Below are 141,731 nucleotides of genomic sequence, written 5' to 3' on the forward strand. Positions count from 1 at the left end.
GAGTAGAGCAGTACAGAGTGAGTAATAGAGAGTAGTAGAGAGTGGGTAGAGAGTAGTAGAGAGTAGTAGAGAGTAAGTAGTAAAGAGTAATAATGAGAGAGGGTAGTAGAGAGTGAGTAGTAGAGAGTAGAGTAGAGAGTGAGTAGTAGAGAGTAGTAGAGAGTGAGTAGTAGAGAGTGAGTAGTAGAGAGTGAGTAGTAGAGTAGTAGAGAGTGAGTAATAGAGAGTGAGTAGTAAAGAGTAGAGAGAGTGAGTAGTAAAGAGTAGTAGAGAGTGAATAGTAGAGAGTAGTAGCGATTAGTAGAGAGTGAGTAGTAGAGAGAGAGTAGTAGAGAGAGAATAGTAGAGAGTAGTAGAGAGAGAGTAGTAGAGAGTAGAGAGAGTGAGTAGTAAAGAGTAGTAGAGAGAGAGAGTAGTAGAGTGTGAATAGTAGAGAGTAGTAGAGAGTGAGTAGTAGAGAGTAGAGTAGAGAGTAGTAGAGAGTAGTATGAGAGTGAGTAGTAGAGAGAGAGTAGTAGAGAGTAGCAGAGTGAATAGTAGATTAGTAGAGAGTGAGTAGTAAAGAATAGAGAGTGAGTAGTAGAGAGTGAGTAGTAGAGAGTATAGAGAGTGAGTAGTAGAGAGAGAGAGTAGTAGAGAGTGAGTAGTAGAGTAGTAGAGAGAGAGAGTAGTAGAGAGTGAGTACAAGAGAGTAGTAGAGAGTGAGTAGTAGAGAGAGTAGTAGAGAGAGTAGTAGAGAGTAGGGTAGAGAGTAGTAGAGAGTGAGTAGCAGAGAGTAGTAGAGAGTGAGTAGAGATTGAGTAGAGAGTGAGTTGTAGGGAGTGAGTAGTAGAGAGTGAGTACTAAAGGGTAGTATCGAGAGTAGTAGAGAGTGAGTAGTAGAGAATAGAGTACAGAGTAGTAGAGAGAGAGTAGTAGAGTAGTAGAGAGTAGTAGAGAGTGAGTATTAGAGAGTGGTAGAGAGTGAGTAGTAGAGAAAGAGTAGTAGAGAGTGAGTAGTAGAGAGTGAGTTGTAGAGTAGTAGAGAGAGAGTAGAAGAGAGTAGTAGACAATAAGTAGGAGAGAGTAGTAGTGAGTGAGTAGTAGAGAGTGATTAGTAGAGAGGGAGCAGTAGAGAGTACAGAGTAGATAGAGTGAGTAATAGAGAGTAGTAGAGAGTAAGTAGTAGAGAGTAGTAGAGAGTGAGTAGTAGAGAGTGAGTAGAAGAGAGTAATAGAGGGTGAGTAGTAGAGAGTGAGTAGGAGAGAGTAGTAGTGAGTGAGCATTAGAGAGTGAGTAGTAGAGATGGAGCAGTAAAGAGTGAGAACAGAGTAGAGAGAGTGAGTAATAGAGAGTAGTAGAGAGTGAGTAGTAGAGAGTAGAGTAGTAGAGAGTGAGTAGTAGAGAGTAGTAGTGAGTGAGTAGAAAGTAGTAGAGAGTGAGTAGTAGAGAGAAAGAGTAGTAGAGAGTGAGTAGTAGAGAGTGAGTAGTAGAGAGTAGTAGAGAGACATAGTAGTAGAGAGTGAGTAGTAGAGAGAGATAGTAGTAGAGAGTGAGTAGTAGAGAGTAGCCGAGAGTGAGTAGTAGAGAATAGTAGAGAGAGTAGTAGAGAGTAGTAAAGAGTGAGTAGTAGAGAGTGAGTAGTAGAGAGTGGTAGAGAGTGAGTAGTAGAGATAGAGAGAGTAGTAGAGAGTAGTATAGAGAGAGAGGAGTAGTAGAGAGTGAGTAGTAGAGTAGTGGAGAGTGAGTAGTAGAGATTAGTAGAGAGTGAGTAGAAGAGAGTAGTAGTGAGTGAGTAGTAGAGAGAGAGCAGTAAAGAGAGTACAGAGTAGAGAGAGTGAGTAATAGAGAGTAGTAGACAGTGAGTAGAGAGTGAGTTGTAGGGAGTGAGTAGTAGAGAGTGAGTAGTAAAGGGTAGTAGAGAGAGTAGTAGAGAGTGAGTAGCAGAGAATAGAGTACAGAGTAGTAGAAAGTGAGTAGTAGAGAGTAGTGGAGAGTGAGTAGTAGAGAGAGAGTAGTAGAGTAGTAGAGTGAGTAGTAGAGAGTAGTAGAGAGTGAGTATTAGAGAGTGGTAGAGAGTGAGTAGTAGAGAAAGAGTAGTAGAGAGTGAGTAGTAGAGAGTGAGCAGTGGAGAGTACAGAGTAGATAGAGTGAGTAAAAGAGAGTAGTAGAGAGTAGTAGAGAATGAGTAGTAGAGAGTAGTAGAGAGTGAGTAGTAGAGAGTGAGTAGAAGAGAGTAGTAGAGAGTGAGTAGTAGAGAGAGAGCAGTAGAGAGTACAGAGTAGATAGAGTGAGTAATAGAGAGTAGTAGAGAGTAGTAGAGAGTGAGTAGTAGGGAGTAGTAGAGAGTGAGTAATAGAGAGTGAGTAGAAGAGAGTAGTAGAGGGTGAGTAGTAGAGTAGTAGAGAGTGAGTAGGAGAGAGTAGTAGTGAGTGAGTATTAGAGAGTGAGTAGTAGAGATGGAGCAGTAAAGAGAGAGTACATAGTAGAGAGAGTGAGTAATAGAGAGTAGTAGAGAGTGAGTAGTAGAGAGTAGAGTAGTAGAGAGTGAGTAGTAGAGAGTAGTAGAGAGTGAGTAGATAGTAGTAGAGAGTGAGTAGTAGAGAGAAAGAGTAGTAGAGAGTGAGTAGTGGAGAGTGAGTAGTAAAGAGTAGTAGAGAGACATAGTAGTAGAGAGTGAGTAGTAGAGAGAGATAGTAGTAGAGAGTGAGTAGTAGAGAGTAGCCGAGAGTGAGTAGTAGAGAGTAGAGCGTGAGTATTAGAGAGTAGTAGAGAGTAGTCGAGAGTGAGTAGTAGAGAGTAGTAGAGAGAGTAGTAGAGAGTAGTAAAGAGTGAGTAGTAGAGAGTAGTAGAGTGTGAGTAGTAGAGAGTGGTAGAGAGTGAGTAGTAGAGAGAGAGGAGTAGTAGAGAGTGAGTAGTAGAGTAGTAGAGAGTGAGTAGTAGAGATTAGTAGAGAGTGAGTAGAAGAGAGTAGTAGTGAGTGAGTAGTAGTGAGTGAGTAGAAGAGAGTAGTAGAGAGTGATCAGTAGAGTAGTAGAGAGTGAGTAGGAGAGAGTAGTAGTGAGTGAGTAGTAGAGAGAGAGCAGTAAATAGAGTACAGAGTAGAGAGAGTGAGTAATAGAGAGTAGTAGAGAGTAGTAGAGAGTGAGTAGTAGAGAGTAGAGCAGTACAGAGTGAGTAATAGAGAGTAGTAGAGAGTGAGTAGAGAGTAGTAGAGAGTAAGTAGTAAAGAGTAATAATGAGAGAGGGTAGTAGAGAGTGATTAGTAGAGAGTAGAGTAGAGAGTGAGTAGTAGAGAGTAGTAGAGAGTGAGTAGTAGAGAGTGAGTAGAAGAGAGTAGTAGAGAGTGATCAGTAGAGTAGTAGAGAGTGAGTAGGAGAGAGTAGTAGTGAGTGAGTAGTAGAGAGAGAGCAGTAAAGAGAGTACAGAGCAGAGAGAGTGAGTAATAGAGAGTAGAGTAGTACAGAGTGAGTAATAAAGAGTAGTAGAGAGTGAGTAGTAGAGAATAGTAGAGGATGAGTAGTAGAGAGTAGAAGAGAGTGAGTGGTAGAGAGTAGAGTAGTAGAGAGTGAGTAGTAGAGAGAGAGGGTAGAGAGAGTAGTAGTAGAGAGTGAGTAGTAGAGAGTAGTAGAGAGTGAGTAGTAGAAAGTAGTAGAGAGAGAGCAGTAGAGAGTAGTAGAATGAGTAATAGAGAGTGTGTAGTAGAGAGTAGTAGAGAGTGAGTAGTAGAGAGAGAGTAGTAGACTAGTAGAGAGTAGTGGAGAGTGAGTAGTAAAGAGTAGTAGAGAGAGAGTAGTAGAGTGTGAGTAGTAGAGAGTAGTAGAGAGTGAGTAGTAGAAAGTAGAGTACAGAGTAGTAGAGAGTAGTATGGGAGTGAGTACTAGAGAGAGAGTAGTAGAGAGTAGTAGAGTGAATAGTAGATTAGTAGAGTGTGAGTAGTAAAGAATAGAGAGTGAGTAGTAGAGAGTGAGTAGTAGAGAGTAGAGAGAGTGAGTAGTAGAGAGAGAGTAGTAGAGAGTGAGTAGTAGAGTAGTAGAGAGAGGGAGTAGTAGAGAGTGAGTACAAGAGAGTAGTAGAGAGTGAGTAGTAGAGAGTAGCCGAGAGTGAGTAGTAGAGAGTAGAGCGTGAGTATTAGAGAGTAGTAGAGAGTAGTAGAGAGTGAGTAGTAGAGAGTAGTAGAGAGAGTAGTAGAGAGTAGTAAAGAGTGAGTAGTAGAGAGTAGTAGAGTGTGAGTAGTAGAGAGTGGTAGAAAGTGAGTAGTAGAGAGAGAGGAGTAGTAGAGAGTGAGTAGTAGAGTAGTAGAGAGTGAGTAGTAGAGATTAGTAGAGAGTGAGTAGAAGAGAGTAGAAGTTAGTGAGTAGTAGTGAGTGAGTAGTAGAGAGAGAGCAGTAAAGAGAGTACAGAGTAGAGAGAGTGAGTAATAGAGAGTAGTAGAGAGTGAGTAGTAGAGAGTAGAGCAGTACAGAGTGAGTAATAGAGAGTAGTAGAGAGTGGGTAGAGAGTAGTAGAGAGTAGTAGAGAGTAAGTAGTAAAGAGTAATAATGAGAGAGGGTAGTAGAGAGTGAGTAGTAGAGAGTAGAGTAGAGAGTGAGTAGTAGAGAGTAGTAGAGAGTGAGTAGTAGAGAGTGAGTAGTAGAGAGTGAGTAGTAGAGTAGTAGAGAGTGAGTAATAGAGAGTGAGTAGTAGAGAGTAGAGAGAGTGAGTAGTAAAGAGTAGTAGAGAGTGAATAGTAGAGAGTAGTAGCGATTAGTAGAGAGTGAGTAGTAGAGAGAGAGTAGTAGAGAGAGAATAGTAGAGAGTAGTAGAGAGAGAGTAGTAGAGAGTAGTGGAGAGTGAGTAGTAAAGAGTAGTAGAGAGAGAGTAGTAGAGTGTGAGTAGTAGAGAGTAGTAGAGAGTGAGTAGTAGAGAGTAGAGTAGAGAGTAGTAGAGAGTAGTATGAGAGTGAGTAGTAGAGAGAGAGTAGTAGAGAGTAGTAGAGTGAATAGTAGATTAGTAGAGAGTGAGTAGTAAAGAATGGAGAGTGAGTAGTAGAGAGTGAGTAGTAGAGAGTATAGAGAGTGAGTAGTAGAGAGAGAGTAGTAGAGAGTGAGTAGTAGAGTAGTAGAGAGAGAGTAGTAGAGAGTGAGTACAAGAGAGTAGTAGAGAGTGAGTAGTAGAGAGAGTAGTAGAGAGAGTAGTAGAGAGTAGGGTAGAGAGTAGTAGAGAGTGAGTAGCAGAGAGTAGTAGAGAGTGAGTAGAGAGTGAGTTGTAGGGAGTGAGTAGTAGAGAGTGAGTAGTAAAGGGTAGTATTGAGAGTAGTAGAGAGTGAGTAGTAGAGAATAGAGTACAGAGTAGTAGAGGGAGAGTAGTAGAGTAGTAGAGAGTAGTAGAGAGTGAGTATTAGAGAGTGGTAGAGAGTGAGTAGTAGAGAAAGAGTAGTAGAGAGTGAGTTGTAGAGTAGTAGAGAGAGAGTAGAAGAGAGTAGTAGACAATAAGTAGGAGAGAGTAGTAGTGAGTGAGTAGTAGAGAGTGAGTAGTAGAGAGGAAGCAGTAGAGAGTACAGAGTAGATAGAGTGAGTAATAGAGAGTAGTAGAGAGTAGTAGAGAGTGAGTAGTAGAGAGTGAGTAGTAGAGAGTGAGTAGAAGAGAGTAGTAGAGGGTGAGTAGTAGAGTAGTAGAGAGTGAGTAGGAGAGAGTAGTAGTGAGTGAGTATTAGAGAGTGAGTAGTAGAGATGGAGCAGTAAAGAGAGAGTACAGAGTAGAGAGAGTGAGTAATAGAGAGTAGTAGAGAGTGAGTAGTAGAGAGTAGAGTAGTAGAGAGTGAGTAGTAGAGAGTAGTAGAGAGTGAGTAGAAAGTAGTAGAGAGTGAGTAGTAGAGAGAAAGAGTAGTAGAGAGTGAGTAGTAGAGAGTGAGTAGTAAAGGGTAGTATCGAGAGTAGTAGAGAGTGAGTAGTAGAGAATAGAGTACAGAGTAGTAGAGAGAGAGTAGTAGAGTAGTAGAGAGTAGTAGAGAGTGAGTATTAGAGAGTGGTAGAGAGTGAGTAGTAGAGAAAGAGTAGTAGAGAGTGAGTAGTAGAGAGTAAGTTGTAGAGTAGTAGAGAGAGAGTAGAAGAGAGTAGTAGACAATAAGTAGGAGAGAGTAGTAGTGAGTGAGTAGTAGAGAGTGAGTAGTAGAGAGGGAGCAGTAGAGAGTACAGAGTAGATAGAGTGAGTTAAAGAGAGTAGTAGAGAGTAGTAGAGAGTGAGTAGTAGAGAGTAGTAGAGAGTGAGTAGTAGAGAGTGAGTAGAAGAGAGTAGTAGAGGGTGAGTACTAGAGTAGTAGAGAGTGAGTAGGAGATAGTAGTAGTGAGTGAGTATTAGAGAGTGAGTAGTAGAGATGGAGCAGTAAAGAGAGAGTACAGAGTAGAGAGAGTAATAGAGAGTAGTAGAGAGTGAGTAGTAGAGAGTAGAGTAGTAGAGAGTGAGTAGTAGAGAGTAGTAGAGAGTGAGTAGAAAGTAGTAGAGAGTGAGTAGTAGAGAGAAAGAGTAGTAGAGAGTGAGTAGTAAAGAGTAGTAGAGAGACATAGTAGTAGAGAGTGAGTAGTAGAGAGAGATAGTAGTAGAGAGTGAGTAGTAGAGAGTAGCCAAGAGTGAGTAGTAGAGAGTAGAGCGTGAGTATTAGAGAGTATTAGAGAGTAGTAGAGAGTGAGTAGTAGAGAGTAGTAGAGAGAGTAGTAGAGAGTAGTAAAGAGTGAGTAGTAGAGAGTAGTAGAGTGTGAGTAGTAGAGAGTGAGTAGTAGAGAGAGAGGAGTAGTAGAGAGTGAGTAGTAGAGTAGTAGAGAGTGAGTAGTAGAGATTAGTAGAGAGTGAGTAGAAGAGAGTAGTAGTGAGTGAGTAGTAGTGAGTGAGTAGTAGAGAGAGAGCAGTAAAGAGAGTACAGAGTAGAGAGAGTGAGTAATAGAGAGTAGTAGAGAGTAGTAGAGAGTGAGTAGTAGAGAGTAGAGCAGTACAGAGTGAGTAATAGAGAGTAGTAGAGAGTGAGTAGAGAGTAGTAGAGAGTAGTAGAGAGTAAGTAGTAAAGAGTAATAATGTGAGAGGGTAGTAGAGAGTGAGTAGTAGAGAGTAGAGTAGAGAGTGAGTAGTAGAGAGTAGTAGAGAGTGAGTAGAAGTGAGTAGTAGAGAGTGAGTAGTAGAGTAGTAGAGAGTGAGTAATAGAGAGTGAGTAGTAGAGAGTAGAGAGAGTGAGTAGTAAAGAGTAGTAGAGAGTGAATAGTAGAGAGTAGTAGCGATTAGTAGAGAGTGAGTAGTAGAGAGAGAGTAGTAGAGAGAGAATAGTAGAGAGTAGTAGAGAGAGAGTAGTAGAGAGTAGTGGAGAGTGAGTAGTAAAGAGTAGTAGAGAGAGAGAGTAGTAGAGTGTGAGTAGTAGAGAGTAGTAGAGAGTGAGTAGTAGAGAGTAGAGTAGAGAGTAGTAGAGAGTAGTATGAGAGTGAGTAGTAGAGAGAGAGTAGTAGAGAGTAGTAGAGTGAATAGTAGATTAGTAGAGAGTGAGTAGTAAAGAATAGAGAGTGAGTAGTAGAGAGTGAGTAGTAGAGAGTATAGAGAGTGAGTAGTAGAGAGAGAGAGTAGTAGAGAGTGAGTAGTAGAGTAGTAGAGAGAGAGAGTAGTAGAGAGTGAGTAAAAGAGAGTAGTAGAGAGTGAGTAGTAGAGAGAGTAGTAGAGAGAGTAGTAGAGAGTAGGGTAGAGAGTAGTAGAGAGTGAGTAGTAGAGAGTAGTAGAGAGTGAGTAGAGAGTGAGTAGAGAGTGAGTTGTAGGGAGTGAGTAGTAGAGAGTGAGTAGTAAAGGGTAGTATCGAGAGTAGTAGAGAGTGAGTAGTAGAGAATAGAGTACAGAGTAGTAGAGAGAGAGTAGTAGAGTAGTAGAGAGTAGTAGAGAGTGAGTATTAGAGAGTGGTAGAGAGTGAGTAGTAGAGAAAGAGTAGTAGAGAGTGAGTAGTAGAGAGTGAGTTGTAGAGTAGTAGAGAGAGAGTAGAAGAGAGTAGTAGACAATAAGTAGGAGAGAGTAGTAGTGAGTGAGTAGTAGAGAGTGAGTAGTAGAGAGGGAGCAGTAGAGAGTACAGAGTAGATAGAGTGAGTAATAGAGAGTAGTAGAGAGTAGTAGAGAGTGAGTAGTAGAGAGTAGTAGAGAGTGAGTAGTAGAGAGTGAGTAGAAGAGAGTAGTAGAGGGTGAGTAGTAGAGTAGTAGAGAGTGAGTAGGAGAGAGTAGTAGTAAGTGAGTATTAGAGAGTGAGTAGTATAGATGGAGCAGTAAAGAGTGAGTACAGAGTAGAGAGAGTGAGTAATAGAGAGTAGTAGATAGTGAGTAGTAGAGAGTAGAGTAGTAGAGAGTGAGTAGCAGAGTAGTAGAGAGAGTAGTAGAGAGTAGGGTAGAGAGTAGTAGAGAGTGAGTAGCAGAGAGTAGTAGAGAGTGAGTAGAGAGTGAGTAGAGAGTGAGTTGTAGGGAGTGAGTAGTAGAGAGTGAGTAGTAAAGGGTAGTATCAAGAGTAGTAGAGAGTGAGTAGTAGAGAATAGAGTACAGAGTAGTAGAGAGTGAGTAGTAGAGAGTGAGTAGTAGAGAGAGAGTAGTAGAGTAGTAGAGAGTAGTAGAGTGAGTATTAGAGAGTGGTAGAGAGTGAGTAGTAGAGAAAGAGTAGTAGAGAGTGAGTAGTAGAGAGTGAGTTGTAGAGTAGTAGAGAGTGAGTAGAAGAGAGTAGTAGACAAAAAGTAGGAGAGAGTAGTAGTGAGTGAGTAGTAGAGAGTGAGTAGTAGAGAGAGAGAGCAGTAGAGAGTACAGAGTAGATAGAGTGAGTAATAGAGTAATAGAGAGTAGTAGAGAGTGAGTAGTAGAGAGTAGTAGAGAGTGAGTAGTAGAGAGTAGTAGAGGGTGAGTAGTAGAGAGTGAGTAGGCGAGAGTAGTAGTGAGTGAGTATTAGAGAGTGAGTAGTAGAGATGGAGCAGTAAAGAGAGAGTAGAGAGAGTGAGTAATAGAGAGTAGTAGAGAGTGAGTAGTAGAGAGTAGAGTAGTAGAGAGTGAGTAGTAGAGAGTAGTAGAGAGTGAGTAGAAAGTAGTAGAGAGTGAGTAGTAGAGAGAAAGGGTAGTAGAGAGTAGTAGAGAGTGAGTAGTAGAGAGTGAGTAGTAAAGAGTAGTAGAGAGACATAGTAGTAGAGAATGAGTAGTAGAGAGAGATAGTAGTAGAGAGTGAGTAGTAGAGAGTAGCCGAGAGTGAGTAGTAGAGAGTAGAGTGTGAGTATTAGAGAGTAGTAGAGAGTAGTAGAGAGTGAGTAGTAGAGAGTAGTAAAGAGTGAGTCGTAGAGAGTAGTCGAGAGTGAGTAGTGGAGAGTGGTAGAGAGTGAGTAGTAGAGAGAGAGTAGTAGAGAGTAGTAGAGAGAGAGGAGTAGTAGAGAGTGAGTAGTAGAGATTAGTAGAGAGTGAGTAGCAGAGAGTAGTAGTGAGTGTGGAGTAGAGAGAGAGCAGTAAAGAGAGTACAGAGTAGAGAGAGTGAGTAATAGAGAGTAGTAGAGAGTGAGTAGAGAGTGAGTTGTAGGGAGTGAGTAGTAGAGAGTGAGTAGTAAAGAGTAGTAGAGTGAGTAGTAGAGAGTAGTAGAGAGTGAGTATTAGAGAGTGGTAGAGAGTGAGTAGTAGAGAAAGAGTAGTAGAGAGTGAGTAGTAGAGAGTGAGTTGTAGAGAGTAGTAGAGAGTGAGTAGAAGAGAGTAGTAGACAATATGTAGGAGAGAGTAGTAGTGAGTAAGTAGTAGAGAGTGAGTAGTAGAGAGAGAGCAGTAGAGAGTACAGAGTAGATATAGTGACTAATAGAGAGTAGTGGAGAGTGAGTAGTAGAGAGTAGAGTAGTACAGAGTGAGTAATAGAGAGTAGTAGAGAGTGAGTAGAGAGTAGTAGAGAGTAGTGGAGAGTGAGTAGTAAAGAGTAATAGACAGAGAGGGTAGTAGAGAGTGAGTAGTAGAGAGTAGAGTAGAGAGTGAGTAGTAGAGAGTAGTAGAGAGTGAGTAGTAGAGAGTAGTAGAGAGTGAGTAGTAGAGAGTGAGTAGAAGAGAGTAGTAGAGAGAGAGCAGTAGAGAGTACAGAGTAGATAGAGTGAGTAATAGAGAGTAGTAGAGAGTAGTAGAGAGTGAGTAGTAGAGAGTAGTAGAGAGTGAGTAGTAGAGAGTGAGAAGAAGAGAGTAGTAGAGGGTGAGTAGTAGAGTAGTAGAGAGTGAGTAGGAGAGAGTAGTAGTGAGTGAGTATTAGAGAGTGAGTAGTAGAGATGGAGCAGTAAAGAGAGAGCACAGAGTAGAGAGAGTGAGTAATAGAGAGTAGTAGAGAGTGAGTAGTAGAGAGTAGAGTAGTAGAGAGTGAGTAGTAGAGAGTGAGTAGAAAGTATTAGAGAGTGAGTAGTAGAGAGAAAGAGTAGTAGAGAGTAGTAGAGAGTGAGTAGTAAAGAGTAGTAGAGAGACGTAGTAGTAGAGAGTGAGTAGTAGAGAGAGATAGTAGTAGAGAGTGAGTAGTAGAGAGTAGCCGAGAGTGAGTAGTAGAGAGTAGAGCGTGAGTATTAGAGAGTAGTAGAGAGTAGTAGAGAGTGAGTAGTAGAGAGTAGTAGAGAGAGTAGTAGAGAGTAGTAAAGAGTGAGTAGTAGAGAGTAGTAGAGAGTGAGTAGTAGAGAGTGGTAGAGAGTGAGTAGTAGAGAGAGAGAGTAGTACAGAGTAGTAGAGAGAGAGGAGTAGTAGAGAGTGAGTAGTAGAGTAGTAGAGAGTGAGTAGTAGAGATTAGTAGAGAGTGAGTAGAAGAGAGTAGTAGTGAGTGAGTAGTAGAGAGAGAGCAGTAAAGAGAGTACAGAGTAGAGAGAGTGAGTAATAGAGAGTAGTAGAGAGTAGTAGAGAGTGAGTATTAGAGAGTAGAGTAGTACAGAGTGAGTAATAGAGAGTAGTAGAGAGTGAGTAAAGAGTAGTAGAGAGTAGTAGAGAGTAAGTAGTAAAGAGTAATAGAGAGAGAGGGTAGTAGAGAGTGAGTAGTAGAGAGTAGAGTAGAGAGTGAGTAGTAGAGAGTAGTAGAGAGTGAGTAGTAGAGAGTGAGTAGAAGAGAGTAGTAGAGAGTGATCAGTAGAGTAGTAGAGAGTGAGTAGGAGAGAGTAGTAGAGATTGAGTACAAGAGAGTAGTAGAGAGTGAGTAGTAGAGAGAGTAGTACAGAGAGTAGTAGAGAGTAGGGTAGAGAGTAGTAGAGAGTGAGTAGCAGAGAGTAGTAGAGAGTGAGTAGAGAGTGAGTAGAGAGCGAGTTGTAGGGAGTGAGTAGTAGAGAGTGAGTAGTAAAGGGTAGTAGAGAGTAGTAGAGAGTGAGTAGTAGAGAATAGAGTACAGAGTAGTAGAGAGTGAGTAGTAGAGAGTGAGTAGTAGAGAGAGAGTAGTAGAGTAGTAGAGTGAGTAGTAGAGAGTAGTAGAGAGTGAGTATTAGAGAGTGGTAGAGAGTGAGTAGTAGAGAACGACTAGTAGAGAGTGAGTAGTAGAGAGTGAGTTGTAGAGAGTGAGTAGAAGAGAGTAGTAGACAATATGTAGGAGAGAGTAGTAGTGAGAGAGTAGTAGAGAGTGAGTAGTAGAGAGAGAGCAGTAGAGAGTACAGAGTAGAGAGAGTGAGTAATAGAGAGTAGTAGAGACTAGTAGAGAGTGAGTAGTAGAGAGTAGTAGAGAGTGAGTAGTAGAGAGTGAGTAGAAGAGATTAGTAGAGGGTGAGTAGTTGAGTAGTAGAGAGTGAGTAGGAGAGAGTAGTAGTGAGTGAGTCTTAGAAAGTGAGTAGTAGAGATGGAGCAGTAAAGAGAAAGTACAGAGTAGAGAGAGTGAGTAATAGAGAGTAGTAGAGAGTGAGTAGTAGAGAGTAGTAGAGAGTGAGTAGAAAGTAGTAGAGAGTGAGTATTAAAGAGAGAGAGTAGTAGAGAGTGAGTAGTAGAGAGTAGAGAGAGTGAGTAATAGAGAGTGAGTAGTAGAGATTAGTAGAGAGTGAGTAGTAGAGAGTGAGTAGTAGAGTAGTAGAGAGTGAGTAGTAGAGAGTAGTAGAGAGTGAGTAGAAAGTAGTAGAGAGTGAGTATTAGAGAGAGAGAATAGTAGAGAGTAGTAGAGAGTGAGTAGTAGAAAGTAGAGAGAGTGAGTAATAGAGAGTGAGTAGTAGAGATTAGTAGAGAGTGAGTAGTAGAGAGTGAGTAGTAAAGAGTAGTAGAGAGAGATAGTAGTAGAGAGTGAGTAGTAGAGAGAGATAGTAGTAGAGAGTGAGTAGTAGAGAGTAGCCGAGAGTGAGTAGTAGAGAGTAGAGCGTGAGTAGTAGAGAGAGAGTAGTAGAGAGTAGTAGATAGTAGTAGAGAGTGAGTAGTAGAGAGTAGTAGAGAGAGTAGTAGAGAGTAGTAAAGAGTAAGTAGTAGAGAGTAGTAGAGAGTGAGTAGTAGAGAGTGGTAGAGAGTGAGTAGTAGAGAGAGAGTAGTAGAGAGTAGTAGAGAGAGAGGAGTAGTAGAGAGTGAGTAGTAGAGTAGTAGAGAGTGAGTAGTAGAGATTAGTAGAGAGTGAGTAGAAGAGAGTGTGGAAATATGGATTTTTCTGGTCAGTTATGTCCCCTATCTTGGACCCCAACGGTTCTATGTGCATGTTGCAAGTACATGTATGTTTCCTCCAGTTCCAGTTATGAAGACGCAAATACATGTGCGTCCACCGTCAACATGTCCTCTGTCAGATCCGCCATGAATAGGCCGGATATTCCATTCCTAAATATGAAAGGCCACCGGCTTTATATGGTTCACTTATGCCATTTTACAGTCCAGGCAAGTAGGCCCTGATTCTGTCATCAAACTCTTCTTGCCTTCTGCCTCTGAAAGCTCCAGTCTGAGCCTGCATCTGTGACCATGAACTTTGTCTCATTCTCTGCGCGGCTCACGAAGCCTGACATCAGCCTATTCTCTGCCAAGAACTGTATTTCACCTTCGAATTATCTGCTTCCCCCTCAGCCGATGCATTCCTGCCTAGTAGTTTAAGTAAACATTCTTCCAGTTACCGAGCAAAAGGCCCGGCTTCTCTGTCCTCATGCAAGTAATTCATAGCCCTGTTACCATGGAATATTCCTATCCCCTCGCATTTAGTGTAGACACTTAGACGCTTGTACACGCACGCACAGTCAGTATAGAATAGATTCTGTCCGAGAGTCCTTCTTTCGTGGATAACATAGTTCTTTAAACATAGGATGTTAGATATGATTTGGGATTAGGTTGACTTGACCCCCCAGACTTCTTGTCTCCACATGTAGAGCTAAATGTCAAGTCCCCTTCACCCCCTAGTTACACGTCAATTATACGTCATGTTGCTGCGCGCGCATCTATGCCAAGTATTATCTTATAGATCCACCTATATGTGACATCATAACCAATTATGTTCCTTTTTACTCCTTATTACACCCATTTTTGGTTACGCAGATAAATCGTCATTTTCCTTATCAATTGTTACGCCTACTGCATTCGCTTCATTGTAATGTATGTACTATAAAAGTTACTTCTTGTCAATAAAGTATGTACTTCACTTCCTGAACCCCCGTGGTGATGGAACTTGGAGCAACCGATTATAATCGATCACTGGAATAAAGCCCATTCCGAACCTCTAATACCACGGATTCTGCCTCTCATTTTACTGAGCTATTTTATTATGTTTCTGTATCAAATTAAGTCCAGGTAAAGGAATTTTATTTACCACATGAATGGCGCCCGAACAGGGACACTTTCTCATCTCACGCGCCGGCGGTGCGTTGCAGGCCCGGTCTCCTGCCACAGCTGGACGGACAATAACGCGTACCAGCAGGATTTCCTGTATCTCCCTCCGGTCAAGCGGGGGCGACTGAGACTGCGATCAACACCCAGACGAGGCGGTGAGAAGTGCGAAGTATCCCGACCAGAGCCTAGCCGAGAGAGCAAGATCCGAGGTATACAGAGGCCCACCAGTTCGAAGTCGAGTCCAGTTTCCGACGAGTCGAGTCCAGTCCAGTCCGGTTCAAGTTCAAGTTACCGAGGCCTTCCGTTTCCGAAGCTACCCGGTGAGTACCATTACTGGGGAGGCATTTCTGACGTGCACATAGGTTGTGCCGGTCAAGACGGGTTTGGGTACACAAATCCGGTCTGCACTGTTTTAGCAGTGTATCTGTACTGTTTAGCAGTATATCAAGTATTCCGAAGTATCTAGTTATTGTCAAGAATTAAGCTTGGTGATTAGTTATGCAGACGATCATCATTGTTGTTTCAGTTAAAGGTTTAATGTTTAATGTTTAATGTGTTTAAAAAACGTCCTGCATATTGTGGTATGAATGGTTGTTCATTATTGTACTTTTGTATTAAGTGTGTTCAAGATTAAGTATCAGGTCAGTTGGTCAAAATCAAGTATAAGATCAGTTCTCAATATGCCGTTCTTTTCGAAACTAAGACAGATCACTACAAGAAAGGGGGTACTCGAAGAAGCCGTTCCTATTCCTCCTAGGGACACTCCAGGGTACTTCATGTATCACAAACATGGCTTAGACGCTATATTATTTCTTGATTTATGGGTAGACTACACTAAGGGATTACCAGAAAGTCAGAGGTGGCCCGCAGCGGGGACCTGGGATGCAGAGTGCATCATGAAAGTCGAGGAAGAGTTATGGAAAAGGAAAGTCAGACAGTCACAGAAAGACGCCGTTGAGTTATGGCGTAAAGAATCTCATAGACGCACAGAAAAAGCACGTAGACAGGAAGAAAAGAATAAAGAGAGTTCAAATAAAGTTCGAGAGAATCCATTAATTGAGGAAGGTATCCGAGTGAAATCAGAACAAGTAGATAGGCAAAGAAATGCCCTTATGAATGGTATGTATCCCCTTCTGGCCGAAGGATTACCTAAGGCTACTCCAGAGATACCGAAAGACTTGCCACCCCCATTATTTCCAATAAAGGTACATCCTAAGGGGCATCCTAGAACCGCAGAAGATGTTTTTCTTTCTTCATATTTAGATGACGCAGCTCCCGAGTATGCTAATTCCGCCCCACATAGACCGCATACCAGGGAGATCCAACGTCAAGATCCAGTGCCCGTATCCCTACAGCAACAAATCGAGTCACAAGTTCCGGCAAGCACATCTGTTTCTGCATCCGCTCCTACAGCTACTTCTATAGCTGTGTCCACACCTGTAGTTGCTGTGTCACGTTCGACGAATCCTTTCACACCCGACACCCCAGATGGGGCCACGAGAGGTGCTACCAATATTTTTTCTACGCCACCCAGAATGAATAAACTTACTTTTCAAGAGTCAGCACATTCACGTACACCCAAACTCATAAGTGCCCGTACGCTGAAGGAACTTCTTATAGATTGCAGATATGACCCTGTGCCCGGTAAAGAGGACGAAATGACACTGGCATCATTACGTATCAGACGAGCCGCAGTGTATTTAGGGAAGTTACCAGGAATGACTGCGCATCTAGATAAAATATATCATTTTGTCCAAACAGGGCGAGATCCAGAATGTATTAACAGAGCTATGGAATACCAGAAGGTAGAGATACAGGGGGAACTGTTACGTTTCCTCATAAATTGTGTGATCAGAAATCAAGACCGACCGGGGGTAGACCCGGAAGCAATGCAAATTCTTACCAGATGGAGCCAGAATATATCAGAAGGTAGACATGATAAGAAAAATTGTATAATAGCCATGTGCCGAAAGATCCGTAAAGAAATAGAACGCCTACACGAAGAGAGATTAGAGGTAGACGAGTTCGAACAAAGCGAGGAAGAAGGGTCAGGACTGCCCGTGGGACAGTCGGACACCATAGCCTATGTAGGTAGAGGAAGATCTTGTAATAGTAATAGATGTCTTACTGACTCGATACGTCCGATATGTCCAGATAATAACAGGAATTTCCAAATACCTATAATTAATATAAGGTCTAACGAGCATTCGTTCCAAACCGCCGACAAACTACTCCGAGAACGAAGGGGTTATCATTTTCTCGATTCTATGGATGAACAAGATTTAGCCAGGGCAGCTGTCCATTGGGTGGACAGTCCCGGAAAATATAGTGATGATACAGTAGTACGCACATTTTTGAATCTCACCCCAGATGAACAGAGGTTAGTTGGGATTTATATGATTCAACAACTCATTATACTATATCGGAGTCAGCGTTCGGACCCTGGTCCCTTACCTGACATATTGACTGAATTACTTATGAATAAATGGAGAGGTGCAGGTACTAAATTAATTAAAGAAATTCTAGAATCAAGAAAGCAGTATATTCTTTTTGTATGCGCAGAGCATGTCTCATTGCCCGTCAAGGAAAGAACCACGTATCACATGGATAGACAGAATCCCTTACGAGAAGTGCACCCAATAAAGGGCGAGGACAACGAGTTTAAGCGCGTATTTGTATATACGCCCATATCAAAAATAGAATTGTTACAAATGAAGAAAGTGGTACCCAGTCATGACAAAGATCCAGCGGGTTTTCACCGAGAAATTAAAGACATGTTACTCATGGGAGAGTATACCTATCCCGACATTGTGACAATATTAAAGGTATTGATGCCTGCTGGCATTTATGAGAAACTCAAGGAAAAAGAGTGGGAGGTAGGAGACCAAAAGATAGAATGGTCAGTGTTAGAAGCGGAAGAAAAGGCCCGAACTGCAGGAGCAGGACTTGGGGATAAAACTAAAGCATTACCAGGTTTATTAGTACAGGTACTGCCACGTTTATTAACTACGAAAAAGGAAGATTGGGGTACAATTTCAGCCTGTAAACAGAAGCAAGATGAAGACACTAGTGATTACTATGCCCGATTTGAAAAATGTTTTGGTATAAATAGTGGCATAAAAGCAAGTAGCGAATCATACCCACATCTGTTTGTAACAAAATTAGTAGAAAATGCCCTACCCCAAGTAAAGAATAGAGTATTAAAATTCGAGAGTACCTGGCAAGGTAACACTCCATCACAAATGTTACAAATGTTACAGTACCATCACAATAGAATTAGAGAGGAACAAGAACATGAACACAGACGCATGAAAGACACGAAAATGAAAATGCTAGTTTCCCAGACAGTTCCAGCTGAAGGACATAAAAAGGGTATGACACATTCCGATTCAGCAGGACCTGTAAAAGGGACATGCAATTATTGTAAAAAGCCAGGTCATTACGTACACGACTGTCCAGTTTTAAAACATAATATCGCCATAGGTAAAACACAAGAAAGATCACGGCCACTCAGACAAGATCAGAATGAACAAGGAGCTCTGCAGCATGCCCAGGCCATGCCAGCCGCACAACAGCCAATACAGTTTGTGCCAGCTGCACCACCGTTGCCTGTTGCTGCCACACAGACAACAACACGACAAATGTATCAGACCGCACAGTATGAATATCCTGAGTATCAGCGTTACGCATGAACTAGCCTAGAGAGGGAAGTTGACTTACCCCTTATTGAAATACCTGTAGATCAAGAAGGACCTTATGTACATAGTGAATTATTAGGCCAAGATAGAAAATTTTTACTCGATACAGGGGCAAGTCGAACAACTATAAAACGTAGTGAAGTTCCAGGGGCACCCCTCTCAGGCTCTCAGAATATTTCCCTTGGTTTTTCAGGAAAACCTATTGTTAATGAAGTGTCACAACCTCTGCCACTTACGATAGGACCTCTGACCCGAACTACAGATTTATTGCTTACTAAATCATGTCCAGAAAACTTGCTAGGAATAAAAACATTGAAAGCTCTAGGAGCCATAATATGTTGCTCTCCGGAAGGAGTAAGGTTGTTTTTACGTGATTTTAAAGGTCACTATGTGTCTAGAGACATGGATCCCCGACTGCAGACCTTACCTACACATCTATGGGCACAAGGCCCTACTGATGTTGGTTGCATGAATATTACACCATATCGAGTCACATTAAAGGCAGGAGTGGTGCTACCACGAATGCGACAATACAAGTTACCACCAGATGCTGTAGTGGCTTTACTACAAATCATTGACGAGCTCATTGCCCAAGGAGTAGTTGTGGAAACAGACTCCAATGTATGTAATTCACCGATAATTCCGATTCTTAAACGAACAGATCCAAAGGCCCCGCCAGTCTATCGATTGGTTATTGATCTGCGCGAGTTAAACAAGTGCATTGTGCCGCAATTCCCTGTGGTCCCAGATATCTCGTCATTACTGACAGCCATTGATTCCGAAGCAACATTCTTTACTGTAATTGATCTCAAGAATGCTTTTTTCAGCGTCCCAATAGATCCGGAGAGCCAATATTTGTTCGGATTTAGTTTAAATGGACGTAGCTTTAAATTCTCACGCGCACCTCAAGGATTTACAGAAAGCCCCAGCATCTATAGCCAAGCACTGAAACGAGAACTAGATAGTATCCACATGCCAGTTAACACTGCTCTGCTCCAATACGTCGATGATCTGCTGATCACCGCAAGAAGCGAACCGGAATGTGAAAAAGCATCACTGACAGTTTTAAAATTTCTAGCCGAAAAGGGGCACAAGGTGTCCCCTTCTAAGCTGCAATTCTGTGTCCAGCGAGTTGTTTATCTTGGACACTCGCTGTCCAAGGAGGGAAGGCAGCTTACACCGGACCGCATTCAGTTAATAGCTAACATGCCAACACCCAAGACACAAAAGGAGGTGCGGGCTTTCATAGGTCTCACTTCATATTGTAGGCAGTGGATCCCTCAGTATGCATTTCTAGCAAAACCACTCATTCAGTTGACAACACAGGAGGCAGCCACATCGACTGTTCTCCCTTGGACTCAGGAACATACACAAGCTTTTGAAAGCCTAAAGAAAGCTTTATGTCAAGCACCTGTCTTAGCAACACCATGTTACAGAAAACAGTTTACACTCTTTGTTACAGAACGCGAAGGTACTGCCTTGTCAGTACTCACACAGGAACAAGCAGGAGCACACAAACCATGTGCTTATTTTTCTAGTACATTAGATCCCGTAGCTCAGGCTTTGCCTGCATGCCTAAAATCAGTAGCAGCGACAGCTTTAGCAATCAGACAAAGCGATGCCATAGTGTTAGGACATCCATTGACAGTTCAAGTACCACACGCAGTAGAGGTTCTTGTAAATAGAACGCAAACACAACACTTGACTATAGCGCGACTTACAGGGTACGAACTTACATTGTTTCAGCCACATATAGAAATCAGACGCTGTAACACATTGAATCCTGCCACACTTTTGCCAGTAACCGGAACAGACCCACTAGCTCATGACTGTATTGAAGTTATTACTATAACGACAAAACCCAGACAAGACTTAACCGATGTCCCATTGTCAGATCCAGACCTGACATTGTATGTAGATGGTTCATGTATGAGAACAAGTACAGGAGAGTTAGTGGCCGCTTACGCAGTCACAACAGATACTGAAGTCATTGAAACTAATCGTATAAATACTTTGTCAGCTCAAGCCGCAGAGCTCATCGCTCTGACACAAGCCTGTATTCAAGCCACAAATAAAAAAGTCAACATATACACTGATTCACGTTATGCATTCGGAGTTGTACATGACTTCGGCGTGCTGTGGCGAGAGAGAGGTTATTTAACTTCCCACGGTGCCCACATTCAGCACGGACCCCTCATTCATGCCTTATTAGATGCAATACATCTACCCACGGCAATATCAATTATGAAATGTAAGGCTCATACGAAGGTTACTGATATCATTTCCCAAGGCAATGATCTAGCCGACAGAACAGCTAAACAGACTGCTCAAACTCAAACCCCCGACATGATAAAGACAATAGTCCCGACACCGACACAGTGTATGACAGTTAAAGATCCTACCCTTGACGTAATTGACATACAGACACATGCTACACCAGACGAAATAAAGAAATGGACTGAATTAGGAGGGATCCAAACGGATCAAGGATGGATGATGAAGGAAAAGTCTGTGTGGTTCCTTCCTGATTCAATGGTCCAAGTTATAATTAACAGTATACATAGTCCAGCGCATCTAGGAGAAAAAGCTATGCTAGACAGCATTCAACACATTTGGTTCAATAAACATTTACGAGCAGCAGCCAAACAAAAAGTCCGTACCTGTATGATCTGTTGCCAGTTTAACCCAGGAAAAAGCGTTCCCGTAGAACAGGGTGGATTTCATCCTCCTGATCACCCTTTTGAAGTGCTCCAGATGGATTATATCCAGATGGAACGATGTCGAGGATTCAAATATGTTCTCGTAGTTGTCTGCGCTCTGTCCCGTTGGACGGAGGCATACCCGGTTTCAGATTACACTGCCCCGACTACTGCCAAACAGTTGGTTCGAGAATTCTTCCCACGATACGGTTTACCACGTGTTGTCTACTCAGATAACGGCCAGCCGTTCTCATCCGAATTAATGAAACATGTTTCACTTCTGTTAGGATATCAGTGGAAATTCCACTGTGTCCGACACCCCGAGGCAGCAGGTCTCGTAGAAAGACATAATCAGATACTGAAAATCAGATTGTCCAAAATATGCAGAGAGAAAGGTGTCGACTGGATAGTAGCATTACCAGTTGCACTCTTTTACATGAGAATGGTAGCACACTCTCGAACAGGGCTATCCCCGTATGAGGTGATCTTCGGCAGACCACCAAATATGTGGGGGACGCCTATACCACGCAAAATAACTGATGTTGACTGTAATATGCTGACAGATTACTTGGCTTCCTTGATGTCTGCACTACAATCTTGTCGTTCACAGGTAGCTGCAGCCTTTCCCGACAACACTGAGGTGAAACCCCATGACGTAGTTCCGGGTGATCTCGTATTTGTGAGAAATTTCGACCGAAAGACTCAGCTGGAGCCCAGGTGGAAGACACCCAAGTTGGTTCTGCTCACTACAAGGACAGCCGTGAAGATCGAGGGCCGCAAGGGCTGGATTCATTCAAGTCATATCAAGAAATTTCATGGACTATCCTCGGATATAGACATTGTGCCCTGCACTCCCTCACAGACTGATTCAAAACTTCCTTTGGTTGAAAGGACTAAAACCGAACTCTATAAAGTAAAATTGAGGCCTAGAACGTCAGACAATTTGATTGTTTAAGTCCTCTCCAAGGTGAAGCGGTTGAATTTGTCTCTGACATGTATCCTCTAGACCTGAATCATGGACAGTCGCGAAAAATGATGAAACGACAGGCGTATTGTAAATCACTGCGTAGCCACTGCATAGTGACATTATTAATCTTGTTTTTCTTGAGTCTTTTAATAATTACTGCAAGTATATTGCTGCACATATATTACCCTATTTCTAGACATGTTTATAATGTTACTGCTGAACATTCTTTTAGTGACCTACCGCCGCATGAATTGTCTTATAGACTTGCGCTGCGCAATAACACTTTCATTAGTATGTTACATCATTCCCATCAGACTAGTAATGCCACCAATTGTTGGGTGTGTGGTCGGCTCCCTCCCTATCAGAATTATGAAGGAGTCCTGCCATTCTTTCCACACCCATTTACACATAATGGATCCTGTGGAGCATGGTTTAGTTTAATCAATTCCATAGACTCAGACACAGCAGTTTACCAAGATCAGTGGGTATGGGGAAACCTGAACCTAGTTTTACTCAAGGTCTGCTACCCTGACAAGGAGGGTCGCCCCAAAAGAACAGGAACTGATCTAGAAAATGAAGTATATGGATTAGGTAATTTTACACCTAATCTCATGATTCTAAATGTCGTATCCGAAGTTGAACTAGTCTTACCCACCATGTCAGTATTCCCAGCGAAGGGTGAATTGTGTGTAAGAAAGGTTGGTTCCATACATATGGGCCATAGTAAATGCACTACTATAGTAGAATTCAGTGATCAAGGCAAATCTTCATTTAGAGCTTATCGCCACTCCTACTTTATATGTGGTCAGACTGCATATATGCGTCTGCCTCTAGATTGGGATGGTACCTGCTACATTGCATTCCTTTTGCCACCTGTTTTCCTAGCTCCTCCTGATTATTACAGAAATATTCATTTAGTACACAACAGAGAGCGGAGAGATCTCCCAATTGTCGATTACACTGAAACAGCATGGGAAAAATACACAGATTTCAATAAAGGCATCTTTCCTTATATAGGTACTGTTACTAATAGTAAACTGATACGTAGATTAACTAGAACCCTTGAAGCAGTAGTGAATGAGACTATTTCCGCCCTAGGCAATTTAACAGAAGAGCAGTCTGCTATGCGGATTGTTGTGCTTCAAAATCGTCTTGTCCTTGACGTCATCCTGGCTGATAGGGGCGGAGCTTGTAGGGTCATCGGATCAAGCTGCTGCGTATTCATACCAGAAAATTCGCCATCTGTATATAAAGCCATCACTCGCCTTCATAAGATTGTAAACCAGATACATCAGAACCCAGGCACTTGGACTTGGTCCAGTTGGTTTTGGAGTGTGATATCAGCCTGGGGATGGAGAGTTCTATCCTTCCTAGGTATTGGCCTTCTCATACTATTCAGTTGCTGTCTATGTCTACAATGTGGACCAGCGATCTGTGGTCTGTGTGCCACATCGTGTATTCCACCACCAAGATTTCATTCGTCACGGAAGAAGAAAGAATAACAAATGATGCTATATGAACAGATCAATGGATTAATGAAGATTGATATCTCTTGACGGGCAAGTAGGGGACAAGGAGGGAATGTGGAAATATGGATTTTTCTGGTCAGTTATGTCCCCTATCTTGGACCCCAACGGTTCTATGTGCATGTTGCAAGTACATGTATGTTTCCTCCAGTTCCAGTTATGAAGACGCAAATACATGTGCGTCCACCGTCAACATGTCCTCTGTCAGATCCGCCATGAATAGGCCGGATATTCCATTCCTAAATATGAAAGGCCACCGGCTTTATATGGTTCACTTATGCCATTTTACAGTCCAGGCAAGTAGGCCCTGATTCTGTCATCAAACTCTTCTTGCCTTCTGCCTCTGAAAGCTCCAGTCTGAGCCTGCATCTGTGACCATGAACTTTGTCTCATTCTCTGCGCGGCTCACGAAGCCTGACATCAGCCTATTCTCTGCCAAGAACTGTATTTCACCTTCGAATTATCTGCTTCCCCCTCAGCCGATGCATTCCTGCCTAGTAGTTTAAGTAAACATTCTTCCAGTTACCGAGCAAAAGGCCCGGCTTCTCTGTCCTCATGCAAGTAATTCATAGCCCTGTTACCATGGAATATTCCTATCCCCTCGCATTTAGTGTAGACACTTAGACGCTTGTACACGCACGCACAGTCAGTATAGAATAGATTCTGTCCGAGAGTCCTTCTTTCGTGGATAACATAGTTCTTTAAACATAGGATGTTAGATATGATTTGGGATTAGGTTGACTTGACCCCCCAGACTTCTTGTCTCCACATGTAGAGCTAAATGTCAAGTCCCCTTCACCCCCTAGTTACACGTCAATTACACGTCATGTTGCTGCGCGCGCATCTATGCCAAGTATTATCTTATAGATCCACCTATATGTGACATCATAACCAATTATGTTCCTTTTTACTCCTTATTACACCCATTTTTGGTTACGCAGATAAATCGTCATTTTCCTTATCAATTGTTACGCCTACTGCATTCGCTTCATTGTAATGTATGTACTATAAAAGTTACTTCTTGTCAATAAAGTATGTACTTCACTTCCTGAACCCCCGTGGTGATGGAACTTGGAGCAACCGATTATAATCGATCACTGGAATAAAGCCCATTCCGAACCTCTAATACCACGGATTCTGCCTCTCATTTTACTGAGCTATTTTATTATGTTTCTGTATCAAATTAAGTCCAGGTAAAGGAATTTTATTTACCACAAGAGTAGTATAGAGTAAGTAGTAGAGTAGCAGAGAGTGAGTAGGAGAGTAGTAGTCAGTGAGTAGTAGAGAGAAAGCAGTAGAGAGAGAGTACAGAGTAGAGAGAGTGAGTGAGTGATAGAGTAGTAGAGAGTGAGTAGTAGAGAGTAGTAGAGAGTGAGTAGTAGAGAGAGTAGTAGATAGTAGGGTAGAGAGTAGTAGAGAGTGAGTAGCAGACAGTAGTAGAGAGTGAGTAGAGAGTGAGTAGAAGAGAGTAGTAGAGGGTGAGTAGTAGAGTAGTAGAGAGTGAGTAGGAGAGAGTAGTAGAGAGTGAGTAGTAGAGAGTGAGTAGAAGAGAGTAGTAGTAAGTGAGTATTAGAGAGTGAGTAGTAGAGATGGAGCAGTAAAGAGTGAGTACAGAGTAGAGAGAGTGAGTAATAGAGAGTAGTAGATAGTGAGTAGTAGAGAGTAGAGTAGTAGAGAGTGAGTAGCAGAGTAGTAGAGAGAGTAGTAGAGAGTAGGGTAGAGAGTAGTAGAGAGTGAGTAGCAGAGAGTAGTAGAGAGTGAGTAGAGAGTGAGTAGAGAGTGAGTTGTAGGGAGTGAGTAGTAGAGAGTGAGTAGTAAAGGGTAGTATCAAGAGTAGTAGAGAGTGAGTAGTAGAGAATAGAGTACAGAGTAGTAGAGAGTGAGTAGTAGAGAGTGAGTAGTAGAGAGCGAGTAGTAGAGTAGTAGAGAGTAGTAGAGTGAGTATTAGAGAGTGGTAGAGAGTGAGTAGTAGAGAAAGAGTAGTAGAGAGTGAGTAATAGAGAGTGAGTTGTAGAGTAGTAGAGAGTGAGTAGAAGAGAGTAGTAGACAAAAAGTAGGAGAGAGTAGTAGTGAGTGAGTAGTAGAGAGTGAGTAGTAGAGAGAGCAGTAGAGAGTACAGAGTAGATAGAGTGAGTAATAGAGTAATAGAGAGTAGTAGAGAGTGAGTAGTAGAGAGTAGTAGAGAGTGAGTAGTAGAGAGTAGTAGAGGGTGAGTAGTAGAGAGTGAGTAGGAGAGAGTAGTAGTGAGTGAGTATTAGAGAGTGAGTAGTAGAGATGGAGCAGTAAAGAGAGAGTAGAGAGAGTGAGTAATAGAGAGTAGTAGAGAGTGAGTAGTAGAGAGTAGAGTAGTAGAGAGTGAGTAGTAGAGAGTAGTAGAGAGTGAGTAGAAAGTAGTAGAGAGTGAGTAGTAGAGAGAAAGGGTAGTAGAGAGTAGTAGAGAGTGAGTAGTAGAGAGTGAGTAGTAAAGAGTAGTAGAGAGACATAGTAGTAGAGAATGAGTAGTAGAGAGAGATAGTAGTAGAGAGTGAGTAGTAGAGAGTAGCCGAGAGTGAGTAGTAGAGAGTAGAGTGTGAGTATTAGAGAGTAGTAGAGAGTAGTAGAGAGTGAGTAGTAGAGAGTAGTAAAGAGTGAGTCGTAGAGAGTAGTCGAGAGTGAGTAGTGGAGAGTGGTAGAGAGTGAGTAGTAGAGAGAGAGTAGTAGAGAGTAGCAGAGAGAGAGGAGTAGTAGAGAGTGAGTAGTAGAGATTAGTAGAGAGTGAGTAGAAGAGAGTAGTAGTGAGTGTGGAGTAGAGAGAGAGCAGTAAAGAGAGTACAGAGTAGAGAGAGTGAGTAATAGAGAGTAGTAGAGAGTGAGTAGAGAGTGAGTTGTAGGGAGTGAGTAGTAGAGAGTGAGTAGTAAAGAGTAGTAGAGTGAGTAGTAGAGAGTAGTAGAGAGTGAGTATTAGAGAGTGGTAGAGAGTGAGTAGTAGAGAAAGAGTAGTAGAGAGTGAGTAGTAGAGAGTGAGTTGTAGAGAGTAGTAGAGAGTGAGTAGAAGAGAGTAGTAGACAATATGTAGGAGAGAGTAGTAGTGAGTAAGTAGTAGAGAGTGAGTAGTAGAGAGAGAGCAGTAGAGAGTACAGAGTAGATATAGTGACTAATAGAGAGTAGTGGAGAGTGAGTAGTAGAGAGTAGAGTAGTACAGAGTGAGTAATAGAGAGTAGTAGAGAGTGAGTAGAGAGTAGTAGAGAGTAGTGGAGAGTGAGTAGTAAAGAGTAATAGACAGAGAGGGTAGTAGAGAGTGAGTAGTAGAGAGTAGAGTAGAGAGTGAGTAGTAGAGAGTAGTAGAGAGTGAGTAGTAGAGAGTAGTAGAGAGTGAGTAGTAGAGAGTGAGTAGAAGAGAGTAGTAGAGAGAGAGCAGTAGAGAGTACAGAGTAGATAGAGTGAGTAATAGAGAGTAGTAGAGAGTAGTAGATAGTGAGTAGTAGAGAGTAGTAGAGAGTGAGTAGTAGAGAGTGAGAAGAAGAGAGTAGTAGAGGGTGAGTAGTAGAGTAGTAGAGAGTGAGTAGGAGAGAGTAGTAGTGAGTGAGTATTAGAGAGTGAGTAGTAGAGATGGAGCAGTAAAGAGAGAGCACAGAGTAGAGAGAGTGAGTAATAGAGAGTAGTAGAGAGTGAGTAGTAGAGAGTAGAGTAGTAGAGAGTGAGTAGTAGAGAGTGAGTAGAAAGTAGTAGAGAGTGAGTAGTAGAGAGAAAGAGTAGTAGAGAGTAGTAGAGAGTGAGTAGTAAAGAGTAGTAGAGAGACATAGTAGTAGAGAGTGAGTAGTAGAGAGAGATAGTAGTAGAGAGTGAGTAGTAGAGAGTAGCCGAGAGTGAGTAGTAGAGAGTAGAGCGTGAGTATTAGAGAGTAGTAGAGAGTAGTAGAGAGTGAGTAGTAGAGAGTAGTAGAGAGAGTAGTAGAGAGTAGTAAAGAGTGAGTAGTAGAGAGTAGTAGAGAGTGAGTAGTAGAGAGTGGTAGAGAGTGAGTAGTAGAGAGAGAGAGTAGTACAGAGTAGTAGAGAGAGAGGAGTAGTAGAGAGTGAGTAGTAGAGTAGTAGAGAGTGAGTAGTAGAGATTAGTAGAGAGTGAGTAGAAGAGAGTAGTAGTGAGTGAGTAGTAGAGAGAGAGCAGTAAAGAGAGTACAGAGTAGAGAGAGTGAGTAATAGAGAGTAGTAGAGAGTAGTAGAGAGTGAGTATTAGAGAGTAGAGTAGTACAGAGTGAGTAATAGAGAGTAGTAGAGAGTGAGTAAAGAGTAGTAGAGAGTAGTAGAGAGTAAGTAGTAAAGAGTAATAGAGAGAGAGGGTAGTAGAGAGTGAGTAGTAGAGAGTAGAGTAGAGAGTGAGTAGTAGAGAGTAGTAGAGAGTGAGTAGTAGAGAGTGAGTAGAAGAGAGTAGTAGAGAGTGATCAGTAGAGTAGTAGAGAGTGAGTAGGAGAGAGTAGTAGAGATTGAGTACAAGAGAGTAGTAGAGAGTGAGTAGTAGAGAGAGTAGTACAGAGAGTAGTAGAGAGTAGGGTAGAGAGTAGTAGAGAGTGAGTAGCAGAGAGTAGTAGAGAGTGAGTAGAGAGTGAGTAGAGAGTGAGTTGTAGGGAGTGAGTAGTAGAGAGTGAGTAGTAAAGGGTAGTAGAGAGTAGTAGAGAGTGAGTAGTAGAGAATAGAGTACAGAGTAGTAGAGAGTGAGTAGTAGAGAGTGAGTAGTAGAGAGAGAGTAGTAGAGTAGTAGAGTGAGTAGTAGAGAGTAGTAGAGAGTGAGTATTAGAGAGTGGTAGAGAGTGAGTAGTAGAGAACGACTAGTAGAGAGTGAGTAGTAGAGAGTGAGTTGTAGAGAGTGAGTAGAAGAGAGTAGTAGACAATATGTAGGAGAGAGTAGTAGTGAGAGAGTAGTAGAGAGTGAGTAGTAGAGAGAGAGCAGTAGAGAGTACAGAGTAGAGAGAGTGAGTAATAGAGAGTAGTAGAGACTAGTAGAGAGTGAGTAGTAGAGAGTAGTAGAGAGTGAGTAGTAGAGAGTGAGTAGAAGAGATTAGTAGAGGGTGAGTAGTTGAGTAGTAGAGAGTGAGTAGGAGAGAGTAGTAGTGAGTGAGTGTTAGAAAGTGAGTAGTAGAGATGGAGCAGTAAAGAGAAAGTACAGAGTAGAGAGAGTGAGTAATAGAGAGTAGTAGAGAGTGAGTAGTAGAGAGTAGTAGAGAGTGAGTAGAAAGTAGTAGAGAGTGAGTATTAAAGAGAGAGAGTAGTAGAGAGTGAGTAGTAGAGAGTAGAGAGAGTGAGTAATAGAGAGTGAGTAGTAGAGATTAGTAGAGAGTGAGTAGTAGAGAGTGAGTAGTAGAGTAGTAGAGAGTGAGTAGTAGAGAGTAGTAGAGAGTGAGTAGAAAGTAGTAGAGAGTGAGTATTAGAGAGAGAGAATAGTAGAGAGTAGTAGAGAGTGAGTAGTAGAAAGTAGAGTAGAGAGTGAGTAGTAGAGAGTAGTAGAGAGTGAGTAGTAGAGAGTAGTAGAGAGTGAGTAGTAGAGAGTGAGTAGAAGAGAGTAGTAGAGAGAGAGCAGTAGAGAGTACAGAGTAGATAGAGTGAGTAATAGAGAGTAGTAGAGAGTAGTAGATAGTGAGTAGTAGAGAGTAGTAGAGAGTGAGTAGTAGAGAGTGAGAAGAAGAGAGTAGTAGAGGGTGAGTAGTAGAGTAGTAGAGAGTGAGTAGGAGAGAGTAGTAGTGAGTGAGTATTAGAGAGTGAGTAGTAGAGATGGAGCAGTAAAGAGAGAGCACAGAGTAGAGAGAGTGAGTAATAGAGAGTAGTAGAGAGTGAGTAGTAGAGAGTAGAGTAGTAGAGAGTGAGTAGTAGAGAGTGAGTAGAAAGTAGTAGAGAGTGAGTAGTAGAGAGAAAGAGTAGTAGAGAGTAGTAGAGAGTGAGTAGTAAAGAGTAGTAGAGAGACATAGTAGTAGAGAGTGAGTAGTAGAGAGAGATAGTAGTAGAGAGTGAGTAGTAGAGAGTAGCCGAGAGTGAGTAGTAGAGAGTAGAGCGTGAGTATTAGAGAGTAGTAGAGAGTAGTAGAGAGTGAGTAGTAGAGAGTAGTAGAGAGAGTAGTAGAGAGTAGTAAAGAGTGAGTAGTAGAGAGTAGTAGAGAGTGAGTAGTAGAGAGTGGTAGAGAGTGAGTAGTAGAGAGAGAGAGTAGTACAGAGTAGTAGAGAGAGAGGAGTAGTAGAGAGTGAGTAGTAGAGTAGTAGAGAGTGAGTAGTAGAGATTAGTAGAGAGTGAGTAGAAGAGAGTAGTAGTGAGTGAGTAGTAGAGAGAGAGCAGTAAAGAGAGTACAGAGTAGAGAGAGTGAGTAATAGAGAGTAGTAGAGAGTAGTAGAGAGTGAGTATTAGAGAGTAGAGTAGTACAGAGTGAGTAATAGAGAGTAGTAGAGAGTGAGTAAAGAGTAGTAGAGAGTAGTAGAGAGTAAGTAGTAAAGAGTAATAGAGAGAGAGGGTAGTAGAGAGTGAGTAGTAGAGAGTAGAGTAGAGAGTGAGTAGTAGAGAGTAGTAGAGAGTGAGTAGTAGAGAGTGAGTAGAAGAGAGTAGTAGAGAGTGATCAGTAGAGTAGTAGAGAGTGAGTAGGAGAGAGTAGTAGAGATTGAGTACAAGAGAGTAGTAGAGAGTGAGTAGTAGAGAGAGTAGTACAGAGAGTAGTAGAGAGTAGGGTAGAGAGTAGTAGAGAGTGAGTAGCAGAGAGTAGTAGAGAGTGAGTAGAGAGTGAGTAGAGAGTGAGTTGTAGGGAGTGAGTAGTAGAGAGTGAGTAGTAAAGGGTAGTAGAGAGTAGTAGAGAGTGAGTAGTAGAGAATAGAGTACAGAGTAGTAGAGAGTGAGTAGTAGAGAGTGAGTAGTAGAGAGAGAGTAGTAGAGTAGTAGAGTGAGTAGTAGAGAGTAGTAGAGAGTGAGTATTAGAGAGTGGTAGAGAGTGAGTAGTAGAGAACGACTAGTAGAGAGTGAGTAGTAGAGAGTGAGTTGTAGAGAGTGAGTAGAAGAGAGTAGTAGACAATATGTAGGAGAGAGTAGTAGTGAGAGAGTAGTAGAGAGTGAGTAGTAGAGAGAGAGCAGTAGAGAGTACAGAGTAGAGAGAGTGAGTAATAGAGAGTAGTAGAGACTAGTAGAGAGTGAGTAGTAGAGAGTAGTAGAGAGTGAGTAGTAGAGAGTGAGTAGAAGAGATTAGTAGAGGGTGAGTAGTTGAGTAGTAGAGAGTGAGTAGGAGAGAGTAGTAGTGAGTGAGTGTTAGAAAGTGAGTAGTAGAGATGGAGCAGTAAAGAGAAAGTACAGAGTAGAGAGAGTGAGTAATAGAGAGTAGTAGAGAGTGAGTAGTAGAGAGTAGTAGAGAGTGAGTAGAAAGTAGTAGAGAGTGAGTATTAAAGAGAGAGAGTAGTAGAGAGTGAGTAGTAGAGAGTAGAGAGAGTGAGTAATAGAGAGTGAGTAGTAGAGATTAGTAGAGAGTGAGTAGTAGAGAGTGAGTAGTAGAGTAGTAGAGAGTGAGTAGTAGAGAGTAGTAGAGAGTGAGTAGAAAGTAGTAGAGAGTGAGTATTAGAGAGAGAGAATAGTAGAGAGTAGTAGAGAGTGAGTAGTAGAAAGTAGAGAGAGTGAGTAATAGAGAGTGAGTAGTAGAGATTAGTAGAGAGTGAGTAGTAGAGAGTGAGTAGTAAAGAGTAGTAGAGAGAGATAGTAGTAGAGAGTGAGTAGTAGAGAGAGATAGTAGTAGAGAGTGAGTAGTAGAGAGTAGCCGAGAGTGAGTAGTAGAGAGTAGAGCGTGAGTAGTAGAGAGAGAGTAGTAGAGAGTAGTAGATAGTAGTAGAGAGTGAGTAGTAGAGAGTAGTAGAGAGAGTAGTAGAGAGTAGTAAAGAGTAAGTAGTAGAGAGTAGTAGAGAGTGAGTAGTAGAGAGTGGTAGAGAGTGAGTAGTAGAGAGAGAGTAGTAGAGAGTAGTAGAGAGAGAGGAGTAGTAGAGAGTGAGTAGTAGAGTAGTAGAGAGTGAGTAGTAGAGATTAGTAGAGAGTGAGTAGAAGAGAGTAGTATAGAGTAAGTAGTAGAGTAGCAGAGAGTGAGTAGGAGAGTAGTAGTCAGTGAGTAGTAGAGAGAAAGCAGTAGAGAGAGAGTACAGAGTAGAGAGAGTGAGTGAGTGATAGAGTAGTAGAGAGTGAGTAGTAGAGAGTAGTAGAGAGTGAGTAGTAGAGAGAGTAGTAGAGAGTAGGGTAGAGAGTAGTAGAGAGTGAGTAGCAGACAGTAGTAGAGAGTGAGTAGAGAGTGAGTAGTAGGGAGTGAGTAGTAGAGAGTGAGTAGTAAAGGGTAGTAGAAAGAGTAGTAGAGAGTGAGTAGTAGAGAATAGAGTACAGAGTAGTAGAGAGTGAGTAGTAGAGAGTGAGTAGTAGAGAGTAGTAGAGTAGTTGAGTGAGTAGTAGAAAATAGTAGAGAGTGAGTAGTAGAGAGTGGTAGAGAGTGAGTAGTATAGAGAGAGAGTAGTAGAGAATGAGTAGGAGAGGAGTAGTGAGTGAGTAGTAGAGAGTGAGTAGTAGAGAGTGAGTAGTAGAGAGTGAGTAGTAGAGAGTAAGTAGTAAAGAGTAACAGAGAGAGAGGGTAGTAGAGAGTGAGTAGTAGAGTAGAGAGCAGAGAGTGAGTAGTAGAGAGTGAGTAGTAGAGAGTGAGTAGTAGAGAGTAGAGTAGATTAGTAGACAGTGAGTAGTAAAGAATAGAGAGTGAGTAGTAGAGAGTGAGTAGTAGAGTGGTAGAGAGAGAGTAGTAGAGAGTGAGTACAAGAGAGTAGTAGAGAGTGAGTAGTAGAGAGAGTAGTAGAGAGTGAGTAGTAGAGTAGTAGAGAGAGTAGTAGAGAGTAGGGTAGAGAGTAGTAGAGAGTGAGTAGCAGAGAGTAGTAGAGAGTGAGTAGAGAGTGAGTAGAGAGTGAGTTGTAGGGAGTGAGTAGTAGAGAGTGAGTAGTAAAGGGTAGTATCAAGAGTAGTAGAGAGTGAGTAGTAGAGAATAGAGTATAGAGTAGTAGAGAGTGAGTAGTAGAGAGTGAGTAGTAGAGAGAGAGTAGTAGAGAGTAGTAGAGTGAGTATTAGAGAGTGGTAGAGAGTGAGTAGTAGAGAAAGAGTAGTAGAGAGTGAGTAGTAGAGAGTGAGTTGTAGAGTAGTAGAGAGTGAGTAGAAGAGAGTAGTAGACAAAAAGTAGGAGAGAGTAGTAGTGAGTGAGTAGTAGAGAGTGAGTAGTAGAGAGAGAGCAGTAGAGAGTACAGAGTAGATTGTAAGGAATCTGAGGTCTTTCTGCAGGAGCGTCAGGAATCAGTAGAGTATGCCTCAATCCTCCCCTGTGGTTCTCCGACTCTATCAAACACTAGAGTATCGGATGACTCAACAGGGGAAAACAGGGAAACAAAACAAGGGAAGGAGGGGGGTCCGGTTTATGGATGGGTGAAGAGGTCTTCGAGACTTGGCAACACTCTGCTGTAACAAAAAGAATGGGTTAACAAAAACAACATACAGCCCCCTTATCTCTTCAGGAAATATTGTCTGTATATTTGCCTACCAAGCACAGTTACTTCTGATGTGAATCAGGATGGGGCAGCACTCTGCAAGGCTTAGGTACATCGAATGTCGACCAGGATTAAAAGATGACTTCACTCTGGAACATTCTATCGCACAAGCAGTAGACAGTTAATACTACTTCTACCCCAATGTATGTATGTCCCTCTTCCCAGTTTGATAAACTCACATGTTCTTCGTAAAGTTTCTCCTAAGAAGAGTGGAGTTGGTGTGTGGTTAGTGTTGCAGTATTTTATAATCCTAAGAAAGAAACATAACAATTCACTTCCCCCTCTTTAATCTCTAAATGAGAGCAAATGAAAGCAGCGCCCCGCGCTGTTACCGTTTTCGTTCTGATGGTGTTGACAAGACTGAGGCACGGTGGTTCACGCTAGCTATCCCTTCTTCTTAGGGGGGGCGACAGAACCAAGCTAGCAGTAGATTGCCAGGAAACAGCGCGGATAGAAAGGGCTAATCCTGCTCTACTTCAACCTCCAACCAAACTGGACATATGAGCGTAGGAACGACTAATGACAAACTAAGAAAAAACCAGACTATAGGAGAGATAGGGGTACGGCCTACAATCAGGTAAAAGAAACACAAAACAGGGGACCAAACAAGGAACTGGGATAAGGGGGAAAATCTGCCTCGGTGGAAAGGCGCAGATACACTCACTCAGGTGATGAGGACGTGAGTGGCTTCACGATGCTGCAGGCAATTCGTAACCACGGCGAGACCCAGAGAAGAAAGACTGGAGACACCGGGGAAACTCTGCCGCTCAAGGCACAAGAGCAACGAACTGAAACGGCGTCACAAACAGCACAATAACGCCGGAGAACTTGTGCTCTCTACTCGTTAGAGAAACAATCCAGGACAACAACGACTCCGGGACGGGAACATGAAGTCACGTGACGGAAGTCAGGCAAACGAAGTCAAAGACGGAAACAGGGCTCGGAGCTAGAACGCTAAGCGCGTTCGTTCCAGTTTCGAGTCCTTATATACTGGACCTGCGCACCCGTCCGTCCACCAGGCATGACAGCACACTCCCCCCACAACGGCCCCCCACCCGTTTGGGTTTGTCCGGATGTTGCAAGTGGAAGAGCCGAATCAATTTGGGTGCATGCACAGCACTGGCAGGTTCCCAAGTACGTTCCTCTACCCCATATCCTTTCCAATGCAGTAAATATTGGAGTACGTTCCGTACTACACGAGAGTCCACTATTGCCTCAACTTCATACTCTTCCGTGTCCTGTACCTGAATCGGAGCTGGTCGCTTCGGGAGTCGAGTACCAGGTTCTACCGGTTTAACCAGGGAGATATGGAACACTGGGTGAATTTTAAAGGAAGCAGGCAATTCAAGTCGTAGTGCCACGGGGTTGATCACTTTCAGTACCCTATACGGGCCAATGTATTTGGGATTAAACTTGCGTGAACCACTCAATGCCAGATGTTTAGTGGAAAGCCACACCTTATCCCCCGGTTCATAAATGGGTTCTAGTCGTCGATGGAGATCCGCCCCTTCTTTGTACCGCACCTTAGCTGCTTCCAATGCGTCTATGGTACTCTTGTGTATCTCCAACAACTTTATTACCAGGTCATTAGCTGCAGGGATAGGGCTTTCTTGGGAAACCCCTACGGGTAGCAACTTGGGCTGAACTCCACTAGAACAATAGAATGGTGAATGGCCAGTGGATGTGTGTGGACTGTTGTTATATGCAATCTCCGCTAACCACACCCACTTATCCCAATCCCCTGGAGAGTGTAATACTTGTGTTCGGATGTACTGTTCGAAGCATTGATTGACTCTCTCAGTCTGGCCATCGGATTGAGGGTGATGACTGGAGGATAGTCTAACATCTATCCCAATCAGGGAACATAAGCACCTCCAGAAGCGAGACACGAACTGAGTACCCCTATCTGAAATTAGGACAGAAGGGAACCCATGGAGACGCACCACCTCCCGTAGGAACACTGAAGCTAGTACAACTGCAGTAGGTAAACCCCTCAAAGGGATGAAGTGGGCGGTTTTTGTGAATAAATCCACCACCACCAGCAAGGTGTCGTTCTCATTCTCAGTGACTGGTAAGTCCACAACAAAATCAAGGGACACGGTATGCCAAGGACCAGGTGGCGAGGGAAGAGGTAGAAGTAGGCCTACTGGATTGTGACGAGGGACTTTGGTCTGAGCACAAACGTGACAAGTTTTGACATAGGTTGTGATGTCGTGAAGCATATTAGGCCACCAGAACCTGGCTCGTATGGATTGTATGGTTTTCTTAATCCCAGGGTGCCCCGCTACAGCATGGGAATGGTACCACTCTAACACTCGGGTCTGTAAGTCCTTGTTGGGTACTACCACACCTCCCTGCACACAAACCAACACGTCCTGGACTGTGGTCACTTGGGAACCTACTACCTGATGCATCTCAACTGAAGCCTGACTCTGTCTGACCTGAGTAAGGAATTCTGCTTCTGTAAGCACCCCCCCTATGAAGGCATCTCCAGAAACTATGTTAGGGGATTCCCGGGGACCCTCGGGTAGGTGAAAACCGAAACGAGAGAGAGTATCTGCCTTACCGTTCCTTCTTCCAGGACGGTATTGGATAGTAAAATCGTATTCACAGAAGAATTGTGACCATCGCAATTGTCGCATGGATAAGGCTTTGGCAGATTTCAAATATTGCAGGTTACGGTGGTCGGTATAGACCGTTGTTTGATGTCGTGCACCCAATAGATACTGCCGCCATTCCTCAAATGCCTTTTTTATGGCAAGAAGTTCTTTTTCTCCTACAGCGTAATTATATTCCGCCGGAGTAAATTTGTGGGAGAAGTAAGCTACCGGATGACTTAACCCGCTAACAGGATCTGTTTGACTGAGGACACCTCCCACTGCCACTTGAGAGGCATCCACCTCCACAACAAAGGGTAAAGCAGGATCAGGATGGCTAAGGACAGGGGCTCGGGTGAAGGCAAGTCGCAGTTTCTGAAATGCATCTTCTGCCTCTCGAGACCAGGTATACATGATTCCCTTTTTCAACAGGGCAGTGAGGGGCGAAACCAAATCTGAAAAATTCATAATAAACCGCCGATAAAAATTGGCGAACCCCAAAAAACTTTGTAATTCCTTAACTGTGCTGGGTGCGGGCCAGGAAAGAACTGCTGCCACCTTACCGGGATCCATCGCCAATCCCCATGGTGACACAACAAAGCCCAGAAAGGGTACTTCTTGTGTGTGGAAGGTGCATTTGTCCAACTTACAGTATAGCCTATTTGCGTGAAGGCGTTCTAACACACTGCGTACATGGACGGTATGTTCCGTCATAGAAGGAGAAAATATCAGAAGATCGTCAATATACGCTATGACGTACTCGTCAAGCATGTCCCTCAGTATCTCGTTAATGAAGAACTGAAATGCTGCAGGAGCATTACAAAGGCCGAAGGGCATTACGAGATATTCATAGAGCTCGTATTTGGTGCAAAAAGCCGTCTTCCACTCGTCTCCCTCCTTGACTCGTACTAAATGGTAGGCGCCCCGAAGGTCTAACTTAGTGAAAAACTGCGCTCCACGCACTCTGTCAAGGAGGGAGGTGATGAGAGGTAACGGGTACCTATTCTTGATAGTCACTTGATTTAGTTTCCTGTAATCAATACAACAACTTAGCCCTCCTTCGCGCTTCGGTATAAAAAATAACGAAGAGGAGGCTGGGGAACGTGAAGGTCGAATAAATCCTTTGTCCAGCATGTCATCAAGATATTCCCTCAGGTAGGTGTTTTCTTTTTCTGTAAGAGAATATACTCTACTACACGGAATCTTAGCTCCTGCCTCTAGGTCTATACGGCAGTCGTATACTCTATGTGGTGGTAGAGATTCCGCTTCTCTGGGATCAAAAACCGCCTTTAGATCCATATAACAATCGGGCAGCTCGGGTTCGGTTTTTTGTGAGTTGGATATAGGGCTCTCTTGTAAGCTTGCTATCGTGGCTTCTTGTGTCTTTACCGACCGGAATTCCAGGGTGGACTTCTCCCAGTCAATTAAAGGGTTGTGCAGCTTCAACCATGGGATCCCTAACAGGACTGGTATTTGAGGAGAGTGAATTAGATCAAAAGATAATTCTTCCTGATGCTGAGGTTCTATCTTCAAATGGAGTGGCGAGGTGTGATGCGTGACGGGCCCTGAAATAAGAGGACGGCCGTCAATGGTGGTCACCCTATTACTTAACTCCTTTTCTTTCACCGGGATTAGATTGGTTTTAGCCCATTCGGAATCCATAAAATTCCCAGACGCCCCGGAATCAATCATGATGTTAACATGAAGTCCATGGTGAGCTAAAGTAATATAGGCAGGGACATAGAGATGTGAGGTGGGAATTGTTTCTGGTGTCACAGAAGAGACCGTGCATCCTGAACAGCCCGAAAGTCCGGTCTCGGAAGACCTCGAGCTTTCTAGTTTCCCTGCTTAGAGCCTTGAACAGGTTTGACAGGACATGATCTCAGGAAGTGGCCTGCCTTACCACAATACATACATAGTCTCTCTGTCCTTCTCCTCTGTCTTTCTTCCGGGGTTAGTGGGCCTCTCACTACTCCTATTTGCATAGGCTCGCTTTCATCTAAGGTTTTTGGAGGTTCGCTTTTCTTTTCCTTGGGAAACACATATCTGGGTTCCAATCTTCCTCTTTCATGTTTTCTCTCTCGGATACGGTGTTCAATTTGTACTACCAAATCTATGAGATCAGAGCAGGATGTAGGTAAACCTACAATATGGGAGAGCTCGTCTTTCAAGTCGTCCCTCAATCCCTTATAGAAAAGCGTGCTGCGTTTTTCCTCTGGCCAATTGGCTTCTACTACTAACCTCCTAAAAGAGGTAATATACTGTACCAAATCATGGTTGCCTTGTTTTAATGACAATAGCTCTGTATCAGCTGCAGTCCTGTAAACATGCCTGTCAAACAGTTTACGAAATTCTGTTTTAAAGGCCTCATACCTGTACAACAAAGGGTCATCCCTATCCACCAAGGGTATGGCCCAGTCTGCCGCAGAACCACCCAGATAGGAAATTACAAAGGCCACCCGGGACTGCTCAGAAGGGAAACACTGTGCCTTGCAAGAAAAATGTAACTGGCATTGGCTTAGGAATGCAGCGCATCTAGCTGCGTCACCAGTAAATCGCTCAGGCGGAGCAAGGGGAATGGAAGGAGGTGTCGTAACCTGTATCACTGCTGACTGACTTTCGCCACTTCCTCCCATGGATGACGCCCCCTGTCTGATCTGCAGGGCGTCTACTCGAGCTGCTAAGGCTTGAGTTTCAGCTTGTATGTTGCCTAACATACCAGCGAGATCTGCTAAAGTGACTGTACCTAATTCCATGACGCTCGGGCAGAATACACCACTTAAGGCTTAGCGTTCTGTAAGGAATCTGAGGTCTTTCTGCAGGAGCGTCAGGAATCAGTAGAGTATGCCTCAATCCTCCCCTGTGGTTCTCCGACTCTATCAAACACTAGAGTATCGGATGACTCAACAGGGGAAAACAGGGAAACAAAACAAGGGAAGGAGGGGGGTCCGGTTTATGGATGGGTGAAGAGGTCTTCGAGACTTGGCAACACTCTGCTGTAACAAAAAGAATGGGTTAACAAAAACAACATACAGCCCCCTTATCTCTTCAGGAAATATTGTCTGTATATTTGCCTACCAAGCACAGTTACTTCTGATGTGAATCAGGATGGGGCAGCACTCTGCAAGGCTTAGGTACATCGAATGTCGACCAGGATTAAAAGATGACTTCACTCTGGAACATTCTATCGCACAAGCAGTAGACAGTTAATACTACTTCTACCCCAATGTATGTATGTCCCTCTTCCCAGTTTGATAAACTCACATGTTCTTCGTAAAGTTTCTCCTAAGAAGAGTGGAGTTGGTGTGTGGTTAGTGTTGCAGTATTTTGTAATCCTAAGAAAGAAACATAACAATTCACTTCCCCCTCTTTAATCTCTAAATGAGAGCAAATGAAAGCAGCGCCCCGCGCTTTTACCGTTTTCGTTCTGATGGTGTTGACAAGACTGAGGCACGGTGGTTCACGCTAGCTATCCCTTCTTCTTAGGGGGGGCGACAGAACCAAGCTAGCAGTAGATTGCCAGGAAACAGCGCGGATAGAAAGGGCTAATCCTGCTCTACTTCAACCTCCAACCAAACTGGGCATATGAGCGTAGGAACGACTAATGACAAACTAAGAAAAAACCAGACTATAGGAGAGATAGGGGTACGGCCTACAATCAGGTAAAAGAAACACAAAACAGGGGACCAAACAAGGAACTGGGATAAGGGGGAAAATCTGCCTCGGTGGAAAGGCGCAGATACACTCACTCAGGTGATGAGGACGTGAGTGGCTTCACGATGCTGCAGGCAATTCGTAACCACGGCGAGACCCAGAGAAGAAAGACTGGAGACACCGGGGAAACTCTGCCGCTCAAGGCACAAGAGCAACAAACTGAAACGGCGTCACAAACAGCACAATAACGCCGGAGAACTTGTGCTCTCTACTCGTTAGAGAAACAATCCAGGACAACAACGACTCCGGGACGGGAACAGGAAGTCACGTGACGGAAGTCAGGCAAACGAAGTCAAAGACGGAAACAGGGCTCGGAGCTAGAACGCTAAGCGCGTTCGTTCCAGTTTCGAGTCCTTATATACTGGACCTGCGCACCCGTCCGTCCACCAGGCATGACATAGATAGAGTGAGTAATAGAGTAATAGAGAGTAGTAGAGAGTGAGTAGTAGAGAGTAGTAGAGAGTGAGTAGTAGAGAGTAGTAGAGGGTGAGTAGTAGAGTGAGTAGGAGAGAGTAGTAGTGAGTGAGTATTAGAGAGTGAGTAGTAGAGATGGAGCAGTAAAGAGAGAGTAGAGAGAGTGAGTAATAGAGAGTAGTAGAGAGTGAGTAGTAGAGAGTAGAGTAGTAGAGAGTGAGTAGTAGAGAGTAGTAGAGAGTGAGTAGAAAGTAGTAGAGAGTGAGTAGTAGAGAGAAAGGGTAGTAGAGAGTAGTAGAGAGTGAGTAGTAGAGAGTGAGTAGTAAAGAGTAGTAGAGAGACATAGTAGTAGAGAATGAGTAGTAGAGAGAGATAGTAGTAGAGAGTGAGTAGTAGAGAGTAGCCGAGAGTGAGTAGTAGAGAGTAGAGTGTGAGTATTAGAGAGTAGTAGAGAGTAGTAGAGAGTAGTAAAGAGTGAGTCGTAGAGAGTAGTCGAGAGTGAGTAGTGGAGAGTGGTAGAGAGTGAGTAGTAGAGAGAGAGTAGTAGAGAGTAGTAGAGAGAGAGGAGTAGTAGAGAGTGAGTAGTAGAGATTAGTAGAGAGTGAGTAGAAGAGAGTAGTAGTGAGTGAGTAGTAGAGAGAGAGCAGTAAAGAGAGTACAGAGTAGAGAGAGTGAGTAATAGAGAGTAGTAGAGAGTGAGTAGAGAGTGAGTTGTAGGGAGTGAGTAGTAGAGAGTGAGTAGTAAAGAGTAGTAGAGTGAGTAGTAGAGAGTAGTAGAGAGTGAGTATTAGAGAGTGGTAGAGAGTGAGTAGTAGAGAAAGAGTAGTAGAGAGTGAGTAGTAGAGAGTGAGTTGTAGAGAGTAGTAGAGAGTGAGTAGAAGAGAGTAGTAGACAATATGTAGGAGAGAGTAGTAGTGAGTAAGTAGTAGAGAGTGAGTAGTAGAGAGAGCAGTAGAGAGTACAGAGTAGATATAGTGACTAATAGAGAGTAGTAGAGAGTGAGTAGTAGAGAGTAGAGTAGTACAGAGTGAGTAATAGAGAGTAGTAGAGAGTGAGTAGAGAGTAGTAGAGAGTAGTGGAGAGTGAGTAGTAAAGAGTAATAGACAGAGAGGGTAGTAGAGAGTGAGTAGTAGAGAGTAGAGTAGAGAGTGAGTAGTAGAGAGTAGTAGAGAGTGAGTAGTAGAGAGTAGTAGAGAGTGAGTAGTAGAGAGTGAGTAGAAGAGAGTAGTAGAGAGAGAGCAGTAGAGAGTACAGAGTAGATAGAGTGAGTAATAGAGAGTAGTAGAGAGTAGTAGAGAGTGAGTAGTAGAGAGTAGTAGAGAGTGAGTAGTAGAGAGTGAGAAAAAGAGAGTAGTAGAGGGTGAGTAGTAGAGTAGTAGAGAGTGAGTAGGAGAGAGTAGTAGTGAGTGAGTATTAGAGAGTGAGTAGTAGAGATGGAGCAGTAAAGAGAGAGCACAGAGTAGAGAGAGTGAGTAATAGAGAGTAGTAGAGAGTGAGTAGTAGAGAGTAGAGTAGTAGAGAGTGAGTAGTAGAGAGTGAGTAGAAAGTAGTAGAGAGTGAGTAGTAGAGAGAAAGAGTAGTCGAGAGTAGTAGAGAGTGAGTAGTAAAGAGTAGTAGAGAGACATAGTAGTAGAGAGTGAGTAGTAGAGAGAGATAGTAGTAGAGAGTGAGTAGTAGAGAGTAGCCGAGAGTGAGTAGTAGAGAGTAGAGCGTGAGTATTAGAGAGTAGTAGAGAGTAGTAGAGAGTGAGTAGTAGAGAGTAGTAGAGAGAGTAGTAGAGAGTAGTAAAGAGTTAGTAGTAGAGAGTAGTAGAGAGTGAGTAGTAGAGAGTGGTAGAGAGTGAGTAGTAGAGAGAGAGTAGTACAGAGTAGTAGAGAGAGAGGAGTAGTAGAGAGTGAGTAGTAGAGTAGTAGAGAGTGAGTAGTAGAGATTAGTAGAGAGTGAGTAGAAGAGAGTAGTAGTGAGTGAGTAGTAGAGAGAGAGCAGTAAAGAGAGTACAGAGTAGAGAGAGTGAGTAATAGAGAGTAGTAGAGAGTAGTAGAGAGTGAGTAGTAGAGAGTAGAGTAGTACAGAGTGAGTAATAGAGAGTAGTAGAGAGTGAGTAAAGAGTAGTAGAGAGTAGTAGAGAGTAAGTAGTAAAGAGTAATAGAGAGAGAGGGTAGTAGAGAGTGAGTAGTAAAGAGTAGAGTAGAGAGTGAGTAGTAGAGAGTAGTAGAGAGTGAGTAGTAGAGAGTGAGTAGAAGAGAGTAGTAGAGAGTGATCAGTAGAGTAGTAGAGAGTGAGTAGGAGAGAGTAGTAGAGATTGAGTACAAGAGAGTAGTAGAGAGTGAGTAGTAGAGAGAGTAGTACAGAGAGTAGTAGAGAGTAGGGTAGAGAGTAGTAGAGAGTGAGTAGCAGAGAGTAGTAGAGAGTGAGTAGAGAGTGAGTAGAGAGTGAGTTGTAGGGAGTGAGAAGTAGAGAGTGAGTAGTAAAGGGTAGTAGAGAGTAGTAGAGAGTGAGTAGTAGAGAATAGAGTACAGAGTAATAGAGAGTGAGTAGTAGAGAGTGAGTAGTAGAGAGAGAGTAGTAGAGTAGTAGAGTGAGTAGTAGAGAGTAGTAGAGAGTGAGAATTAGAGAGTGGTAGAGAGTGAGTAGTAGAGAACGACTAGTAGAGAGTGAGTAGTAGAGAGTGAGTTGTAGAGAGTGAGTAGAAGAGAGTAGTAGACAATATGTAGGAGAGAGTAGTAGTGAGTGAGTAGTAGAGAGTGAGTAGTAGAGAGAGAGCAGTAGAGAGTACAGAGTAGAGAGAGTGAGTAATAGAGAGTAGTAGAGAGTAGTAGAGAGTGAGTAGTAGAGAGTAGTAGAGAGTGAGTAGTAGAGAGTGAGTAGAAGAGATTAGTAGAGGGTGAGTAGTAGAGTAGTAGAGAGTGAGTAGGAGAGAGTAGTAGTGAGTGAGTGTTAGAAAGTGAGTAGTAGAGATGGAGCAGTAAAGAGAAAGTACAGAGTAGAGAGAGTGAGTAATAGAGAGTAGTAGAGAGTGAGTAGAAAGTAGTAGAGAGTGAGTATTAGAGAGAGAGAGTAGTAGAGAGTAGTAGAGAGTGAGTAGTAGAGAGTAGAGAGAGTGAGTAATAGAGAGTGAGTAGTAGAGATTAGTAGAGAGTGAGTAGTAGAGAGTGAGTAGTAGAGTAGTAGAGAGTGAGTAGTAGCGAGTAGTAGAGAGTGAGTAGAAAGTAGTAGAGAGTGAGTATTAGAGAGAGAGAGTAGTAGAGAGTAGTAGAGAGTGAGTAGTAGAGAGTAGAGAGAGTGAGTAATAGAGAGTGAGTAGTAGAGATTAGTAGAGAGTGAGTAGTAGAGAGTGAGTAGTAAAGAGTAGTAGAGAGAGATAGTAGTAGAGAGTGAGTAGTAGAGAGAGATAGTAGTAGAGAGTGAGTAGTAGAGAGTAGCCGAGAGAGAGTAGTAGAGAGTAGAGCATGAGTAGTAGAGAGAGAGTAGTAGAGAGTAGTAGATAGTAGTAGAGAGTGAGTAGTAGAGAGTAGTAGAGAGAGTAGTAGAGAGTAGTAAAGAGTGAGTAGTAGAGAGTAGTAGAGAGTGAGTAGTAGAGAGTGGTAGAGAGTGAGTAGTAGAGAGAGAGTAGTAGAGATTAGTAGAGAGAGAGGAGTAGTAGAGAGTGAGTAGTAGAGTAGTAGAGAGTGAGTAGTAGAGATTAGTAGAGAGTGAGTAAAGGAGAGTAGTATAGAGTAAGTAGTAGAGTAGCAGAGAGTGAGTAGGAGAGTAGTAGTCAGTGAGTAGTAGAGAGAAAGCAGTAGAGAGAGAGTACAGAGTAGAGAGAGTGAGTGAGTGATAGAGTAGTAGAGAGTGAGTAGTAGAGAGTAGTAGAGAGTGAGTAGTAGAGAGAGTAGTAGAGAGTAGGGTAGAGAGTAGTAGAGAGTGAGTAGCAGACAGTAGTAGAGAGTGAGTAGAGAGTGAGTAGTAGGGAGTGAGTAGTAGAGAGTGAGTAGTAAAGGGTAGTAGAGAGAGTAGTAGAGAGTGAGTAGTAGAGAATAGAGTACAGAGTAGTAGAGAGTGAGTAGTAGAGAGTAGTAGAGAGTGAGTAGTAGAGAGTAGTAGAGAGTAGTAGAGTAGTTGAGTGAGTAGTAGAAAATAGTAGAGAGTGAGTAGTAGAGAGTGGTAGAGAGTGAGTAGTATAGAGAGAGAGTAGTAGAGAATGAGTAGGAGAGGAGTAGTGAGTGAGTAGTAGAGAGTGAGTAGTAGAGAGTGAGTAGTAGAGAGTGAGTAGTAGAGAGTAAGTAGTAAAGAGTAACAGAGAGAGAGGGTAGTAGAGAGTGAGTAGTAGAGTAGAGAGCAGAGAGTGAGTAGTAGAGAGTGAGTAGTAGAGAGTGAGTAGTAGAGAGTAGAGTAGATTAGTAGACAGTGAGTAGTAAAGAATAGAGAGTGAGTAGTAGAGAGTGAGTAGTAGAGTGGTAGAGAGAGAGTAGTAGAGAGTGAGTACAAGAGAGTAGTAGAGAGTGAGTAGTAGAGAGAGTAGTAGAGAGAGTAGTAGAGAGTAGGGTAGAGAGTAGTAGAGTGAGTAGCAGAGAGTAGTAGAGAGTGAGTAGAGAGTGAGTAGAGAGTGAGTAGTAGAGAGTGAGTAGTAAAGGGTAGTAGAGAGAGTAGTAGAGTGAGTAGTAGAGAATAGAGTACAGAGTAGTAGAGAGTGAGTAGTAGAGAGTAGTAGAGAGTGAGTAGTAGAGAGAGAGTAGTAGAGAGTGAGTAGTAGAGTAGTAGAGAGAGAGTAGTAGAGAGTGAGTACAAGAGAGTAGTAGAGAGTGAGTAGTAGAGAGTGAGTAGTAGAGAGAGAGCAGTGAAGAGAGTACAGAGTAGAGAGAGTAATAGAGAGTAGTAGAGAGTAGTAGAGAGTGAGTAGTAGAGAGTAGAGTAGTAGAGAGTGAGTGATAGAGAGTAGTAGAGAGTTAGTAGAGAGTAGTAGAGAGTAGTAGAGAGTGAGTAGTAAAGAGTAATAGAGAGAGATGGTAGTAGAGAGTGAGTAGTAGAGAGAGAGGGTAGTAGAGAGTGAGTAGTAAAGAGTAGAGTAGAGAGTGAGTAGTAGAGAGTAGTAGAGAGTAGTAGAGAGTGAGTAGTAGAGAGAGAGTAGAGAGTAGTAGAGAGTGAGTTGTAGAGAGTAGTGGAGAGTGAGTAGTAAAGAGTAGTAGAGAGTGAGTAGTAGAAAGTGAGTAGTAGAGAGTGAGTAATAGAGAATGAGTAGTAGAGAGTAGAGAGTGAGTAGTAGAGAGTAGTAGAGAGTGAGTAGTAGAGAGTAGTAGCGATTAGTAGAGAGTGAGTAGTAGAGAGAGAGTAGTAGAGAGAGAATAGAAGAGAGTAGTAGAGAGAGAGTGGTAGAAAGTAGTGGAAAGTGAGTAGTAAAGAGTAGTAGAGAAAGAGATTAGTAGAGAGTAGTAGAGAGTGAGTAGTAGAGAGTAGAGTAGAGAGTAGTAGAGAGTGAGTGGTAGAGACAGAGTAGTAGAGTGAATAGTAGATTAGTAGGGAGTGAGTAGTAGAGAGTGAGTAGTAGAGAGTAGTAGAGAGTGAGTAGAAGAGAGTGGTAGACAATAAGTAGGAGAGAGTAGTAGTGAGTGAGAAGTAGAGAGTGAGTAGTAGAGAGATGTTGGAAGGCGGACCCCGAGGAGTCGGTGAGACCACCAAGGGGGGCCCTCGCACTGCACGAAGTAGCCGAGCGCTGCCGAGAAGTCTCCTGAGAGATCCTTCTCCTATCACGTACTAGCACAGTAACACCACCACACCGGCCTCAAGGAGGTTGTCTCAAGACAAGCAATTCTTTATCATCAATAAAAGGTTACGAGTTCAATATTTACACGAAGGGATCGAGGGATCCACCAGAAGTCTCAATGTCTCTTTGGAAGGGTAGGGGTAGCGGGACAGTCTTTGGCAGGAATGTGGTACGAGGGTACCTGGGGCCCAGTTCTTATCCTCAAGCTGGAGGACCTCCGATCTCGGAGGGGTCGAGCCGCGACGGCGTCAGCAGGGCTCTGGCGTACAGTTCGGGGAGAGCCGCGATTCAATCAGCATCTCAAGATGGTTTCTGCTCAGCTCGAGCCGCGACGTCGTCAGCAGGGCTCCGAGGAAGGTCTCAGCGAGGTGGGGCCGCGACGGCGTCTGCAGGGCTCTGATGTTCCAGGTGGTTCAGAAAGGGTTCACAAGAGGGAGCCGCGACGCAGTCAGCAGGGCTCGTGATGGTTCCGACAAGAGTTCTTCTCCGTAGGGTCAGCCGCGATTCGATCAGCAGGGCTCTCAACTCCGGGATACAACTGCCGAGCTGTGGTGGGGTCGCCCCAGATATAGGTCTGGAGCCCTTTGATGTCCGGACCTATGCGCCCGAGGGGGCGGAGTGGCCGGGTGGAGGTGGCCAGACGCCCAGCAGGAGAGGCGCCAGGCCCATGGGAGTTGCAGGGCGATCACTCCTCGAGAGGGGAGGACAGTTGGGGGTCCCATCGATACTGTCCTCCGCCGGGGGCGATGAATGGTTCCTGCGGCACCCCCTGGCCAGTTCGTGGTGCCTCGATGTCGGGGCTTCGCTGGGGTCGAGGCCGGGTTGAGCGGGGTCGCGCCGGCTGGTGCACGGTGTGACGTGGATGCCAACAAGATGGCGGAGCCACGAGGAGTATGCGACCACGTGCAGCTCCGGGTGAAGGGCCTTGGTGCAGTTCAGACGGGTGGCCCGTGACGGCCGGGGCGGGGAACGGGCACAATCCAGGGGGTTAAGGACCACGCCCCGAGGCCGGGTCCAACAGGCATCCCCCCCAGCCGAAGGCATGGAGAGTCACCCATCTCCTTGGGGATTCTCCTCGTCAAGGCGGAAGAAGCGGGACAGGCCGTCGGCGTTGGCGTGGTCATTGCCGGGCCGGTGTTCGACGTCAAAGTCCATCCCTTGTAGCGAGATGGACCATCGCAGCAGTTTGGGGTTCTCGCCCCGCATTCGCATTAACCATTGCAAGGGCCGGTGGTCGGTTTGGACCCGGAAGTGGGTGCCAAAGAGGTAGGGCCGGAGCTTCTTGAGGGCCCACACCACAGCGAAGGCCTCGCGCTCAATAGTGCTCCAGCGTTGCTCCCGGGGCAGTAGTCGCCGGCTGATGAAGGCCACTGGTCGGTCGAGCCCCTTTTCGTCTGTTTGGGAGAGGACGGCCCCGATCCCATACTCGGAGGCGTCCGTCTGTACCACGAACTCCTTCTGGTAGTCCGGGGCCTGCAGCACCGGAGCAGTACACATGGCCGTTTTGAGGGTGTCGAAGGCTGTTTGGCAGCGGGGTGTCCAGTGTACCTTCTTGGGCTGCTTTTTGGACGTTAACTCTGTGAGGGGGCCAACAATGCTCCCATAGTCCCGTATAAACCGTCGGTAGTATCCGGTGAGGCCCAGGAAGGCCCGGACAGCGGTCTGGGTAGTGGGGGGTTCCCAGGTCTGGATGGCATCTATCTTTGCTTGGAGGGGGGCCACCTGCCCGCTCCCCACTTGATGGCCCAGGTAGGTCACGGATCCGTGGCCGATTTGGCATTTGCTGGCCTTGATTGTGAGCCCGGCCCGCTGGAGGGCGGCCAGGACGGCCTTTAGGTGGAGGAGATGCTCGGCCCAGTGGTTGCTGTACACGGCAATGTCATCTAAGTAGGCCGCGCTGAAGGCCTCAAGCCCGGCCAAAACCTTGTTCACCAGTCTCTGGAAGGTGGCCGGGGCGTTCTTCATTCCGAAGGGCATCACCCGAAAGTGGTAATGCCCATCCGGAGTCGAAAAGGCGGATCTTTCTTGGGCGCCGGGGGTGAGCTGTATTTGCCAGTACCCGGCGGTGAGGTCCAGCGTGCTCAGGTAGCGAGCGGCCCCTAGGCGGTCGATGAGTTCGTCGGCCCGGGGTATCGGGTGTGCGTCCGTCTTGGTGACTACATTCAGGGCTCGGTAGTCCACGCAGAATCGTAACTCCGGGGGGTGGCCGGGAGCTGCGGCCTTGGGCACCAGGACGACGGGGCTGGCCCACGGGCTGTCGAAAGGCTCGATGACCCCCAGGGCCAGCATCTTCGCTACTTCGGCCTGGATGCAGGCCCGCACTCGGTCAGGCACCCGGTAGGCTCTGTGTCGTATGGGGGGGTTCTCCCCGGTGTCGACGTCGTGGACGCACCAGTGGGTCACCCCCGGGGTGAGGGAGAAGAGGGCTGCGTAGTCCTGCAGCAGTTGCTGGCAGTCGTTGCGCTGTTCCGGAGTCAGGGAAGAGGCGAGTTGGACACCTTTGATTGATCCATCATGGACGTTGGACTGCAAAAGGTCGGGCAGGGGCTCGGAGTCGTTTTCGCCCCCCTCGTCGGTCGCCAGCAGCAGGCTCAGTTCGGTCCGGGCGAAGTGGGGTTTTAGCCTGTTAGCATGTAGGACCCGGAGGGGGTTCCGGGGGGACTCCAGATCGACCAAGTAGGTGACGGGACTTTTCTTCTCCACCACCTTGAAGGGCCCGGTCCACTTGTCCTGGAGGGCGCCGGGTTCGACCGGGGCCATGACCCATACTTTCTGACCTGGCTCGAATTCTACAGTAAAAGTGTTGCGATCGTACCACCGCTTCATGTCCTCCTGGCTGGCCTCGAGGTTGGCTTCGGCGATGGCTCGGAACTTGCGGGTCTGGTTTCGGAGGGTCAGGAGGTATCGGTAGACGTCAGGAGGGGTGCCTCGGGGCTTCATCTCCCAGCCCTCCTTGACCAGACTGAGCGGTCCGCGGACCGGGTGTCCATACAATAGTTCAAACGGGCTGAACCCCAGGGACTTCTGCGGGACCTCCCGATAGGCAAACAGGAGGCAGGGCAGCAGGACATCCCATTTCCGCCTGAGTGGTTCTTCCAGGCCCTGGATCATCCCTTTCAATGTTCGGTTGAATCGCTCAACCAGTCCGTTCCCCTGAGGGTGATATGGGGTCGTGAACTTGTATGTGACCCCGCACTGTTGCCACAGGGACCGCATGTACCTGGAGATAAAGTTCGTGCCGCGGTCGCTCACCACTTCGCTGGGGAATCCCACTCTGGAGAAGATCCCCATCAAGGCCCGGCCTACCACAGGGGCCGTTATGGTTCTGAGCGGGACCGCCTCCGGGTACCTGGTGGCGTGGTCCACAAGGACCAGGATGAAGCGGTGGCCCAGGGCGGTTTGGGGGTCCAGGGGTCCCACAATGTCGATTCCGACCCGTTCAAACGGGGTGCTGACGGCGGGAAAGGGCTGGAGGGGGGCCTTGACCCGACCCCCCGTCTTTCCGCTGGCTTGGCAGGTCTGGCAGGACCGGCAGTGGTTGTCCACATCTCTCCGCATCCGGGGCCAGTAGAAGTGGGTCACCAGACGACTGTACGTTTTGTCTTGCCCCAAGTGTCCGGCGAGGGGCACATCATGGGCCAGGTTGAGAAGAAACTCCCGGAAGCGGAGGGGGACCACCAACACGCGGCTGGCCCCGAGTTCTGCTACTTTCTGTTCACTGTACAACAGGCCCTCGGCCCAGTAGATCCAGTGGGTGCCGGTCTGGTCACCGTTGGCTTGCGCGGTCGCCTGTTGTCGGACCCCTTCGAGAGAGGGACAGGACTGTTGCTCTTGCTGGAACTGCTCTCGGGTGGGGCCCCCTTCGTGTTGCCATTGCGTCAGCTCTGGTAGGGCGCTCGGAGAAGTCATCTCTTCGGGGGAGGATTCGCTGGACCCAGGGTCGGTGTCCGCCTCCTCCTTGCTGCTGGCAGGAGGGGGTGTGAGCCCCTCGGGTCGGGCGGTCCCGGAGGTCGAGGATGAGCGGGGGGCCTGGGCGGCCATGGACCGGGTGATGGCGCAGGCCCAATCAGCCAGTCCCAACATTCGGAGGTGCTCTCGTCGTTCTACTTGAGCCCAGGGGGAACTCTCCAAGTCGTTCCCCAGGAGGCAGTCGACCGGGGCGTCGTCGCGCACTGTCACCTTCAGCAGGCCCGTCACCCCTCCCCATTCGAAGGGGACCAGGGCCATCTGGCATAGGCTTTCACTGTTGTCGGCCGTCCGTACAGGGCACAGCACATTCGGTAGAATCTGTTCAGGGGTCACCAGGTGGCAGCGGACAGCGGTGATACTGGCGCCGGTGTCGCGAAGGGCTTCGGCCCGTTGTCCGTTGACCGTGACCTGCTGCCGCTACTTCTGGGTGTTGGTTGGGATGGGGGTGCAGGGTACCATCTCCCGGCTACCCAGGCAGACCAGGGACATGGCTGCCGGCTCCCACTCAGTGTTCTCTCGGTCGAGGGCCTCTTCTTCCTCTTCTCCTCCCCCCAAGGCGGCGGCAGTCAGCTGCCGGGGCGGGGGCCCGCCGGCCCCGTTTCTTCGGTTCAGAGGGCAGGCCGGGTCGCTGGCAAAGTGTCCGGTTTGTTGGCAGCCATAGCAGGTCACTGGGGGCCGTGGTCCGGGTCGGGCCGGGCCCACCCTTCGTGCTAGGCTCGGGGAGAGATGTGGCTGCGGTGGCCCTCGAGGGGGGCTCCTGGGGGCCCCAGCGGGAGGGTCTCGGTTCCTGTTCGGCCCTCCCCCCCACCGCGCTGGCGTGGGGGTCCGTTGGGGTTCCTCTGGTACTCCCCCATTGAGCTCCGGGGGACCCGGGAGTTGACCCATCGATCGGCCTCGACGGCCAGTTTCCGCGGGTCGGTCATTTTGCTGTCGAGGAGGTGCTGCCTCAGCTCCACGAAGCAATTGTTGGAAAGATGTTCCCACACGATGAGGTCGACCAGCTGCCCGTAGGTGGTTACTTTGCTGCCTTTGATCCACCCTTCTAGGGCCCGACTAAAAAAGTCCACATATTCCACCCATGTGGTACCCGGGATTTTCTTGCAGTCTCGGAACCGCTGGCGGTACATCTCCGCTGTTAGCCCGTAGCGGGTGAGCAGGGCCTCCTTCATGTGATCGTAGGAGGTCATCACTTCCTCCGGTAGCTGGAGCAGCGTGTCCCGCCCTTCACTCAGGAATCGCCCCCACAGGCCTGCACCCCAGTCTTTTCGGGGCACCCGATGGGAGGTCATGGCCACCTCATAGGCCTTGAACCATTGTTGGATATCGTCATTCTTGTAATACTCCTTGACGACCTCCTTCGGGATATGTACTTTGGCCTCGGAAGGCGGTAGAGTGTCTCTAGTACTGGGGGTGTCGGTCCCCCCGTTCTTGGCCTTGATCTCGAGCTCCTTGAGACTGCGCTCGTGCTCAAGGGTGAGTTTCTTTTCCTCCAACTCCCGGTGTCGTCTCTTCTCTTCTATCTCTTCTTGCAGGCGTAGCTGCTTGAGGGCCAGTTTCTTTTCTGCCAGCTGGAGTTCGCCGTCCAGTCGCAGTCGGGCGAGCTCTAGCTCGTGGCTCCGGACCTTTTCCCGCTCTCGAATTTCTTCTTCGGAGAGGCTGGTTTCTAGGCTCTTTCTTCCTCCGGTTGCCGGGGTCAGTGCGGTTGCTGTGGTCTCCATCAGGGGCAAGGGCCCTTCTTCCTGGGAGGGGCCTGCCCCGGCCTCCAACCATGCTCTCAGAGCTTTCTGCATCTCCTCTTTGGTACCGAGGCTGGTGGTTGCAATGCCTTTGTCTCTGCAGAACTGTTTTAATTCTTTGTGCGTATATTCTTCCAGCCGTTCGGGCTGGAACTCCATTGTCGCGTTGTTTTCCTGGCTGCTCATGATGCTATTCGTTTGGATGGGTAGCTAGTGGGTACTGGCTGGTACGTACTGCGTTCGGCTCGAATCCCGTCGCTGGCCGCCAAATGTTGGAAGGCGGACCCCGAGGAGTCCGTGAGACCACCAAGGGGGGCCCTCGCACTGCACGAAGTAGCCGAGCGCTGCCGAGAAGTCTCCTGAGAGATCCTTCTCCTATCAGAGTACAGAGTAGTAGAGAGTGAGTAGTAGAGAGTAGTAGAGAGTGAGTAGTAGAGAGAGAGTAGTAGAGAGTGAGTAGTAGAGTAGTAGAGAGAGAGTAGTAGAGAATGAGTACAAGAGAGTAGTAGAGAGTGAGTAGTAGAGAGTGAGTAGTAGAGAGAGAGCAGTAAAGAGAGTACAGAGTAGAGAGAGTAATAGAGAGTAGTAGAGAGTAGTAGAGAGTGAGTAGTAGAGAGTAGAGTAGTAGAGAGTGAGTGATAGAGAGTAGTAGAGAGTTAGTAGAGAGTAGTAGAGAGTAGTAGAGAGTGAGTAGTAAAGAGTAATAGAGAGAGATGGTAATAGAGAGTGAGTAGTAGAGAGAGAGGGTAGTAGAGAGTGAGTAGTAAAGAGTAGAGTAGAGAGTGAGTAGTAGAGAGTAGTAGAGAGTAGTAGAGAGTGAGTAGTAGAGAGAGAGTAGAGAGTAGTAGAGAGTGAGTTGTAGAGAGTAGTGGAGAGTGAGTAGTAAAGAGTAGTAGAGAGTGAGTAGTAGAAAGTGAGTAGTAGAGAGTGAGTAATAGAGAATGAGTAGTAGAGAGTAGAGAGTGAGTAGTAGAGAGTAGTAGAGAGTGAGTAGTAGAGAGTAGTAGCGATTAGTAGAGAGTGAGTAGTAGAGAGAGAGTAGTAGAGAGAGAATAGAAGAGAGTAGTAGAGAGAGAGTGGTAGAAAGTAGTGGAAAGTGAGTAGTAAAGAGTAGTAGAGAAAGAGATTAGTAGAGAGTAGTAGAGAGTGAGTAGTAGAGAGTAGAGTAGAGAGTAGTAGAGAGTGAGTGGTAGAGACAGAGTAGTAGAGTGAATAGTAGATTAGTAGGGAGTGAGTAGTAGAGAGTGAGTAGTAGAGAGTAGTAGAGAGTGAGTAGAAGAGAGTGGTAGACAATAAGTAGGAGAGAGTAGTAGTGAGTGAGAAGTAGAGAGTGAGTAGTAGAGAGATGTTGGAAGGCGGACCCCGAGGAGTCGGTGAGACCACCAAGGGGGGCCCTCGCACTGCACGAAGTAGCCGAGCGCTGCCGAGAAGTCTCCTGAGAGATCCTTCTCCTATCACGTACTAGCACAGTAACACCACCACACCGGCCTCAAGGAGGTTGTCTCAAGACAAGCAATTCTTTATCATCAATAAAAGGTTACGAGTTCAATATTTACACGAAGGGATCGAGGGATCCACCAGAAGTCTCAATGTCTCTTTGGAAGGGTAGGGGTAGCGGGACAGTCTTTGGCAGGAATGTGGTACGAGGGTACCTGGGGCCCAGTTCTTATCCTCAAGCTGGAGGACCTCCGATCTCGGAGGGGTCGAGCCGCGACGGCGTCAGCAGGGCTCTGGCGTACAGTTCGGGGAGAGCCGCGATTCAATCAGCATCTCAAGATGGTTTCTGCTCAGCTCGAGCCGAGACGTCGTCAGCAGGGCTCCGAGGAAGGTCTCAGCGAGGTGGGGCCGCGACGGCGTCTGCAGGGCTCCGATGTTCCAGGTGGTTCAGAAAGGGTTCACAAGAGGGAGCCGCGACGCAGTCAGCAGGGCTCGTGATGGTTCCGACAAGAGTACTTCTCCGTAGGGTCAGCCGCGATTCGATCAGCAGGGCTCTCAACTCCGGGATACAACTGCCGAGCTGTGGTGGGGTCGCCCCAGATATAGGTCTGGAGCCCTTTGATGTCCGGACCTATGCGCCCGAGGGGGCGGAGTGGCCGGGTGGAGGTGGCCAGACGCCCAGCAGGAGAGGCGCCAGGCCCATGGGAGTTGCAGGGCGATCACACCTCGAGAGGGGAGGACAGTTGGGGGTCCCATCGATACTGTCCTCCGCCGGGGGCGATGAATGGTTCCTGCGGCACCCCCTGGCCAGTTCGTGGTGCCTCGATGTCGGGGCTTCGCTGGGGTCGAGGCCGGGTTGAGCGGGGTCGCGCAGGCTGGTGCACGGTGTGACGTGGATGCCAACAAGATGGCGGAGCCACGAGGAGTATGCGACCACGTGCAGCTCCGGGTGAAGGGCCTTGGTGCAGTTCAGACGGGTGGCCCGTGACGGCCGGGGCGGGGAACGGGCACAATCCAGGGGGTTAAGGACCACGCCCCGAGGCCGGGTCCAACAAGAGAGAGCAGTAGAGAGTACAGAGTAGAGAGAGTGAGTAATAGAGAGTAGTAGAGAGTGAGTAGTAGAGAGTAGTAGAGAGTGAGTAGTAGAGAGTGAGTTCAAGAGAGTAGTAGAGAGTGAGTAGTAGAGAGTGAGTAGTAGAGAGTAGGGTAGAGAGTAGTAGAGAGTGAGTAGCAGAGAGTAGTAGAGAGTGAGTAGAGGGTGAGTAAAGAGTGAGTAGTAGGGAGTGAGTAGTAGAGAGTGAGTAGTAGAGAGTGAGTAGAGAGTGAGTAGTAGAGAGAGAGAGTAGGAGAGAGTGAGTAGTAGAGAAACAGAGTAGTAGAGGGTAGTACAGTGAATAGTAGATTAGTAGAGAGTGAGTAGTTAAGAAAAGAGAGTGAGTAGTAGAGAGTGAGTAGTAGAGAGTGAGTAGTAGAGAGAGAGTAGTAGAGAGTGAGTAGTAGAGTAGTAGAGAGAGAGTAGTAGAGAGTGAGTTCAAGAGAGTAGTAGAGAGTGAATAGTAGAGAGTAGGGTAGAGAGTAGTAGAGAGTGAGTAGCAGAGAGTAGTAGAGAGTGAGTAGAGGGTAAGTAAAGAGTGAGTAGTAGGGAGTAAGTAGTAGAGAGTGAGTAGTAGAGAGTGAGTAGTAGAGAGTAGTAGAGAGAGAGAGTAGTAGAGTGAGTAGTAGGGAGTAGTAGAGAGAGAGAGTAGTAGAGTAGTAGAGTGAGTAGTAGAGAGTGAGTAGTAGAGAGTGGTAGAGAGTGAGTAGTAGAGAGAGAGTAGTAGAGTGAGTAGTAGAGAGTGAGTAGTGGAGTAGTAGAGAGTGAGTAGAGGAGAGTAGTAGAGAATGGGTAGGAGAGAGTAGTAGTGAATGAGTAGTAGAGAGTGAGTAGTATAGAGAAAGCAGTAGAGAGTGAGTAGTAGAGAGTGAGTAGGAGAGAGTAGTAGTGAGTGAGTAGTAGAGAGAGAGCAGTAAAGAGAGTACAGAGTAGAGAGAGTGAGTAATAGAGAGTAGTAGAGAGTAGTAGAGAGTGAGTAGTAGAGAGTAGTAGAGAGTGAGTAGTAGAGAGTAGTAGAGAGTGAGTAGAAGAGAGTAGTGGAGAGTGAGTAGTAGAGAGTGAGTAAGAGAGAGTAATAGTGAGTGAGTAGTAGAGAGAGAGCAGTAAAGCGAGAGTACAGAGTAGAGAGAGTGACTAATAGAGAGTAGTAGAGAGTGAGTAGTAGATAGTGAGTAGTAGAGTAGTAGAGAGTAGTAGATAGTGAGTAGAGAGTAGTAGAGAGTGAGTAGTAGAGAGACAGTAGAGAGTAGTAGAGAGTGAGTTGTAGAGAGTAGTGGAGAGTGAGTAGTAAAGAGTAGTAGCGAGAGAGTAGTAGAGAGTGAGTAGTAGAAAGAGTAGTTGAGATTGAGTAGTAGAGAGTGAGTAATAGTGAGTGAGTAGTAGAGAGTTGAGAGAGTGAGTAGTAGAGAGTGAGTAGTAGAGAGTAGTAGAGAGTGAATAGTAGAGAGTAGTAGCGATTAGTAGAGAGTGACTAGTAGAGAGAGAGTAGTAGAGAGATAGTAGTAGAGAGTAGTGGAGAGTGAGTAGTAAAGAGTAGTAGAGAGAGAGAGTAGTAGAGTGTGAGTGGTAGAGAGTAGTAGAGAGTGAGTAGTAGAGAGTAGAGTAGAGAGTAGTAGAGAGTAGTAGAGAGTGAGTGGTAGAGACAGAGTAGTAGAGTGAATAGTAGATTAGTAGGGAGTGAGTAGTAGAGAGTGAGTAGTAGAGAGTGAGTAGAAGAGAGTAGTAGACAATAAGTAGGAGAGAGTAGTAGTGAGTGAGAAGTAGAGAGTGAGTAGTAGAGAGAGAGCAGTAGAGAGTACAGAGTAGAGAGAGTGAGTAATAGAGAGTAGTAGAGAGTAGTAGAGAGTGAGTAGTAGAGAGTAGTAGAGAGTGAGTAGTAGAGAGTGAGTTCAAGAGAGTAGTAGAGAGTGAGTAGTAGAGAGTGAGTAGTAGAGAGTAGGGTAGAGAGTAGTAGAGAGTGAGTAGCAGAGAGTAGTAGAGAGTGAGTAGAGGGTGAGTAAAGAGTGAGTAGTAGGGAGTGAGTAGTAGAGAGTGAGTAGTAGAGAGTGAGTAGAGAGTGAGTAGTAGAGAGAGAGAGAGTAGTAGAGTAGTAGAGTGAGTAGTAGAGAGTGAGTAGTAGAGAGTGGTAGAGAGTGAGTAGTAGAGAGAGAGAGAGTAGTAGAGTGAGTAGTAGAGAGTGAGTAGTGGAGTAGTAGAGAGTGAGTAGAAGAGAGGAGTAGAGAATGAGTAGGAGAGAGTAGTAGTGAGTGAGTAGTAGAGAGTGAGTAGTAGAGAGAAAGCAGTAGAGAGTACAGAGTAGAGAGAGAGTGAGTAATAGAGAGTAGTAGAGAGTAGTAGAGAGTGAGTAGTAGAGAGTAGTAGAGAGTGAGTAGTAGAGAGTGAGTAGAAGAGAGTAGTAGAGAGTGAGTAGTAGAGAGTGAGTAGGAGAGAGTAGTAGTGAGTGAGTAGTAGAGAGAGAGCAGTAAAGAGAGTACAGAGTAGAGAGAGTGAGTAGTAGAGAGTAGTAGAGAGTGAGTAGTAGAGAGTAGAGTAGTACAGAGTGAGTAAGAAAGAGTAGTAGAGAGTGAGTAGGGAGTAGTAGAGAGTAGTAGAAAGTGAGTAGTAAAGAGTAATCGAGAGAGAGTGTAGTAGAGAGTGAGTAGTGGAGGGTAGAGTAGAGAGTGAGTATTAGAGAGTAGTAGAGGGTGAGTAGTAGAGAGTAGTAGAGAGTGAGTAGTAGAGAGTAGAGTAGTAGAGAGTGAGTAGTAGAGAGTAGTAGAGAGTGAGTAGTAGAGAGTAGTAGAGAGTGAGTAGTAGAAACTAGTAGAGAGTGAGTAAAAGAGAGTAATAGAGATTGAGGAGTAGTAGAGAGTGAGTAGGGGAGAGTAGTAGTGAGTGAGTAGTAGCGAGAGAGCAGTAAAGCGAGAGTACAGAGTAGAGAGAGTGACTAATAGAGAGTAGTAGAGAGTGAGTAGTAGATAGGGAGTAGTAGAGAGTGAGTAGTAGAGAGTAGTAGATAGTGAGTAGAGAGTAGTAGAGAGTGAGTAGTAGAGAGACAGTAGAGAGTAGTAGAGAGTGAGTTGTAGAGAGTAGTGGAGAGTGAGTAGTAAAGAGTAGTAGCGAGAGAGTAGTAGAGAGTGAGTAGTAGAAAGAGAGTAGTTGAGATTGAGTAGTAGAGAGTGAGTAATAGAGAGTGAGTAGTGGAGAGTTGAGAGTAGTAGAGAGTGAGTAGTAGAGAGTAGTAGAGAGTGAATAGTAGAGAGTAGTAGCGATTAGTAGAGAGTAAGTAGTAGAGAGAGAGTAGTAGAGAGAGAATAGTAGAGAGTAGTAGAGAGAGAGTAGTAGAGAGTAGTGGAGAGTGAGTAGTAAAGAGTAGTAGAGAGAGAGAGTTGTAGAGTGTGAGTAGTAGAGAGTAGTAGAGAGTGAGTAGTAGAAGTAGAGTAGAGAGTAGTAGAGAGTGAGTAGTAGAGAGAGAGTAGTAGAGAGTAGTAGAGTGAATAGTAGATTAGTAGGGAGTGAGTAGTAAAGAATAGAGAGTGAGTAGTAGAGAGTGAGTAGTAGAGAGTATAGAGAGTGAGTAGTAGAGAGAGAGAGTAGTAGAGAGTAGTAGAGTAGTAGAGAGAGAGAGTAGTAGAGAGTGAGTACAAGAGAGTAGTAGAGAGTGAGTAGTAGAGAGTGAGTAGTAGAGAGTGAGTAGTAGAGAGAGAGTAGTAGAGTAGTAGAGTGAGTAGTAGAGAGTGAGTATTAGAGAGTGGTAGAGAGTGAGTAGTAGAGAAAGAGTAGTAGAGAGTGAGTAGTAGAGAGTGAGTATTAGAGAGTAGTAGAGAGTGAGTAGAAGAGAGTAGTAGACAATAAGTAGGAGAGAGTAGTAGTGAGTGAGTAGTAGAGAGTGAGTAGTAGAGAGAGAGCAATAGAGAGTACAGAGTAGAGAGAGTGAGTAATAGAGAGTAGTAGAGAGTGAGTAGTAGAGAGTAGTAGAGAGTGAGTAGTAGAGAGTGAGTAGAAGAGAGTAGTAGAGAGTGAGTAGTAGAGTAGTAGAGAGTGAGTAGGAGAGAGTAGTAGTGAGTGAGCATTAGAGAGTGAGTAGTAGAGATGGAGCAGTAAAGAGAGAGTACAGAGTAGAGAGAGTGAGTAATTGAGAGTAGTAGAGAGTGAGTAGTAGAGTAGTAGAGAGTGAGTAGTAGAGAGTAGTAGAGAGTGAGTAGAGAGTAGTAGAGAGTGAGTAGTAGAGAGAGAGAGTAGTAGAGAGTAGTAGAGAGTGAGTAGTAGAGAGTTGAGAGAGTGAGTAATAGAGAGTGAGTAGTAGAGATTAGTAGAGAGTGAGTAGTAGAGAGTGAGTAGTAAAGAGTAGTAGAGAGAGATAGTAGTAGAGAGTGAGTAGTAGAGAGAGATAGTAGTAGAGAGTGAGTAGTAGAGAGTAGCCGAGAGTGAGTAGTAGAGAGTAGAGCGTGAGAATTAGAGAGTAGTAGAGAGTGAGTAGTAGAGAGTAGTAGAGAGAGTAGTAGAGAGTAGTAAAGAGTGAGTAGTACAGAGTAGTAGAGAGTGAGTAGTAGAGAGTGGTAGAGAGTGAGTAGTAGAAAGAGAGAGTAGTAGAGAGTAGTAGAGAGAGAGGAGTAGTAGAGAGTGAGTAGTAGAGAATGAGTAGTAGAGATTAGTAGAGAGTGAGTAGAAGAGAGTAGTATAGAGTGAGTAGTAGAGTAGCAGAGAGTGAGTAGGAGAGTAGTAGTGAGTGAGTAGTAGAGAGAGCAGTAGAGCGAGAGTACAGAGTAGAGAAAGTGAGTGATAGAGTAGTAGAGAGTGAGTAGTAGAGAGTAGTAGAGAGTGAGTAGTAGAGAGAGTAGTAGAGAGTAGGGTAGAGTGTAGTAGAGAGTGAGTAGCAGACAGTAGTAGAGAGTGAGTAGAGAGTGAGTAGTAGGTAGTGAGCAGTAGAGAGTGAGTAGTAAAGGGTAGTAGAGAGAGTAGTAGAGAGTGAGTAGTAGAGAATAGAGTACAGAGTAGTAGAGAGTGAGTAGTGGAGAGTAGTAGAGAGAGAGTAGTAGAGAGTAGTAGAGAGAGAGTAGTAGAATAGTAGAGTAAGTAGTAGAGAATAGTAGAGAGTGAGTAGTAGAGAGTGGTAGAGAGTGAGTAGTAGAGAGAGAGAGTAGTAGAGAGTGAGTAGTAGAGAGTGAGTAGTAGAGAGTAGTAGAGAGTGACTAGAAGAGAGTAGTAGAGAATGAGTAGGAGAGAGTAGTAGTGAGTGAGTAGTAGAGAGTGAGTAGTAGAGAGTGAGTAGTAGAGAGAGAGCAGTAGAGAGTACAGAGTAGAGAGAGTGAATAATAGAGTAGTAGAGAGTGAGTAGTAGAGAGTGAGTAGAGAGAGAGTAGTAGAGAGTGAGTAGTAGAGTAGTAGAGAGTGAGTAGGAGAGAGTAGTAGAGAGTGAGTATTAGAGAGTAAGTAGTAGAGAGAGAGCAGTAAAGAGTACAGAGTAGAGAGAGTGAGTAATAGAGAGTAGTAGAGAGTAGTAGAGAGTGAGTAGTAGAGAGTAGAGTAGTAGAGAGTAGTAGAGAGTGAATAGTAGAGAGTAGTAGCGATTAGTAGAGAGTGAGTAGTAGAGAGAGAGTAGTAGAGAGAGAGTAGCAGAGAGAGATTAGTAGAGAGTAGTAGAGAGTGAGTAGTAGAGAGTAGAGTAGAGAGTAGTAGAGAGTAGTAGAGAGTGAGTAGTAGAGAGAGAGTAGTAGAGAGTAGTAGAGAGAATAGTAGATTAGTAGAGAGTGAGTAGTAAAGAATAGAGAGTGAGTAGTAGATAGTGAGTAGTAGAGAGTGAGTAGTAGAGAGAGAGAGTAGTAGAGAGTGAGTAGTAGAGTAGTAGATAGAGAGTAGTAGAGAGTGAGTACAAGAGAGTAGTAGAGAGTGAGTAGTAGAGAGTGAGTAGTAGAGAGAGTAGTAGAGAGTAGGGTAGAGAGTAGTAGAGTGAGTAGCAGAGAGCAGTAGAGAGTGAGTAGAGAGTGAGTAGAGAGTGAGTAGTAGGAAGTGAGTAGTAGAGAGTGAGTAGTAGAGAGTGAGTAGTAAAGGGTAGTAGAGAGAGTAGTAGAGAGTGAGTAGTAGAGAATAGAGTACAGAGTAGTAGAGAGTGAGTAGTAGAGAGTAGTAGAGAGTGAGTAGTAGAGAGTAGTAGAGAGAGAGTAGTAGAGTGAGTAGTAGAGAGTAGTAGAGAGTGAGTAGTAGAGAGTGGTAGAGAGTGAGTAGTAGAGAGAGAGTAGTAGAGAGTTAGTAGTAGAGAGTGAGTAGTAGAGAGTAGTAGAGAGTGAGTAGAAGAGAGTAGTAGACAATGAGTAGGAGAAAGTAGTAGTGAGTGAGTAGAGAGTGAGTAGAAGAGAGTAGTATATAGTGAGTAGTAGAGTAGTAGAGAGTGAGTAGAAGAGAGTAGTAGTGAGTGAGTATTAGAGAGTGAGTAGTAGAGAGAGAGCAGTAAAGAGAGAGTACAGAGTAGAGAGAGTGAGTAATAGAGAGTAGTAGAGAGTGAGTAGTAGAGAGTAGAGTAGTAGAGAGTGAGTAGTAGAGAGTAGTAGAGAGTGAGTAGAGAGTAGTAGAGAGTGAGTAGTAGAGAGAGAGTAGTAGAGAGTGAGTAGTAGAGAGTAGTAGAGATTAGTAGAGAGTGAGTAGTACAGAGTGAGTAGTAAAGAGTAGTAGAGAGAGATAGTAGTAGAGAGTGAGTAGTAGAGAGTAGTAGAGATTAGTAGAGAGTGAGTAGTACAGAGTGAGTAGTAAAGAGTAGTAGAGAGAGATAGTAGTAGAGAGTGAGTAGTAGAGAGTAGTAGAGAGATAGTAGTAGAGAGTGAGTAGTAGAGAGTAGTAGAGAGTGAGTAGTAGAGAGTAGAGAGTGAGTAGTAGAGAGTAGTAGAGAGTAGTAGAGAGAGTAGTAGAGAGTAATAAAGAGTGAGTAGTAGAGAGTGAGTAGTAGAGAGTGGTAGAGAGTGAGTAGTAGAGAGAGAGAGCAGTAGAGAGTAGTAGAGAGAGAGGAGTAATAGAGAGTGAGTAGTAGAGAGTGAGTAGTAGAGTAGTAGAGAGTGAGTAGTAGAGATTAGTAGAGTGAGTAGAAGAGAGTAGTAGAGAGTGAGTAGTAGAGTAGCAGAGAGTGAGTAGGAGATAGTAGCAGTGAGTGAGTAGTAGAGAGAGAGCAGTAGAGGGATGTATGTCGTTACAACGCACACTTTTACAATGCATGCACTTACAACGCATTTTTTACAATGCAACATCCACTAAAACGCATTCCATTACATAGCATGACACTACAACGCATTTTTAAAAACTACCTTTACAACGCATTCCATTACATTGCATACTACCTTTACAACGCATACCATTACAACGTATAATATTAAATTGCATTTAAGGTAAGTATTGGATAGTATAGGGGTAAAAATTACTATTCTAACTCCAGGGGGTGCAACAGTAGGGTAAGTGTTGGATTGCGTTGTAATGGTATGCGTTGTAAAGGTAGTATGCGATGTAATGGAATGTGTTGTAAAGGTAGTTTTTAAACATGCGTTGTAGTGTCATGAGATGTAATGGAATGCGTTGTAGTGGATGTTGCGTTGTAAATATTTTGTTGTAAGTGTAGTGCGTTGTAATAGTTGCGTTGTAAAGGTTGTTCACCCAGTAGAGAGAGTACAGAGTAGAGAGAGTGAGTGAAAGAGAGTAGTAGAGAGTGAGTAGTAGAGAGTAGTAGAGAGTGAGTAGTAGAGAGTAGTAGAGATTAGTAGAGAGAGAGTAGTAGAGAGTGAGTAGTAGAGAGTAGAGAGTAGAGTAGAGAGTAGTAGAGAGTGAGTAGGAGAGAGTAGTAGAGAGTGAGTAGAGAGTAGTAGAGAGTGGAAAGTAGAGAGTAGTTGAGAGAGAGTAGTAGAGAGAGAGTAGTAGAGAGTGAATAGTAAAGAGTAGTAGAGAGAGAGTAGTAGATTGAGTAGTAGAGAGTGAGTAGTAGAGAATAGAGTTGAGAGAAGTAGAGAGTGAGTAGTAGAGAGTAGTAGAGAGAGAGTAGTTGAGTGTAGTAGAGTAAGCAGTAGAGAGTAGTAGAGAGTGAGTAGTAAAGAGTAGTAGAGTGAGTAGTAGAGAGTGAATAGTAGAGAGTGAGTAGTAGAGAGTGAGTAGTAGAAAGAGACAGAGTAGTAGAGAGTGAGTAGTAGAGAGTGAGTAGTAGAGTAGTAGAGAGTGACTAGTAGAGAGTGAGTAGAAGAGAGTGAGTAGTAGAGTAATAGAGAGTGAGTAGGAGAGAGTAGTAGTGAGTGAGTAGTAGAGAGTAGTAGAGAGTGAGTAGCTTACTTTAGTGAAATGTTTGCGAAGTGAAATATAGCAGACGGCAGAGCAAACATATTCAAGGCTTTGAAGACACAAATTAATTGTGGGGCCAGTCCACCTAAAAGCTGAATCCTGGTTGTTTTAGTCCATTATTTTGTGTGTGCTAGACATTCAAGTACTCTTGGAAGGTCAGGATGGCCCCAAGAGCGGTTCTCTTCCAATCACATAGTTATCTTTGTTCGTGCACCAGCGACCAGTAAGCTTTCTAACATGATAGAAAATCTAGAGGGATCATATCGGCTCCCTACTTCATACTTGCTCAGTTATCACTTCTATAGGTGCACATAGGATTAAATTCTTACGCAATGTATGACCAGGAGCAAGATACAAAGTGGCTAATGCAAAAAGTTGAATTGCTAGTGTCGAACAGCGGGTCCCAGGAGTAAGCAAGTCACTGCCTGGTGCTTCTATTCGGAATGGCAAAGCGATGAATTACATCCACTGTCGCATCACACTGCTCCCAGTCGCTGAAAACTCACTTGAGCATGGAGCCACAGCGCCTGTTCCATGACGAGGAGTTTTCCCTGTTGGTTGTCACATAAAAGGAAGAGGAAGCCTCTAAACAAAAGCCTGTGCAGCTCTGTTGTAGGTGACAAATCATCCTCTCCACAACATGTCATTTGAAGCCGCTGTACATTAAATGCACAGACAGAATCAGGGTAGAAAAAAAGTCAGGAATATAAGCTCTTCTGTAAAACGTGAAGTCACAGAAAACGAAGTCAGGAAAATAAACTCCTTCTGTAAAACGTGAAGTCACATTTCCAACTTATTCTCTTACTTCAAAAACCCGTTCCAAATGGATCTGGATGAACCAAACAACAGCGGCGCCAAGAAAAAGGCAGAGAAAGCTAACAAAAGACAAACAAATACCGTCAATGGTAAGAGTGTCATGCGGTTGTCACTCGTGCTCTTTGTCTCAGTGCGGGCCTATGGACAGCCTCCCGTCTCATGCAGGAACAGTCACTGTGTCTGTGTAGAGGGATGTAGGAGTCCTAACAAAAACCGGCGAGTGGAAAACCAAAGTACAGGGTGATGAAAACATATACCAAACACCCAATTAGTAGGCTTTACTAGATGTGAATAAAAACAAATAAATAAAAAGTCGTTTTAATTTACGACCCATCTCGGACCAGCAATAAAAAAAAAAATTCTCCAGCCTCAATTCCCTTTGCGAGTGCTTGCTACTTACTTTGTTTTTTTTTTTACAAGTAATTTGCAAAAAAACAGGCAAATCAATAAAAAAAATAGCAGAGTGGGCAAGTAGACCATGCACACCAGGTCTGGTATTGAAGTGCACTCCTGTTTTTAGGCACTGTGCACATGCGATCAGACATAATCCTTACACTCGTTGTGCAATGAATGAAGTGGGCTGACCCACTGCCTCATGCTTTATGTTGCGTGTGAGGAAGCAAAATATAAATGACACTTTCCAGGCCAATGAATGAAGAGGGCTGACCGTAAGCCCATGTATATGTGTGTGTTTGATTATCAGTTGTGAGCAAAATGGGAAACAGAGAACGAAAAAGCGCGAAACCATGTAAGCATATCAAGGAGGGTGTGAAAGAAAGTGAGACAGTAAGTGGAAGGAGAGGTGACAGACATATAGGAAATCACAAAAGAGAGAGTATTTCACCTTTGTTCATTAACCTCGAAAATGAGAAGGTTGCACTGTGCGATCTGCCTCTAATCAGTGTTATTGCTCGAGACGCCGCTTCTCCCATCTGTACACAGATATCTGCACTGCAGTTTGGACTCAGAGGTACACAACCGAGGATTGGGCAACACTCCAGCTCACACATCTCTAATTGGTTAATCAGCTAGCTTAATCTCCTCGGTCAGATAGACATTAAGCAAACCGTGCCGCCCGTTGCTAGTTTCCTAGAAGAATGTTGATTGTCCTTATCTCAGTACACATAGTCCACCAAGAAAACAAGGGAGGTCAGCCGGGCTGGCGTACAGTGCACGCGCGCGTGCGCGCACGGTGGCGTGCTTTCACTTTAAACTGCGTTTAAAGTTAAAGCATGCCGTATTTAAAGTGAAAGCATGCATGTTCAACAAGATGGCGGCGGGCTGTCCACTGTCCTTACATGCACGCGCATGCTGTTAGGTTTGGACAAATGGCGAGAGCAGCCATCTTTGTCCATCCCTGCGCGTGCATGTAAGGCTTTCGGAGAATCGATTCCAAAAGGTACTTGCAATAGCGAGAGCACTGCATGCGCTGCTTTCGCTAGACGAGACCTAAAAAGGACTTCAACTAAAATGTGTTCTTTTGTAACATTACTTTTTTGGCTGTGTTCAATTATTAGCTAGGGATTGTTAATGCAGCTCTAGCAAACATTTAAAAGTGTTTTCTATTTATATGTGTTATTTGAAGTATTCACAGATGAGGGCTGATGGGGTGGAAATCATTATTTTATTTGTAGGGGTGCATCATAATCACATGTAGAAAGCATCTGCATATAAACTTGCAATTATATCAACGTGAAGTGTTAGAATTGTGGAATGTTGTTGGAAGGCGGACCCCGAGGAGTCGGCGAGACCACTCAGGGGGGGCCCCCACACTGTACGAAGTAGCCGAGCGCTGCAGAGAAGCCTCCTGGGAGATCCTTCTCCTATTATGTACTAGCACAGTAACACCACCACACCGGACTCAAGGAGGTTATCTCAAGATGAGCAATTCTTTATCAGCACTTTAAAAGGTTACAGGTTCAATATTACACAAAAAGGGGATCGAGGGATCCGCAAAAGTCTCAGTGTCTCTTTTAGGCGGGAAGGGGTAGCAGGACAGTCTTAGGCAGGAGCTTGGTACGAGGGTACCTGGGGCCCAGTTCTTATCCTCAAGCTGGAGGACCTCCGGGTCTCGGAGGGGTCGAGCCGCGACGGTGTCAGCAGGGCTCTGGCGTTCAGTTCGTGGAGAGCCGCGACCAGGTCAGCGGGGCTCTCAAGATGGTTTCTGCTCAGCTCGAGCCGCGACGTCATCAGCAGGGCTCCGAGGGAGGTTTCAGCGAGGTTGGGCCGCGACAGCGTCAGCAGGGCCCCGATGTTCCGGGGGGCTTCAAGGTTTCAGCAAGGAGGAGCCGCGACGCAGTCTGCAGGGCTCGTGGTGGTTTCAAGCAAGAGTTCTTCTCCGGAGGGTCGGCCGCGATTCAATCAGCAGGGCTCTCGACTCCGGGATACAACTGCCGGTCTGTGGCGGGGTCGCCCCAGATATAGGTCTGGAGCCCTTTGATGTCCGGACCCTTGCGCCCGGGGGGCGGAGAGGCCGGGTTGGGAGCGGCCAGACGCCCAGCAGGAGAGGCGCTCGGCCCAGAAGAGATGGAGGCCGATCGCACCTCGGTGTGTGGGGACGGTTGGGGGTCCCATCGATACCGCCCTCCGCCAGGGCGATGAGGTGTTCACGTGACACCCCCTGGCCAGTTCTTGGTGCCCCAATGTCTGGGCCTTGCTGGGGCCGAGGCCGGGTTGAGCGGAGTCAGGAGGACCGGTGTGCAGGATCACGTGGCAGGCGACAAAATGGCGGAGCCCCGAGGCGTAGGTGACCTCGTGCGGCCCGAACGGGTAGCTCGTGGAGGCTAGGGCGGGGAACGGGCCCAACCCCCGGGAAGTCAGGACCACGCCACGAGGCCGGGTCCAACAGGCGTCCCCCCCAGCCGAAGGCGGAGAGAGTCACCCATCTTCTTGGGGATTCTCCTCGTCAAGGCGGAAGAAGCGGGACAGGCCATCCGCGTTGGCGTGGTCATTGCCGGGTCGGTGCTCAACCGAAAAGTCCATCCCTTGCAGGGCAATGGACCACCGCAGCAGCTTGGGATTCTCGCCTCTCATTTGCATTAACCACCGCAAGGGCCGGTGGTCGGTCTGGACCCGAAAGTGGGTACCGAAGAGATAGGGCTGGAGCTTCTTAAGGGCCCACACTACGGCGAAGGCCTCGCGCTCGATGGTGCTCCATCGTTGTTCCCGGGGCAGCAGCCGTTGGCTGATGAAGGCCACCGGGCGGTCGAGTCCCTTCTCATCAACCTGAGACAGGACGGCCCGATCCCATATTAGGAGGCGTCTGTCTGCACGATGAACTCCTTACTGTAGTCAGGGGCCTGGAGTACAGGGGCAGTGCACATCGCTGCCTTGAGAGTCTCGAAAGCGGATTGGCAGCGGGGAGTCCAGTGCACCTTCTTGGGTTGTTTCTTCGAGGTGAGCTCTGTGAGAGGCCCAACAATGCTCCCATAGTCCCGGATGAACCGCCGGTAGTATCCAGTGAGGCCCAGGAAGGCCCGCACAGCGGTCTGGGTAGTGGGGGGTTCCCATGCCTGGATGGCATCGACTTTTGGCTGGAGAGGGGCCACCTGACCGCTCCCCACCTGATGGCCCAGGTAGGTCACTGATCCTTGGCCGATCTGGCATTTGCTGGCCTTGATCGTGAGCCCGGCCCTTTGGAGGGCGGCCAGGACGGCTTTGAGGTGAATTAGGTGCTCAGCCCAGTGGTTACTGTACACGGCAATGTCATCCAAATAGGCCGCGCTGAAGGCCTCCAGCCTGGCCAGAACCTTGTTTACAAGTCTCTGAAAAGTGGCCGGGGCGTTCTTCATGCCGAAGGGCATCACCCGAAAGTGGTAATGCCCATCAGGGGTAGAAAAGGCGGATCTTTCTCGGGCGCCGGGGGTGAGCTGGATCTGCCAGTACCCGGCGGTGAGGTCCAGCGTGCTCAGGTAGCGGGCGGACCCCAAGCGGTCGATGAGTTCGTCGGCCCGGGGTATAGGATGGGCGTCCGTCTTGGTCACAGCATTCAGGGCTCGGTAGTCTACGCAAAATCGTAACTCCGGGGGATGGCCGGGGGCTGCGGCCTTTGGTACCAGGACGACAGGACTGGCCCACGGGCTGTCGGAGGGCTCGATGACCCCCAGGGCCAACATTTTCGCTACTTCGGCCTGGATGCATGCCCGTAGTCGGTCGGGTACCCTGTAGGCTCGATGTCGCACGGGGGGGCTGTCCCCGGTGTCGACGTCGTGGACGCACCAGTGGGTCACCCCCGGGGTGAGGGAGAAGAGGGCTGCGTAGTCCTGCAGCAGTTGTTGACAGTCGATACGCTGTTCCGGGGTCAGGGAAGCGGCGAGTTGGACACCTTTGATGGATCCGTCGTGGACGTTGTTCTGCAAGAGGTCGGGTAGGGGCTCGGAGTCGTCCTCGCCCCCCTCGTCGGTCGCCAGCAGCAGGCTCAGTTCGGTCCGGGCAAAGTGGGGTTTGAGCCGGTTAGCATGTAGAACCCGGAGGGGGTTCCGGGGGGACTCTAGGTCGACTAGGTAGGTGACGGGGCTTTTCTTCTCCACCACCTTGAAGGGCCCGGTCCACTTGTCCTGGAGGGCGCAGGGCTCAACAGGGGCCATGACCCAGACTCTCTGGCCTGGCTCGAACTCGATGGTAGAGGTGTTCCGATCGTACCATCGCTTCATGTCCTCCTGGCTGGCCTCGAGGTTGGCTTCGGCCATGGCTCGGAACTTGCGGGTCTGGTTTCGTAGGGTCAGGAGGTATCGGTAGACGTCGGGATGGGCGCCTTGGAGCTTCGTCTCCCAGCCCTCCTTGACCAGGCTGAGCGGTCCGTGGACCGGATGTCCGTACAATAGTTCAAACGGGCTGAACCCCAGGGACTTCTGCGGGACCTCCCGATAGGCGAACAGGAGGCATGGTAGTAGGACATCCCATCTCCGCCGGAGGGGCTCTTCCAAGCCCTGAATCATCCCCTTCAGGGTTCGGTTAAAGCGCTCGACCAGCCCGTTCCCCTGAGGGTGATAGGGGGTTGTGAATTTGTACGTGACCCCGCACTGCTGCCACAGGGACCGCATGTACTTGGAGATGAAGTTTGTGCCCCTGTCGCTCACCACTTCGCGGGGAAATCCCACTCGGGAGAAGATCCCCATCAAGGCCCGGCCTACCACGGGGGCCGTTACAGTTCTTAGCGAGACCGCCTCCGGGTACCTGGTGGCGTGGTCCACGAGGACCAGGATGAAGCGGTGGCCCAGGGCGGTCCGGGGGTCCAGGGGCCCCACGATGTCGATCCCGACCCGTTCGAACGGGGTGCTGACGGCTGGAAAGGGCTGGAGGGGGGCCTTGACCCGACCCCCCGTCTTCCCGCTGGCTTGGCAGGTCTGGCAGGACCGGCAGTGGTTGTCCACGTCTCTCCGCATCCGGGGCCAGTAGAAGTGGGTCACCAGACGGCTGTAAGTTTTGTCTTGCCCTAGGTGTCCGGCGAGGGGCACGTCATGTGCCAGGTTGAGAAGGAACTCCCGGGAGCGGAGGGGGACCACCAACACGCGGCTGGCCCCGAGTTCTGCCACTTTCTGTTCACTGTACAACAGGCCTTCGGCCCAGTAGACCCAGTGGGTGCCGGTCTGGTCCCCGTTGGCTTGTGCGGATGCTTGTTGTCGGACCCCTTCGAGAGAGGGACAGGACTGCTGTTCTTGCTGGAACTGCTCACGGGTGGGGCCCCCTTCGTGGCGCCATTGTGCAAGTTCTGGTAGGGCGCCGAGGGAAGCAATCTCTTTGGGGGAGGGTTCAGTAGGTCCAGTGTCGGTGTCCGCCTCCCCCTCGCTGCAGGCGGGGGGTGGTGCGAGCCCCTCGGGCTGGGCGGCACTGGGGGCCAAGGACGAGCGGGGGGCCTGGGCGGTCATGGACCGGGTGATGGCGCAGGCCCATTCGGATAGTCCCAGCATTCGGAGGTGCTCTCGTCGCTCCACTTGAGCCCAGGGGGAACTCTCCAGGTCGTTCCCCAGGAGGCAGTCTACCGGTGCGTCGTCGCGGACAGTCACTTTTAGTAGGCCTGTCACCCCTCCCCACTCGAAGGGGACCAGGGCCATCTGGCACAGGCTTTCGCTGTTGTCGGCCGTCCGGACGGGGCACAGCACATTGGGTAGGATCTGTTCGGGGGTCACCAGGTGGCAGCGGACAGCGGTGACACTGGTGTCGGTGTCACGAAGGGCTTAAGCCCGTTGTCCATTGACGGTGACCTGCTGCCGGTACTTCTGGGTGTTGCTTGGGATGGGGGTGCGGGGCACCATTTCTCGGCTGCCCAGGCAGACCAGGGACATGGCCGCCGGCTCCCATTCGGTGGTTCCTCGGTCAAGGGTTTCTTCTTCTTCTTCTCCTTCCCCCAGGGCGGCGGCCGCCAGCTGTCGGGGCGGGGGCCCGCCGGCCCCGCTTCTTCGGTTCAGGGGGCAGACCGGATTGCTGGCATAGTGTCCGGTTTGTTGGCAGCCGTAGCATGTTACTGGGGGCCTTGGTCCGGTTCTGGCTGGGGTCGCCCCTCTTCGGGCTAGGCTCGGGGAGAGGGGTTGCTGCGGTGGCCCTCGAGGTGGGCTCCTGGGGGCCCCGGCGGGGGGGTCCCGGTTCCTGTTCGGCCCTCCCCCTCCACCGCGTTGGCGGGGAGGTCCGATGGGGTTCCTCTGGTACTCCCCCATCGAGTTCCGGGGGACTCGGGTGTTGACCCATCGATCGGCCTCGACGGCGAGTTTTCGTGGGTCGGTCATCTTGCTGTCGAGGAGGTGTTGCCTTAGCTCCACGAAGCAATTGTTGGAGAGATGTTCCCAAACAATGAGGTCAACCAGCTGCCCGTAGGTGGTGACTTTGCTACCCTTGATCCATCCTTCTAGTCCACATATTCCACCCAGGTGGTACCCGGGATCTTCTTGCAGTCTCTGAACCGCTGGCGGTACATTTCCGCGGTTAGCCCCTAGCGGGTGAGCAGGGCCTCCTTCATGTGGTCGTAGGAGGTCATCACCTCCTCTGGCAGCTGGAGCAGTGTGTCTCGACCTTCACTCAGGAACCGACCCCACAGGCCGGCGCCCCAGTCCTTTCGGGGCACCCGATGGGAGGTCATGGCCACCTCGTATGCCTTGAACCATTGTTGGATGTCGTCATTCTTATAGTACTCCTTGACGACATCTTTCGGGATATGTACCTTGGCCTCGGCAGGCGGTAGGGTGTCTCTATTGCTGGGGGTGTCGGTCCCCCCGTTCTTTGCCTTGATTTCGAGCTCTTTGAGACTTCGCTCGTGCTCAAGGGTAATTTTTTTTTCCTCCAACTCTCGGTGCCGTCTCTTCTCTTCTATCTCCTCTTGTAGCCGTAGCTGCTCTAGGGCCAGTTTCTTTTCCGCCAGCTGGAGTTCGCCGTCCAGCCGCAGTCGTGCGAGCTCTAGTTCGTGGTTCCGGACCTTCTCCCGCTCTCGTATCTCCTCTTCGGAGAGGCCGGTTTCTAGGCTCTTTCTTCCTCCGGTTGCCGGAGTCGGTGCGGTTGATGTGGCCACAGTCAGGGGCAGGGGACCTTCTTCCTGGGAGTGGCCTGCCTCGGCCTCCAGCCAGGTCCTCAGGGCTTTCTGCATCTCCTCTTTGGTACCTAGGCCGGTGGTTGCAATGCCTTTGTCCTTGCAGAACTGTTTCAATTCTTTGTGCGTATATTCCTCCAACCGTTCGGGCTGGAACTCCGTGGTCGCGTTATTTTCTTAGTTGCTCATGACTTCTGTTTGTCTGGATGGGTAGCTAGTGGGTTACTGGCTGGTACGTACTGCGTTCGGCTCGGATCCCGTCGCTGGCCACCAAATGTTGGAAGGCGGACCCCGAGGAGTCGGCGAGACCACTCAGGGGGGGCCCCCACACTGTACGAAGTAACCGAGCGCTGCAGAGAAGCCTCCTGGGAGATCCTTCTCCTATTATGTACTAGCACAGTAACACCACCACACCGGACTCAAGGAGGTTGTCTCAAGATGAGCAATTCTTTATCAGCACTTTAAAAGGTTACGGGTTCAATATTACACAAAAAGGGGATCGAGGGATCCGCAAAAGTCTCAGTGTCTCTTTTAGGCGGGAAGGGGTAGCGGGACAGTCTTAGGCAGGAGCTTGGTACGAGGGTACCTGGGGCCCAGTTCTTATCCTCAAGCTGGAGGACCTCCGGGTCTCGGAGGGGTCGAGCCGCGACGGTGTTAGCAGGGCTCTGGCGTTCAGTTCGTGGGGAGCCGCGACCAGGTCAGCGGGGCTCTCAAGATGGTTTCTGCTCAGCTCGAGCCGCGACGTCGTCAGCAGGGCTCCGAGGGAGGTTTCAGCGAGGTTGGGCCGCGACAGCGTCAGCAGGGCCCCGATGTTCTGGGGGGCTTCAAGGTTTCAGCAAGAAGGAGCCGCGACGCAGTCTGCAGGGCTCGTGGTGGTTTCAAGCAAGAGTTCTTCTCCGTAGGGTCGGCCGCGATTCAATCAGCAGGGCTCTCGACTCCGGGATGCAACTGCCGGTCTGTGGCGGGGTCGCCCCAGATATAGGTCTGGAGCCCTTTGATGTCCGGACCCTTGCGCCCGGGGGGCGGAGAGGCCGGGTTGGGAGCGGCCAGACGCCCAGCAGGAGAGGCGCCCGGCCCAGTAGAGATGGAGGCCGATCGCACCTCAGTGTGTGGGGACGGTTGGGGGTCCCATCGATACCGCCCTCCGCCAGGGCGATGAGGTGTTCACGTGACACCCCCTTGCCAGTTCTTGGTGCCCCAATGTCTGGGCCTTGCTGGGGCCGAGGCCGGGTTGAGCGGAGTCAGGAGGACTGGTGTGCAGGATCACGTGGCAGGCGACAAAATGGCGGAGCCCCGAGGCGTAGGTGACCTCGTGCGGCCCGAACGGGTAGCTCGTGGAGGCTAGGGCGGGGAACGGGCCCAACCCCCTGGAAGTCAGGACCACGCCACGAGGCCGGGTCCAACAAATGTATTAACGTAACTATGTGATATTTTAGGTTACTGACAAGTAGCATGGAGGATAACGCAGGAGATTAATGTAACTAGAAGAAAACGTTAACATGAAGAACTTGTGTTGTGAAGTTAGGATCCCTCTTATACTGAATGTGTTTAACAATGTTATTTTTATAATTTGATAAATGTATTAGTTAAATCGTAATAGAGTTATGCCAACCTGTAATGTTTAACACAATACCCTTATATTAGCTAAAATTGTAGGCCTGAAATGCAAGTCCCTGACAACTCTTGCTTTAGAATTAATAGTTTGAATTTCATGTGTACTGTGGAATCTGTTCTTTCTCACGGTTGCATTACAGGTGGAGAATGATTCATTAGGGAAAAGTAATGTATTTGTTTTAGTAGCTAGGCAAGGCGAGAAGATGTTAGGTTGCATGGCCTGGAGGTGGAAAAGACTAGGAGAATTCACATGGAGGAAGGCATGGGAACCAAGGACAAATTGTGGCGAAGGAGCTACATGGAGAACATTGTGTGAAAGAACCCGCATGACTGTAACCATTGTGGACCATGCACATGCTATGCATTATGGGAAACATACCTATGGATAACTGATTGTTACAATTAGGGAAAGTGCCCCACTTCTTTCTTGCCTTCGGAGGGAGAGCATCTCAGAACAAGCGCTTTCCTTTACGATAGTGTCTTTATGCCGCTTGACCAATTTTGATGGTGGAGAGGCTACTTAGGAAGACAACACGCACTGACACCTTTCCTTTTCACTGAAAACGTTTATGTAAGGATGTAATCTTATCGATAGAGTAGGGATATATTTAATGCTTTTCACTCATCAACTCTCGATGCAGGGAAATTTGAACTCATGCTTTCTGATTCTTTGTATCTTACTTCTTGAATTGATAGTTCTGTTCATGCTGCACCATTTAAACTTGATGTGTATGTTGGAGGGAGGCCCACCGGGTAGTCGGGGAGACTATTCCGGGCACCTTCCTACTGCAAAGTTATAGCCGAGCGCCGCTGAGAAGCCCCCTCGGGGAGGTCTTTCTCCTATGATCGTACTAGGCCCAGTAACACCACCACACAGGACTCAATAGTAGTTGCGAGATAAGATTCTTTATCGGCAGCAATACGTGTAATATTTACAGAGGGATCGAGGGATCCTATCAGAGTCTCAATGTTCGTTCAAGAGGGTAGGGTAGCGGGACAGTCTTAGTGCCAGCCAGGCACGGGAGGGCTCTGCGCCAGACCTTGGATGCTGGTCTCAGAGCGGCTCGGACGTGGAGAGCCGCAACGTCGTCTGCAGGGCTCGGATGGTAGTTCCGCTTAGGTCGAGCCGCGACACGGTCAGCAGGGCTCTGGTGGTAGGTCCGCTTCGGTCGAGCCGCGATGAGGTCAGCTGGGCTCTGGTGGTAAGGTTCAACAAGGTCGGGCCGCGACAGCGTCAGCAGGGCCCCAAAGGTTCGTGAAGGTCTTTAAGCACGGTGGAGCCGCGACGTCGTCAGCAGGGCTCAAGTGGTGGTTCAGGGTGAGTCTTCTTCCGTAGGGTCAGCCGCGATCCGATCAGCAGGGCTCTTGACTCCAGGATACAACTACTGCCCTGTTGTCGGGTCGCCCCAGATATAGGACGGGAGCCCTTTGATGTCCGGACCCGTGCGCCCGGAGGGGGCGGAGAGGCCGGGTAGGGAGCGGCCAGACGCCCAGCAGGAGAGGCGCCAGGCCCCAGAGAGCTGTGGGGTGATCACACCTAGGTGTGGAGAGACGGTAGGGGGTCCCATCGATACTGCCCTCCGCCGGGAGTGGGAAGGGCTCACGTGGTATCCCCGGGCCAGGGGTTGGCGTCTCGATGTCGGGCCTCGCTGGGACCGAGGCCGGGTAGAACAGGGTCATACAGGTGGTCACGTGGAGTGACGTGCAATCCAAGATGGAGGAGTCCCGATGTGCATGGGACCTCGTGCGGCTTAGCGCGGGGAAACAGGACCACGCCACGAGGCCGGCTCCCACACGCGTCCCCCCCAGCTGAAGGCAGGGAGAGTCACCCATCTTCTTGGGGGTTCTCCTCGCCGAGGCGGAAGAATCTGGACAGGCCGTCAGCATTGGCGTGGTCGTTGCCGGGCCGGTGTTCAACAGTGAAGTCCATCCCTTGCAGCGAGATGGACCAGCGTAACAACTTGGGGTTCTCACCCCGCATTTGCATGAGCCACCGCAAGGGCCGGTGGTCAGTCTGGACCCTGAAGTGGGTACCGAAAAGGTAGGGCCGGAGCTTCTTGAGAGCCCATACCACAGCGAAGGCCTCCCTCTCGATGGTGCTCCACCTCTGTTCTCGCGGCAGCAGTCGGCGGCTGATAAAGGCCACCGGTCGGTCGAGGCCCTTGGCGTCCAGCTGGTAGAGGACTGCCCCAACCCCGTACCCCGAGGCATCGGTCTGGACTACAAATTCCTTGCTGTAGTCGGGGGCCTGTAGCACAGGGGCAGCGCACATGGCCGCTTTGAGAGCATCAAACGCGGTCTGGCAGCGGGGCGTCCAGTGCACCGCCTTGGGTTGTTTCTTTGAGGTGAGTTCCGTAAGGGGGCCCACAATGCTGCCGTAATCCTTTATGAAGCGTCGGTAGTAGCCTGTGAGGCCTAGGAATGCCCGGACAGCGGTTTGGGTGGCGGGGGGCTCCCACGCCTGGATGGCGTCAACTTTTAACCGGAGGGGGGCCACCTGGCCACTCCCCACCTGGTGGCCCAGATAGGTCACAGATCCTTGACCGATCTGGCACTTGCTGGCCTTAATTGTGAGCCCGGCTCTTTGGAGAGCGGCCAGGACTTCCCCAAGGTGTCCTAGGTGCGCGGCCCAGTGGTCGCTGAAGACAGCAATGTCATCGAGGTAGGCCGCGCTGAAGGCTTCGAGACCGGCCAGGACCTTATTTACCAGCCTCTGAAAGGTCGCTGGGGCGTTCTTCATGCCGAAGGGCATCACCCGGAAGTGGTAGTGGCCGTCGGGGGTAGAGAAAGCTGATCGTTCTAGTGCGCCGGAAGTGAGCTTGATCTGCCAGTACCCAGCGGTGAGATCAAAGGTGCTTAGGTAGCGGGCGGCCCCTAAGCGATCAATCAGCTCATCGGCTCGTGGAAAAGGGTGGGCATCGGTCTTGGTAACTGCGTTCAGGCCCCGGTAGTCGACACAGAATCTGAGTTCGGGAGCCGTGCCGGGGGCGGCGGCCTTCGGCACCAAGACTACCGGGCTGGCCCACGGGCTGTCGGAAGGCTCGATGACTCCGAGGGCGAGCATCTTGGCGACCTCGGTCTTTATGCAGGCTCGGACTCGGTCAGGCACTCTATAAGCGCGGTGTCGTACAGGGGGGCTATCCCCCGTGTCCACGTCGTGGACGCACCAGGGGGTTACCCCAGGCGTGCGAGAGAAGAGGGCAGCGAAGGGTTGCAGTAGCTTCTGGCAATCATGGCGCTGTTCCAGTGTCAGGGTGGCGGAGAGGTGGACGCCCTCCAAGGAGCCGTCTTGGCTCGAGGACCCCAGGAGGTCTGGTAGGGGCTCGGAGTCACTTTCACCCCCATCGTCAGTAGCCAGTAGTAAGCTTAGTTCAGTTCGGGCAAAATGGGGCTTGAGCCGGTTGGCGTGCAGGACCCTGAGGGGGTTCCTCGGGGACTCCATGTCGACCAGGTACGTGACGGGGCTCTTCCTTTCAACTATCTTGAAGGGCCCGGTCCACTTGTCCTGCAGGGCGCAGGGGTCCACGGGTGACATGACCCAGACTTGCTGGCCCGGCTCAAACTCGACGGCTGAGGCATTCTCGTCATACCAGCGTTTCATATCTTCTTGGCTGGCTTCAAGGTTGGCTGCTGCCAGGGCACGGAACTTTCGAGTCTGGTTCCGCAGGGTCAGGAGGTACCGGTAGACGTCGGGCGGGGCACTTTGGACGTTCGCCTCCCAACCCTCCTTGACCAGGCTGAGGGGCCCTCGGACGGGGTGCCCATACAACAGTCCGAAGGGGCTGAAGCCCAGGGACTTCTGTGGTACCTCCCGATAGGCGAACAGGAGACAGGGCAACAGGACATCCCATCTCCTCCTGAGTGGCTCTTCCAGGCCCTTGATCATCCCCTTCAGGGTCCGGTTGAACCGCTCGACCAGTCCGTTCCCCTGGGGGTGGTAAGGGGTGGTGAATTTATAGGTGACCCCACATTGTTGCCAGAGGGATCTCATGTACTTCGAGATAAAGTTCGTCCCCCTGTCGCTCACCACTTCTCGGGGGAACCCCACCCTGGAGAAGATGCCCATCAGGGCCCGGCCCACCACTGGAGCGGTCACCGTTCGGAGGGGGACAGCTTCTGGGTACCGGGTGGCGTGGTCGACCAGTACCAGGATGAAGCGGTGGCCCAGGGCGGTTCGGGGGTTGGGGGCCCCACGATGTCTATCCCCACTCGTTCGAACGGGGTGTGGATGGCTGGAAATGGCTGCAGGGGGCCTTTCACTCGTCCCCCAGTCTTCCCGCTAGCTTGGCAGGTCGGGCAGGACCGGCAGTGCTGGTCCACGTCTCGTCTCATTCGGGGCCAATAGAAATGGGTCACGAGGCGGCTGTAAGTCTTGTCCCGCCCGAGATGTCCGGCGAGGGGCACGTCATGGGCCAGGTTCAAGAGGAATTCTCGAAATCAGAGGGGGACCACCAGCACCCGGCTGGCCCCTAGTTCGGCGACTTTCTGTTCGCTATACAATAAGTCATTGTCCCAATAGACCCAGTGGGTTCCCGAGGGGTCCCCCGCAGCCTGGGCGGCCGCCTGCTGTCGGGCCTCCTCGAGGGGCGGGCAGCCCTTCTGCTCTTGCTGGAATTGTTCACGGGTGGGGCCCCCGTCGTGGCGCCACTGGGCCAGCTCGGGGATCTCGCTGAGGGGAGCGGCCTCGTTGGAAGAAAGTTCGGATGGCCCGGCCTCCTCGTCAGGTTCCTCCGGGCCGGAGGAGGTGGATGGTTCGGGGCCCGCCGGTTTGTCGGGGGCCGGGGCCGCAGCTGGCTGGACGGTCATGGACCGAGTGGTGGCGCAGGCCCACTCGGGTAGTCCTAGCATCCCCAGATGCTCTCGGCGCTCCACCTGGGCCCAGGGGGAGCTCTCTAGGTCGTTCCCCAGGAGGCAGTCCACCGGGGCGTCGTCGCGGACAGTCACTTTCAGGGTGCCGGACACTCCTCCCCACTCGAAGGGGATTCGGGCCATCCGGCACATGCTCTCGGTGTTGTCGGCGGTCCGGACAGGGCAGAGGACATGTGGTAGGATCTGTTCGGGGGTCACCAGATGGCAGCGGACAGCGGTCACACTGGCCCCAGTGTCCCGGAGGGCCTCGGCCCGTCGCCTATTGATGGTGACCCACTGTTGGTACTTCTGGGTGTTGCTTGGGATGGTGGCGCGGGGCACCATCTCTCGGGAGCCTAGGCACACAAGCGACATGGCGGCTGGTTCCCACTCGGGGAACCCGTCGTCGTGGTTCTCCTCCTCGTCCTCTCCCTCCCCCAGGGCTGCGGCGGCAATTTGTCGGGGAGGTGGCCCCGTGGTCCCGTTCCGTCGGTTCACGGGGCAAGCCGGGTCACTTGCATAATGGCCAGTCTGCTGACATCCGAAGCAGGTTACTGTTGGTCGTGTTCCAGACCGGGCGATAGGGGTCCCTCTTCGGCCCTGGGTCGGGGAAGGGTGGTTGGTTGCTTGACCTCGTGGCGGGCTTCTGGGCGGCCCGGCTGGGAATTCTCAACTGCGGTGGGACCCCCCTCCTCTGCCGCGCTGGCGGGGAGGGCCCGTGGTGCTCCGTTGGTAGTCCCCCACGGGGTTCCGGGGGACCCGGGTGTTGACCCATCGGTCCTCTTCGGCGGCGAGCTTCCGGGGCTCGGTCAGTTTACTGTCCAGGAGGTGTTGCCTTAGTTCCACAAAGCAGTTGTTGGCGAGGTGCTCCCAGACAATGAGGTCGAACAGTTCGTTATATGAGGTGACCTTGCTCCCTTTGATCCATCCTTCCAACGCTCGGCTGAAGAAGTCCACGTATTCGACCCATGTGGTACCGTGGATCTTCTTGCAGTCCCGGAAGCGTTGCCGGTACATCTCGGCCGACAGTCCGTAGCGTGTGAGTAGGGCTTCCTTCATGTGGTCGTACGAGGTCATCACTGCGTCGGGGAGTTGCAGCAGGGTATCCCGTCCCTCGCTGAGGAACCTCCCCCATAGGCCGGCGCCCCAATCCTTCCGGGGTACCCGATGGGAGGTCATGGCGACTTCGTACGCTCGGAACCATTGCTGGATGTCGTCATTTTTATAGTACTTGACGACATCCTTGGGGATGTGAACCTTTGGCTCGGTCGGGGGCAGAGCGTCCCAGGCTCCGGGGCTGCTGGTCTCCCCAGTTTTAGCTTTTAGTTCAAGTTCTTTAAGGCTCCTCTCGTGCTCGAGGGTTAGCCGTCTCTCCTCTAGCTCCCGATGCCTTTTCTTCTCCTCGATTTCTTCTTGTAGTCGTAGTTGCTCAAGGGCTATCTTTTTCTCTGCCAGTAGGAGCTCCCCGTCCAGCCGGAGTCGGGCAAGGTCCATTTTGTGTGTCCGGGCCCTTTCCCGTTCTCGGATTTCTTCGGGGGAAAGGCTGGTGTCTGGGGTGGTTCGCTCCCCGTTTGTCGGGGTCGTGGTTGGCAGGTTTCCGTCCCGAGCCGAGGTCCCTTCGGCTCGGGGTGGAGGGGTTTCGGGTTCTGCCCAGGCTTTCAGGGCTTTCTGCATTTCTTCCTTGGTGCCCAATCCTGTGGTTGGGATCCCTTTGTCTTTGCAGAATTGTTTGAGTTCCTTGTGGGTGTATTCCTCCAGTTTCTCTAACTGGAAGGTTGCGGCCACGGTTGCTTCTTGGCCACCCATGGTTCCCTTTTTCTCTCCTCGTCTGGTCAGGTAGTGGTTGCGTTACTTGCTTTGTACGATTGCGTTTGCTCGGATCCCGTCGCTGGCCACCAAATGTTGGAGGGAGGCCCACCGGGTAGTCGGGGAGACTATTCCGGGCACCTTCCTACCGCAAAGTTATAGCCGAGCGCCGCTGAGAAGCCCCCTCGGGGAGGTCTTTCTCCTATGATCGTACTAGGCCCAGTAACACCACCACACAGGACTCAATAGTAGTTGCGAGATTAGATTCTTTATCGGCAGCAATACGTGTAATATTTACAGAGGGATCGAGGGATCCTATCAGAGTCTCAATGTTCGTTCAAGAGGGTAGCGTAGCGGGACAGTCTTAGTGCCAGCCAGGCACGGGAGGGCTCTGCGCCAGACCTTGGATGCTGGTCTCAGAGCGGCTCGGACGTGGAGAGCCGCGTCGTCGTCTGCAGGGCTCGGATGGTAGTTCCGCTTAGGTCGAGCCGCGACACGGTCAGCAGGGCTCTGGTGGTAGGTCCGCTTCGGTCGAGCCGCGACGAGGTCAGCTGGGCTCTGGTGGTAAGGTTCAACAAGGTCGGGCCGCGACAGCGTCAGCAGGGCCCCAAAGGTTCGTGAAGGTCTTTAAGCACGGTGGAGCCGCGACGTCGTCAGCAGGGCTCAAGTGGTGGTTCAGGGTGAGTCTTCTTCCGTAGGGTCAGCCGCGATCCGATCAGCAGGGCTCTTGACTCCAGTTTACAACTACTGCCCTGTTGTCGGGTCGCCCCAGATATAGGACGGGAGCCCTTTGATGTCCGGACCCGTGCGCCCGGAGGGGGCGGAGAGGCCGGGTAGGGAGCGGCCAGACGCCCAGCAGGAGAGGCGCCAGGCCCCAGAGAGCTGTGGGGTGATCACACCTAGGTGTGGAGAGACGGTAGGGGGTCCCATCGATACTGCCCTCCGCCGGGAGTGGGAAGGGCTCACGTGGTATCCCCGGGCCAGGGGTTGGCGTCTCGATGTCGGGCCTCGCTGGGACCGAGGCCGGGTAGAACAGGGTCATACAGGTGGTCACGTGGAGTGACGTGCAATCCAAGATGGAGGAGTCCCGATGTGCATGGGACCTCGTGCGGCTTAGCGCGGGGAAACAGGACCACGCCACGAGGCCGGCTCCCACACGCGTCCCCCCCAGCTGAAGGCAGGGAGAGTCACCCATCTTCTTGGGGGTTCTCCTCGCCGAGGCGGAAGAATCGGGACAGGCCGTCAGCATTGGCGTGGTCGTTGCCGGGCCGGTGTTCAACAGTGAAGTCCATACCTTGCAGCGAGATGGACCAGCGTAACAACTTGGGGTTCTCACCCCGCATTTGCATGAGCCACCGCAAGGGCCGGTGGTCAGTCTGGACCCTGAAGTGGGTACCGAAAAGGTAGGGCCGGAGCTTCTTGAGAGCCCATACCACAGCGAAGGCCTCCCTCTCGATGGTGCTCCACCTCTGTTCTCGCGGCAGCAGTCGGCGGCTGATAAAGGCCACCGGTCGGTCGAGGCCCTTGGCGTCCAGCTGGGAGAGGACTGCCCCAACCCCGTACCCCGAGGCATCGGTCTGGACTACAAATTCCTTGCTGTAGTCGGGGGCCTGTAGCACAGGGGCAGCGCACATGGCCGCTTTGAGAGCATCAAACGAGGTCTGGCAGCGGGGCGTCCAGTGCACCGCCTTGGGTTGTTTCTTTGAGGTGAGTTCCGTAAGGGGGCCCACAATGCTGCCGTAATCCTTTATGAAGCGTCGGTAGTAGCCTGTGAGGCCTAGGAATGCCCGGACAGCGGTTTGGGTGGCGGGGGGCTCCCACGCCTGGATGGCGTCAACTTTTAACCGGAGGGGGGCCACCTGGCCACTCCCCACCTGGTGGCCCAGATAGGTCACAGATCCTTGACCGATCTGGCACTTGCTGGCCTTAATTGTGAGCCCGGCTCTTTGGAGAGCGGCCAGGACTTCCCCAAGGTGTCCTAGGTGCGCGGCCCAGTGGTCGCTGAAGACAGCAATGTCATCGAGGTAGGCCGCGCTGAAGGCTTCGAGACCGGCCAGGACCTTATTTACCAGCCTCTGAAAGGTCGCTGGGGCGTTCTTCATGCCGAAGGGCATCACCCGGAAGTGGTAGTGGCCGTCGGGGGTAGAGAAAGCTGATCGATCTTGTGCGCCGGGAGTGAGCTTGATCTGCCAGTACCCAGCGGTGAGATCAAAGGTGCTTAGGTAGCGGGCGGCCCCTAAGCGATCAATCAGCTCATCGGCTCGTGGCAAAGGGTGGGCATCGGTCTTGGTAACTGCGTTCAGGCCCCGGTAGTCGACACAGAATCTGAGTTCGGGGGCCGTGCCGGGGGCGGCGGCCTTCGGCACCAAGACTACCGGGCTGGCCCACGGGCTGTCGGAAGGCTCGATGACTCCGAGGGCGAGCATCTTGGCGACCTCGGTCTTTATGCAGGCTCGGACTCGGTCAAGCACTCTATAAGCGCGGTGTTGTACAAGGGGGGCTATCCCCCGTGTCCACGTCGTGGACGCACCAGGGGGTTACCCCAGGCGTGAGAGAGAAGAGGGCAGCGAAGGGTTGCAGTAGCTTCTGGCAATCATGGCGCTGTTCCGGTGTCAGGGTGGCGGAGAGGTGGACGCCCTCCAAGGAGCCGTCTTGGCTCGAGGACCCCAGGAGGTCTGGTAGGGGCTCGGAGTCACTTTCACCCCCATCGTCGGTAGCCAGTAGTAAGCTTAGTTCAGTTCGGGCAAAATGGGGCTTGAGCCGGTTGGCGTGCAGGACCCTGAGGGGGTTCCTCGGGGACTCCATGTCGACCAGGTACGTGACGGGGCTCTTCCTTTCAACTATCTTGAAGGGCCCGGTCCACTTGTCCTGCAGGGCGCAGGGGTCCATGGGTGACATGACCCAGACTTGCTGGCCCGGCTCAAACTCGACGGCTGAGGCATTCTCGTCATACCAGCGTTTCATATCTTCTTGGCTGGCTTCAAGGTTGGCTTCTGCCAGGGCACGGAACTTTCGAGTCTGGTTCCGCAGGGTCAGGAGGTACCGGTAGACGTCGGGCGGGGCACTTTGGACGTTCGCCTCCCAACCCTCCTTGACCAGGCTGAGGGGCCCTCGGACGGGGTGCCCATACAACAGTCCGAAGGGGCTGAAGCCCAGGGACTTCTGTGGTACCTCCCGATAGGCGAACAGGAGACAGGGCAACAAGACATCCCATCTCCTCCTGAGTGGCTCTTCCAGGCCCTTGATTATCCCCTTCAGGGTTCGGTTGAACCGCTCGACCAGTCCGTTCCCCTGGGGGTGGTAAGGGGTGGTGAATTTATAGGTGACCCCACATTGTTGCCAGAGGGATCTCATGTACTTCGAGATAAAGTTCGTCCCCCTGTCGCTCACCACTTCTCGGGGGAACCCCACCCTGGAGAAGATGCCCATCAGGGCCCGGCCCACCACTGGAGCGGTCACCGTTCGGAGGGGGACAGCTTCTGGGTACCGGGTGGCGTGGTCGACCAGTACCAGGATGAAGCGGTGGCCCAGGGCGGTTCGGGGGTCGAGGGGCCCCACGATGTCTATCCCCACTCGTTCGAACGGGGTGTGGATGGCTGGAAATGGCTGCAGGGGGCCTTTCACTCGTCCCCCAGTCTTCCCGCTAGCTTGGCAGGTCGGGCAGGACCGGCAGTGCTGGTCCACGTCTCGTCTCATTCGGGGCCAATAGAAATGGGTCACGAGGCGGCTGTAAGTCTTGTCCCACCTGAGATGTCCGGCGAGGGGCACGTCATGGGCCAGGTTCAAGAGGAATTCTCGAAATCAGAGGGGGACCACCAGCACCCGGCTGGCCCCTAGTTCGGCGACTTTCTGTTCGCTATACAATAAGTCATTGTCCCAATATACCCAGTGGGTTCCCGAGGGGTCCCCCGCAGCCTGGGCGGCCGCCTGCTGTCGGGCCCCCTCGAGGGACGGGCAGCCCTTCTGTTCTTGCTGGAATTGTTCACGGGTGGGGCCCCCGTCGTGGCGCCACTGGGCCAGCTCGGGGATCTCGCTGAGGGGAGCGGCCTCGTTGGAAGCGGGCCGGAGGAGGTGGATGGTTCGGGGCCCGCCGGTTTGACATCCAATTGCATGGCGCGTGTAATGTGCAAGCGCCTAATTTAGCAAGCGTCCTGAAAGGGATTCCAGTGCCAGCTATTATACCCTCTTTCACGTTGTTAGCTAACGGTAATTATTTGATTTTAAATAATGAGGCTTGCTGTGGGATGCTAGTGGGAATTCCTTACATTGTGACTGTATCACAGAGAGTAGTCTGCTGTAAAAATGTCCTTTTCCCACCCCCGCATGGGCGGCTGGATGTATCCATCTGGCCTTCCATTCCAACCTTGAAGGCAGAGTTCAACAAGATGAGCAGAATAAGGGCTCTATTGTCTCAAAAAGAAGTCGCTCTGACTTCGTCCCGTGAAACATTTGTCCTTCACGTAGCCAACACCCGTACCGAGGTGCAGGCGCTTTTAAATACTGATCTCCCACTTCATTTTGGTGCCCTGATTCAAACTATATTTAACGCCTCGTCAACAACTGGCTTGGCGCATTTTTTCAAAATTGTGGGCTCCGGCCTCGTGACCTCCTTCCAAACTATTTTTGGTGTGATACCGGCCTTTTTTCATTCTATTTTTTCCAGCGTCTTTGGAGAGCTCCCGTTGATTCTCGCCCACGCGGCTGACGTGCTGCTGTTGGTCTGCATACTGCGCAATGGCTGCACACTTTGTGTCACGCAACAGCCTGTCCCGGCTGCTCCATCTTTGTAACCAGATGCTTGAATACTATGAAACTTTACCACTGGCTACCCTGAGCATAGCCTATGGATTATCCTTCCGGTTTGCCTACTTTACATGCGTACAACCTGTTTTTCATTGCCTAGATTGTCCTTTCGAATGGGCTCTGGATTTGTGCTTGTCAAACTCGGTGTCTCCCGCTCCGGATTATGATCGACTGATGAGTCCATTAGAGGCTCATGAGTTTTTCTGTTCTGGTGTTAGGATTATGGCCTGTGGAGCGGCACATGCATTAGGTTTGCAAGGGATTCTGAAGTGAAGGCAGCGATTTAGATGCATACATTGCTATGTTAGCAAAAGCGCGCTAGATGTTAGAAAGCCATCTTGCCACTTTTGCTGCTTTTGCACACGACACTGCAGAGACATGTTATTATTTGAAAACTGCTTGCTTGCCTTTTCTTCACATGAGAACTGTCTGTTGTTCACATCCCTAGACGTGCACTGCGACCTTGGTCTGAACATTGTGTGCAAAACACTCTGAGCCGCCAGACAATGTATGTTTTTGAGTCCAGGTTGATCGGCCCACTCTCTAGCCATAATATGCACACAGCTGCAAATACCTGAATGTCGAGAGCCTTTAATATTACAGTTTGCATGCGTTAGAAACACATTCTGGAGAAGAACATTTCCAGGCGCAGAGCAAAGCTGATCCTGTGATGTGATTCACTTACACTGATCTTTATGGTATGGGGTTCCCCATTTAAGCCTAGAGACCTTCTATTAGTATAATAATACTGGCCTACTAGCTAAGGGAAGGTGGCTGTATTCCACTGTCATTTGTAATATGATTTCTCCCTTCATTTTCTATGGTATTGTAACAATGCTGATGGTTTTAATTATAATCATTTGTCTGCTTATGTTAGCCAAAGTACTGCATCTTAGGACACGTAGTTTATAAAATAAACCTTTTAAACTTTACCGTGTCTCTGATTACTCTTGTTGTGGACTGATATGAGAATAATAACGAACAGGTATTTCTGATTCCCACCATTCCTGAGAGTACTCTAAGTCGCTTGTTCTGGGTTGTCTATACATTGGGACCTCCGAGAGAATACGGATGACGAATGGGACACTGATGCTGGTCGGATAGGGGTTCTGGGTACTGAGGTGAGTTTTTTGGTACACCACAATTCACTGAGGTCCTGGTTTCCTGCGCATAGTTCTGTGCATGAGCAGAATCCCTGCAACAATTCTGGGTAACAGAACCTGGTGAGAGCCAGTCAAGTCACCACATACTGTATTTCCCTGCGTGTCTAGTTTTCAGAAATGTATAGGTTTGCTAGGTTTCCCTAGGTGCCGGCAGAGCTAGGGTTAAAAAACTACAGCTAGGCACTTTGCCAAAAAAGGGTCATTTTTCACTGTGAAATTGTGGTGTGTCCATGTTGCGTTTTGCGCCGTTTCCTGTCGCGGGCACTAGGGCTACCCACACAAGTGAGGTACCATTTTTCTCAGAGGACTTTGGGGGACGTGGGGTGGGTGGAAATTTGTGGATCCACGCAGATTCCAGAACTTTCCACCACAGAAATGTGAGGAAAATGTGATTTTTTTGGACAATTTTTTATGTTTGCAAGGGATTCTGGGTAACAGAACCTGGTGAGAGGCAGTCAAGTCACCCCATCCTGGATTTCCCTGGGTGTGTAGTTTTAAAAAATGTATAAGTTTGCTACGTTTCCCTAGGTGCTGGCAGAGCTAGTGTTAAAAAACTACAGCTAGGCACTTTGCAAAAAAAGGGTAATTTTTCACTGTGAAATTGTGGTTTGTCCATGTTGTGTTTTGCACCGTTTCCTGTCGCGGGCACTAGGTCTACCCGCACAAGTGAGATACCATTTTTCTTGCAAGACTTTGGGGAACTCCGGGTGGGTGGAAATTTGTGGATCCACACAGATTCCAGAACTTTCCACCACAGAAATGTGAGGAAAATGTGTTTTTTACAATGTTTTAGGTTTGCAAGGGATTCTGGGTAACAGAACCTGGTGAGAGGCAGTCAAGTCATCCCAACCTGGATTGCCCTGGGTGTCTAGTTTTAAAAAATGTATAGGTTTGCTAGGTTTCCCTCGGTGCCGGCAGAGCTAGGGTTCAAAAACTACAGCTAGGCACTTTGCAAAAAAAGGGTAATTTTTCATTGTGAAAATGTGGTGTTCACATTGCGTTTTGAGCCGTTTCCTGTCATGGGCACTATGCCTACCCACACAAGTGAGGTACCATTTTTATCAGTAGACTTAGGGTAATTTAGATTTCTAAAGCAACTGTTATTACCTATTGACTTTCGATGCATTTCTGTCTTCCAAATGAAAGACAATGTGTAAAAAATAAGTAATTTTGAAAAATTATCGATAATTCTTATGCTAGTATGAGTATTCCCAATTTCGGAAATGTGCAAATATCTACTGTTTCTAAACTCTATATTTTTTTCCCATTGCAGAAATACATAGGTGTCTTTCATACCAATTTTTCCATGTGTACATTTTCCCAGAATAATTGCTATATACCCGGTACATAATAAAAAACCATTGCAAGTCGCTGCTCAGTTTTTGGCTCTGGGTTTGTCGCGTTCTTGGTGAACCTACAAGTCCTATATATCCCCACAACCAGTAAGGTCCAGCGGATGTAACCGCATATTGCTTTCAAAGAGCTGTCATAATTAGAAGAAGTTACAGGTGAAAACGTTGACACAAAAGGCTGTTTTTTTCAACTAATTTTCAATTTTTCCTATATTTAACTGTTAGTTTCTATAAAGAAACCTTGAAGGATCTACACAAATGACCCCTTGCTGAATTCAGAATGTTGTCTTCTTTTAAAAAATGTATAGCTTTCCAGGATCCATTATTGCTTTCACACCCATGTCTACCATTAACTGGAAGGAGGTTGAAAGCACAAAAAATATCAAAAATAGGCTATGTCCCAGAAAAATGCCAAAACTGTGTAAAAATGTTTGGTTCTCTGACAAACGTCTGTCATCCCCTAAAAGCTGGGGAAATGGTGATTTCATCCCCACAAACCCTTTTTTGATACCATTTGTAGAGAAAAACCCAGACGCTTCCATTTGCAGCACATTTTCCCCCAAAAAACAGAATTTAGCTGTATTTTGGCTAATTTCTGGGTCTCCAGGGGAATCCACAAAACCTGGGCACTTTTAGAATCCCCAGGATGTTGGAAGAAAAGGACTGAAATTTGGTGTGGATACCTTATGTGGTCAAAAAGTTACAGGGGCCTAAGCGCAAACTCCCCCAAATAGCCAAAAAAAGGCTTAGCACGGGGGGCGGGGGGCATAGCAGCGAAGGGGTTAAAAATGCAAATCAAGATAAAGAGCAGGCTCAGCAAATAGCAGGATTACAACTAGCAGTGAATAATGCTTCAAGGGCCAGCAAGAGGGCAGGAGATACGGGCCGTCTGAGAATGGGCCAGAGGAGGCAAAACCAAATCGTAGAGATTTTTTTCCTCACAAAGAAATAAACAACTCCAAAGCGTACCAACACCAACTCTATGAGGCGAGCCAGCAGATAGGCACATTCTTGTCCTGGTCTACTCGGATTAAGCGGGATAAATCAATAGGCAAACTGAGAATCCAGTTACCCATAGTACTGTAACAAAGCAGAACGAAGTAGCCGAGGTCTTTTAACAGCATTATGCAAGTCTATATGAAACAAAACTAAGTACTTTGTTCCATTGTCTAGTATAGAACAGTATTATAGTTCAGTCAGTCAGTCAAAGTATGCTTTATTCGAATTTCATTCATAAAAGCAGAATACAAATTACAATAAAAACAATACATACAACATTTTAAAATAGAATTAAATTCCAGTCAATAGCATCAAAATTCAAAACATACTTCTTAAAGTTTTCTGACTTGGTTGCTAAACCTATATAAATAGAATGCACTGTTCTATTAGTAATGGTGGGTTATGAAGAGTAATGAAATAATTTAAGTAAAAGTAATTTTAAAAATGACATACAGGATAAAAATGCAGAGAAAATTAGCGTGGCAGAGAATAGTCAAATGACTAGCAGTCTCTGTCTGATCAAGAGAATAGTCAAGTGACTAGCAATCTCTGTCTAATCAACCATGCCCATCCTAAATACTTTGCGGTGGCTACTGAAACCCAAGTCAAAGTGCTAGTGCATATATAATACGCAGAGCTACAATACTACTGCTTGTCCCTAGGTTTTTACACATCGGGGACAACCAGATACGTCTTGGAACCGCATAAGATTTACAAGAAAATAAAAAGTGACCGATAGTTTCTTTAGTAATACCACAAACAGGGCAGCTATCACAAGATCCACCTAACCACTTAGCTGTCAAAGATTTGAGGGGGAGTGCACCTGCTCTGAGTTGGAAGAGGAGCTTCCTTTCTCCAGGCTTAGTTATAATGTCCCAATAGGGTTCTAGACAGGGGTACATCTTGGCCTCTAAAAATTCTCCAGTCATGGAACCAGCACTGGAGCTACTCCAGTGCCGGGAGGCAACCATCTCCCAGTAAATACTCTTTAAAGTGCTTTTAGATGGAAAAGTTGCTCTCGCCGGATCTTCCCAAAGTGAGCACATACCGAGCTCATTCAGGGATATCTTAAGTGATTTTAGCCATCCAATTTTGTGGTATACATCAGATCGTATAATATCTAAAAAGCCCTCGGCGTAATGAGAGAGCACAGGAATCGTCCATAGCCTGCGCCAATACAAGATCGGGCGAAGCTTTACCATATCTGAGACCATATCTGAGACTGCTCTTCTACCCAAATCGTATCTAAGGGGCAACAATGGGGTGCTTTTAGGGACTCCAGTTATTGCCCTGAGAAATTTATTCTCCGAGGATTAAAGTGCAACCACCTTCTCGAAGCCCCAGAGCTCAGCACCATATAGCGCAGAGCCTAGAGCCTTTGCTTCATAGACCTGTAGGGCAGGTTTTACAGGTTTGGTTATAGATTTTCTGTGCTCTGTACAAATAGCACCAGACAATTGCCTATGTCTAAGTGTAGCAATATCAATATGATGCCGCCAACTCTTCTCGCTATTATTATTATTATTAGGAAAGTTTATAAAGCGCCTGGTTACGCAAAAGCGTGTCCCCGCGCTACATTTGCAAACTCCGAGCAGAGGAAAGGAGGGGTTCAGTTACTTTGAGAAGAGGTGAGTTTTTAGATTCTTGCGGAAACTGGATTCCGAAGGGTCTAGGCGGAGATTAAGAGGCAGAGCATTCCAGCATTTAGCTGCCAGATGGCGAAAAGAGCGTCCACCCATACGGGCCTTTCTGATTCTAGGGACCACCAATAGACCTCTGTGAGAGGAACACAAAGCACGCGAGGGTACATGCTTGATAGCTAGGTTCTGGAGCGGTGCCGGCGCTTTTCGCGCAAGAATGCGATGACATGTACAGAGGGCCTTGAATTCCACTCTGCGTCTTACTGGTAGCCAGTGAAGGCTATGAAGAGCAGCTTTGGAGTTTGATCTTTTGGGGAGTTTTAAGATGAGGCGGGCTGCCGCATTTTGTAATACCTGGAGGCGTTTTACTGCCTTACAGGTGGCACCTAGATAAAGTAGGTTGCCATAGTCCAGGCGTGATGTCACAAGGGCATGTACCAGCGTTTTCCGGGCGGACATGGGGAGGAGGGCAAGGACCTTGTGTAAGATTTTTAAGACGCTGAAACAGACACCCGCTACTCGGTTTATTTGGGGACCAAAAGACATATCAGCATCAAACCATATACCAAGGTTCTTGACCTCCTGACGAGGCACCGGAGCCTCCCCCAGACAAGGTGGCCACCACGCCGACGACCAAGTGGAGGGGCTCCCCCCCACCACGAGCACCTCTGTCTTGCTTCCGTTTAGTCTAAGGCAGTTGGTAGACATCCATGTAGCAAGATCTTGCATGCAGGCCTTAAAACTACTTGAAGCAAGTCTGGGTTCTCGTGATAGGGAGATGACCAATTGCGTGTCGTCTGCGTATGACACGATTTCCAGACCATGACTCGCGGCAATCGAAGCCACTGGGGAGATGTACAGATTGAACAAGGTTGGGCTCAGGGACGATCCTTGGGGAACGCCCTGTCCCAGACCCATGGCTCTCGAGTAATGGTCGCCCAGGCGGACTTGGAAGCTTCTTCCAGTCAGGAAGGATTGGATCCATAAGAGTGCAGCTTCAGATATTCCCCCATCATTTAAACACTGTAGCAAGTTGGCGTGAGCTACAGTGTCGAATGCTGCACTCAAGTCCAATAGGATGAGGGCCATAGTATGACCCTCATCCGCCCCCTGACGAAGAGCCTCCGCTGCAGTTAAGAGTGCGGATTCTGTGGAATGGCGGGGGCGGAAACCGAATTGTGTCTTGTGCAGTAATGCCGCTTTTTCGACAAAGTCCATCAGTTGTGAGTTGACCAGTTTTTCGGCTACTTTGGCCAAGTAGGGGAGAAGAGAGATAGGGCGAAGATTCTCAAGTTTCTTGAAACTGATGGTCGGTTTTTTCCTAAGGGGTAGGACCACCGCCTTTTTCCAGTCTTTAGGTACAGTGGAGCTACTAAAAGATGTATTAAGTAGGTGCCTGATATAGGGTTCTAATACCACTAGGCTGTCTGCCAGGCGCTTAGGTGTAGTGGGGTCTCGAGGAGAACCCGACTTCACGGATTTGCAGATTTTTACGAGGTCTTCAGGTGGAGGGATAGCAAAGTGGGTCAGTCTGATTCTGTTGCTCCATTCCCTGGGGCTTTCGATGAATTCTGCACCCGCTCTGGGTTGTGTTGGGAACGCTGCGTATATTGTTGCTATTTTCTCGGAAAAAAAATTGGCGATTTTATTGCAAGCGTCGGGGGAACAGTCATCTGGGACACTGGATGAATTCCCGCTCGAGAGGGTTTTGTATAGCGAGAACAGCTCTTTAGTAGAAATACTGGCTTCACTAACTCTAAGCGTGTAGTATGCAGTTTTGCACTTTCTAATTTGACCGTGGTAGTGTGGAAATATGGATTTTTCTGGTCAGTTATGTCCCCTATCTTGGACCCCAATGGTTCTATGTGCATATCACAAGTACATGTATGTTCCCTCCAGTTCCAGTTATGAAGACGCAAATACATATGCGTCCACCGTCAACATGTCCTCTGTCAGATCCGCCATGAACAGGCCGGATATTCCATTCCTAAATATGAAAGGCCACCGGCTTTGTATGGCTCACTTATGCCATTTTACAGTCCAGGCAAGCAGGCCCTGATTCTGTCATCAAAACTCCTTTTGCTTTCTGCCTCTGAAAGCTCCAGTCTGAGCCTGCATCTGTGACCATGAACTTTGTCTCATTCTCTGCGCGGCTCACGAAGCCGGACATCAGCCTATTCTCTGCCAAGAACTGTATTTCACCTTCGAATTATCTGCTTCCCCCTCAGCCGATGCATTCCTGCCTAGTAGTTTAAGTAAACATTCTTCCAGTTACCGAGCAAAAGGCCCGGCTTCTCTGCCCTTATGCAAGTAATTCATAGCCCTGTCACCATGGAATATTCCTACCCCCTCGCATTCAGTGTAGACACTTAGACGCTTGTACACGCACGCACAGTCAGTATAGAATAGATTCTGTCCGAGAGTCCTTCTTTCTTGGATAACATAGTTCTTTAAACATAGGATGTTAGATATGATTTGGGATTAGGTTGACTTGACCCCCCAGACTTTTCGTCTCCACATGTAGAGCTAAATGTCAAGTCCCCTTCACCCCCTAGTTACACGTCAATTACACGTCATACTGCTGCGCGCGCATCTATGCCAAGTATTATCTTATAGATCCGCCTATAGGTGACATCATAACCAATTATGTTCCTTTTTACGCCTTATTACACCCATTTCTGGTTACGCAGAACAAATCGTCATTTTCCTTATCAATTGTTACGCCTACTGCATTCGCTTCATTGTCATGTATGTACTATAAAAGTCATTTCTTGTCAATAAAGTATGTACTTCACTTCCTGAACCCCCGTGGTGATGGAACTTGGAGCATCCGATTATAATCGATTACTGGAATAAAGCCCATTCCGAAACTCTAAAATCACGGATTCTGCCTCTCATTTTACTGAGCTATTTTATAATGTTTCTGTATCAAATTCAGTCCCGGTAAAGGAATTTTATTTACCACATGATGGCGCCCGAACAGGGACACTTTCTCATCTCACGCGCCGGCGGTGAGTTGCAGGCCCGGTCTCCTGCCACAGCTGGACGGACAATAACGCGTACCAGCAGGATTTCCTGTATCTCCCTCCGGTCAAGCGGGGGCGACTGAGACTGCGATCAACACCCAGACGAGGCGGTGAGAAGTGCGAAGTATCCCGACCAGAGCCTAGCTGAGAGAGCAAGATCCGAGGTATACAGAGACCCACCAGTTCGAAGTCAAGCCCAGTTTCCGACGAGACGAGTCGAGTCCAGTCCGGTTCAAGTTCAAGTTACCGAGGCCTTCCGTTTCCGAAGCTACCCGGTGAGTACCATTACCGGGGAGGCATTTCTGACGTGCACATAGGTTGTGCCGGTCAAGACGGGTTTGGGTACACAAATCCGGTCTGCACTGTTTTAGCAGTGTATCTGTACTGTTTAGCAGTATATCAAGTATTCCGAAGTATCTAGTTAGTGTCAAGAGTTATGCTTGGTGATTAGTTATGCAGACGATCATCATTGTTGTTTATTTTAAAGGTAAAAAAATGTTTAATGTTTAATGTTTAATGTGTTAAACGTCCTGCATATTGTTGTATGAATGGTTGTTCATTATTGTGCTTTTGTATTAAGTGTGTTCAAGATTAAGTATCGGATCAGTTGTCAATATGCCGCTCTTTTCGAAATTAAGACAGATCACGACTAGAAAAGGGGTTCTCGAAGAAGCCGTCCCTATTCCTCCTAGGGACACTCCAGGGCACTTCATGTATCACAAACATGGCTTAGACGCTATATTATTTCTTGATTTATGGGTAGACTACACCAAGGGATTACCAGAAAGTCAGAGGTGGCCCGCAGCGGGGACCTGGGATGCAGAGTGTATCATGAAAGTCGAGGAAGAGTTATGGAAAAGGAAAGTCAGACAGTCACAGAAAGACGCCGTTGAGTTATGGCGTAAAGAATCTCATAGACGTACAGAAAAAGCACGTAGACAGGAAGAAAGGAATAAAGAAAGTTCAAATAAAGTTCAAGGAAATCTATTAATTGAGGAAGGTATCCGAGTGAAATCAGAACAAGTAGACAGACAAAGAAATGCCCTTATGAATGGTATATATCCCCTTCTGGCCGAAGGATTACCTAAGGCTACTCCAGAGATACCGAAAGACTTGCCACCCCCATTATTCCCAATCAAGGTACATCCTAAGGGGCATCCTAGAACCGCAGAAGATGTTTTTCTTTCCTCATATTTAGATGACGCAGCTCCCGAGTATGCTAATTCCGCCCCACATAGACCGCATATCAGGGAGGTCTCACGCCAAGATCCAGCACCCGTATCCCTACAGCAACAAATCGAGTCACAAGTTCCGGCAAGCACATCTGTTTCCGCATCTGTTCCTACAGGTACTTCTATAGCTGTGTCCACACCTATAGTTGCTGTGTCACGTTCGACGAATCCTTTCACACCCGACGCCCCAGATGGGGCCACGGGAGGTGCTACCAATATTTTTTCTACGCCACCTAGAATAAATAAACTTACTTTTCAAGAGTCAGCGCATTCACGTACACCCAAATTCGTAAGTGCTCGTGCACTTAAAGAGCTTCTCGTAGATTGTAGATATGACCCGGTGCCCGGTATAGAGGACGAAATGACCCTGGCCTCATTGCGTATCAGACGAGCCGCAGTGTATTTAGCGAAGTTACCAGGAATGACTGCGCATCTAGACGAAATATATCATTTTGTCCAAACAGGACGAGATCCAGAATGTATTAACAGAGCTATGGAGTACCAGAAAGTAGAGATACAGGGGGAACTGTTACGTTTCCTCATAAACTGTGTGATCAGAAATGTAGACCGACCGGGGGTAGACCCGGAAGCAATGCAAATTCTTACCAGATGGAGTCAGAATATATCAGAAGGGAGACATGACAAGCAAAATTGTATAATAGCCATGTGCCGAAAGATCCGTAAAGAAATAGAACGCCTACACAAAGAGAGATTAGAGGCAGACGAGTTCGAACAAAGCGAGGAAGAAGGGTCAGGACTGACCGCAGGACAGTCGGACACCATAGCCTATGTAGGTAGAGGAAGATCTTGTAATAGGAATCAGACTAGATGTCATACTGACTCAATACATCCGATATGTCCAGATAATAACAGGAATTTTCAAATACCTATAATTAATATAAGGTCTAACGAGCATTCGTTCCAAACCGCCGACAAACTACTCCGAGAACGAAGGGGTTATCATTTTCTCGATTCTATGGACGAACAAGATTTAGCCAGGGCAGCTGTCCATTGGGTGGACAGTCCCGGAAAATATAGTGATGATACAGTAGTACGCACATTTTTGAATCTCACCCCAGATGAACAGAGGTTAGCTGGGATTTATATGATTCAACAACTCATTATACTATATCGGAGTCAGCATTCGGACCCTGGTCCCTTACCTGACATACTGACTGAATTGCTTATGAATAAATGGAGAGGTCCAGGTACTAAATTAATTAAAGAAATTCTAGAATCAAGAAAGCAGTATATTGTTTTTGTATGCTCAGAGCATGTTTCATTGCCCGTCAAGGAAAGAACCACGTATCACATGGATAGACAGAATCCCTTACGAGAAGTGCACCCAATAAAAGGCGAGGACAACGAGTTTAAGCGCGTATTTGTGTATACGCCCATATCAAAAATAGAATTGTTACAAATGAAGAAAGTGGTACCCAGTCATGACAAAGATCCAGCGGGTTTTCACCGAGAAATTAAAGACATGTTACTCATGGGAGAGTATACCTATCCCGACATTATGACAATATTAAAGGTGTTGATGCCTGCTGGCATTTATGAAAAACTCAAGGAAAAAGAGTGGGAGGTAGGAGACCAAAAGATAGAATGGTCAGTGTTAGAAGCGGAAGAAAAGGCCCGAACTGCAGGAGCAGGACTTGGGGATAAAACTAAAGCATTACCAGGTTTACTAGTACAGGTACTGCCACGTTTATTAACTACGAAAAAGGAAGATTGGGGAACGATTTCAGCCTGTAAGCAGAAGCAAGATGAAGACACTAGTGATTACTATGCCCGATTTGAAAAATGTTTTGGTATAAATAGTGGCATAAAAGCAAGTAGCGAATCATACCCACATCTGTTTGTAACAAAGTTAGTGGAAAATGCCCTGCCCCCAGTAAAGAATAGAGTATTAAAATTCGAGAGTACCTGGCAAGGTAACACTCCATCACAAATGTTACAAATGTTACAGTACCATCACAATAGAATCAGAGAAGAACAAGAACATGAACACAGACGCATGAAAGACACGAAAATGAAAATGCTAGTTTCCCAGACTGTTCCAGCTGAAGGACATAAAAAGGGTATGACACATTCCGATCCAGCAGGACCTGTAAAAGGGACATGCAATTATTGTAAAAAGCCAGGTCATTACGTACACGATTGTCCAGTTTTAAAACATAATATCGCCATAGGTAAAACACAAGAAAGATCACGGCCACTCAGACAAGATCAGAATGAACAAGGAGCTATGCAGCATGCCCAGGCCATGCCAGCCGCACAACAGCCAATACAGTTTGTGCCAGCTGCACCACCGTTGCCTGCTGCTGCCACACAGACAACAACACGACAAATGTATCAGACCGCACAGTATGAATATCCTGAGTATCAGCGTTACGCATGAACTAGCCTAGAGAGGGAAGTTGACTTACCCCTTATCGAGATTCCTGTAGATCAAGAAGGACCTTATGTACATAGTGAATTATTAGGTCAAGATAGAAAGTTTTTACTCGATACAGGGGCAAGTCGAACAACTATAAAACGTAGTGAAGTTCCAGGGGCACCCCTCTCAGGCTCTCAGAATATTTCCCTTGGTTTTTCAGGAAAACCTATTGTTAATGAAGTGTCACAACCACTGCCACTTACGATAGGACCTCTGACCCGAACTACAGATTTATTGCTTACTAAATCATGTCCAGAAAATCTGTTAGGAATTAAAACCCTGAAAGCTCTAGGAGCCATAATATGTTGTTCTCCGGAAGGTGTAAGGTTGTTTTTACGTGATTTTAAAGGTCACTATGTGTCTAGGGACATGGATCCCCGACTGCAGACTTTACCTACACGGCTATGGGCACAAGGTCCTACTGATGTTGGATGCATGAATATTACACCATATAGAGTCACATTAAAGGCAGGAGTGGTGCTACCACGAATGCGACAATACAAGTTACCACCAGATGCTGTAGTGGCTTTACTACAAATCATTGACGAGCTCATTGCCCAAGGAGTAGTTGTGGAAACAGACTCCAATGTATGTAATTCACCGATAATTCCGATTCTTAAACGAACAGATCCAAAGGCCCCGCCAGTATATCGATTGGTTATTGATCTGCGCGAATTAAACAAGTGCATTGTGCCACAATTTCCTGTGGTCCCAGATATCTCGTCATTACTGACAGCAATTGATTCCGAAGCAACATTCTTTACTGTAATTGATCTCAAGAATGCTTTTTTCAGCGTCCCAATAGATCCGGAAAGCCAATATTTGTTCGGATTTAGTTTAAATGGACGTAGCTTTAAATTCTCACGCGCACCTCAAGGATTTACAGAAAGCCCCAGCATCTATAGCCAAGCACTGAAACGAGAACTTGACAGTATCCACATGCCAGTTAACACTGCACTGCTTCAATACGTCGATGATCTGCTGATCACCGCAAGAAGCGAACCGGAATGTGAAAAAGCATCACTGACAGTTTTACAATTTCTAGCCGAAAAGGGGCACAAGGTGTCCCCTTCTAAGCTGCAATTCTGTGTCCAGCGAGTTGTTTATCTTGGACACTCGCTGTCCAAGGAGGGAAGGCAGCTTACACCCGACCGCATTCAGTTAATAGCTAACATGCCTATACCTAAGACACAAAAGGAGGTACGAGCTTTCATAGGCCTCACTTCATATTGTAGGCAGTGGATCCCTCAGTATGCATTTCTAGCAAAACCACTCATTCAGTTAACCACACAGGAGGCAGCCACATCGACTGTTCTCCCTTGGACTCAGGAACATACACAAGCTTTTGAAAGCCTAAAGAAAGCTTTATGTCAGGCACCTGTTTTAGCAACACCATGTTACAGAAAACAGTTTACACTCTTTGTTACAGAACGCGAAGGTACTGCCTTGTCAGTACTCACACAGGATCAAGCAGGAGCACACAAACCATGTGCTTATTTTTCTAGTACATTAGATCCCGTAGCTCAGGCTTTGCCTGCATGCCTGAAATCAGTGGCAGCGACAGCTTTAGCAATCAGACAAAGCGATGCCATAGTGTTAGGACATCCATTGACAGTTCAAGTACCACATGCAGTAGAGGTTCTTGTAAATAGAACGCAAACACAACACTTGACTATAGCGCGACTTACAGGATACGAACTTACATTGTTTCAGCCACACATAGAAATCAGACGCTGTAACACATTGAATCCTGCCACACTTTTGCCAGTAACCGGAACAGACCCACTAGCCCATGACTGTATTGAAGTTATTACTATAACGACAAAACCCAGACAAGACCTGACAGATGTTCCATTGTCCGATCCAGACCTGACGTTGTATGTAGATGGTTCATGTATGAGAACAAGTACAGGAGAGTTAGTGGCTGCTTACGCAGTCACCACAGATACTGAAGTCATTGAAACTAATCGTATAAATACTTTGTCAGCTCAAGCCGCAGAGCTTATCGCTCTGACACAAGCCTGTATTCAAGCCACAGATAAAAAAGTCAACATATACACTGATTCACGTTATGCATTCGGAGTTGTACATGACTTCGGCGTGCTGTGGCGAGAGAGAGGTTATTTAACTTCCCACGGTGCCCACATTCAGCACGGACCCCTCATTCATGCCTTATTAGATGCGATACATCTACCCACTGCAATATCTATTATGAAATGTAAGGCTCATACAAAGATTACTGATATCATTTCCCAAGGCAATGATCTAGCCGACAGAACAGCTAAACAGACTGCTCAAACTCAAACCCCCGACATGACAAAGACAATAGTCCCGACACCGACACATTGTATGACAGTTAAAGATCCTACCCTTGACGTAATTGACATACAGACACATGCTACACCAGACGAAATAAAGACATGGACTGAATTAGGAGGGATCCAAACGGACCAAGGATGGATGATGAAGGAAAAATCTGTATGGTTCCTTCCTGATTCAATGGTCCAAGTTATAATTAACACTATACATAGTCCAGCACATCTAGGAGAAAAAGCTATGCTAGACAGCATTCAACACATTTGGTTCAATAAACATTTACGAGCAGCAGCCAAACAAAAGGTCCGTACCTGTATGATCTGTTGCCAGTTTAACCCAGGAAAAAGCGTTCCCGTAGAACAGGGTGGATTTCATCCTCCTAATAATCCTTTTGAAGTACTCCAGATGGACTATATCCAGATGGAACGATGTCGAGGATTCAAATATGTTCTCGTAGTTGTCTGCGCTCTGTCCCGTTGGACAGAGGCGTACCCGGTTTCAGATTACACTGCCCCGACTACTGCCAAACAGTTGGTTCGAGAATTCTTCCCACGATACGGTTTACCACGTGTTGTTCACTCAGATAACGGCCAGCCGTTCTCATCCGAATTAATGAAACACGTTTCACTTCTGTTAGGATATCAGTGGAAATTCCACTGTGTCCGACACCCCGAAGCAGCAGGTCTCGTAGAAAGACATAACCAGATACTGAAAATCAGAATGTCCAAAATATGCAGAGAAAAAGGTGTCGACTGGGTAGTAGCGTTACCCGTTGCACTCTTTTACATGAGAATGGTAGCACACTCTCGAACAGGGCTATCCCCGTATGAGGTGATCTTCGGTAGACCACCAAATATGTGGGGGACGCCCGTACCACGCAAAATAACTGATATTGACTGCAATATGCTGACAGATTACTTGGCTTCCTTGATGTCTGCACTACAATCTTGTCGTTCACAGGTAGCTGCAGCCTTTCCCGACAACACCGAGGTGAAACCCCATGACGTGGTTCCGGGGGACCTGGTCTTTGTGAGGAATTTCGACCGAAAGACTCAGCTGGAGCCCAGGTGGAAAGCACCCAAGTTGGTCCTGCTGACCACAAGGACAGCCGTGAAGATCGAGGGCCGCAAGGGCTGGATTCATTCAAGTCATATCAAGAAATTTCATGGACTATCCTCGGATATAGACATTGTGCCCTGCACTCCCTCACAGACTGATTCAAAACTTTCTTTGGTTGAAAAGACTGAAACCGAACTTTACAAACTAAAGCTTAGGCCCAACAAGTCGAGCAATTTGATTGTTTAAGTCCTCTCCAAGGTGAAGCGGTTGAATTGTCTCTGACATGTATCCCTTGGACCTGAGTAGAGAAAATACCCGGAAAATGTTGAAACGACAGGCGTATTGTAAATCACTGCGTAGCCACTGCATAATGACATTATTAATTTTATTTTTATTGAGTCTTTTAATAATTATTACAAGTATGTTGTTGCACATATATTACCCTATTTCTAGACATGTTTATAATATTGCTGCTGAACATTCTTTTAGTGACTTACCTCCACATGAATTGTCTTATAGACTTGCGCTGCGCAATAACACTTTCATTAGTATGTTACATCATTCCCATCAGACTAGTAATGCCACCAATTGTTGGGTGTGTGGCCGACTCCCTCCCTATCAGAATTATGAAGGAGTCCTGCCATTCTTTCCACATCCATTTACACGTAATGGCTCCTGTGGAGCATGGTTCAGTTTAATCAATTCCATAGACTCAGACACAGCAGTTTACCAAGATCATTGGGTATGGGGAAACCTGAACCTAGTTTTACTCAAGGTCTGCTACCCTGACAAGGAGGGTCGCCCCAAAAGAACAGGAACTGATCTAGAAAATGAAGTATATGGATTAGGCAATTTTACACCTAATCTCATGATTCTAAATGTCGTATCCGAAGTTGAACTAGTCTTGCCCACCATGTCAGTATTCCCAGCGAAGGGTGAATTATGTGTAAGAAAAGTTGGTTCCATACATATGGGCCATAGTAAATGCACTACTATAGTAGAATTCAGTGATCAAGGCAAATCTTCATTTAGAGCTTCTCGCCATTCCTACTTTGTATGTGGTCAGACTGCATATATGCGTTTACCTCTAGATTGGGATGGTACCTGCTACATTGCATTCCTTTTGCCACCTGTTTTCCTAGCTCCTCCTGATTATTACAGAAATATTCATTTAGTACACAACAGAGAGCGGAGAGATCTCCCCATTGTCGATTACACTGAGACGGCATGGGACAAGTATGTAGATTTTAATAAAGGCATCTTTCCCTACATAGGTACCGTTACTAATAGTAAGCTGATACGTAGATTAACTAGAACCCTTGAAGCAGTAGTGAATGAGACTATTTCCGCCTTAGGCAATTTAACAGAAGAGCAGTCTGCTATGCGGATTGTTGTGCTTCAAAATCGTCTTGTCCTTGACGTCATCCTGGCTGATAGGGGCGGAGCTTGTAGGGTCATCGGATCAAGCTGCTGCGTATTCATACCAGAAAATTCGCCATCTGTATATAAAGCCATCACTCGCCTTCATAAGATTGTAAGCCAGATACACCAGAACCCAGGCACTTGGACTTGGTCCAGTTGGTTTTGGAATGTGATATCAGCCTGGGGATGGAGAGTTTTATCCTTCCTAGGTATAGGCCTTCTCCTACTATTCAGTTGCTGTCTATGTCTACAATGTGGACCAGCGATCTGTGGTCTGTGTGCCACATCGTGTATTCCACCACCAAGATTTCATTCGTCACGGAAGAAGAAAGAAGAACAAATGATGCTATATGAACAGATCAATGGATTAATGAAGATTGATATCTCTTGAAGGGCAAGTAAGGGACAAGGAGGGAATGTGGAAATATGGATTTTTCTGGTCAGTTATGTCCCCTATCTTGGACCCCAACGGTTCTATGTGCATATCACAAGTACATGTATGTTCCCTCCAGTTCCAGTTATGAAGACGCAAATACATATGCGTCCACCGTCAACATGTCCTCTGTCAGATCCGCCATGAACAGGCCGGATATTCCATTCCTAAATATGAAAGGCCACCGGCTTTGTATGGCTCACTTATGCCATTTTACAGTCCAGGCAAGCAGGCCCTGATTCTGTCATCAAAACTCCTTTTGCTTTCTGCCTCTGAAAGCTCCAGTCTGAGCCTGCATCTGTGACCATGAACTTTGTCTCATTCTCTGCGCGGCTCACGAAGCCTGACATCAGCCTATTCTCTGCCAAGAACTGTATTTCACCTTCGAATTATCTGCTTCCCCCTCAGCCGATGCATTCCTGCCTAGTAGTTTAAGTAAACATTCTTCCAGTTACCGAGCAAAAGGCCCGGCTTCTCTGCCCTTATGCAAGTAATTCATAGCCCTGTCACCATGGAATATTCCTACCCCCTCGCATTCAGTGTAGACACTTAGACGCTTGTACACGCACGCACAGTCAGTATAGAATAGATTCTGTCCGAGAGTCCTTCTTTCTTGGATAACATAGTTCTTTAAACATAGGATGTTAGATATGATTTGGGATTAGGTTGACTTGACCCCCCAGACTTTTCGTCTCCACATGTAGAGCTAAATGTCAAGTCCCCTTCACCCCCTAGTTACACGTCAATTACACGTCATACTGCTGCGCGCGCATCTATGCCAAGTATTATCTTATAGATCCGCCTATAGGTGACATCATAACCAATTATGTTCCTTTTTACGCCTTATTACACCCATTTCTGGTTACGCAGAACAAATCGTCATTTTCCTTATCAATTGTTACGCCTACTGCATTCGCTTCATTGTCATGTATGTACTATAAAAGTCATTTCTTGTCAATAAAGTATGTACTTCACTTCCTGAACCCCCGTGGTGATGGAACTTGGAGCATCCGATTATAATCGATTACTGGAATAAAGCCCATTCCGAAACTCTAAAATCACGGATTCTGCCTCTCATTTTACTGAGCTATTTTATAATGTTTCTGTATCAAATTCAGTCCCGGTAAAGGAATTTTATTTACCACAGTAGAGTCGCCTCTCGGTCAGGTAGGTGGCTCTGGATTCTTTAGAGAAGGTCTTGCGCCATTCTCTTTCGAGTTTCTTCAGTGCTGATTTCAAGGATCTAAGTTCATCGTTGAACCATGGAGCTGTTTTTTGTACACGGCCCCCGGAATTAGTTTTTTTGATTTTTTGAAGAGGAGCCGTGCAATCAAGTGCCTCAGTGATACGTGTGCACAGATTAGTGTTGGCTGAGTCTGCGTCAGCCCCTCCCGGGCTTCCCCCTTTAACCAGTGCCTCGCAGAATTTACGCTGGGAAAAGGTGGCCCAGTTACGCCTAAGATGATATAGCAAAGCCGGCTGCGGAGGTCTATATCCAGGGATCCGAATGGTAAAGGGAACTAAATAATGATCCGACCAGGGGATAGGAATAGGGGGTTTGGATTCTACTTCCTCCCAATTTGCAAATATGGGGTCCAAAAGGTGACCCAACTGATGTGTTGGGCCGTTCACAATTTGAGTCAGCTGGAGAGCACCTAATGCCTGGCTGAAGTTCGTGCTTGTACTATTTGATGGGTTGTTGAGATGCAAGTTGAGATCACCAAGTACCAGAAATTTTTTGTTGCATAAAGCAGTCTCCATGATACCTTCTATTAGACTTTCCTCAAACTTGGCAATGGGACCAGGGGGTCTGTAAATTAGCATGCCCTTTAGCGTGTAGCTGTTGTTCACTTTAATAGTGAATTTCCCAGCCTCGCTGTCTAGGATAGGGGCACTTTCAAATTGGCATTGCAGACTTTCACGGGCTACAATTGCGATGCCTCCTCCTCTACCAGTGGGTCTGTCTTGTCTATGTATAGTGTATCCCACTGGTAATGCCTCAAGGGCATCGGCTGTAGACTCACTATCTAGCCATGTTTCTGTAAGGAACATAAGGTCCCATTTAGTCTCAGAGAGAAGATCATGTAGGTCCAACTTATGTTTCCTTAGTGAACGCACGTTGAGTAATCCACAGTGTATAATGTGGTCGCTGGTGGTCGGGTTCTTGTCAAGGACATAGTGGAATTGGCAGTGTTCACAGCCTGCAGTGTTTTCTACATGTAGCTTGTGCATGCATGACACGGTGACCGTACGACGTAAGGCAAATAATTCCTGCTTGCTCCACCGTATGTGGTCGTTTCGAGGGGCATGGGGTATGGCCCTGGACCGCGTACGATCGCGGACGGGCGCAGACGGGCTAGACTTAGGCTCGACTTCGGCGCGATGCCGGCGCGCCCGCTGCGCTCGCCCGCTGCGCGTCCGGAAAGGGCACATTGATAAAGGGCGGAGAGGCGTGGCCTCACGAGTGGGCGTGTCTGCGGTATCGAGCGCGCGAAGGTATCAGCGCGTTTCCTCCCTGCGGCAACGCTAGGGACAGCAGAGCAGAGATTCGCGATTTCCCAGCGGCTAGCAGGTCAGAGGGTGCTCAGGGTGCAAGTGCTCAATTAAAAACACAACAAAACAAAGTTTTTAAAAGCAGTAACAAACAGACCTCCCGGCTTCCGCCTTAGGAGTGTTTACAAAGTTATGGCGCGCTTGTCAATCAGCGCGACTATATAGGCGGGGAAAGGGGCGTGGCCTAAGTAAGCGTGGCCTCACGAGTGGGCGTGTCTGCGGTATCGAGCGCGCGAAGGTATCAGCGCGTTTCCTCCCTGCGGCAACGCTAGGGACAGCAGAGCAGAGCTTCGCGATTTCCCAGCCGCTAGCAGGTCAGAGGGTGCTCAGGGTGCAAGTGCTCAATTAAAAACACAACAAAACAAAGTTTTTAAAAGCAGTAACAAACAGACCTCCCGGCTTCCGCCTCAGGAGTGTTTACAAAGTTATGGCGCGCTTGTCAATCAGCGCGACTATATAGGCGGGGAAAGGGGCGTGGCCTAAGTAGGCGTGGCCTCACAAGTGGGCGTGTCTGCGGTATCGAGCGCGCGAAGGTATCAGCGCGTTTCCTCCCTGCGGCAACGCTAGGGACAGCAGAGCAGAGCTTCGCGATTTCCCAGCGGCTAGCAGGTCAGAGGGTGCTCAGGGTGCAAGTGCTCAATTAAAAACACAACAAAACAAAGTTTTTAAAAGCAGTAACAAACAGACCTCCCGGCTTCCGCCTCAGGAGTGTTTACAAAGTTATGGCGCGCTTGTCAATCAGCGCGACTATATAGGTGGGGAAAGGGGCGTGGCCTAAGTAGGCGTGGCCTCACGAGTGGGCGTGTCTGCGGTATCGAGCGCGCGAAGATATCAGCGCGTTTCCTCCCTGCGGCAACGCTAGGGACAGCAGAGCAGAGCTTCGCGATTTCCCAGCGGCTAGCAGGTCAGAGGGTGCTCAGGGTGCAAGTGCTCAATTAAAAACACAACAAAACAAAGTTTTTAAAAGCAGTAACAAACAGACCTCCCGGCTTCCGCCTCAGGAGTGTTTACGCTAGATATATGTATACCTAAATATATAAAAGTATTCACTACCTCTAGCGGGCGGTCATTCAAGGTAATTTTAGATTTGAAACTACGATGGGGGTTAAAAATCATTCGTTTTGTTTTGGCTGTGTTAACCTCCAAGCCATACTCCCCACAAAATTGATCAAAAATAGACAAGGCACGCTGTAAACCGCTAGGGGTTTTAGATAGGATGAGCGTGTCATCTGCAAACATTAAAATAGGGATTTTGGTCCCAGCTAAAAAAGGGGCATCCACTTGTGCAGAAAGCATACGTGCAACAACATCGTTGATGTACAATGTAAAAAGCACGGGAGCCATCGAACATCCCTGTCGAACTCCCCTCTCGACAGGGAAGTCCGCAGTTACCGAGCCTAGTCCCCCCCACTGGATTCTAGCATAGTTAGATTCATGGAGCCTCATTATCAAAGATAATAACTCTCTTGGCAGACCCTGCTTCTTGAGGACCGACCATAACTTAGACGGGGGAACAAGGTCAAAAGCGGCCCGCAAATCAACAAAAGCCGCATACAAGCTTCCCTTACCCAGCACAACAGTTCTCCATTGCAACAGGGTAAAACGAAAGACCTGATCCACCGTACTTGTGGATCGACGAAAGCCTACCTGGAAGGGTGAAAGGGCATTAGTCTCCTCCGCCCAATTCAGGAGCCTATTGACGATCACTCGCCCCACAACCTTTTGAATAGTATCTATAAGGCTTATTGGTCTATAGTTACCCGGCTGAGACCGGTCACCTTTTTTAAAGACAGGTATGATGACTGCACCCTGCCAAGAAGTTGGTACCGCTGCACCCAGTGCAATAGCATTCATAAGAAGATGAATGTACTTACACCAGCGCTCTTTATCGTTAATGAATACGTCAGCTGGCACCCCATCGAGACCAGGGGCGCGTCCACAAGCCACTGAGCCAAGGGCCGTCATGACTTCAGCAATACTGAATAAATTATCTTGGAATTGATCTACACTAATTTCTGTGCCCAAATTGGCATTATTTCGCTCGGCATACTGATTTTTAAAAAATCTTACCCATTCTTCTTCTGGCACGTTGTTATGCGGAGGCTCGGGAGAACCCGAATTTCCCCACCTGACGATGTGCCAGAATAACCGGGAATCCTTACTGTCGCTAGCTGCCTTTAGCTCAGACCAGTGGTGCTCGTCCCAGACTTTCTTTGCCCTAGATATACTGATTTTGTAAACCTTTCTAGCAGATTGAATCATAGCAGATTGCCCCCCCTTGATGGCATTACCTAAAGCTAATCTTGCTTCCCTACACTGGTCATTATACTACTTAGCAGGCTTTGGGGCTCTGACTCCTTTGTTTTTCGCAGGTTTAAGGAAATAGTTTTTGATTGTGCAAAAGAGGGTATTATGTATTCCTACTACCTTGTCTAAGCCGGTGCTAAGTGGATTAAAGTTCTCTATGTCCAATATTGCTTTGTCTACCTGTCTACTGATATTAGCAATAGCCTGATGGTTAGTTACTATATTTTCCCACCTTAATCTACGCATATCATTAGTGGGAACAATCAGGGGAGGGACGATCTCAAGAGGGCCTATGGGATGGTTAGTATGGGACCACCATTTATGAATTGCACACAGGGGGTTGTGATCGCTCTCTATCCTCCCAACAACCTCCATGTCGCAGATCAAGGGCCATAGTTTAAGACTACATAAAACGTAGTCAATTCTACTATTGTATCGCCCATTATCAAATGTGCTGGTCCCATTTCTGTCACTACTAGTCCTTCCATTTAGGGCTCTTAAACCCTTTTCATAACAGAGGGCGTTTAGACCGATCACATCATCGGACCAACGCACAACCGGAGTGAGCTCCAATTTAGGAACTCCCCATTGCCGGTCCTCTTCGTCCCCGAAAAGATCATCTTCATTGACTAGGGGTTCAAATGTTCTATTGAAATCTCCCGCAATGAGGATGTTGTTGCTTGAGGAATGGGTATCAAGAAGACAACCCAAGGCTACTAGAGCCTCAGACCTCCCCCCTCTGTTGCTCCGGACATAGACATTATAAATATCCAATGTTCCTAATTTATCTAGGTCCATTTTAATTAGTATTATAGTTCTTTATTGGCACCCCAACTACCAAACTACCAGGTTGAGACACATTTAGGTAAAATAACGGCTGAGGTTCATGAAGTATTCCAAAATATGCAAAAGCGTGTGGGATAACGGATACCCGTCTGAATTATATAATGTATTTGCAACAGAATTGGTACCTTTTTAAACAGATTTATTTAATTTTATATAGGAAGGCAGGAAGACAAAACTCCTATGAACGTGAAATCCTAACGACCAATTAGCCACCTCAATGCATATTGCAAGATGTTGATGAAAGTATGGGCTACGTAGCAATGGGGATAGCAGTGCACCAGTGGATGGGATGTCCAAGTTGAAGCTATTTGCAGGTGACATCATTTTGTATTTAAAACCGGATAGAGAGAATGTGCTGGGGGGCTCTCAATATGATTGAGAAATTGGTGGATATAGGATTAATCAAAATAAAACATAAATATTGCATTTTAATGCATTGGCTGTGGATCTTCCAGCTTCCTTACAGCAGCACAGGATTTAGCAAAGTCCAATACGGTGTTAGGAAAATATGCAACTAACAATTTGTCTCTGCTATTTCAGCTAAATTATACGGTAAGAGTGAGGAAATTCAACCGGTTATTGCAAAGATGGTCCCTTCTTTTCACTGACAGTTATCAGGACACTGCAGTTATAAAGATGTCAATTTTACCCTTACTTTTATTCCTGTTTTCCAGCGAACCGTTAAAATCAGCAGTACTTATTTTCAGGAGTTTGATTTATCTATAAGAAGTTTTGTTTGGAATAAGAAAGCTTGTAATGTGAAATTCTCTATTTTGCAATTAAATAAGGTTCAGGGAGGTCTGGCGGTCCCCCATATGCAGACATATTATCAAGCATCATTAATGGATATTATGGCAAGATTATTGGAATGTAGAGGTGTATGTTTTTTTTACAGAAAATGGTGCAGGAATCTTTAATAAGTCTACCAGCCTTTATTAAAACAGCAAAATTACCCGAGAAAACTAGGTATAATGCACTACAGGAGTTTGGTAGTTGGATGAAAGCCTTGTGTAAATCACATCAGATTACAGTAGGCTATTTGTATCTTAAACCACACGAGGGTCATTATGTAGGGCTGACAGTATCTAGAGTTGAGACGCGAATCTGAAATTCTTTGGGCTTTAAGAAGCTGGGCGATTTTGTTTAAGGGACAAGCACATTACATGGGAGGAGCTCACCTTCATGTGTAGGGCTCAGTGTAATTGGTTCTTTTTGAGTTTTCAACACATAACCCATTTTATAGATATAAATCGCTTGGATATGAGTCAAGAACCTCACTCGGCTATGCATATGCTTGTAAAAAGTAAGCTTACGGGTGTGGGCAACTGGTATAGACTGCTACGCAATCATTCAACCCAGGACCAAATTACCAGTTTTTTGGGTACAATTCTTGAATAAACGCAAAACAGATTATCTAAAGGGGGCTGGCAGGTTATCTCGGAGCTAGGGTATAAGCCTTTGAGAGCAAAAAATGTTCAGAGAATATCCTTTTTAGGTCTCGCCTAGGCAGCGCGCATGCGCTGCGCTAGGAGGGCCTTTAGCCCTCGGTCTTCACTTTTTTAAAGCACTTCACTCGTGCTTGTGGCGGCATCCACCTTGCGAGAGCGAGCAGCAGCGCGGCCACGTTAATTACACACATATGGCCGCTGCTCGCTCCCGCAAGGTTTTAGCTAATTGTTTCTGTTGGACCCGGTCTCGTGGCGTGGTCCTTACCCCCGTGGATTGTGCCCGTTCCCCGCCCCGGCCTTCACGGGCCACCCTTCCGAACTGCACCGAGACCCCTCATTCCGAGCTGCACGAGGTCGCATACCCCTCGGGGCTCCGCCATCTTGTTGGCATCCACGTGACTCTGTGCGACAGCCGGCGCGACCCCGCTCAACCCAGCCTCGGCCCCAGCGAAGCCCCGACATCGAGGCACCAAGAACTGGCCAGGGGGTGCCACATGAACCATTCACCGCCCCGGGCGGAGGACAGTATCGATGAGGCCCCCAACTGTCCTCCCATCCCTAGGTGTGATCGCCCTGCAACTCTCTTGGGCCGGGCGCCTCTCCTGCTGGGCGTCTGGCCACCTCCACCCGGCCTCTCCGCCCCCCCCGGGCGCCAGGGTCCGGACATCAAAGGGCTCCAGACCTATATCTGGGGCGACCCCGCCACAGATCGGCAGTTGTATCCAGGAGTCGAGAGCCCTGCTGATTGAATCGCGGCAGACCCTACGGAGAAGAACTCTTGCTTGAACTATCACGAGCCCTGCAGACTGCGTCGCGGCTCCTTCTTGTGAACACCTTGAAGCCCCCCGGAACATCGGGGCCCTGCTGACGCTGTCGCGGCCCAACCTCGCTGAAACCTCCCTCGGAGCCCTGCTGACGACGTCGCGGCTCGAGCTGAGCAGAAACCATCTTGAGAGCCCTGCTGACCTGATCGCGGCTCCCCACGAACTGAACGCCAGAGCCCTGCTGACGCCGTCGCGGCTCGACCCCTCCGAGATCCGGAGGTCCTCCAGCTTGAGGATAAGAACTGGGCCCCAGGTACCCTCGTACCGAGCTCCTGCCAAAGACTGTCCCGCTACCCCTACCCTTCCAAAGAGACACTGAGACTTTTGGTGGATCCCTCGATCCCTTTCGTGTAAATATTGATCTCGCAACCTTTTAATGCTGATAAAGAATTGCTCGTCTTGAGACAACCTCCGTGAGTCCTGTGTGGTGGTGTTACTGTGCTAGTACGTGATAGGAGAAGGATCTCTCAGGAGGCTTCTCGACAGCGCTCGGCTACATCGTGCAGGTGAGGGCCCCCCCCCCCTTGGTGGTCTCACCGACTCCTCGGGGTCCGCCTTCCAACATTTGGTGGCCAGCGACGGGATCCGAGCCGAACGCAATACGTACCAGCCAGTACCCACTAGCTACCCATCCAGTCAAACAGTAATCATGAGCAGCCAGGAAAATAACGCGACCATGGAGTTCCAGCCCGAACGGTTGGAGGAATATACGCACAAAGAATTAAAACAGTTCTGCAAGGACAAAGGCATTGCAACCACCAGCCTAGGTACCAAAGAGGAGATGCAGAAAGCTCTGAGGACCTGGCTGGAGGCCGAGGCAGGCCACTCCCAAGAAGAAGGTCCCTTGCCCCTGACTGAGGCCTTCATCAACCGCACTGACTCTGGCAACCGGAGGAAGAAAGAGCCTAGAAACCGGCCTCTCCGAAGAAGAAATACGAGAGCGGGAGAAGGTCCGGAACCACGAACTAGAGCTCGCACGACTGCGGCTGGACGGCGAACTCCAGCTGGCAGAAAAGAAACTGGCCCTAGAACAGCTACGGCTTCAAGAGGAGATAGAAGAGAAGAGACGGCACCGAGAGTTGGAGGAAAAGAAAATGACCCTGGAGCACGAGCGAAGTCTCAAAGAGCTCGAAATCAAGGCCAAGAACGGGGGGACCAACACCCCCAGTACTAGAGACACCCTACCGCCTGCCGAGGCCAAGGTACATATCCCGAAAGAGGTCGTCAAGGAGTACTATAAGAATGACGACATCCAACAATGGTTCAAGGCCTACGAGGTGGCCATGACCTCTCATCGGGTGCCCCGAAAGGACTGGGGCGCCGGCCTGTGGGGGCGGTTCCTGAGTGAGGGTCGAGACACACTGCTCCAGCTGCCGGAGGAGGTGATGACCTCCTACGATCACATGAAGGAGGCCCTGCTCACCCGCTACGGGCTAACCGCGGAAATGTACCGCCAGCGGGTCAGAGACTGCAAAGAGATCCCGGGTACCACCTGGGTGGAATATGTGGACTTTTTCAGCCGGGCCCTAGAAGGATGGATCAAGGGTAGCAAAGTCACCACCTACGGGCAGCTGGTCGACCTCATCGTGTGGGAACATCTCTCCAACAATTGCTTCGTTGAACTGAGGCAACACCTCCTCGACAGCAAGATGTCCGACCCACGAAAACTCGCCGTCGAGGCCGATCGATGGGTCAACTCCCGGGTCCCCCGGAACTCAATGGGGGAGTACCAGAGGAACCCCACCGGACCCCCCCGCCAACGCGGTGGAGGGGGAGGGCCGAACAGGAACCGGGACCCCCTCGCCGGGGCCCCCAGGAGCCCCCCTCGAGGGCCACCGCAGCAACAACTCTCCCCGAGCCTAGCCCGAAGGGGGGCGACCCCGGCCAGACCCGGACCACGGCCACCAGTAACATGCTACGGCTGCCAACAAACCGGACACTATGCCAGCGACCCGGTCTGCCCCCTGAACCGAAGAAGCGGGGCCGGCGGGCCCCCGCCCCGACAGTTGGCGGCCGCCGCCCTGGGAGAGGGAGAAGAGGAAGAAGAAACCCTCGACCGAGGGACCACCGAATGGGAGCCGGCAGCCATGTCCCTAGTCTGCCTGGGTAGCCGAGAAATGGTGCCCCGCACCCCCATCCCAAGCAACACCCAGAAGTACAGGCAGCAGGTCACCGTCAATGGACAACGGGCCGAAGCCCTTCGTGACACCGGCGCCAGTGTCACCGCTGTCCGCTGCCACCTGGTGACCCCCGAACAGATCCTACCCAATGTGCTGTGCCCCGTCCGGACGGCCGACAACAGCGAAAGCCTGTGCCAGATCGCCCTGGTCCCCTTCGAGTGGGGAGGGGTGACCGGCCTGCTAAAGGTGACGGTCCGCGATGACGCACCCGTAGACTGCCTCCTGGGGAACGACTTGGGGAGTTCCCCCTGGGCTCAAGTAGAGCGACGAGAGCACCTCCGAATGCTGGGACTATCCGAATGGGCCTGCGCCAGCACCCGGTCCATGACCGCCCGGGCCCCCCGCTCGTCCTCGGCCCCCGGTGCCGCCCAGCCCGAGGGGCTCGCACCACCCCCCCGCCGGCGGCGAAGGGGAGGCGGACACCGACCCTGGACCTAGTGAATCCTCCCCCGAGGAGATTGCTTCCCCGTGCGCCCTACCAGAACTGGCACAATGGCGACACGAAGGGGGCCCCACCCGGGAGCAGTTCCAGCAAGAGCAGCAGTCCTGTCCCTCTCTCGAAGGGGTCCGACAACAAGCGTCCGCACAAACCAACGGGGACCAGACCGGCACCCACTGGGTCTACTGGGCCGAGGGCCTGTTGTACAGTGAGCAAAAAGTGGCAGAACTCGGGGCCAGCCGCGTGTTGGTGGTCCCCCTCCACTTCCGGGAGTTCCTGCTCAACCTGGCACATGACGTGCCCCTCGCTGGACACTTGGGGCAAGACAAAACTTACAGCCGGCTGGTGACCCACTTCTACTGGCCCCGGATGCGGAGAGACGTGGACAACCACTGCCGGTCCTGCCAGACCTGCCAAGCCAGCGGGAAGACTGGGGGGTCGGGTCAAGGCCCCCCTCCAGCCCTTTCCAGCCGTCAGCACCCCGTTCGAACGGGTCGGAATCGATATCGTGGGGCCCCTGGACCCCCAGACCGCCCTGGGCCACCGCTTCATCCTGGTCCTCGTGGACCACGCCACCAGGTACCCGGAGGCGGTCCCGCTAAGAACTATAACGGCCCCCGTGGTAGGCCGGGCCTTGATGGGGATCTTCTCCCGAGTGGGATTTCCCCGCGAAGTGGTGAGCGACAGGGGCACGAACTTTATTTCCAAATACATGCGGTCCCTGTGGCAGCAATGCGGGGTCACGTACAAATTCACAACCCCCTATCACCCTCAGGGGAACGGACTGGTTGAGCGGTTCAACAGAACCTTAAAGGGAATGATCCAGGGCCTGGAAGAGCCCCTCAGGCGGAGATGGGATGTCCTGCTGCCGTGCCTCCTGTTTGATTGATTGATTGATTGATTGGGGTACTTATAGAGCGCAACTATCACCCTACGGGCATCTTGGCGCTTGCATTGGGAACCCGTCCTGGTTTTTCCCTGTAAGATAACCCGTACTGGGTATTCCCAAGGTGAAAGCCAGGCATCCCGCCGCGGGGGGCCGTTGTGGAGATTAAGCAGGCTTGTTGCCCAGAGCTGCATAGTGTGAACTCATGCTTAGAGTGGGCACCGAAGCGAGAATTATCGAGTCCGTGGACAATTGGGTTCTGGACCCTGCCGCGTCGGGAATCGAACCCAGGTCCCGGGCCTGATCTCTGCTTCAGGGTATGCCTCCTCTAACCAGTGAGCTACACTTCTCCACATCCTTTGCCTATCGGGAGGACCCGCAGAAGTCCCTGGGGTTCAGCCCGTTTGAACTATTGTACGGACATCCGGTCCGCGGACCGCTCAGCCTGGTCAAGGAGGGCTGGGAGACGAAGCTCCAAGGCGCCCCTCCTGACGTCTACCGATACCTCCTGACCCTCCGAAACCAGACCCGCAAGTTCCGAGCCATGGCCGAAGCCAACCTCGAGGCCAGCCAGGAGGACATGAAGCGGTGGTACGATCGGAACTCCTCTACCATCGAATTCGAGCCAGGCCAGAGAGTCTGGGTCATGGCCCCGGTTGAACCCGGCGCCCTCCAGGACAAGTGGACCGGGCCCTTCAAGGTAGTGGAGAAGAAAAGCCCCGTCACCTACCTAGTCGACCTGGAGTCCCCCCGGAACCCCCTCCGGGTTCTACATGCTAACAGGCTCAAACCCCACCTTGCCCGGACCGAACTGAGCCTGCTACTGGCGACCGACGAGGGGGGCGAGGACGACTCCGAGCCCCTGCCCGACCTCTTGCAGTCCAACGTCCATGACGGATCCATCAAAGGTGTCCAACTCGCCTCTTCCCTGACCCCGGAACAGCGTGACGACTGTCAACAACTGCTGCAGGACTACGCAGCCCTCTTCTCCCTCACCCCGGGGGTGACCCACTGGTGCGTCCACGACGTCGACACCGGGGAGAGCCCCCCCGTGCGACACCGAGCCTACAGGGTACCCGACCGAGTGCGGGCATGCATCCAGGCCGAAGTAGCAAAGATGCTGGCCCTGGGGGTCATCGAACCCTCCGACAGCCCGTGGGCCAGTCCTGTCGTCCTGGTACCAAAGGCCGCAGCCCCCGGCCACTCCCCGGAGTTACGATTCTGCGTAGACTACCGAGCCCTGAATGCGGTGACCAAGACGGACGCCCATCCTATACCCCGGGCCGACGAACTCATCGACCGCTTAGGGGCCGCCCGCTACCTGAGCACGCTGGACCTCACCGCCGGGTACTGGCAGATCCAGCTCACCCCCGGCGCCCAAGAAAGATCCGCCTTTTCTACCCCGGATGGGCATTACCACTTTCGGGTGATGCCCTTCGGAATGAAGAACGCCCCGGCCACTTTCCAAAGACTTGTAAACAAGGTTTTGGCCGGGCTCGAGGCCTTCAGCGCGGTCTACCTAGATGACATTGCCGTGTACAGCAACCTCTGGGCGGAGCACCTCCTTCACCTCAAAGCCGTCCTGGCCGCCCTCCAGCGGGCCGGGCTCACGATCAAGGCCAGCAAATGCCAGATCGGCCACGGATCCGTGACCTACCTGGGCCATCAAGTGGGAAGCGGGCAGGTGGCCCCTCTCCAGCCAAAAATCGATGCCATCCAGGCCTGGGAACCCCCTACTACCCAGACAGCTGTCCGGGCCTTCCTGGGCCTCACCGGTTACTACCGGCGGTTCATCCGGGACTATGGGAGCCTTGTTGGCCCCCTCACAGAGCTCACGTCCAAGAAGCAGCCCAAGAAGGTGCACTGGACACCCCACTGCCAAGCAGCCTTGGAAACCCTCAAGACAGCGATGTGTACTGCCCCTGTGCTGCAGGCCCCCGACTACAGTAAGGAGTTCGTGGTGCAGACGGACGCCTCCGAGTATGGGATCGGGGCCGTCCTGTCCCAGGCCGATGAAAAGGGGCTCGACCGACCAGTGGCCTTCATCAGCCGCCGGCTACTGCCCCGGGAGCAGCGATGGAGCACCATCGAGCGTGAAGCCTTCGCTGTAGTGTGGGCCCTTAAGAAGCTCCGGCCCTATCTCTTCGGTACCCACTTCCGGGTCCAGACCGACCACCGGCCCCTGCGGTGGTTAATGCAAATGCGGGGCGAGAACCCCAAGCCGCTGCAGTGGTCCATCTCGCTGCAAGGGATGGACTTTGATGTTGAACACCGGCCCGGCAATGACCACGCCAACGCCGACGGCCTGTCCCGCTTCTTCCGCCTTGACGAGGAGAATCCCCAAGGAGATGGGTGACTCTCCATGCCTTCGGCTGGGGGGGACGCCTGTTGGACCCGGCCTCGTGGCGTGGTCCTTACCCCCGTGGATTGTGCCCGTTCCCCGCCCCGGCCTTCACGGGCCACCCATCCGAACTGCACCGAGACCCCTCATTCCGAGCCGCACGAGGTCGCATACCCCTCGGGGCTCCGCCATCTTGTTGGCATCCACGTGACTCTGTGCGCCAGCCGGCGCGACCCCGCTCAACCCAGCCTCGGCCCCAGCGAAGCCCCGACATCGAGGCACCAAGAACTGGCCAGGGGGTGCCACATGAACCATTCACCGCCCCGGGCGGAGGACAGTATCGATGAGGCCCCCAACTGTCCTCCCATCCCTAGGTGTGATCGCCCTGCAACTCTCTTGGGCCGGGCGCCTCTCCTGCTGGGCGTCTGGCCACCTCCACCCGGCCTCTCCGCCCCCCCCGGGCGCCAGGGTCCGGACATCAAAGGGCTCCAGACCTATATCTGGGGCGACCCCGCCACAGATCGGCAGTTGTATCCAGGAGTCGAGAGCCCTGCTGATTGAATCGCGGCCGACCCTACGGAGAAGAACTCTTGCTTGAACTATCACGAGCCCTGCAGACTGCGTCGCGGCTCCTTCTTGTGAACACCTTGAAGCCCCCCGGAACATCGGGGCCCTGCTGACGCTGTCGCGGCCCAACCTCGCTGAAACCTCCCTCGGAGCCCTGCTGACGACGTCGCGGCTCGAGCTGAGCAGAAACCATCTTGAGAGCCCTGCTGACCTGATCGCGGCTCCCCGCGAACTGAACGCCAGAGCCCTGCTGACGCCGTCGCGGCTCGACCCCTCCGAGATCCGGAGGTCCTCCAGCTTGAGGATAAGAACTGGGCCCCAGGTACCCTCGTACCGAGCTCCTTCCAAAGACTGTCCCGCTACCCCTACCCTTCCAAAGAGACACTGAGACTTTTGGTGGATCCCTCGATCCCTTTCGTGTAAATATTGATCTCGCAACCTTTTTTTTTTTTTTTTTTTTTTTTAAAAACCTTTATTGTCAAAAGTCAGGACACAGCTATTCAGCCGACAACCCGGAGGTTCGGCAGCATCGATATATAGAAACAGTGATGCGTCCCCAGTACCGTGAAAGGAGAAGTGCAAAGGTTCAATTTTAAGTAAACACAAAAACACACAACAAACCCCAGCAAGGCAAGAACACTGAAAGCCCATGGTGAAGCCCCCCAGGGGAGGCCGGACCCCACTCATCTACCAGTTACAGTACAGTGTAAAGAGGAAGAAGGGGGACAGCAGAGGCCAAAAAAGTCCATAAACCATACTGAGCTGGAAAGAAGGTTAGGAGGAAAGCTGTTCCTCGGGAGGATCCAGATCCGGGGCAAGACATATTCCCCCCCTGTATTGATTCCACCGCCCCCAGATGGCGTGCCACTTCCGGGGGCGGCCTCTAGCGCAATAGACCGTCTTCTCCCTTAACATACTCCAGTCCATATTTTCTTTCCACGCGGTCAATGTGGGGGGCCCCGCGGAGCCCCACAATCGCGCGATATCTCTCTTAGCGACCATGTTACCCAGAGTCACCCATTGGGTCTGCGCCTCATCGTGGTCAGTGGGCCCCCAGACATTCAGGAGGCAACACCGCGCTTCCGGCTGCATAGCAATGCCCGTCACCTCCCCCATCACTGCATGGACTCTCCTCCAGAATTCCGTAATGACACCACATTCCCAAATGATATGCAGGAAAGTACCCACCATACCACATCCCCTCCTGCATAGGCCGTCCTCCGAGAATCCCATGTGAACCAGCCTTGGCCCCGTCACATACACTCGATGCAGTATTTTAAGCTGCACCAGCCTCAGACGCGACGGGATCGCGACCTCCTTAGGAGAGGAACCAGCCGACTGCCAATCCTCATCATCCAACTCGAGGCCATCCCTAGTCCACTGGTCCCTCAGCCCCAGAAGCATGTCCGCCCGGACGTTGATCAGTTTCTTATAGATGAGCGAGATCGTGCTCTCGGGCATATGGCCATCAAGGACCCGGTCCTCCAAAGGAGAGGACTCAGGCACCTTCTCACCTTCTACGAGGACTGATCGGAGGGCGTGACGCACCTGAATATATCGGAAATACTCGGAGGGCCCCAGCTCATACTCCGTCTGCAACTCTTCAAAGGACTTCACCTTCCCCTTATTCAGCACATCTCCCACCCTGGAGATGCCGATCAGGTCCCATTTATCAAACCCTTTTGTGTGCCAAAGCCTTCCCAGTCTCTCCGATTCAAACAGCGGGGTAGCGAGGGTGAGCCTATCCTTCCAGCCCAGCGAGTCAGTTGCCATCTTCCACACACGCACTGCCACACCAGTGGGCCCCGTGAGGGACGAGTCTAGGGACCGCGAGTACAACGCCCTGTAGTAGTTACCACCACGCAGCAACCACCTGTCCATGGCATACCCAGGGCTGAGGGCAGGGCCATAAAACCCATGATTAATCGCGCTCAGCTGGGTGGCCCAATAGTACCGTCGGATATCTGGGAGCGCAATGCCCCCGTCGTACCATGGAAGCGTCAACTTTGCAATAGCTATTCGCGGCCGCCCATCCCAAAGCAACGTTCGTTGGAGGCCTTCGACCTCCCGAAAGTATTTGGCCGGAACCCAGTCCAAAGTATTCTGCAGTGCGTAGAGGAAGCGGGGAAGAGACATCATTTTGAACAGGGCCGCACGCCCAACGAGGGAGAGCGGCAGCCTCCGCCAGCCTTCAACATCCCGCCTCAGGCGTGCCAGGGGGGGGAGCAGGTTCTTCTCATATCGCACAGCAGAGTCCATGGAGATAAAAATCCCCAAATACACGAAGCCCTGCTGAGCGACCTGTATCGAACATGTTCTAGGGATCGGTGGAACCTCGCCACTAAGAACATACAAATACGATTTACTCCAGTTGATAACAAGACCCGAGTTCCTACCAAAAGATGTGAGTACGTCACAGACCACTATAAGTGATTTCTTGGGTGAGGCAAGATACAGCAGGATATCATCGGCATAGAGCGAAATACGGTCCTCGTGTTCAGGCGACCATCTAAGGCCCCGTATATCCGGGTGCCAACGTATCCACGCAGCCAGCGGCTCTAGGGCGAGGGCGAACAACAAAGGCGACAGGGGACAACCCTGCCGAGTACCCCTCCCAAGCTGAAACGGAGTCGACGCCCGACCATTCACCACCACACTCGCAAGTGGCCCCTCATACAGCAACCTCACCCAGCTCACAAAACCGTGGCCAAAGCCGAACTTGGTCAGCACGGCCCACAAATATGCCCATTCCACCGTGTCAAAGGCCATCGTTGCGTCAAGAGATGCCACAATAGCTGGTTCACGCAGCGTGCCCGCCCTGGCGATTACACCATGAAGGCGCCGAAGATTTAACGCTGTGTTTCGGTGCGGGATGAAGCCGGATTGATCCGGGTGGACCAAGTCACCGAGTACCCTAATCAATCGGGTCGCCAGGATTTTAGCCATAATTTTCGGCTCTGCGTTAAGAAGGGAGATAGGCCTATATGAGGCGCACTTATCTCGGGGTTTGCCCTCTTTGTGTATAACCACGATCGTCGCCAGTCGCTGGTCCAACGGGAGGGTCCCACTCCCCCGCGCCTCCACAAACATGGCGCGCAGGTGAGGGGCGACCCTATCCGGAAATAGCTTGTACAGGTCGACCGGCAAGCCATTCGGTCCCGAGGCCTTGCCCGAGTTTAACGCGCGGATAGCCCCCGCCACCTCGTCAACCGTTATGTCACCATCTAGATCGTCCCTATCTATATCGGAGAGACAGGGCAACTCGATATCACGGAGGAGGTCACACGAGTCCTCGGGCGGCCTATCCGACACTGAGGCATAAACCCTACAGAAATAGTCCGAGAAACACTTTACAATCCTCTCAGGTTCCACAATCGCCTCTCCCCTCTCTCCCGTCAACTCTGGCACAACTCTATTGACCCGTTCTTTTTTGTCCAGCCAAGCCAGGAGTTTCCCTGCCTTGTCACCAACATCACACAAACGGCCCTGCTGTTCCCTACTGAGGGTCTTAGCGGCGTTCGTCACCAGGTCCTTATACTCAGCTTGCTTCAAGCAAAGCTCATGCAGTGAGGACTCTGTAACCTCCTCCTCCAGCGCTCCCTCCAGAGCCGCGATCTCCTCCTCAACCTGCAGAACCTCGCCATCTCTCCGCCGCTTGGCAGCTACTACTAGGGAGAGGGCTTCCCCTCGGAGCACGGTCTTAAATGCTTCCCACAGCGACACTGCCGAGTCCACGGATCCCTGATTGTCCTTGAAAAAATTATCTACTTTCTTTACCAGCGCGCTGCGCATCTTGGGGTCTCGGAAATACCACGGGTTGATAGGGGCCACCCTTCCTCCTCCCTCCCGACCCAGATCCAGCCGGATCCACACTGGCGAATGGTCAGATATACCACGCGCCATGTGCCTCGCCTCGGAGACCAATGAGGCATGCGCAGCCAGAGTGAGTAGGTAATCAATCCTGGAAAGACTACCATGTGCCCCGGAGTGGAACGTGTATTGGCTCTGTGTGGGGTGCCGGAGCCTCCAGCAGTCTATCAGGCCAAGCGTGTCTAGGAAGTCTGGAAGCCACTTCTGAGCCCCCCCTGTGTCTCTGGGCGGGTATCTATCCAGCAGGCCGGAGCCAACAGCGTTGAAATCACCTCCCACCACAAGCATACCCCCCGGGAGATCCAGCAGGGCCCTACCCAGATCTGTGAACGTGGAGGCCTGCAGGGCCGGCGGGACATAAACCGAAACTAAAACCAAAGTTCTTCCTTCCCACCGCCCCGCCACCGCCACAAACCTCCCCCTATCATCAACAATGGTGGAGTCCACCTCAAATGGTAGCGAGGCTCTGACTAGGATGCCCACACCCCTGGACCCAGAGGAGAATCCCGAATGTGCTATGAATTTATAACCCTTCCTATTCAGAGCATAGCACGTATTACCTATAAGATGCGTCTCCTGCAGCAGGGCAACATCCGGCATTGACCGTTTCAAGAATTGCAAAACAATCCCACGCTTAATGCGATCCCCCAAACCATTAACATTCCAGCTTATAAAACTTAAACCCCTACCCCCCATCCTCAAACGTAAAGAGGCCCACCCCACACCCGAAGAGCCACCATGGAACAGTCCTGGAAAGAATCACCATGCCTTGCAGAAATAAACCCCCCAACAACAAACCCAAAATCCCAGAAATCCCCCCCACCCTGCACCCCTGCTGCAGCTTACAAAGCCCCCCCCAACTTGCAGTGTGCCTGTCGCCCTACAAAACCCAAAATCTACAAAAAGTACCCTAAGGGAGGAAAAGAGCACCCCTCGTCCTCCCGCAGCCCTCCGCATTGACTGCACTCTATTCAAGTCTTCAAATATAGCCAAATCGAGTCAGACCGGCTCCGAAAAATCAGCCCTGCCCATCCCGGCCACTGTCCCCATCCTCGGCAATGTCCTCCCCCGTCCGTCGCCGGAGCAAAGCGTCCAGCCATTCATCGGCCATAACAGGAGAGTCAAAGAAGAATGTCCGATCTTCGTGCACCACACGTAATCTGGCAGGGAAGAGCATGGCATACTTCAGATCCCTCTCCCGGAGCCGCCTCTTCACCCCCAGAAATCCCTGTCTCTGCCTCTGCACCTGCTGGGTGAAGTCCGGATAGAAATTCACCGACGCGTTCTGGAAGGGGACCGGGCCCGTCACCCTCGATGCTTGCAGGATAGCGTCCCGATCTCGAAAATGAAAGAGCCGAGCGACGATCGGCCTCGGTGGGGCACCCACCTTGGGCCTCCCACCCGGCACTCTATGGGCCCTTTCAACCGCAAAGAACTTTCCAAGACCCTTAGGCTGCAGATGATTAAGCACCAAGTCCTCGACCAGCAGGTCAACCGAAGCCTCATCCGAGGACTCCGGGACCCCGATGACGCGCACATTGTTGCGCCTGGCCCGGCTCTCAAAGTCCTCCAGCCGGCGGGCGGCGAGATCACTCTCGGTCCTCAGCTTACGAACCTCGATCTGCAGTCCCGTGACATCATCGGTGAGGCCCGTGGTCTTGAGGTCCAGGGTCCTGACCCGTTCATTCGTTTTGCCCAAGTCCGCACGGATCAGGTTAACATCCACCAAGATGGCATCCACCTTATGCGCCAGGGCATCAAACTGTCTCCCAATCGAAGTCTGCATCCCTTCGAGCGCGCCCATGACATCCTGTAGTGAGAGCTCCGGGGCCAAAGGCGAGGCCGCCTTCTGGGTATCCGGCGACTGGCTCGACCCACTCGGTGATCCCTTCTGCAGAGCATAGCGGTCCATACTATTGACTTGGGTATAGGCTCCCCGCCTGGTAGACTTAGCCTTCAGCCGATCCACCTCTGCTTTGCCCGACATGGTTGATACCAAGCAGGTCGGTTCAGATAAGACGGGTCCCTCTCAATGAAAGGAATCAGGAGTGATCAGTTCTGCAGTGGGCCACCAGAGTAGCCTGCAGAGCGTCCATAGGGTAATAAAGCCACCAAGAGCTCTCCAGGGGCAGGGCTGACAAAGGGAGAGAAAGCGAAAGTGAAAGGACGGGGACCTCCGTCCGACAGTTCACACCTCGCCTGGCCGTTGTTGTTCAACTAGAAGTCGGGCATCCTGCCAACTCTAGCCCCTGGCATCCCTCGGAGATAGGCCGCAATCTTCCGCCAGGCATAAGTCCGGTTCCCGGTGGGCGATCCGACCGCGGGTAGCATCAATCGCCTCCCTGACAGGTCATCCACACGATGCCATGCATACCGACAGGATTAGAGACAGGATAGTCGACGGAGGGCGCGAGGGTCTCGGGAGCTCAGAGCTCACGCGGCCATCTTGGTCAAGCGCTAGGCTCCTCCCCTCATCTCGCAACCTTTTAATGCTGATAAAGAATTGCTCGTCTTGAGACAACCTCCTTGAGTCCTGTGTGGTGGTGTTACTGTGCTAGTACGTGATAGGAGAAGGATCTCTCAGGAGGCTTCTCGACAGCGCTCGGCTACTTCGTGCAGGTGAGGGCCCCCCCCCCTTGGTGGTCTCACCGACTCCTCGGGGTCCGCCTTCCAACAGTTTCTCTCTCGCGCGCGCGCGCCCTCTCTCGCATCTTTAACAATGACAGCCGCATGTGTACTTTTCAAAATGCACGGCTCGCCTGACATGCACCTCTGATGAAACTTGTTAATTTACAAAAAATATCTGCTTATTTTTTGCAGCGTGGCACGCTTTAACAATAGAGGCCGCGCGCCTTGCTTTTCTTCGGCGTAAGCAGGGGGTGGGACCAGTCCCTTGCCACAGCTTGAGGAGGAGTTCTCAAAACACACTCTAGGACGCCACTCCCTGCTGCTCTCCAGGGCAGCAACACTGCCTCACAGCCCCGCAACTGCTCGGCACGGTGTCGCCATGCACACTCCACCCGCTATAACCCCAGCTCCGGTTCCGACATCCTGGGAGCCACAAACTGTTCAAGTTTTAAACTTAGTTTGCAGGCGGAATTCGCGTCTTGCCCCGAGCGTGCATCCTGGCTGGGTCTCGCTATTTCATCAAAAGGTAGGCAATTTTTTGCGTGTGTCTGCCTCTCTGCGTGTCTGTAATTCTGTCTGCCTGTGTATCAGTGTGTCTCAGTGAGATCGTGAATGAGTATGTGTGGTTTGCAAGTGTGTGCGGCTACCTCTCTGCATGTGTGTCTGCCTGTGTGTGTTTGCGTGTGGAGGAGGCTGTGTAACTGCCAAATGGTCCTTTCAGAGCACAGCCGCGGGACCTTCCTTTTTTGTTTTTGTTTACTGTGTAATAGTGCCCAACATGACCCTGTAGGCTCCACGAAACCTTGGCACAGCATACCCCCCTCTCTCTCCCCCCTCCATAGCATTCGGTAAACATTGTGCAATCTGTTAAAACTACTGCCAAGCTCTGTCGGCACGTGTGCACACTAGTTACCATGCCAGGGACGAATAAATAAAGGCATTACAATAACAAAGCGTTGTGTTGAACTTGTACATGAGGGTTTAGCACAAACGCAGGTTGCACTCATCCCTGTTATGGCTGGAAGCGCTGTTGCATCCGTGAAGGTGGGGAGATGTGTGGTCGGCAGAGCGCAGACTTCGCCTCCCTGCAGTTTTAGCTCATCAGAGATGACGGCCTGCATTTCAGTACCGTCTAGCTTCCTGCCATAGGAGTCTCGACATGGAGCAGTGCTATGAAGAGAGGTGGGGGAGTCCAGGCACATTAAACAACTCCTTCAGGTAGGGAGCGTCTGATGCGTCGTGTGTTTCACATGCGTTCTAATCGACCGTGGTCCATGGGTCTGTTGTCTGATTTGTGATTAATGGGTCAATTTCTGTCTAGTTCAAGCTTGAGGTGTTCTTGCAAATCACTGCCAGTTCTCTTTATTACATAACCCCTTGTTTGTTTTATTTAGCATTTGAGCCAATTAAAAATCACTAAGGTGCCTGTAGACTTAACCAATGCTGCCAGCTTATCTCAAACCTAGGTCCTGCTTCTATCCGTCGCACTCATTTAATTCACCACACTTTGCTACGCACCGCGTCATACCCAAAACTAACGCAACACTCCCAACCTCACATCCTGCATGGTGTATAGCAGCATGCTACCTGCATGCCAGCATGTCAGCAACCCACCTGTGGTTTAAGTACTATATAAATGCTACAATAACGTACATTTATGGTAGAACCTGCTTTGTTCTTGTTTATGAGGTTGAGAACACCACTAACAGTTGTGTTTTATTTAAACTACCATGCAGCGTCAAATAATAAATCTCATCTGTTGTTTAGCAGTTATGTAAAAAGACAATGGCCGTGGCTGAATTACACATTGGACTATCCATGTTTAGAATATTCCCAAACAAGCAGGAGATGAGGTGGCGATATGATGGTCAACAAATCAAAGGCCATCTGATAATCGTATTTACTGACCCTCTGTGACAAGCGGACGCGATTGTTGGGTAAGCCGAGAACGTGTGTGCGTAGGAGCACTTAAGGGTGGTCATTGTTAGGTCTCGCCTGGCAAAAGCAGCGCATGCGCTGCCCTCGCCATGCGAAGGCCTTTTGTAATCGATTCTCTCAAAGGCTTACATGCACTCTTCGGGCTGGACAAAGATCGCTGCTCTCGCCATTTGTCCAAACCTAACAGCATGCGCGTGCATGTACGGACAGGGGACAGTCCGACGCCATCTTTATTCCAAGCTTTCCATTGTCATGGCAACTAAGCTTCTTATCAGAAGGTTCGTCACGCTGACTTGTTTTTATAGCGCGAACACCCGAAGGTATCGGGTATCAGAGCGCTTTACATGAACACCAGTTGCGCTACACAAGGCTGTAACTTTTCTTGGCCACACTGCCTTGTTTTAATTCTTTCTTTTCTTCTTCGCGTGCCTGTTTGTCCTGGCGTCGTCCCTTATTTGATGGTCACCTATTGTGCCTTTTTTACGCGTCACAATCAACTTTTACCCGTATGCCTGCTATGAAAATTGATCATGTTTATTATCAATAACCTATTTTTTCACTGTAAAGCTCTCTAACGCCCTTCTTGGTCCACGTTCGCGCTATAGAACACTGGCGAAATAAATAAACAAATAAAATTCCCGTAATGTATGTAGCGCTTTCAGCAGTGTTAAAGCCCTTCTTAACTTCTAACACATGTTTTATGCTGCAGATGGCCGCACGATAACACTGCTGCACTGGCATCTGATTGCATGACATTTACTGGCTTCCTGAGACAATGTCAAGCAACCTGCCACTATTTTGAAGGTGCGGCTGACACATGGAAATGCATGGCGTCGAATCTCACAACGTGATCTTTACAGGCTGCCACGCACCACAATGAGAACCATGTTGAAGCATGTGAGAAGCGTGCATCTTCAGAGGGTCTCAGCCACGTTACGCCTATTGTGCGGGCTGTGGCTGACCAAAGAGGCTGCCCAGATCTGACAGGCTACAGTCAGACACCTTGATTGAGAACGTTTCAGGATTGGCTGGTACAGTTGGGATACTGTTCTTCAGCTACAAGACAAGGCTAACTCTTTTGTCTTCCATGTTCACCAGCCTATCCTGCAGTGTCCCACCTTCCTATAGGCCGCTCATGTTTTCTACAGACCTTTGAGATACGGGTCTCCGAATCAACCTCTAGTGGTGTGGGTAGACGGATGCTAAAAAATAAAATGCCTTCTGACACATGGTTCGAAAAGCTCTTCACAAAGTCTTGGCAATCACGACACACAAACACACTGCGTGCCATCTACGGAGTAAAATGCAGTGCTGAGCAGATGTAATTTATTGTCCACAGAAATGGAACCATTTTTGAAAGCACTTCAACGCCTCGTAAGGGGTAATAAGCGCTATATAAATGAAATTACAGTTGAAAAAGAGCAAGCCATCGGTGCGTAAAAGGGGTAGTTGTGTGCATGTATTTGTGGTGTGTGGGTGTGTGTGTGTGTGTGCGCGTTTGTTGTGTGCCTATGTGTTCATACGTGTGTGCGGTCTCTCCAGACTCTGCTATCTGCTCTATCTTTTCAGAGTGAGCGGTCTTTCCAGAGCGTGAGTCTCTTCCAAGTTTGCCTCTCTTCTGCTACTGGCAGCCCCTCGCCTCTCTTCTTACCCGGGGGCACGATTTAGGAGAGCGCAGAGAAGTGATTTCAGATGAATTATTCTCTGCATGTTTCTGCCTGGGGCGTCTCTCCTGTGCAGAATCACCGGCTGTTTATGGGTGCATTGCACGTGTGCGTGTGCAGGTATGTATGCTTGTGTCTGAAGCAGGGCTGTGTCCATACTTTAGATCTTTACATGTACAATGGTTGCATGTCTTTACGTGCATATGTTTGCACGTGTGTTTTATGTGCATGTCTATTTCTGCTTACTTGATTGTGTAATCAATTAAAAATGCAATAGGTCTTGCCTTTCATTAAGTGAAAGCCATTTACTTTGCTATACAATACCATTAGCAAAGCAAATGGCTTTAACTTAATCAAAGGCGAGACCTTTTGCATTTTCAATGCTTGTTTTTTATCACCCTCATTTGTTTGCGCTTCCACTAATTGAGTCAATGGGCTCTGTTTTACAACAGCGGTGACGTCAGCTCAGAGGGGTGCAGGACTTCTTTGTATATGTATTTAAACTCCATATGTGTCACACCTATACATCTACTTAGACTTCCTTATTGCCTCTCCTGTTTATCTACACCCCTCCCAGAGGCCGGACATTGTAAATAGTCTTATCTTCAAAGGACTGCATGTGTGCATCAGTCCCTCCTCTCCGCTACCACTCAAACAAGCATTGGCTTAGCCAATAGGTCTCGCCTTTGGGACCTTATAACTGTTTAGACATGCAACAGTAAATGTTGTTGCACCGAGGATATTGTGCGGCATAACTAAATACTTATAACGTCCCAAAGGCGCGACCTATTGGCTATGGCAATGCTTGTTGTTCAGATAGATGTCGTACTATACTCCTACAGTCCTTCATAAAATGTATCTGTCAGTCTCGGACCAATGCTTTTGTTGTCAACAGGAAGGTGTGGGGGATTAGCTTCACACGTTTTAGACGTGTCCGAAGCTGTGGTAGTTTTGGGAAGGGCTATTTGCTGTTATTAGCCAGGCTGTACAGACTAGGAAAGCTCCGGAAGCAAGCCCAGTGTTGTTTGGAGCCTCTAAGGAGAGTCAGAGAATCAGTGGGGGGGGGGGGCAGTTTTTCATAACCATCGCACTAACGGTAACCTGTTCGTTGATTCTCCAAAATTGAAGAACATGTTTGGTTCCAACTTTACAGGGCTGTAGGGAAAAAAAGTATAAGACGAAAGAAAGTTCGAAGAGGCATATGCGATATGTGTGGTTGATTTGAAGAGGTTTGTAACCATATAGTATCATTTGGAGATTATTGAAACCAACCAGGGATATAGTTCTGCAATAGAGTATATCTGTGTTAATGTGGTGTCTCTCCATCGTGTCATGAAGCGCAATCAAGTATATCGTGTTTTAAAAGTCAATTTATTGACTTTTGTTATAGTATGATGCACTAGCACTTCTAAACAGCCTCCTCTTCATAATGGAAATGTTTATTACTAGTACGGTTGCACTTTAACACAAAAAAAAAATCAGCTGCTTTTTATGCTGTCAGGTCATGAATGTGTAGATAGCTAACCTCCTCTGTATGAAATAAGCACCATGATATTTTGTGGGTGCCATCTGAAGTTTATATTCATATTTATTTCATTGTGCCGATTGTAGTGCTGGCCCTGGGAGGAGAAAGTAATGATTTCAAGACTTGTTTCTATGCTGCTAGGCAATGAATATGTATGTTATTATTAACCTGCCCTATGTGAAATATGCACTGTTATTTTATGATGTTATCTGATGCTCGTCTTCCTATTTATTACATCGTGTTTATTAGGAGAAGAAAGCAATGGGAGTTTATTTACCAACTATTATCATAGCAGTTTGCATTAGCATTGCTCTAGAGCACGGTTACTCATAATGCGGCCCGGCAAGCCTTCCCTGGCGGCCCGCGGACCTTGCAGACGTCTCTGCTTTAAAAAAAAATAGTGTTAGCAAACACTGCCGGGTGCAGCAGCCCGGACTCTGAGACTCTGCTCTGTGGGGGCCGGGGGATTCCAGTGATTGTCGAAGTGGAGATGCAGGGGCCTAAGAGGTGAAATACAACAAAGCTTTATTAACATGTAAATGGTCTTTTAAAGACCTGTGACGTACTCGGTGCGGCTGTGTGTGGGTGCTGGGAAGCTGTCTCAGTGCGGCGGTGTGTGCTTGTTGGGAAGCTGTCTCCGCCCGAGCTGAGGGCTGACACACACAGTGTGAGATGACAAGAGGGTGACGGAGGGTGAGGGAGACAGAGGCGCAGTCTGGGGGAGACAGAGGGAGGGAGACAGAGGGAGAGGGAGGGAGGCAGAGGGAGGGAGACAGAGAGAGACAGAGAGAGGGAGGCACAGAGGGAGACAGAGGGAGGGAGACAGAGGGAAGGAGACAGAGGAAAGGAGACGGAGGGAGGGAGACGGAGGGTGACAGAGGGAGGGAGAGGGAGACAGAGGGAGGGAGACAGAGGGAGAGAGACCGAGGGAGGAGAAAAAGAGGGAGAGAGAGAGACAGGGAGAGATAGAGGGAGAGAGACAGAGAGAGAGAGAGGGAGGGAGAGGGAGGGAGACGGAGAGAGATGGAGGGAGACAAAGGGAGACGGAGGGAGAGGGAGGGAGACGGAGGGAGAGAGACTGAGGGAGACGGAGGTTGATAGAGGGAGGGAGGGAGGCAGAGGGAGGGAGAGAGACGGAGGGAGACGGAGGAAGAGGGAGGAAGATGGAGGAAGAGAGACAGAGGGAGAGGGAGACGGAGGGAGAGAGACTGAGGGAGACGGAGGTTGATAGAGGGAGGGAGGGAGGCAGAGGGAGGGAGAGAGACGGAGGGAGACGGAGGAAGAGGGAGGAAGATGGAGGAAGAGAGACAGAGGGAGAGGGAGACAGAGGGAGGGAGACAGAGGGAGGGAGACAGAGGTAGAGAGACAGAGGGAGAGGGAGGGAGACAGAGGGATGGAGAGAGACAGGGAGAGATGGAGGGAGATGGAGGGAGACGGAGGGAGGAAGGGAGAGATAGAGGGAGGGAGACGGAGGGAGACAGAGAGAGACAGAGAGAGACGGAGGGAGACGGAGAGAGACGGAGGGAGACGGAAAGAGACGGAGGGAGACGGAGGGAGACAGAGGGAGATGGATGGAGAGGGAGGGAGACGGAGGGAGAGGGAGGGAGACAGGGAGGGAGACAGAGGGTGACAGAGGGAAGGAGGAAGGGAGGGAGCGGGAGGGAGACAGGGAGGGAGACGGAGGCAGAGAGACAGAGGGAGGGAGAGAGACAGGGAGAGACAGAGGGAGGGAGACAGAGAGAGAGATGGAGGGAGACAGAGGGAGAGAGACGGAGGGAGACAGAGGAAGGGAGGGATAGGGAGGGAGGGAGACAGAGGGAGACAAGGAGGGAGGGAGGGAGGGAGACGGAGGGAGACAGGGAGGGAGGGAGACGGAGGGAGATGGAGGGAGACAGAGGGAGGGAGATGAGGGAGACGGAGGGAGGGAGGGAGACAGAGGAAGAGGGAGACAGAGGGAGAGAGACAGAGGGAGAAGGAGGGAGACAGGGAGGGAGACAGAGGGAGAGAGACAGAGGGAGAGGGAGGGAGACAGAGGGAGGGAGACGGAGACAGGGAGGGAGACGGAGACAGGCAGGGAGATGGAGGGAGACGGAGGGAGACGGAGGGAGAGAGACAGAGGGAGAGGGAGACAGACGGGGGGAGAGAGACAGGGAGGGAGAGAGACGGGGGAGACAAAGGGAGGGAGAGAAAGGGAGGGAGACTGTCAGGGTTTAGCCCTCGCGCCTGCCGAAAACACTGTATTTCCTTACAGAAACTGCATTTCCCAGATTCCCGGGGGTTTGAACTACCGATCCCAGCAGCCTTTGCTGCAGGACCGGATATAGGGAGAGCAAACAGAGAAGGAGACGTTCGTGATTCTGTGGGGTCAGCGGGAGCGGCTGCTCTCGTTATCCGGAGTTCCAGTGGCGCTTCCCCTCTCCATTTGGTGGCAGACAAGGACCGTCTTGCTTTTGGACAGGTGGCGCGCTCGAGGCAGTTATCGAGCTACCCGGGAGGGTATTGAAATCCGGCGATAGTCTGAGGGACTCTGTGAGAGACCGGACAGCGGAGCGGTGAGTTCAGGGAGAAGACTAGTGGTGGTGCCTAGCTGGAGGTATCACGGGGTGAATACAAGTGGCGGAGTGCTAGGGGAAGGCATCCTCTGCATTGCCGTCACGAAGTGCGCGCTCGCATTTGGATTATAAGTGCCAACGCGGACGGCGGTAGTTGATCACTACGCCCTACCGTGGTTGGAGGGGTCCCTGTGCGGGGAGAGTTCTTTGGCAGACCTACGGAGTATATGCAGTCAATATACACCGCGGCCAGATATTTTCTTTCTTCTTATACAGCAACACTTGGGGGGTTTCAATCGGGAGTGAACCCTCTGTACATAGGAGTTTAATACATTGACTCCCGTGAGGGTTTAGCAGTCCTCAAATGAGGGTAGGTTGCATATTGATGTACCATATACGGAGAGTGTGAGATCACAACCCCCCTGCTTATTGATCTGGTTTTTGTGTCCTGTAGGGAGAAGGGATAGCGGGAGCGTTCCAGGGAATAGAGTCATGGTGCAGAAACAATGCAGGTGAATCATCATTGGTTGTAGTGAGAATTTACTGAGAGTAGTATGTATGCCTTCTATTAATCCATGTGTTTTGTTTTTCCAGCTTCCTTTTCCCAGCTGACCCTTCCTTTCCCCTCCTAAGGGTTTTTCCCCTTTTAGGGGTTTTTTCCCTCGCCGTATCGGTCGAACACCCTGTGTGATATTCCTTCAGGGTGTTTGGAAGGTCCGGAGGTGGAGCTTATTGCTGCGTCTGGTTTCCGCAGAGTGAGAACCTGACAGAGACAAAGGGAGGGAGACAAAGGGAGGGAGACAAAGGGAGGGAGAGAGATAGGGAGAGATAGAGGGAGAGAGACGGAGGGAGGGAGACGGAGGGAGACGGACGGAGACGGAGGGAGGGAGATGGAGGGAGGGAGACAAAGGGAGGGAGACAAAGGGAGGGAGAGAGACAGGGAGAGATAGAGGGAGGGAGACGGAGGGAGGGAGATGGAGGGAGGGAGACGGAGGGAGGGAGATGGAGGGAGGGAGACGGAGGGAGGGAGATGGAGGGAGGGAGGGAGGGAGGGAGGGAGACAAAGGGAGGGAGACAAAGGGAGGGAGGAAGACAGAGGGAGGAAGACAGAGGGAGGAAGACAGAGGGAGGAGGGCGAAAGAGGGGGGAGACAGAGAGAGGAAGGAGACAGAGGGAGGAGGGAGACAGAGGGAGGAGGGCGACAGGGGGGAGAGAGAGACAGGGGGAGAGAGACAGGGGGAGAGAAACAGGGGGAGAGAGACAGGGGGAGAGAGACAGGGAGAGAGAGACAGGGAGAGAGAGACAGGGAGATAGAGACAGGGGGAGAGAGAGAGGGGGAGAGAGGAAGAGGAGAGGGAGAGAGATGTGTGTATGCCGGGTCTGGTGGCTCAGTGGATGAAGGCGTCTGCGGCAGGGACCTGTGTTCAACCTCATAGTTACAATTTTTTTTGCTTTAGCCCCGCCCCTCCCCCTCTGACCCCACCCCCACCGGTTCGGCCCTCGGCCACAAACCACACTGTAAATTTGGCCCCCGAGAGAAAGTTTGTGAGTACCCATGCTCTAGAAGTTTCCTTTCTTTAATGGAAATATTTACTAAAGACAAAGCTGCACTTTAACATCCCCTTTTGAAAAAGGTACCCTTCTATATTCTTCCTGAGTATATCCTTATCTAAGCTTTTTGTAATCAAATGTATATTTTTGATTTGCCTGGTCTTGTTGGTATTTATGCTCATTAAAAGAGAGTATAAAAAAGAGACTTAAATTGAGCCATTGTCACACTCTCCTCAGAATCCACACGTCTAACTATCAACCAAGCAAAAGACACACAATTGATGGACGGACTGCAGAACAAATCAAAACATTCACCCCCAGTCAAGAGATCTGGGTTAAATCCATCATTCTTTTGCTCACCATGCCACCCCAGTTTAGACCTGGCCATATGCAAATCAGTCTTGACCCTGTGCCTCATGGGAACAGTCCAGCCCGAACTGCCTCCCAACTTGGTGGCCCCTGGAGCCTGGTTTGACACACCCGAAAGTTACGCTTTTTCAACTCTTTAGGCTGATGCTTCAATCAGTCTCTTAAACAGTTATACAGGTGGTAGACAAGTCCTTATATCGCTCCCCATTCTAAGCTGAGATCAGATGCCCCCCTCTTAATGGCTCCTGATGGTGCACATTTTGAGGTTATGTTCCTAAGTGCACTCTGTTAGGCTCTTTTAAGATAAATCTCCCTTCATCAACTGAAAACAACCTCTTATCGACTTCAGCTCAATCGCTGGACATGCTCAGCTTTCTTATACACACCTAAGGAAGGCTGTGTGCTTTCCTTAGCAGGACAGTGACACTGAGATCATCTGTCGCCTTCGTCTGAAGCCCGGGGCTGACTAAGCATCTACACGAAGAGCCTCCTAGAGCTACTGTACTTCCAAGAAGTCACATATTGATCCACTCCTACCGGCATGGCAACTGTGGCTCCTGTGCCAAGATTTAACTGAATTAACCTTATCTAGTCGGTATGTATCTGTAGCGTCGGTATGGATATGTACACTCCGCTGCCTGCTGGTACTAAGTATGTCTTTGTGTGAAGTGTCCCTCCTTTCCGAGGACTGTCAGGCTGCGCTTGCCTATATGCACAATGCAAAATACATAGCTGTAAGATGATTTTTTTTTTATTATTATTTTTTTTTTTAAACAAATTTTATTAGTAGTTTTTCAACATACTCCATATCACAAACATGTTACTCTGAGCATTGTAATGGTACATACTGCTACAGTGCTGCATCGACATCCACATTGGTAAAGAACAAGAAAGAGAGCAAAAAGTCCACTGTGCATCATAATAATTTGATAGTATCGTTCTGTACCCAACATCCTCCAACTTATTTTCCCACCCCCTCCCTCTAGCCCTTCACGTTGTTGCATTCCTCCCTAATAGAATCTCAATTGTCCCTATCAGATCAATATCGGTCTTATTCTGAGATACGGTACGATCTGTCAGTGCCCACTGATACATTTTCCTATCATTGTAAGTGTTGTGTTGTGTTGTGTGTCCGAGGCCCGGTTCTAGGGCCCGTAGTCATCATTGCGAGCTATTACATGGTGTCATGACTTCCACTTCCTGCAGTTTAAAAGTCTTGAGCATTACATCCCATTCCAATGCTAACGGGATTTTCCTTAGTCCCCTGATCTCCTCACGTCTCAAGACCGTGCTTTCAGCGCTTCCCCATCTAACCATTTCGCTATGCCAGCCTTGTGTGGCGGGAGGTTTCTTGGACTTCCACCGCATGGTGATGGCCCATATTGCGAGGAGTAATGACAGGTTTATAAACCTATATTGCACTTTGTGTTTTGAGGGGGACTTAAATGGAGACCCAATATACAGTCCTCCATGGTGTTGGCCACGTCCCTTTGCATGGCAGCAGCTACGTGTCGTCGGACCGAGTCCCAAAAACTCCCCATGCGTGGACAGGACCATATCATGTGAGCTAAATCGGCTCCCACTACATAGCATAAGGGGCAGTGGTGTTGCGTTTGCGGGAACATTTTGTCAAGCCTTTGGGGGGTAAGGTAGGCCCTGTGCAGTATCATGGTTTGTATAAATTAAAATTTTGCATTTCTCGTGCATTTCCTAGGGTGTGCTATAATTTTTTCCCATTCCTTATCGTTAAGGGCCCGCCGTGCATCTTCCCACCATATGACTCGTAGCGCATTGAGGGCTATCCCCGCGTGAGCTCGGATACCAGCGTATAGCCATCTTACCAAGTGCCTGCCCCTCCCCATGTAGTATAGCATTTTGACCAATTTGTTTGTGGCAGGCTCCTGCCGTTGTGGAGCCCACTGCGTCTTAACGTAGTGTGTTACTGCTGCATGTAGTATGTACATATGCTCGGGCACCCCCGTCTCCCTAAAAAAGTTACCATAATCCAGTAACTGGCCGTCGTGAAACAAGTCAGACACCGTGTGGACTCCGGCTTCGGTCCATGGGGCAATAGTGCGTTTCGTAATACGCCCAGCTGTTAGTGGTATACCTACTAGGGGGATGTTGCCGGCATAAGCTGGATGTGTACGCGTGTAAAGGAGGGCTGCTTTCCAGCATTGTAACGCCGTGCGCAGCAGAGTAGGAAGCTGCTGTGGGAGTTTGCATCGTGGCAATAGGAGTGTGTGTAAGGCGCCTCCTGCAATATCTCGGTCCGTGTATCCTATTTCTTGGAGGTTGCGTCCGGCCGTCCAATAGGAGAGCCACTGCAGCTGGCAAGCGTAGTAATATGCCCTAAGGTCTGGTACCCCTAGGCCCCCTTTGTCCGTGTCCAATTGAAGCTTTAAGAGACTTATCCTACGTCTACCAGTGCCCCAGATGAAATCCACCAACATAGTATTTAGGAGCCTAAAAGTACTTTGTGGGAGTTACATCGGCAGGTTTGTGAAATAGTAAATCAGCCGCGGAAGAACCACCATTTTAGCTATAGCCACTCTACCCATTACTGACAGCGGCAATGTAGTCCAAAAGGCAATGCTAGACCTAAGGGCTCTGATTACTCTATGCAGGTTGCCATCTAGCAGGTCAGTGGGCGTCCGATAGACATGTATGCCCAGATACTTGAAGGTATGTGGAGCGACCGTTATTGGCATGGGCCCGAATGAGATTTGCTCAGGTAGCGCCTGTTCTTGAAAGAAAAAGGCATAAGATTTCGTCGGGTTAATGGCCAGACCAGATATACGTTCAAATGTAGTAAATATCTCAGCCAGAGGCACCATATCCGACCCCAGGTCCCTGAGGTATAGAATAATGTCGTCTGCATATGCCGAGAAGAGGTGGGTGATAGGCCCAATCGGAATGCCCATCGCCTGTGCAGCCATGGGTATTTTAAGCGCCAAAGGTTCTAACGCTAGTATAAACAAGAGTGGCGAGAGCGGGCATCCCTGGCCTCCTCCCACAAAATATCGGATAGGCAGCTGAAATATGACCTCCGGTGCGGACACGGGCAGTAGGGGCGTGATATAACAGGCGGAGCCATTTAACATAAGCCTCCGGCAGTCCACATTTTTCAAGTGCCTTAAACATATAGTCCCAATTCAGCGTGTCGAACGCTTGGCGGAGATCTAGGGATAAGCAGCCAGCAAGAGTGTGATGTGTTGGGGCGGTTGACATAATGTAGTGCAGTCTCCAGATATTCAAGGACGTGCTCCGGGCTGGCAGAAAGCCCGTTTGGTCCATGTGTATCAATTTATTCAGGAGAGGCAGGAGTCTGTTTGCTAGGATCTTGCTAAGGATTTTATATTCCGTTGCTAAAAGTGATAAAGGATGGTAGCTCGCCATGTCGGTAGGGTCCCTACCTGGCTTCGGGAGAGTGACCACCAGTGCTTGTGCCGTTGTGAGGGACAGTGTTCCCTTTTACAGCGCTGTGTTATACAAAAGCTCCAGGTGGGGCAGGATGTAGTCCATATAGGTGCCATAGAATTCCGCCGGTAACCCATCTAGCCCCGGGGTTTTGTGTCAAGAATTCCTGTCATGCGAGGGGAAGAAAACGGTAACCAGCGAAAACGGACTACATCTCCCAGGATGCTTAGCGGTTGAGAGGTTATGTAAACAGGAGAGCTGTTACATAACTCAAGGAAAACACGCCCTTATGTAAACAGGAGAGCTGTTACATAACTCAAGGACAACACGCCCTTATGTAAACAGGAGAGCTGTTACATAACTCAAGGAAACACGCCCTTATGTAAACAGGAGAGCTGTTACATAACTCAAGGAAAACACGCCCTTATGTAAACAGGAGAGCTGTTACATAACTCAAGGAAAACACGCCCTATAAAGGGAGGAACCGGGAGGTACAACGCTGTCGGATATTGTGTTTACACCGACGTACCTGCTTAGTGAAGAGCAGTGTTCCGGAGTGGTGCTCCAGTAAGGCAAGAACGGAGGTAGGTCGAGTCGTTACTCCCTGGGCCGTGTCTTGCCCCATCGTCACCTGTGAAGGACCCGGAAGCTCTACCGGATAACCATTGAGCTTCGCTTTTTGACTCGGCTGAGTCAAAGCGCAGTGGCGCTTTTGCTGGTTGGAGTCGTAACTCCCAGCCCGACCAGAGATACAGGGACTGCCAGCTGTAACGCACACCAGGAGGTGTTTGCCGCGTTACAGACTCGGAAGTCCACAGGATCGATCGAGCGGCTGCTCTCGGTTCAGTCTTCTTTGCTTGTGATTGGGGTATCGGTGACGCATCACCAGGAGGTGACTCCGCGTCCCAGTGCAGTCTGAGGAAGAGGTTGAGCGGCTGCTCCCTTCAGGTAGAGACCCCGGCTGGGTGTTTCCCTGACTCCTCGATTCTCCCCAACACTCTTCGTGCCCCTCACAGCCTACCGATTGGCATTGTCGGCCATTTCATTTCTGCCCTCTGTTGGCATACGCCGGGATCGGCGTATATGCAGAGGACGGTTAGGACCATCCGTGCTGTGGGCTGGTAACGTACTTAGCCTGGAGGATTCCAGTGACTATAACCTTTGTTTATTCCTTGTATTATTTTTGCCTTCATTAAAATAACTAAACCTTCCCAAGTGGTTGCGTTCTCATTATCGTGTCTGTTAAACGATCCTGAGACGTTCAGGGCGTTACAAAATATCCGACCATAATAACACTAACTGTCTCCCGGTCGATAACAGACATGGCAACACTTGATGATGTGCTGGCTGCTTTAGCGACCGTGCAAATTGAATTGGCTGCCTCCAGGCAAGAAACAGCCGATGTAAAAGCCAGACTGGATGCGATCCAATTGGACCCGCTCACGCCCAGCACCTCCCTCACGAACCAGACCCCTGCGGTAGTAGTGGAAATGCCGGTAGCCGTTCCCTTGGCAACACCAGAGAGGTACAGTGGGGATCCTAACACAGTGCAGGTATTCCTCACACAAGTGGCGCTTCATTTATCGTGCAAACCAAGGGCGTTCCCCACGAGTCAGGCTCGTGTGGCTTTCCTTATTTCCTATTTGGCTGGAAACGCGGCACAATGGGCCGTACCTCTGGTGAGCAGGGACGACCCCATCTTATGTGATTGGGGTGCTTTTCGCGAGGAATTCCTGAAGGTCTTCGACAGAAGGGCTGACTCGTACACGGCGGACCGTGAAATGCTTGAGTTGAGACAGGGATCCAACGACCTGGTGCAGTATCTCAACGCGTTCCGAAGGCTGGTTGCGGAAACCAAGTGGCCTGTTGCTAAACAGACGGCGCTCTTCCATCACGGGCTGTGCAATGAGCTCAAGGACGCCGTGGCTCATATTGACCCACAACCCAAGACATGTGAGGGCCTTATCAACCTGGTATTACGGCTGGAACATAGGCTAAGTGAAAGAAATGGGGATCATGGGAGAAAAGGAAAATCCCTTCCATCCTATGTGACAGTGGGAAGTCCTGAAACTTCCACCGCATCCAAGGGAGAACCCATGGACATCGGCGCAATACGAGCGAGCCTCACAGACACGGAGAAAGAGTCACGCCGTAAACAAGGATTGTGCCTATATTGTGGCAAAAAAGGCCACTACGTACGTGAATGCCCTGCCAAACTGAAGACGTCACGTTATCGGGCCAACCGGTCGGTAACAGCCGTGGTGGACGTACCGGCGGAAAACTAGAGGACTCCCAGACCAAAGAAGGGGCATCTCGGAGTCACTCATCCATCCCTTCACTTTCCAACTCGGTCACTAAGGGACAACGACACCTGTTTCTCACAGTGCACGTGGGAGTGCATGACCAGTGGATACCCGTTGTGGCCATGGTGGATTCAGGGGCCACTGGCATGTTTATGGACCACAACGAGGCATGCAGGCTAGGGCTAGTGCTTCTTCCCAAAGCTGTACCCGAAGACGTCTATGCGGTAGACGGAAGGCGATTGGTGACGGGGCCCATCGGGCAGCACACGGGGGTCCTTCCGATGAGATGTGGGAGGAACCATTTGGAACAAATCGATTTTAACATCATCCGAGCGCCCCAATATGGCGTCATATTGGGATTGCCGTGGCTACAGAAACACAACCCCTCTGTGGATTGGCCAACACATCGCATCGAACTGACGTCACCGTATTGCATCCAGCATTGTGGAATAAGAACGGAATCCCTTGACGCAGATGAGAGCGGGAGTCAGACGGTGGCTACAGCGGCAGAAAAAGATGTGGCTCTGCCCCAGGCTTATCACAGTTTTGAGGATGTATTTGATGAGGTGAAGGCGGAAGTGCTACCACCACATAGACAGTTTGACTGCCAGATCGACCTGGTGCCAGGGGCCAGCGTTCCCAGCGGCAGGCTGTATGCCCTGACGGAGCCTGAAAACGTGCATCTCCGGGGGTACCTGGATAAACTCCTCAAGCTAGGATTCATCCGCCCGTCCAAGTCTCCGGCCGCCTCGCCACTCTTCTTCATCCCGAAGGCTAATGGGGAGCTGAGAGCCTGTGTGGACTTTAGGGCATTGAATGCGATAACCATAAAGAATCGGTACCCCTTGCCTCTCATCAGTGTACTTCTGGAACAGGTCAAGAAAGCTCGTATCTACACCAAGTTGGATTTGAAAGGGGCATACCATCTGGTGCGCATGAGGGACGGAGACGAGTGGAAGACCGCCTTTAAGACCAGGTTCGGCCTTTTTGAGTACCTCGTCATGCCGTTCGGTCTGTGCAACGCCCCGGCAGCCTTTCAGTACTTTTTGAATGAGGTATTCAGAGAGGAGTTGGATATCTACGTGGTCGTATATATCGACGACATCCTCATCTATTCGTCCAGTGTCGAGGAGCACGTACACCACGTCAAAGCTGTGCTCCAAAAGCTGAGGGAAAACATGCTGTTTTGTAAACTCAGCAAGTGTGACTTCCACGTCACATCCGTGGAATTCCTCGGAGTGATGCTGAGTCCAGAGGGACAGGAGATGGCAGAACGAAAGATCAAGGCGGTGAAAGAATGGCCGGTGCCCCAAAGCGTGAAGGACGTCCAAAGTTTCATTGGCTTCGCCAACTTTTACAGGCGGTTTATAGATGGATTTTCAGGATTGGTGGCCCCAATCACACAGCTACTGAGGAAGTCCAAGGAGTTTGTCTGGTCCCCTGAAGCGAACAAAGCCTTTGAGGCCCTGAAAAGCGCCTTTGGTAAGGCGCCGGTGTTGGCTCACCCCGATCCGGATCTCCCCTACGTGGTGGAAGCGGACGCATCGGATGTGGCGCTGGGGGCTATCTTGTCCCAACGCAACCACGACACAGGGGTGCTTCATCCCGTTGCGTACATGTCCCGCAAACTCAACGACGCCGAACGCAACTACCATATTGCGGAGAAGGAGCTTCTCGCAATCAAGGACGCCTTCACCGAATGGAGGCATTGGTTGATGGGGGCAAGACATGTGGTATCGGTGTACACGGACCATCGGAACCTACAGTTCATGACGGCCACAAGACACCTTTCTCCCAGACAGCTGCGGTGGATGATCTTCTTTGCGGGGTTCAACTTCCGCATCACATATCGGCCGGGGACGGAAAACCGGAAGGCGGACGCCCTGTCCCGTCGATCTGCAGTTAAGGAACCATTGCCTGCGACCGAGCATTCCATCATTTCCCCGAGGATGGTATTGGGGGTTATCCAACCGGATACTTTCCTGAGGGGAATAAAGAGAGGGATCAGGTCATTCGCATGGCGGAGGTGGCTCCTCAGTCACAGAGAATGGCAGCTGAAGGACGGGATACCCCTGAAGGGCAGGTGCCTATTGATACCCACGCCTAGGCTAAGGAAACAAGCATTCATCTGGTGCCATGACTCTCCATGCGCAGGTCATTTGGGCTTTGAAAAAACGGTGGCTAGCATGGGACGGCATTACTGGTGGCCAACCATGAGAGTGGATGTCAGGAGGTGGGGACAGGAGTGTCCTACGTGTGCTACCATGAAGGCCGACCATGGCCGAACCCAAGGGCTCTTACATCCACTTCCGACCCCGGATAGACCATGGGATAGCATATCACTGGACTTCGTGGTGGGCCTACCGGTAGACCAGGGGATGACGGCAATACTGGTGGTGGTGGATTACTTGACGAAAATGGGGCACTTCATCCCCTGCAAGAGAGTCCCTACGGCCGGGGAATTGGCGTCACTACTCCTAAAGAATGTGGTACGACTGCATGGATTACCTGGGGTGATCGTGTCAGACCGGGGGTCGCAGTTTACTGCGCAATTCTGGAAGACTTGGTGCACTGCGCTGCATGTTAAGACCGCCCTGTCCACCAGCTACCACCCTCAAACGGACGGCCAAACCGAGCGCCTGAACCAAACGCTCAAACAGTATCTGCGATGTTTTGTGGACCAGGGCAGGGAAGAATGGGTCGACTTGCTATGGGTTGCAGAGATAGCCTATAACAACGCCACTCACAGCTCCACACAGTCATCTCCGTTCTATAGCAACTATGGCCAACATCCCAGGTTCTTGCCATTTCTACATCCGTTCAGAGAGGACAGGATTCCCGCCACAGCGGACAGGGTGGCACACATAAAAGACACGTTGATGCGCTCAAGGGCTGTCCTAATAGAGGCCAAGAGAAGATACAAGGCTGCGGCAGACAGGAAGAGAAGGCCCGGGCCACTGTACCGCACTGGAGACTACGTCTGGATATCCACAAGAAACATGAGGTTTCGAAAGAACAGTGTGTTCCATCCCAAGTACATGGGCCCCTATCGAATTACCAAGTGTATGGGTCCCGTGAACGTGAAGGTGTGCTTGCCCCAGTCATTGCGGATACACCCTGTCTTTCATGTATCATTGCTCAAACCAGCACCCTCCAAGCCGTCTGGGACACCTAGGCCGGTATGCGTGGAGTCGGAGGTGGAGTATGAAGTGTCGGGCATACGGGCGTCCAAATGGCGCAGGGGGAAGCTGTGGTACCTGGTTGCGTGGAAAGGCTATGGCCCGGAGGAGCAGTCATGGGAACCGGCTGAAGGGGTTCATGCTCCGCGCTTGGTCTCCTTGTTCCATCGGCGTTTTCCTGCCAGCGCTGGACCCGTGGGGAGCCGCTGAGAGGGAGTATGTACTGTCAAGAATTCCTGTCATGCGAGGGGAAGAAAACGGTAACCAGCGAAAACGGACTACATCTCCCAGGATGCTTAGCGGTTGAGAGGTTATGTAAACAGGAGAGCTGTTACATAACTCAAGGAAAACACGCCCTTATGTAAACAGGAGAGCTGTTACATAACTCAAGGACAACACGCCCTTATGTAAACAGGAGAGCTGTTACATAACTCAAGGAAACACGCCCTTATGTAAACAGGAGAGCTGTTACATAACTCAAGGAAAACACGCCCTTATGTAAACAGGAGAGCTGTTACATAACTCAAGGAAAACACGCCCTATAAAGGGAGGAACCGGGAGGTACAACGCTGTCGGATATTGTGTTTACACCGACGTACCTGCTTAGTGAAGAGCAGTGTTCCGGAGTGGTGCTCCAGTAAGGCAAGAACGGAGGTAGGTCGAGTCGTTACTCCCTGGGCCGTGTCTTGCCCCATCGTCACCTGTGAAGGACCCGGAAGCTCTACCGGATAACCATTGAGCTTCGCTTTTTGACTCGGCTGAGTCAAAGCGCAGTGGCGCTTTTGCTGGTTGGAGTCGTAACTCCCAGCCCGACCAGAGATACAGGGACTGCCAGCTGTAACGCACACCAGGAGGTGTTTGCCGCGTTACAGACTCAGAAGTCCACAGGATCGATCGAGCGGCTGCTCTCGGTTCAGTCTTCTTTGCTTGTGATTGGGGTATCGGTGACGCATCACCAGGAGGTGACTCCGCGTCCCGGTGCAGTCTGAGGAAGAGGTTGAGCGGCTGCTCCCTTCAGGTAGAGACCCCGGCTGGGTGTTTCCCTGACTCCTCGATTCTCCCCAACACTCTTCGTGCCCCTCACAGCCTACCGATTGGCATTGTCGGCCATTTCATTTCTGCCCTCTGTTGGCATACGCCGGGATCGGCGTATATGCAGAGGACGGTTAGGACCATCCGTGCTGTGGGCTGGTAACGTACTTAGCCTGGAGGATTCCAGTGACTATAACCTTTGTTTATTCCTTGTATTATTTTTGCCTTCATTAAAATAACTAAACCTTCACAAGTGGTTGCGTTCTCATTATCGTGTCTGTTAAACGATCCTGAGACGTTCAGGGCGTTACATTTTGTTACGGGGAAGTCCTTTAATCGCTTCCGTGATTTCAGCCCTGGTGACTTGGCCTGAGAGGTCCTTCAGAGCTGCAGGTTTTTTGAAAAGTGTGGTGTAGTATTTGCAAAAGGCTGGGTTAATGTCATCTTGAGTGTAGACTGTATCGCCCTCCGGAGTGTTAATTTCCCTAATCATAGTGGCAGGGGGGTCATCTCGCAGCAATTTAGCCAAAAGCGCTCCTGATTTATTCACTTCACTGTGACATCTCTGTGTGTATCGCTGATAATCTATGGTGCGAAGGTATTCTAAAAGCACCGCATGGTGGATACGTATTTCTTGAAGTTCCTCTTGCTTCCCCCTATCGTGCGCTGCCTCCTGCTCTAGTTTATCCATTTTCCGTTCCATATATGTGAGGGACTTATGGATCTCCTGTCTAGCTCCCACTGTCACGCTAATAGCCCTCCCTCGTATTACCGCCTTAAAAGCATCCCATTCGATTAGACCAGTAGAAGCTGTGTGAGTATTTTCAGGGAAGTAGTGTGTAATGGTGTCAGCCAGAGCAGCACGGAATACTGTGTCTTCGAGCAACTGTGGCCATAGTCTCCATGTTGGTACCGGAGTGGGTATCCTACCCCATATAATCATTAACTCAAGTGGGTTGTGATCTGAAAAGGTCTTAGCAAGATATGTAGTGTGTGTGATCTGCATCACAATCCTTTTCGAGAAATAAATCCTATCTATCCTAGTGTGTAGCATGTGCACCGGGGAGTAAAACGAATACTCCCTGTGCGGCGGGTGTCGCATTATCCATGCGTCACTTAATTCCCAGCCATCCGCCCAATTACAGAGCGCCTTTGCTTGTTGGATCACTCCCACACCGTGTAGGGGGGGTGAGACCTATCTAATGTAATGTCCATAATCATGTTACAATCACACCCTATAATCCAAGGGTGTGTCTTCCAGCCCGCTAAAGCTAGATTCAAAGCAGCGAAAAAGCGTTCCTGCTCAGTATTCGGCGCATAAATACTACCCAGGACCACTGGCTGGCCATCAAGGGACCCTCGTATAAAAATGTATCGCCCTTGTTTATCCAGTCACTGTTCCATAGATGTAAATGGTACCCCATGTCGTATCCATATAGTTACACCGCGCGCATACCCAGAATAGCTAGTAGTGAAGACCTGCCCTCTCCACTTCTTGCGGAGCTTCACCGCTTCCTGATCCAGCATATGAGATTCCTGTAGGAACACTATTTGCGCCTTCCTCCTGAGTAATTGTGCGTGTATTCTATGACGTTTCTACACCGAGCCCAATCCCCGGACACTCCACGTTACAATGTTATACTGACTGAGTGTGTGCATTGAGATAGCAGTTCAGACCCCTGGTCAGGCCATATCTC

The sequence above is a fragment of the Triturus cristatus genome, chromosome 6, assembly GCF_964204655.1.
Source record: "Triturus cristatus chromosome 6, aTriCri1.1, whole genome shotgun sequence".
NCBI lineage: Eukaryota > Metazoa > Chordata > Amphibia > Caudata > Salamandridae > Triturus > Triturus cristatus.